The 144,179-nt window shown below is 41.6% G+C and overlaps 1 protein-coding gene across 2 annotated transcripts; it reads left to right on the top strand.

Annotated features, from left to right (window-relative positions):
• The first annotated feature begins 36,627 nt into the window (after window positions 1–36,627).
• PCSK1 (proprotein convertase subtilisin/kexin type 1) lies at window positions 36,628–117,134 on the top strand. Of its 2 annotated transcripts, XM_073624536.1 has the most exons (15): window positions 36,628–37,209; window positions 59,395–59,499; window positions 62,508–62,621; window positions 69,838–69,984; window positions 71,509–71,585; window positions 77,293–77,319; window positions 84,251–84,339; window positions 88,455–88,627; window positions 100,298–100,510; window positions 101,223–101,323; window positions 102,120–102,353; window positions 111,513–111,670; window positions 112,337–112,470; window positions 113,004–113,165; window positions 113,738–117,134. In XM_073624536.1, the coding sequence occupies exons 1-15, from the start codon at window positions 37,030–37,032 to the stop codon at window positions 114,059–114,061; spliced, it is 2,238 nt and encodes a 745-aa protein (XP_073480637.1). In that variant the 5' UTR covers window positions 36,628–37,029; the 3' UTR covers window positions 114,062–117,134. The 2 variants fall into 2 exon arrangements, with proteins under 2 accessions (XP_073480637.1, XP_073480638.1); XM_073624537.1 differs by lacking the exon at window positions 77,293–77,319 and having other exon boundaries at window positions 36,632–37,209.
• Window positions 117,135–144,179: the final 27,045 nt, after the last annotated feature.

Here is a 144,179-nt window from a genome sequence, read left to right as displayed (position 1 = left end):
GTTTTATCACACTATATGGGTATACATTAGAAAATACATCACTGTACTGTATTAAGTCTTTTTGAATTTGTGGCATTTACAGTTTAGCAAGTAATCTTCTGAGTTATTTAATAAAACTGCCCAAAGAGTTGTTAGAACAATGAATGATGGTTACTGTTCAGTAGTTATGGTTTGCTGCACTATGCACTTTGCTCTGTACATACCCATGCTAAATAGTTTACCTAGTACTCACTGACCATTCATGTTGCTTTTCATACCAAAGTATGTTGAGGTCAGCTGATTTAATTCCTGCTTGTTTTCAACAAAATAAGCAGGGACCCTAAACTTAAATAGATTTGGTTCTATTTTAGTCTTTTTTTATATGATAATAAATACTGTATATATATATATATATATATATATATATATATATATATATATATATATATATATATACAGTATCTCACAAAAGTGAGTACACCGCTCACATTTTTGTAAATATTTTATTATATCTTTTCATGTGACAACACTGAAGAAATGACACTTTGCTACAATGTAAAGTAGTGAGTGCACAACTTGTATAACAGTGTAAATTTGCTGTCCCCTCAAAATAACTCAGCACAAAGCCATTAATGTCTAAACTGCTGACAACAAAAGTGAGTACACCTGTAAGTGAAAATGTCCAAATTGGGCCCAATTAGCCATTTTCCCGCCACGGTGCCATGTGACTCGTTAGTGTTACAAGGTCTCAAGTATGAATGGGGAGCAGGTGTGTAAAAATTTGGTGTTATCACTCTCACTCCCTCATACTGGTCACTGGAAGTTCAACATGGCACGTCATGGAAAAGAACTCTCTGAGGATCTGAACAAAAATAATTTTTGCTCTACATAAAGATGGCCTAGGCTATAAAAAGATTGCCAAGACCCTGAAACTGAGCTGCAGCACAGTGGCCAAGACCATACAGTGGTTTAACAGGACAGGTTCCACTCAGAACAGGCCTCACCATGTTTGACCAAAGAAGTTGAGTGCAGGTGCTCAGCAGCACGTGCTCATGCTTCATATCCAGGTTGTCTTTGGGAAAAAGACGTATGAGTGCTGCCAGCATTGTTGCAGAGGTTGAAGGGGTGGGGGGGTCAGCCTGTCAGTGCTCAGACCATACGCTGCACGCTGCATCAAATTGGCCTGCATGGCTGTCTTCCCAGAATGAAGCCTCTTCTAAACATGATACACAAGAAAGCCAATAAACAGTTTTCTGAAGACAAGCAGACTAAGGAAATGGACTACTAGAACCATGTCCTGTGGTCTGATGAGACCAAGATAAACCTATTCGGTTCAGATGGCGTCAAGCTTGTGTGGCGGCAACAAGGTGAGGAATACAAAGACAAGTGTGTCTTGCCCACAGTCAAGCATGGTGGTGGGAGTGTCATGGTCTGGGGCTGCATGAGTGCTGCCAGCACTGGGGAGCTACAGTTCATTAAGGGAACCATGAATGCCAGCATGATGTAATGTGACATACTGGAGCAGAGCATGATCCCCTAATTTCGGAGACTGGGCTGCAGGGCATTATTCCAACATGATAACGACCACTGCCTTGCTAAAGAAGCTGAGGGTAAAGGTGATGGATTGGCCAGATCTAAACCCTATTGAGCATCTGTGGGTCATGCTCAAACGTTAGGTGGAGTAGCGCAGAGTCTCTAACATCCACCAGCTCTGTGATGTCATCATGGAAGAGTGGAAGAGGACTCCAGTGGCAACCTGTGAAGCTCTGGTGAACTCCATGCCCAAGAGGGTTAAGGCAGTGCTGGAAAATAATGGTGGCCACACAAAATATTGACATTTTGGGCCCAATTTGAACATTTTCACTTAGGGGTGTACTCACTTTTGTTGCCAGCGGTTTAGTAATTAATGGCTGTGTGTTGAGTTATTTTGAGGGGACAGCAAATTTACATTGTTATACTAGCTGTACGCTAGAGCTGCACAATTAATCGTTAAAAAATCGCGATCTCGATTCAACCCCCTGATGATCTCTATTGCAGAGTTTGCAGATTCTTTCATATGTAGAGAGACTTATCTGCTCACTCAGCTGTCAAAAGAAAACATCTGGGCAGTCTGTTTTTAACATGAAACAACTAACTCTTCCTTCTTAGATCAAAGGGATAAATTTCTGTGTAAAGAAAAAATACAGGCAGTTTGCCAAGTTTTTAATAACATGTAAATGCAGGAAGTTTAACCACTTAAAGTCTAAATCTTTTTCTGACACTTGTTTCTTAAGTTAAAATCAATATTTTTGCTAGAAAATCACTTGGAACCCCCAAACATTATACATATATTTTAGCAGAGACCCTAGGGAATAAAATGTCAATTGCTGCAATATTTTATGTCACACTGTATTTGCCCAGCGGTCTTTCAAACACAATCTTTTGGGAAAAAATACACTTTAATGAAAAAAAAACAAACAGTAAAGTTAGCCCAATTTTTTTATGAATGATGATCTATCTTCTAAGCAAAACAATTGTGATTCTCATTTTAGCCAGAACCGTGCTGCTCCACTGTACACTATCTACTTTACATTGTAGCAAAGTGTCATTTCTTCAGTGTTGTCACATTAAAAGATATAATAAAATATTTACAAAAATGTGAGGGGTGTACTCACTTTTGTGAGATACTGTATATACAGCGGGTAAAAAAAGTTTTGAACACGTCAACATTTTTCTAGGTAAATATATTTCTAAAGGTGCTATTGACATGAAATTTTCACCACATGTTGGTAACAACCCATGCAATCCATGCATACAAAGAAACCAAAACAAATAAGTTCAGAAATTAAGTTATGTATAATAAAATGGAATGACACAGGGAAAAAGTATTGAACACATGAAGAAAGGGAGGTGCAAAAAAGAATGGAAAGCCAAGACACCAGCTCAAATCAGTTATTAGAAAGCAATCCTGCCCCTTGTCAGTGCAAATTAATATCAGCTGGTCCAGTCTCAGCTGATGGTCTTTAAAAAGGTGTCTCATTACCAAGGTGTCAAACAAGAAACATCTCATATTTAAGAGCTCTCTCAAGACCTTTGCAACCTTATTGTTGCAAAACATACTGATGGCATTGGTTACAGAAGAATTTTTAAACGTCTGAGTGTTCCAGTGAGCACTATTAGAGCCATAATCAAGAAATGGAAATTTAACCATAAACCAGCCACTGCCAGGTGCTCCTCGCAAGATTTCTGACAGAGGAGTGAAAAGAATTATCAGATGTGTTTTCCAAGAGCAAAGGACAACTTTTGGAGAGCTTCAGAAAGACCTGCAATTAGCAGGTACAATTGTTTCAAAGAAAACAACAAGTAATGCATTCAATCGCCATGGCCTGTATGCACGCTCACCATGCAAGACTTCATTGCTGAAGAAAAAGCATGTTGAAACTTGTTTAAAGTTTGCTGCACAACATTTAGACAAGCCTGTGAAATACTGGGAGAATATAGTCTGGTCAGATGAGACCAAAATTAAATTTGAATGCCACAATTCACACCATGTTTGGAGGTCAAATGGTACTGCACATCACCCCAAAAACACCATACTAATAGTGAAGTTTGGAGATGGAAACATCATGGTGTGGGGCTGTTTTTCAGCATACGGTACTGGCAAACCTCATATCCTTAATGAATGGCTGAATGGAAAAATGTTCCAAGACATTCTTGATAAAAATATGCTGCCATCTCCCAGAATGATGAAGATGAAACAAGGGTGGACATTTCAGCAAGACAATGATCCCAAACACAAAACCAAAGAAACTCTCAATTGGTTTCAAAGAAAGAAAATAAAGCTGCTAGAATGGCCCAGTCATTCACCTAACTTGAATCCAATAAAACATCTATGGAAAGAACTAAAGATCAGAGTTCGTAGAAGAGGCCCACGGAAACTTCAAGATTTAAAGACTGATTGTGTGGAAGAATGGGCCAAATTAATATATATACAATCTTTGCTTTACAAACAAACATTTATTACAGGACAAAGTGTTTCCAGAGCACTATGCCTTTAAAGAGACAGCATGGAAAACACAGCTTTGGTGACTTATTTGGGTTCACTAGGCTTGAATAAGCTGTACTGGTGCTGGCCCCAAAATGGCTTAAGAATGTTTCTGAGCGGTCCTCAGCTGTTACTTGTGGCTTATAACTTGCATTCCTGTCTTTTCTGTTACCTTACTGGCTTCTGTCAGACTTCTGTCTTGCACCCTCAGCTATGCTTCTGCCTGCTCATTTCATATATTTGCTGCTCATTTTCCTTGCCTTGGCATATTTTCCTGACTACATTTTTGCACGCTGATTTGATATCACCTTTTCTCATGTATTGCTGACCTGACCTCTGTCCTGTCTTTGCAACTGTCTGGTGATCCTGCACATGCTTCGATCTAACACTGGCTTTGGCCTGTCTGCTGACACCTTGTTTCTGCCATGTCATCTGGTAATTCCCAGCTAACTTTAGGCTGCAATATACATACACAACTCCAGCTGCTCCCAAGCCTTCATCTGCCACTCTATTATCTTTGCATTTTCTGTTACCACCTCTAGGGGTATTTTGACTGGAAGTACATCAGCTCTGCCTCCACCATGTTCGCAACTGTTTCTTTCAAGCTTTACATCAAAGAAGCAAACTACAGTCTGATAAAGGAAACTAGACCTTCACTTGCTGGTACAAAAGTAGAATACAAATATTAATATGCAGTATTTTTAATATATCTCTTTTTTTAGTTTTGATTATAGCATATAAAAATGTATGTACAACAGCCCTGTAAATTCCCTTTATAGTAAACCTGCAAAACTACAGATGGCAACTAGATCTGTATAGGTAAATTGTCACATTTTACCATGACAACACCATCCACAGGGGGTTTGGACAGGGGCAGCACTAGGAGCTGTTTTTCTATTGTCCATTCACAGTCTGGGGTGGTTCGGTGATCAATGAATACAGTGGGGAAAATAGAGGACACTGATTTAAGCTTTCTAATGAGAAAGAAAACACTTTAAGCTTGTCTAAATCCAAGGATGAAAATGGCTATTAACCATCACCTGAGGCTGAGTGCTGGAAGATTATTTAATACCATCCAGCTGTATGTTTGTATGTTTTAGTCTCACAAAATGTTGTCTTCTTTTTACTTCAAAGTAGTAGTTTGGGTTCCTTTGTGTAGTTGTATATCTGGTAACACTAGACCTCATGTTACCAGAGTGTCCTGACAAATATATTGCGGCTTACTAGTCCTTAGACTGCAAAGCTGCATTAGCTTCCTTTTTACAGGTTTCTTCTCCCTTTGATTTCCATCGGTGTCATAGTGTGACAATGGTCACTCATCATTCTGTGTTGATTGTGGAGGAGCATTGTCACCCTAGGAGGAGAAGTGTGTAATGACTACAAACCCCCTCTGCCTCTCTTCATCCCCATAACATACTCTAGGAGGGACTGTTTTGTAATTCACAGAAATGAACTGGAAAGGGCTTGGAAGTTACTTCCCCTTTAACTGTGAAACTGCACAGTAGGAAGGGAGTGAGGTACATCCAGTTGTTAAGGCATGGGGGGAGCTTAGTCTGGGAGTGTGGTCTACAGGAAGAAGAGATGTAGGTACACAGCTGGGTAGGCCCCGGGGGTGCAGTAAAACATGTTGGGTGTATGGCTTGGATGAATTGACCTGAGGCTGCCTTTTCCTGCTAACCACTTGGGCCATGTGAGGTGTGTGGCAGGCAGGTTTAGCACTGGGAAACACTTTTTGAAAGATAAATAGTATGTTTTATACAACTATATAGATCAAATCAAAATATGGAAGGAAAGAGGGACAGAGGGACTTTGTTCCAAATCAGGGAAACTTGTTCAAAATTGAGTTAATGCCAAAGAGCTAAATTTTGGTCTCATTTGACCACAGCACTTTCTCCCAATCCTTCTCTGAATCACTAAGATGTTCATTGGCATGTCTGTACACGTGCCTTCTTGAGGAGGGGGACTCGCCGTGTTTGGATGAAGAAAAATGCTGACTATAACTCTAAGAACGGCATCCCTGCAGTCAAGCACGGAGGTAGAATCATCATGCTGTGGGTCTGTTTCTCTGATAAAGGTACAGACTGACTTTGCCTCATTGAGGGGCCAATGGATGAGGTCATGTGTTGTAAAATCTTGGATGAGAACCTTCTTCCCTCAGCCAGAACACTGAAGATGGGTCATGGATAGGTCTTCCAGCATGACAATGACCCAAAACATACCGCCAAGGCAACAAAGGAGTGGTTCAAGAAGAAACACATTAAGGTCATGGAGTCTCCAGACTTTAATCCTATAGAACATTTTATGGATAGGGCTGAAGCTTTAGGTTGCCAAGAAACCTCAAGGATTTAGAGAAGATCTGTAAAAAAGAGTGGACAAAAATCCCTTCTGAGATGTGTGCAAACAAACTACAAGAAACGTCTTACCTCTGTGCTTGCCAACAAGGGTTTCTCCACCAAGTTCTAAGTCTTGTTTTGTTTAGGGATCAAATAATTACTCACTGAATTGCAACTTAATTTGTAACATTTGTATCGTGCTTTTTTTGGATTTCTGGTTGATATCCTGTTTTTATCTCATTTAAAATGCACATATGATACAATTTATAAACTCTTCATTTCTTTGTAAGTGGGCAAACTTACAAAATCTGCAGTGGATCAAAAAATGATTTGCCCCACTATATATATATATATATATATAAATATATATATTTCTTTCTCTTTTCAATTTTTTTCCCTAATATTAACCACCCAAAACAAAAGCCCACTATGTTTTTAACCTTGGCAGAAAATTATATGAAAGAAAAAAGTCCCCCAAAAACCGAACTAAAAAGCTGCAAAGGGGTAGCACAGAGCCTAGCAAGCAAGCACACTTGCTGCTAATACAGAAAAAAGGACAGTTAGGCTTGCATATGCACCTCACCACACTGCCATCCACAGTATATAACCATATAGCACAGTATATATTCCTACACAGATGTGTCAGCTTTCCCTAACAAGCTCCAACACACACTAACAATATGGCTGCCCACCCTGTTATAGTAACTGGGTCAGCTTGTCCCTTTTTTCAGAATATTGGCTCTTAGGGACCCATCTGACCATGGACAAGGATTTTGTCAGTGCATTATGGGTTAAGAATTTTTTGCTTAATTGTGAAACTGTAAGATTCACTGTGAACCCAAGATGACTCCAAACTTTATCACCAAGGTATATATATCTTTTTCAATACAGATCTCTTTTTTTTATTGAAATTATCAGATATTCTCCTTGTTGACTTCAGCTTGCTTTGTTTACCCTTTATTATTGCATGATACCCTGTAGTAAGCACTTTCCATGGCTGTCAGTTAAATGGCCCATAGCACACTGAGCAAACAATGGCAGATTGGTTGCTACGAATGAAAAGGCAAATGTTTTTTTCTCTAACTGCTTCCTGTTTGAACACAGTGTAGGCAAATGGCAATATAAGCCATCATTAAATCCATATTCATTTCCAGGTTTTGCTACAAGGGCACTTTTATGTATTTGAATGTCAAACTCATCTTAGAGAAGGTTCTTATAATTTGACCCCATTTAGTTGTATTTTCAGATGTCAGCACATTAGCTGACGCTGAGTTTCCAATTCATGTGCCAAAAAGAAAACAAGAGCAGACTTCTAGAGTTCTTGAGCCAGTTGATGTAGGCCATTAATGAGATCACAAACATTGCCTCAGTGCCATTATTACTGATTCATACATAAAGTATGAATCAGTCTAAAATTACAAGGATGTTTGTTGCACATAGCTGAAAGTTTAAACTCCGCTTTTTAACCTAAAGTATACACTATATGGCCAAAAGTTTTAGACATCTGACCATCACACCTACATTACTTTGCCAAAAGTATTTGGGCATCGCTTCAAATGTGTCAGATGTTTCTTTGCTTTTGCTACAACATACAAAGACATTTCAAGACATTTCAGCTACAACATACAAAGACATTTCAGACAATTGTGCACTTTTAATCTTGTGGCAGTAGTTTGAGAAAGGTCCTTTTCTCTTCTAACATGACGGTGCCCCTGTGCACAAAGCCAGCTCCATAAAGACATGGTTTGATGTGTTTTGTGTGCAGGTGTGGAGTTATGGAGGAACTCAAGTGGTCTGCAAAGATCCCTGACCTCAACTCTACAGAACACCTTTGGTAAGAACTGCAAGCCAGGTCTTCTTGTCCAATATCAGCACCTGACCTCAAAATTGCTCATTTATTCAAATGTCCACAAGTAAATAAAAAGACACTCTAAAACAGGGGTCTCAAACTGGTGGCCCTCCAGCTGTTGCAAAACTACAAGTCCCATGAGGCATTGCAGGGCTGACAGTTACAAGCAACAAGCCATTTGGTTTAAAATACAAATGAAAGGCAAAATATTTTTCTATAGATATAAAAAAATTATAAATGCCCTTTTCCCTTTTTTATTAGTGATCACATTCTCTGCTCACGTTCTCAGCTGCATAAGAGCTGGGTGGAGGAGAAGCAGCAGCGCATTAAGCTTCCCAGTGAATGGCTGTGCAACGGGGGGCATGTCAGGACAAGTCTGATCATTGGAGGAGAGTACACTGAGTTCCCAGCTAGAGAACTGACCATGGTGTGTTCTTCTGCTTAGTGTGGTCAGTTTTTAATAAGAAAGCAGAGGGACTGGCAGGGACACCGGGGATTTCACATAAAGGAAGCAATACAAAGTGAACAGGATACTTTCTCATACAAGTACATGGTACAGCAGGCACATATCGGGAATATGAAGTGTTGGGGTAACAAACGCTTTAATGCTCGTGGTTTTGGAACAGGATTTCCAGCAAACTCATGTACTGTATTTTTCATGTACAGGTGTTCACAAACTTTTGGCTATAAGTTTTCCTTTTCTATTTACTTCTATTTCAATATGTTTTATTATAAAGACTGAGTGTTCAGATGGTCCATTGTTGTTTACACCATTGATAATTGACATACATAATAGTAGTTTATTATTTATCATTCAGTCCCCACACTTTTTTTTTACATTGCAAGAATTTTTAGCAACATTACTTGCATTATTTTGAGTTTGAAGTGTTGCCGGTCTGTGGAAACTGATATGCTGCTCGTATTCCTTCTGTTACTATATGGAATGTACCTACTGATATTTTACATATAAATAAAGACTTCTTTAGGATTTTTTTACTGTCACCTTTAAAGTGGAAATAAACCCATCAATTTAACTACTTTCCAAAACAGTTACATTCAAGGCATGGACATCGACTCCCAGTTGCATAAATATAATGAGATTGGTAAAAGATAGCTTCAGCTTTGGTTCTCCACCTGTAGAGAACTCCTCAGACATGTTTTGCCAATTTCGGGGCTTGATGGTAGAGACCTGTGAAACAGTTTAAAAGATTTATAATGCTGGCTGGCTGGCTGGCTTTTTTTACCTACAGTACCCATACCCCTTGGGATATTAACATTGAAATACGTCAATAAGGACATTTTCATTTTTTATAGTTTAGAGTCATTATTGCGATTGACTGTACAGCAGCTGCAGGTATGGTGTGATCAGTTTATTTGTATGTAAATAAAAAAAAATTTCTTTATCATACATCACAGGACACAGAGCCATAGTAATAACTATATGGGTATATAGGCCACCTTTAGGTGATGGACACTGGCACGCCCTAAGACAGGAAGTTCACTCCCTATATAACCCCTCCCATTACTGGGAGTACCTCAGTTTTTTTCGCCAGTGTCTTAGGTGTTGGTCACGAGTAAAGATGTGCTATGCAGAGGCTCCACTGGAGTATTCCTTGCTGGAGCAAGCCTTTGCAACCGGATCTATCCAAAGTGCCATTGAGGCCAAGGTGGTTGGTACCCCGGCCTCGTGCCGGAAGAGACGAGGTTTTGCCTGTAACGCTTCTCTTTTGAGAGCTGGACCCTGGGATTTAATGCTTTGGTCAGATTGCAGTGCCATAAAGCTTACTGACAGGGTGCTATACGTGTCCAGGGCAGTGGAACCCCGATAAAAAGGGACCCCAGTCCTTGAAGGTTTTTTAATGGAGCCCGCTGTGATGGGCGAAGATTGGGTCTGTTTGGTTGTACCACAGAACCCTGCGGCGGGATAAGATAAGTGGAGATTTCTAAGGAATTTAAAAAAAGAAAAATTCCTTTGGATTTCTCCTATGCAGTAAATGTTGTCTTGCCTAAAGTCACCACTGGGGGCTTTAAAAAACATGTACCTGTTTCCATGCTTTCAGATCTTGCTCTGTGTCAGTCGAAGCTGCACGGCTTCCTCCAGCTATCCGTCCTGGCCACCGGTAAGAGGTTGGAGGGGGGGATTTGGCTGGGATTACTCCATCTGGGAATGTTTTCTCTCCAGGAGCAGGCAGGGGGGACACTGTAGGGTCTGGTGGTTTGCCGCTCCGCTCCCTACACCACCACCCTCAGCAGCGGCAGCTCTCCTTTTCCCCGTGCTCTCCTCCTCCACCCGCCCCCACCCCCCCACACGCTGATCCGATCAGGGGCCCACGTGTGAATGGGAATTAGTGAGAAAGTTAGGGGGCGTGGCTTAGCGCGGCGTTGGCGCGGGTGTCACAGCGCAGGGTGGATTAGCTTATAAAAGACTCCATTGTCAGTCTCATTGGGACTAACGGAGGGACACAGAAGCAGACCTGGGCATGTGAGTGTGGGACACAGGCATTCCCCAAGGCACATTTACTCCGCATCAGGCCGAGTGCATAATAGCAGTAACAATTACTGAACTATTGCTCAGCAGTGCATTTTTTCCTTGTAAAGTACCTCTGCATTTATGCTTAGGACTATGCATTCCAGAAGGGGACATACAAATTCCTCAAAGAGGGGACCAATGGTATCACCTTCAGGCTCTGAGGACCCTAGTCTCACCCCAACAATGCCACCCCCCCGAAGATCCAGAGGTAGCTGATCAGGGTGAGCCATTGCGTTTGTTAAGTGTTGCAACTGTTTCCAACACTTCAGCCCCGTCTACATTACTGAGGATGTTTTCTCCTCAGCTTTGGTGGGGTTGGAGGAAAGATTGACTGCTTTAATCGCATCTTCCCAGCATGGGAGAAAACGAGATAGGTCCCCTGCTACCGCCCAGGATCCTCAAGCAGAGGATCAGTGGTTAGGGGAGGATGAGGCCCCCTCAGGGGACCATGAGGAGGCTGACTCCTTTTCCGAGGAATCAATTGTGGAAGAGCCTTTTTCAGCTTCATAATCTGAAAAATTACTGGTACAATCACTGACAGAAATGGTTTGCTCCACATTTAAGCTACCCTTAAATGAGTTAGCTGAAAAACCCACTTCTTCTTTGGGTTCCCTAAAGCCTCCCCAAGCTATGCATGCTTTTCCTGTCCATCCATTGCTGGAACAGCTTATGTATTCTGAGTGGGATCACCCAGATAAGCATTTTCTCCCTCCTAAAAAGTTCTCTACACTTTATCCTATGGAGGAAAAATTCACAAAAAGGTGGAATATACCGGCAATTGATGCGGCTATTTCCTCTGTGAATAAAAATTTAACTTGTCCGGTAGACAGTGCTCAAATGCTTAAGGATCCAACCGATAAAAGATTGGAATTTCGGTTAAAAAACTCATTTTTTTTGGCAGGAACAGTAACTCAACCTGCAGTGGCGGCAATAGGTGTATGTCAATCTCTGAAGGACCAGTTGAGACAGGTGCTCAAGGTCATCCCTGATCAACAGGCACGGGATTTAGCCGAGCTACCAGGGGCATTATGTTTTGCTATTGACGCTATTAGAGATTCTATCCTTCAGGCTTCACACCTGACGCTTGTACTTGTGCATATGCGTAGAAACTTATGGTTGAAAAATTGGTCAGCCGAAGCGCCATGCAAAAAACGTCTGGCTGGTTTCCCTTTTCACAGTGAACGGCTGTTTGGAGAGGATTTGGATAAATACATCCAGAAAATTTCAAGTGGAAAAAGTACCCTTTTGCCAATTAAGAAAAGGAATAAATGTCCTTCATTTAAACGGGCTCCTTCTCCAGGGTCAGGGTCATCAGCCTCTAGGCAGTCGCGGCGGCCTCTACTGTCAGGTTTAAGGGGTAAACATCAGGGTCAACCCCAGGGACAGAAGAAGTCCTGGGGAAGGAAACCTACAAAGCAGAATGCTAAGGCCTCTTTATGAAGGGGTGCCCCCACTCACGTGAGTGGGGGGAAGACTTCTGCAGTTCTCAAAAGTCTGGCGGGAAGAATTTCGGGACAGATGGGTGCTCTCCACAGTAGCTCTGGATTAAAAACTAGAGTTTTGGGAGTTTCTGTCTCCTCGTTTTCTGAGGTCAAATGTCCCCAAAGATCCAGAGAAAAAGAAGTCTCTCTTTCAAGCATTATACCGGCTTTTGTCTCAAAGAGTGATCATGGAGGTTCCCATGGAAGAGCAGGGGTTGGGGTTTTATTCAAACCCCTTCATGGTGCCAAAACCAAATGGGGATGTCAGACCCATTCTAGATCTCAAGGATCTGAACCTGATTCCTAAATATCCGCTCGTTTCGCATGGAATCAATCAGGTCAGTTGTCTCCATCCTGCTAGGAGGAGAGCTTCTGGTGTCAATCGACATCAAGGATGCACACCTGCATGTGCCTATTTTCCCCGCTCATCAGAAATTGCTACATTTCGAGGTAGAAAAACTAAATTTTCAGTTCGTAGCTTTGCCTTTCGGTCTATTCACTGCACCCCGAGTGTTCACAAAAGTTCTGGCCCCTCCTCTGGCCAGACTAAGGGCTCAAGGTATAACAGTTATTGCATACCTAGACGACCCGCTCTTGATAGACAGGTCAGTAGCCCACTTAGACAAAAGAGTGGTCACCACAGTCAACTACCTGGAAAGCCTAGGTTGGGTTCTCAACCTAGAGAAATCTTCCTTAAAACCATTAAGAAGGCTAGAATACTTGGGTCTGATCATAGATACAGACCAGAAAAGAGTATTTTTGCCACAAGCATAGATCAGCGCCATAAAGGAGTTGGTCCAGGTCGTCAGAGCAAAGAAGGACCCTCCTATTCGCCTTTACATGAGGTTGTTAGGAAAGATGGTGGCTTTGTTCAAAGCCGTTCCCTATGCTCAGTTTCATTCAAAACTGTATTTCAGTATCAGTATTCTATCCGCTTGGAACAAAAATGTCCAAGCCTTAGACCTCCCAATGCATCTATCTCCAAGGGTGCTCCAGAGCCTCAGTTAGTGGTAGTTAACCAAGAATTTGCAGAAGGGGAAATCCTTCTTACCAGTCACATAGAAAGTGGCAAAAACAGATGCCAGCCTTTCGGGTTGGGGAGCAGTCCTGGAGGAGGCGACTGCCCAGGGGAAGTGGTCCAGATCCGAAAGGACCTTGCCCATCAACATTCTAAAGATTCGTGCAGCAGAGGGCCGGGACATTCAGATTGCAAAATTGTCTTGTCAGGATCCAATCCGACAATGCCACAGCAGTGGCCTATATCAATCATCAGGGGGGTACAAGAAGTCTTGCGGCCCAGAGAGAGGTAAACCATATCCTAACTTGGGCAGTAAATCATGTTCCTTGCCTATTGGCAGTCTTCATTCCAGGAATAGAAAATTGGCAGGTGGACTTCTTGAGTCGCCAGCAGTTGTTCCCGGGGGAATGGTCCCTTCACCCGATATCTTCCTAGCAATAGAGATGGGGGATCCCGGACTTAGACCTACTAGTGTCCAGGTTCAACAAAGAGATTGACAACTTTGTGTCAAGAACAAGGGTTCCTCTAGCATGCGGGACAGATGCCTTGGTGACCCCGTGGGATCAGTTTTCACTGATTTATGCTTTCCTTCTTATTCTGCTGCTTCCACGACTTCTCCGCAGGATCAAGTAGGAAAGGAAGTCGGTGGTTCTTGTGGCCCAGAAGATCTTGGTATGCAGAGATCGTAAAGATGGCGGTAGGGGACCCTTGGACCCTTCCACCACGTCCGGACCTGCTCTTGCAGGGTCCGGTATTCCATCCTACCTTACAAGTGCTAAATTTAACGATTTGGCTATTGAAACCCACATTCTGAGGAAGCATGGGCTGTCAGAATCAGTTGTATCTACGTTGATTAATGCAAGAAAGCCGGCCTCCAGAGTCATATATTATAGAATCTGGAAGGCATATGTTTCCTGGTGTGAGTCCAAGGGTTGCCATCCCAGAAAGTATGTCATAGATAGGGATGAGCTTCTTGTTCGAGTCGAACATCGTGTGTTTGGTCGTTCACCAAATTACGAACATTATAGGCCGTTCGCGCCAAATGCGAGTGGGGCGTCACGGCCCATAATTCACTGCGGTATCACAGTGCATTGCTGGCTGATGATTGGCAAAGCATGCACTATGACCCGCATGCTTGGCCAATCACAGCGCCGTGTGTACAGAGAGCCATAATTGGCCAAAGTCAGGGAGGCTTTGGCCAATTATGGCTCAGGGGGTTTAGTACACGCCCCACACTATATAAGGCCGCCTACACGTCGGCCCTGTGTAGTGTGTTGCGGTGGAGAGAGATAGATAGACAGAGACAGTGTCATTTGATTTAAGTTAGATAGAGTAGGCAGGTCGAGTCAGGTAGCTGCACTTGTAGTGTATTGTGTATATATATGCATCCCAGGTGTTGTATGTATATATATATATATATATATATATATATATATATATATATATATATACACACACACACACCGTTTTCAGTTTAGCTAGATCCTGTTCTTCTCTTCCTAATATACTGACAGGCAGGCAGGTGTTTTTACAGTATTTCCAGTTACTTTACTGTGTACCCTACACAGTTGCACCTACAGTATAGCCACCTGAAGCCAGGTGATTGTGTAGGCTGTTGACATATTTCCAGTTACTGTACTGTGTACCCTGCACAGTTGCACCTACAGTATAACTACCTGAAGACAGGTGCTTGTGTAGGCTCTTGACGTATTTTCAGTTACTGTACTGTGTACCCTGCACAGTTGCACCTACAGTATAACTACCTGAAGCCAGGTACTTGTGTAGGCTCTTGACGTATTTCCAGTTACTGTACTGTGTACCCTGCACAGTTGCACCTACAGTATAGCTACCTGAAGCCAGGTGCTTGTGTGGGCTCTTGACATATTTCCAGTTACTGTACTGTGTAACCTGCACAGTTGCACCTACAGTATAGCTACCTGAAGCCAGGTGCTTGTGTGGGCTCTTGACGTATTTCCAGTTACTGTACTGTGTACCTTGCACAGTTGCACCTACAGTATAACTACCTGAAGCCAGGTGCTTGTGTGGGCTCTTGACGTATTTCCAGTTACTATACTGTGTACCCTGCACAGTTGCACCTACAGTATAACTACCTGAAGTCAGGTGCTTGTGTAGGCTCTTGACGTATTTTCAGTTACTGTACTGTGTACCCTGCACAGTTGCACCTACAGTATAACTACCTGAAGCCAGGTACTTGTGTAGGCTCTTGACGTATTTCCAGTTACTGTACTGTGTACCCTGCACAGTTGCACCTACAGTATAGCTACCTGAAACCAGGTGCTTGTGTGGGCTCTTGACGTATTTCCAGTTACTGTACTGTGTACCCTGCACAGTTGCACCTACAGTATAGCTACCTGAAGCCAGGTGCTTGTGTGGGCTCTTGACGTATTTCCAGTTACTGTACTGTGTACCCTGCACAGTTGCACCTACAGTATAACTACCTGAAGCCAGGTGCTTGTGTGGGCTCTTGACGTATTTCCAGTTACTATACTGTGTACCCTGCACAGTTGCACCTACAGTATAGCTACCTGAAGCCAGGTGCTTGTGTGGGCTCTTGACATATTTCCAGTTACTGTACTGTGTACCCTGCACAGTTGCACCTACAGTTTAGCTACCTGAAGCCAGGTGCTTGTGTGGGCTCTTGACGTATTTCCAGTTACTGTACTGTGTACCCTGCACAGTTGCACCTACAGTATAGCTACCTGAAGCCAGGTGCTTGTGTGGGCTCTTGACGTATTTCCAGTTACTGTACTGTGTACCCTGCACAGTTGCACCTACAGTATAGCTACCTGAAGACAAGTGCAGGTGTTCTCATACTAATAATACTACAGGCAGGCAGTTGATTCTGCTAGCTGCAGTATAATCGTTTTGTGCAGCTACATCTCACTGCAGGCCAATAGTATGTCTGGAAGGCCAACAAGGAGAGGCAGACAGTCACAAGCCAATAAAAGAGGGCTCATCCTCCTCATCCTCTCTCACCCAGGCTCAGGGTACTTTGTCTGGCAAAGCAGCTGCCAACGCGGCCTATTCCCTCGGCTCAATGGCATCAGTGACTCCTTCCCTAACCCCACCATGTCTTCCTGAGGAGTCCCCCGAATTGTTTCACCACAGTGTTGGGTACATGCTCCAGGAGGATGCCCAGCGTTTTGAATGCTCCGATAATGGTACTCAGCTAGAGGAAGGCAGTAACGTGAGCCCAGACAGAGGGGGTGCCCAAAAAGGACAGTAATCTGGCAGTCACATTCCCCTTGCTGCAGCATACTGCCAGGTTTGCTCCAGTGATGAGGAGGGAGGGGATGATGAGGTCACTGACTCCACCTGGGTGCCTGATAGGAGAGAGGAGGAGGAGGAGGCACATCACCAACGAGGCAGGATGACCTCCAGGGGCCAGCCTAAGGGCAGCACACTGACTGCATCACACCGCAGAGCTCCGCATGTGCAGGGCGCTGCTGTCTCTGCATGTTATTCCAAAAGTTCTTTGGCGTGGGCCTTTTTTGAGATGAGTGCATCAGATCCCACCGCTGCTAATTGCAACATATGTCTCAAGCGTGTCTCGCGTGGCCAAAACATCTCCCGCTTGGGCACCACATGCTTGACCAGACATATGTTGACCTGCCATGCAGTTCGTTGGCAACCGTACCTAAAAGACCCACACCAAAGAACAAAGAGGACCTCTCCTTGCTCCTCATCAGCTGGGATCTCCAACCCCACTATACTTTCAGTCCTCTCTGAGACCTGCACTGAAAGGAATGAAGGTGTAGAATTAGGTGTGTCACAGTCAAGTACTTGCGGGCAATCTGCTATCAGTACACCGACGCCAGATTGTACCAGGCAAATTTCCCTGCCCCAGCTGCTGCACCGCAGAAAGAAGTTCTCTCCCAGCCATCCACATGCCCAGCGGTTGAATGCTAGCTTGGCAAAATTGCTAGCACTTCAATTGCTACCTTTTCAGTTGGTAGGCTCTGCCCCCTTCCGTGAGTTTGTGGAATGTGCGGTTCCTCAGTGGCAGGTCCCCAAACGCCACTTTTTCTCACAGAAGGCGATTCCGGCTCTCTACCTCTTTCTCTGGAAGGCAATGTCTCGGCCTCGCTGGACAGGGCAGTCAGCGGTAAGGTGCATATTACTGCTGACTCATGGTCCAGCAGGCATGGACAGGGACGTTACCTAAGTTTCACAGCGCATTGGGTGACTCTGCTGGCAGCTGGGAAGGATGCAGGACAAGGTGCAGTAGTGTTGGAGGTTGTTCCACCACCACGCCTCCAAAATGCCACTCACACAGGAAGGGGGACGAGGAGGAGGAGGAGGAGGATTGTGTCAGCATGGAGGTGGAGCCTGGCATTCAGCATCAGCAGCAATCTTTAAGGGATCATTTACAGTCCCAAGAAACCCATGGACTTGTAAGTGGCTGGGAGGAGGTGGCTGCGGATCATGTCATCCTTAGTGACCCAGAGGACTCCGGACCGAATGCCTCAGAAAACCTGAGCTGCATGGCCTCCCTGATCCTGCAAAGCCTGCGGAAGGATCCTCGTATTCGTGGTATCAAGGAGAAGGAACAATACTGGCTGGCAACCCTCCTTGATCCACGTTACAAGAGTAAGGTTGCAGACCTTATCTTGCCATCGCAGAGGGAGTAGAGGATGAAACATCTTCAGGAGGCCTTGCAGAAAGGTCTGTGCAACGCGTTCCCAGAGACTGGGAGGTTACAAACTCCTGTTTCTGGACAACGTGTTGCTAAGGCTTTGGTCAGTCAAAGAAGGAGCGGTGGAGAAGGTGGCTGATGCGTTCAGACAATTTTTTAGTCCGCAGCCCCAAGGTATGATCAGTTCCAGCAACCATCGCCAGCGTCTGTTTTACATGGTGCAGGAATACCTAGGGGCAAGATCTGACTTGGACACCTTTCCCATCGAAAATCCTCATGTTTACTAGGTCTTGAGGATGGATCACTGGCCAGAGCTTGCACAGTATGCAATTAAGCTACTGGCCTGTCCTGCATCCAGCGTTCTTTCAGAACGCACATTCAGTTCTGCTGGAGGCTTTGTAACTGATCACAGGGTGCGCCTGTCCACCGACTCGGTCGATCGACTGACCTTCATAAAAATGAATCAGTCTTGGATTACCACCAGATACCAAGCACCTGATGCTGTAACCGAATAATTTTTTTTTTAAATGTCAGATCCCTTCAAGACTGCCTATGCTGATGCTGAGGGACTATCCTGTTATGCTAAGTGACTATCCTCTTCCTCCTCAATAAACATGCTGATAGCTTGTAAGAATATTTTTGTTTCGGGGCGCTGCCACCAGTTTAACAGGGGCATGTAATTACAATTTTTGATGCAATTCTTTGCAGCAGGGCTCGTTGCTGCGCTCCAACTAGAGTATCTGTGAGGAGTTGCAGTGTTGTGGCACCAGCACCAGTGCCTAAGGCCCAATTTTTCAGCCCCTGTTTAACAGGGGCGTGTTATTACAATTTTTGATGTAATTCTTTGCAGCAGGGATCGTTCCTGCACTCGAACTAGAGTATCTGTGAGGGGTTGCAGTGTTGTGGCACCAGTGCCTAAGGCCCAATTTTTCAGCCCCTGTTTAACAGGGGCGTGTAATTACAATTTTTGATGTAATTCTTTGCAGCAGGGCTCGTTCCTGCACTCCAACTAGAGTATCTGTGAGGGGTCGCAGTGTTGTGGCACCAGTGCCTAAGGCCCAATTTTTCTGTCCCTGTTCAACAGGGACATGTAATTACAATTCTTGATCTAATATTTCACAGCAGGGCCCGTTCCAGCGCCCACCAAGAGTAACTGTGAGGAATTACAGTGTTGTGGCACCAGCAAAACCACCACCACCACCAAAGGCCCAATTTTTCTGCCCCTGTTCAACAGGGGCATGTAATTACAATTTTTGAGCTAATATTTCACAGCAGGGCCCAGTGAGGGCTTACAGTGTTGTGGCAACACCAACACCTAAGGCCACAATTTCTGCAGAGTATAAAGGTCAGGCCCCTACTTTCAAATATCCAACTTACAAATGACTCCTACTTGCAAACGGAAATCTACCCCTAGGAAGGGAAATTCTCTCCTGTAAGAGTTAATATGGGAAAAACGTTTCTCCTTTCCACTGATGCTTTATCAACAATCCTTGTTTCACTAAAAACCCCAAATTTTCGAAAAACATTTGTCATTGTGACAGAAAGTGAGGTTAAATCTCCTGAAGAGGAGCACAGACAGCAAAACAAATGTCACAGTGTTGATAACCCTTCCCTATGTTTTCCAAAAAGCTTAAAAATAGATTTTTTGGCTGGAGCTACACTTTAAAAATGTACCAGTTCAAAATTACAAACAGATTCTACTTAACAACAAACCTACAGTCCCTGTCTTGTTTCCACATCCTGTATACTGCTGTTCAGAGTATATAGGACCTGGGGTCCCACGCCTTTCCTTTTTTAAATTTGGGTGCGGGGTTCCCCTTTATATCCATACAAGACCCAAAGGGCCTGGTAATGGACTGGGGGGTACCCATGCCGTTTGTCTCACTGATTTTCATCCATATTGTCAGGATCCGACATTACATTAAAGCCGCAAGCAGTTTTAAATGACTTTTATTCCTTTAAAAATGTCATTTTGTGCAGGGACTGTTCTAAGCACGGAAAACACGCGCCACTTTACCGGCATACTATAGACACCCCCCAGGTACGATATTTAAAGGAATATTTAACTTTTTTTCACTTTAAGCATCATTAAAATCACTGCTCCCGAAAAAATGGCCGTTTTTTTTTTCATTAATACATGTCCCCTGGATCAGGACCCGGGTCCCCAAACCATTTTTAGGACAATACCATGCAAATTAGCCTTTAAAATTAGCACTTTTGATTTTGAACGTTCGAGTCCCATAGACTTCAATAGGGTTCTAACATTCGTGCGAAGTTTCAGTCCGTTCGCAGGTTCTGGTGTGAACCGAACCGGGGGAGGGGGGTGTTCGGCTCATCCCTAGTCATACGTAGAATCCTTGATTTTCTGCAAATAGGATTAGAGAGGAAGCTGGCCTTGAGTACTATCAAAGGCCAGATCTCGGCCTTATCGGTATTGTTTCAGCGACCACTTGCTTCGCATTCTTTGGTCTGTAACTTTTTACAGGGAGTAACGTGGCTTAATCCACCAGTTAAGCTACCCCTGAACCCTTGGGACTTGAATTTAGTTCTGTCGGTATTACAGAAACAGCCTTTTGAGCCGATACAACATATTCCCTTGGTCCTTTGGACAAGGAAGTTTGTTTTTCTGGTAGCCATATCTTCTGCAAGAAGGGTATCAGAGTTGGCTGCTCTTTCTTGTAAAGCTGAACTCACACAATTTCATTCCTGCAGTCTTTGTGAATCAGGGTTCAAATTTATAGTTCCCTTACTACTTCCCTTACTACTCGCTGAGTCACTGACCTGAAATGTACACACCAGGTTTTCTGATACTATATAGGTAAAAGCCTGTTCCAGGCCAGTGACTTACAAAGTAATAAAAGAAAGGATGAGGATGACAGCCTCCTCCTTCTAAAAACCACCAAACTGTGTATAGTGAGTCCATTTGACAAGAATCAATATATAATAAACAATTATTATTTATTTATAATGTATAATTGCTCATAATTAATCATGTTGCAAAAAACAAACCAAAGTTACAACACTCAATCAGGTGACCAAATATAAATGTATATCTGTGCGATCAGCATTGAATGATAGTCACAAATGTATTGTCTGATTTGTTCTTTTTATTCAGTAACAAGGTGTATTGTACATACACAATCCACAATCCATTTATTGGGGTCTAAAATTACACAAACCAGTATATATAATTCTTTAGTATAATGTTTTATTTATTCAGTGTAGAAACTTAATGTAAATCACTTAAAACATTGGTGACATATAGACATATTAACCACTTCAGCCCTGGAAGGATTTACCCCCTTCCTGACCAGAGCACTTTTTACGATACGGCACTGCGTAACTGACAATTGCGCAGTCATGCGATGTTGCACCCAAACAAAATGGATGTCCTTTTTTTACCACACATAGAGCTTTCTTTTGGTGGTATTTGATCACCTCTGCGGTTTTGATTTTTTGCGCTATAAACAAAAAAAGAATGACAATTTTGAAAAAAAAAATATTTATACTTTTTAAAGTACAATATTTTTTACTTTTTGCTATAATAAATTTTCCCCAAAAATATATAAAAAAAAACAAATTTCTTTCTCAGTTTAGGCCGATATGTATTCTTCTACATATTTATTGGTAAAAAAAAATCGCAAAAAGCGTATGATTGGTTTGCACAAAAGTTATAGCGTCTACAAAATAGGGGGATAGATTTATGGCATTTTTAGTATTACTTTTTTTAATATCAGTACTGGCAACGATCTGCAATTTTTATCATGACTGTTACATTATAGCGGACACATTGGACACTTTTGACACTATTTTGTGACCATTGTCATTTATACAGTGATCGGTGTTATAAAAATGCACTGATTACTTTGTAAATGACACTGGCAGGGAGGGAATTAAACACTAGGGGGCGATCAAGGGGTTAAGCGTGTCCTAGGGAGTGATTCTAACTGTGGGGGGATGGGCTACCACTGACATGACAGCGATCACTGCTCTCGATGACAGGGAGGAGTAGATCTCTGTCATGTCACTAGGCAGAACAGGGAAATGCCTTGAGTCCCCTCTCCTAGTAGGGCCATGACACCCATAGGGAAGGGACAATCTGGAGCCATGATCACTGAGTATGCGGCGGGTGCGTGCGCCCACAATGCCGCAATTTAAAGGGGACGTACCTGTACGCCCATTTGCCCAGCTGTGCCATTGTGCCGACGTACATCGTCGTACACTGGTCATCATGTGGTTAAAGTAATACCCACACAGACCCATAAATGTGCCCTTTGTTGCTCAAGGTCTACATCTACACATTTACAGATATACAGATGTCAAAACATAAGTTCCTATTACCGGTGGGACAGGGCATGTTCCTCGATTGACCTGAAGAGAAGGTATAAACACAACGTGTAGGAGTGAGAGTGCTGTAGCTTCCAGTTAAAAACAAAGGGGAGGTCACATAATAAACAAAGGAAAATCCAGGTCTCAAAATTGTATATATATAAATATATAGATATAAATATTATAGAACGTCCAAGTGTAAAAATACAAAAAACGTGGCCAGATTTCTTGAAGGTGACAGACAGCCATGTGCCACTATACAGTATGTGCTGTTGGCAATATTTATAAGTGATTTATATTAAAATGACACTAAGTGATATCCTTTTTTTCCAAAATAATCCACATACATCCACTACTTAATGACCCTGTAATCTATTTTTCAATAAAATGTTTTTTTACTGTGTTTTTCTGTTTTCTTAGAATGTCCTCTGTGAGTTCCTGAACCTTTTCTTATACTCCTCACTTCTGTATGTTTAGAATAAGCAGTGCACATTAGTTGTGGTTATGAATACTACAAATGCCACAGTCCATCTGGAGAGCAAACAAGGAGGGGTGACTGTGTTCCTACATACAGTGAGACCATGGAGAACGAATGTAGCCACCCTCTAACCGGAAGTCTAATCACAGCAGCAAAAAAAATTTATAAAAATAATAATTTTGAAATTTGGAGGGGGCTGAGAGCAATAGAACATACTTTTAAGTTAAGAATACATACTTGTGTAATAATCTGCTGCCCTCTACTGCTAGCTGCTAATATCATAGTGTTATGTATAATTATGTATTAGCTGTCTCTGGGAGGGGCTTTAAAAAAATCTCAGAAGGAGGAAGTGGAGAGAGAGAAAGTTTCAGCCACATGTCCTGTCCATGCTTCCAAATCCAGACCAGAAGAGACTATTATGCAAATAGTCCTATGTTCCAATAGTTTAATCGCTTCTTGAGTGTGGTTCTGAATCCTTGTGACAGACAGATTATTTCTGTCTTATTGTTATTATCTCATATGCAACGTGCCAGAGGATAGGTCACCTTCCAGTATATTAGTAGGTGAACCTGTTTATTGCATTAGAGTTTATATACAACTGTTGTTTTAGGTAACCCTGTCTCTTTTGATCTGGGAGTCCATAGCTAGTTTTAGCTCAGTGCTCGGTAACCAGCACAGGCTAGAGCCAAGTTAGGCATCCGATCAGTGAAGGCCCGTCCATAGGGGGCACATGGGTGCTGCCCCCCCAAAGCTATTCAGCAAAAAAAGGTCACTTTAAGAATCTCCAGGCACCGAACACACAGCAGTCCATGGGAAGCTTCCCAGCTTGCAATCAGCTGATTACAAGCTGGGAAGTCGATTTGTATGTGTTTAGGGAGTGTTCAGGGCGCAAGCGATGCGCCCGCAAACACTCTCACTCTTCTCTCATTCGTCTCAGTCCTCCGAATGTATCTTGTAATTGGTGTGGAGACCGGAGGACGGTGGGCGGTGCTTTTTGTGGCACACGTCACTTTCAGTTCCCGGACTCAGAGTGAAGTGAAGGCCGTACTGTCCTCCTAAACTATGTGGCGTCGGTGTGTTACTTTCTTCGAGTCCTAACGGTATGTAATTCGCCGCTTGCCCGCGGGCCTCAGGTTCAGTGTCTGTCAGACAACCCTGTCTCTCTCTAGGCTAGGCTGAGGTCTCTATGTGGCCGCGAGCCGCCCCTCTGCTCCGCACACACTAATCTCTCCTGGCTGGACCCTTCCCTCACTCAGTTGATCCCTGGCTGCGCTTCCCTGCAGTGCTCACCTTTCACACTCAGTGAGTAACTTCTCTTGAAATTTTTTTTTTATGGCTGACTGGTCACCCACTGGATGAGGACAGCGATAACACCAGCTGCCGGGTGTATTATACAAAATCACAATGATGAGGATGATGATGAGGATGATGATCATCCTCATCATTGTATAATACACTCGGCATCATCGCTATGCTCATCATCATCAGATGATGATGGGTGTATTATACAATGATGAGGAATATGATGACGGGTGTATTATACAACGATGAGGATGATGATGACGGGTGTATTATGCAATGATAAGGATGATGATGATGGGTGTATTATACATTGATGAGGATAGCGATGACAGGTGTATTATACAATGGTGAGGATGATGCCGATGGGTTTATTATACAATGATGAGGCTGATGATGACAGGTGTATTATACAATGATGAGGATGATGATGATGGGTGTATTATACAATGATGAGGATGATGATGACAGGTGTATTATACAATGATGAGGATAGCAATGACGGGTGCATTATACAATGATGAGGATGATGACGGGTGTATAATATGGGGCTAATGATGATGGGTGTATTATACAATGATGAGGAGTGTGATGATGATGGGTGTATAATATGGCGATAAGGATAGTGATGATGGGTGTATAATATGGGGATGACGATGATGGGTGTATTATACAATATAAGTAGTGGAGAGCAATCAGCGCAAAAATAAACTACAACCCCTTGATTAAAAAATTGCAAGCTGAACACTTATGATTTAACACAAAAAAGTCAAATAAAAAAAGTAGAAAGTGCAGCGCAAATACACAATAAAAAATCACAAAAGAACAATATGTATGGATAAATAAATATAGCAATATAGCAAAGAGTCCGAAAAAAAAGTCCTTATTAAAGCTGGTGGACTACTAGTCTCAGACAATTCAGCAGAAAGGCTCCACCGGTGGCAATCACAACAGCAGTGAGTAAATGGTGACAGACCCTTCACTTCTGGTAGTATATCTACGCTCACCTCACTGCATGGACTCCTGAGCTAACAGGCAGTCAATGCAAGCAGATCCCACACAACACGGTAGGTAACCTGTGAAACAATAGGACAATTCCTCCAGGGTATTCTACCAGATATTCTACCAGAAGTGGAGGGTCTGTCACCGTTTACTCACTGCTGTTGTGATTGTCACCGGTGGAGCCTTTCTGCTGAAGTCAGAGACTTGTAGTCCACCAGCTTTATTAAGGACTTTTTTTCTGGACTCTTTGCTATATTGCTATATTTATTTATCCATACATATTGTTCTTTTGTGATTTTTTATTGTGTATTTGCGCTGCACTACTTTATATATTTGTGTATTATACAATGACTGGAGCATCAGGGTGTCAGACAGTGTCAGTGAGTGTGCCACTCACTGGTGCCAAATCATGTCTCGCTGGCTGCTTTGCAAGACATGATTTTGGGGATTTCTGCCATGCCATGTACTGACTATGTTACACTACATAATAGTCACAAATTGTGAATACAACTCTCCTGTAGTGTATACAGCTATATACACACACCTTCTTCCTTCCTGTATATAGAGACCTTCCTCCATCATCACTGACTGCAGATATACATAATCTCTCCTGTTACTGTATATATAGGACAGATTATGTATACCTGCAGTCAGTGATGATGGAGGAAGGTCTTTATATACAGGAAGGAAGGTGGGTGTATATAGCTAGCTGTATATAGGACAGATGATATATACCTGCATACCCTGATCTGTAAGGCTGCAGTGTATACTCTGATTTGTAATGCTGAGCTATATATCCTGATTTTTAATAGTGAGCTATATACCCTTATCTGTAATGCTGAGCTATATACCCTTATCTGTAATGCTGAGCTATATAACGTATCTGTAATTCTGAGCTGTATACCCTGATCTGTGAGGCTGAGCTGTATACACTGATCTGTGAGGATGAGCTGTATACTCTGTCCTGCGATGCTGGGGCTGTATACTCCTGTCCTGTGATTCTGGGGCTGTATACTCTTGTCCTGTGATTCTGGGGCTGTATACTCTTGTCCTGTGATTCTGGGGCTGTATCTTTCTGTCCTGTGATTCTGGAGCTGTATACTCTGTCCTGTGATTCTAGGGCTGTATACTCTGTCCTATGATGCTGAGCTGTATACTCCTGACACCATGGGTGGAAGCATGTGGAATACAGGGGACGGAGTGGGTGGATTCAATAAGGGGTGGGGCTTATGATAAGTGGGAGTGGTCAACAAGGATGGGCCTCCCAATCCTAAAACTTTACCAGCCGCCACTGCATCCTATGGGCACTTCTGTTAGTTAGGGGTCTGTTTGCATGTCAGATTAGAAACTACTGTACTAGAGAGGGACTAAAACGGCAGAGTTGATGGGCTGACTCTGAGTTCCAGTGCCATTGTTTCAGTGCCACACCACAGTTCCTGTTGGTGAGAAGCTGCATTCCAGGCTGGCTGGACAACAGTTGGAGGCTCTCCCTATAACCACAGATCTTGTCTTTAGGTCTCCAAAACAAAAACAGTTGGTCCACCATTCTCAGGGGCCCCTGCAACTGGACTTTGCTGCAACAGTCATCTGGAGATATCTCTATATAAACCACCATATATGTGCACAATTCCACCAGAACTTTTGTTGGGCCCTTTGCTGATAATACCTTTTTGTACATTGGATGTATGTACTATAATTAATCTTTTCCTATATAAAAAATGTATTATTTCCATACGGGTGTGCACCGATATACTATGGTTAATGTTATATGCTGTTTGCAGTAGTTGATCTGCTCTCAAAAATTTTGATTAGATTACTGGTTAATTTCCCAGAAATGGAATCCCCTCTGTTTGCAGAGGTCCTGTCCTGGTTGTAAACACTTTCAAGTTTATTATCAAACTTAGTCTTCTAATTAGTGAAGGTTCTTGTTCTCTTGTTAACCTGCAAGTTTACTGCACTATCCTGATGGCTACACTTGAATAGAATTTTTTTTTAAGAGTTTAGAGTCATTTAAAGTTTCTTGTTACATTGTATATATTATATATACTGTACCTGTGTAATTTTATGATACCTTAAGTCTTGGTTCCGATACGTCTGAACGCCACCTTTTCTTTGTGATTTTTCAGTGCGGATTTTTCAGTCTGGTGCGGTTTTGTTCAGGTTCAGGTGCGATTCAGGTTTGAATTTGTTAAGTTTTTTTGACACTTGAAATCACTCCTGAACCGTACCTAAAATCTTACCGGACTCCTGAAAAACGCATTGTGGCCAGTCCGCAGATATGTAAACTGGCTCCATAGAAAGCCGGTTTGGTTCACATGTCATGATAATCGGATGTGGTTCAAAACATATCCAATTTGCGTGTATGTAAACCGAGCCTAAAAGTCTCATTATATTCTTTGGAGTGCTTAATTTAATTAGGGATGTAAAGCTCAGACCTCTCTCAGCCCTGCATACTCATAAGTTTCTCAGGATGTAATATATACAGTGCATTGAAAAATTATTCATACCCCTTGACATTTTCTACATTTTTTCATGTTACAACCAAAAACGTAAATGTATTTTATTGGGATTTTATGTACCGGATCAACACAAAGTGGCACATAATTGTGAAGGGGAAGGAAAATGATAAATGGTTTTCAATTTTTTTTACAAATAAATATCTGAAAAGTGTGGCGTACATTTGTATTCAGCCCCCCTGAGTCAATACTTTGTAGAAACACCATTCACTGCAATGACAGTCTTTTTGGGTATGTTTCCTTACCAATTGAGAGTGAAATTTTTGCCCATTCTTCTTTGCAAAATAGCTCAAGCTCTGTCAGATTGTATGGAGAGCGTCTGTGAACAGCAATTTTCAAGTCTTGCCACAGATTCTCAATTGGATTTAGGTCTGGACTTTGAATGGGCCATTCAAACACATGAATATGCTTTGATCTAAACCATTTCATTGTAGCTCTAGCTGTATGTCTAGGGTTGTTGTCCTGATGAAGGTGAACCTCCGCCCCAGTCTCAAGTCTTTTGCAGACTCTAACAGGTTTTCTTCTAAGATTGCCCTGTATTTGGCTCCATCCATCTTCCCATCAACTCTGACCAGCTTCTCTGTCCCTGCTGAAGAAAAGCATCCCCACAACATGATGCTGCCACCACCATGTTTCATGGAGGGGATGGTGTGTTCAGGGTGATGTGCAGTGTTAGTTTTCTGCCACACATAGTGTTTTGCTTTTAGGCCATAAAGTTCAAGTTTGGTTTCATCTGACCAGAGCACCTTCTTCCACATGTTTGCTGTGTTCCCCACATGACCTCTCCCAAACTGCAAACGGGACTTCTTATGGCTTTCTTTAAACAATGGCTTTCTTCTTGCCACTCTTCCATAAAGGCCAGATTTGTGGTGTGCACGACTAAAAGTTGTCCTGTGAACAGAATCACCTGCCTGAGTTCTGGATCTCTGCATCTCCTCCAGAGCTACCATGGACCTCTTGGCTGCTTCTCTGATTACTGCTCTCCTTGCCTGGCCTGTCAGTTTAGGTGGACGGCAATGTGTTAGTAGGTTTGCAGTTGTGCCATACTCTTTCCATTTTCGGATGATCGATTGAACAGTGCTCTGTGAAATGTTCAAAGCTTGGGATGTTTTTTTATTACCTAACCCTGCTTTAAACTTCTTCACAAATGTATCCCTGACCTGTTGGTGTGTTCCTTGTCCTGCATGATGCTGTTTGTTCACTAATGTTCTCTAACAAACCTCTGAGGGCTTCACAGAACAGTTGTATTTATACTGAGATTAAATTACACACAGGTGGACTCTATTTACTAATTAGGTGACTTCTGAAGGCAATTGTTTCCACCAGATTTTAGTTAGGGGTATCAGAGTAAAAGGGGCTGAATACAAATGTACGCCACACTTTTCAGATATTTCGTTTTAAAAAATTTGAAAATTTTTTTTTATCATTTTCCTTCTACTTCACAATTATGTGCCACTTTGTGTTGGTCTGGCACATAAATGTAACATGACAAAATGTGGAAAATTTCAAGGGGTATGAATATTTTTTCAAGGCACTGTATATCAAATCTATTCCTTTAAAACCAGACTAGGAACAAGTAAATGAGTGTGATGGAGAGCGTAAGCTTATTTGATTTTGTGTCACTGAATGAACAGTAATATAGAGGGCTTGTGAATACTCTTTCTAAATAAGCATAGCTAAAATGCGTTACCCACACCGACATTGTCACAGCTATAACATCCGGCTGCAGTCAACAAGCACCGATGTGTAAATAGCTGCTATAATTGAGGCAGCCTATAGAAAAATAAATGATTTTATTCCTCTCATTTCCCCCATTCCAGAAAGTGTGGATGCAAACGCATCTGCAGTCGGATGTCCTAATGACCAAAATTATTTACTCTCCGGCGTCTCTCATCCTGTAATCTTTCATTTACCCCAAGCCCATCGGAGATGAGCGGCCTACACACATTTTATTAGCTTCTTTTACGTAGGATTCTTTGCCTGTGCAATGTGTATCACTGTTCTGTGGAGCGCTTCACTGCAAATGAATCACATTTCCACATGAGCAGAGCACTGCCCAGCCAGTGCCTATTCCCTCCATACAGCATTTAGCTGCTGTCCAGAGCTGCGGTGCTGAAATGACTCACAGCAGTCACAGTACCCCCTAGGAGTTACAAAGCATTAAAGGGGAAGGCTAGTTTACTTACACTAAGCATACACATTGACGTATTTATTTTCTTAAAGTAATTTTTGACTTTCACAATTTTATGTGCTTGATCTCTCGAATGTTGGCTACAAAATGGAGGTTACATTTGTCAATAAAATGATTTTCTCTGCTTGAAGAGAATGTCTGGGGGAATTAATGAACTCATTTAGAAAAGGAATGGGTCGGTAAATTCCATATTTACCAGCCTCTTCCCCCACTCCCCATCCCAATACATCCCGTGCAGCATCTGGGGGGAGATGAGAGGAAGTAAGCCATCAGCATTGCCGGGCAGGGGGGGGCAACAAGGCGTGGAAGCCCGGCAGTAGTGAGAATCTACACTGCATGTAGTGATTAGGGTGGGCCCAGGCACACCTGCCACACCCCCTCTGTGCATGCCTATGCTCCTTCCTCAATGCGCTCCCAGCCACTACACTCATCACACGAGGTGGGTGGCTGAGTGGTTTTATATTAAGGGTTAGCAGAACCTGATGGGGATTTGAGAGACTAGTTCCCCATCAGATCTGCCTTGCTGTTGATTGACAGTGCACATCAATGGGTTTATTCTAAAGCCACTATTGGAGTGAATAGCGGCTATCAATCCACCCTTTGCTGTGCACTGTCAATCAGTGGCAAGGCGGGCCTGATGGGGAACTAGTCTCTCAGTTCCTCATCATACTCTGCCCATTTGGGTGATGACATCGCCTGTATCGCTGGCCCCCTTTGTTTCCATCTATCTTTTAGATAGGGAATCTCTCATATGACAGCTAACTGGGGCGGCGGATACAGCACATACATGACAGCTTCTGAGCACACCTAGGCCCCACTCTGAGTATTGGAGTACTGGTCCTATTTACAGCCATTTTCCTAAACTTTAAGAAACTGTCACTACTATAAGGAAACAAGGTTCTTAAAATGGCAGAAATAGGATCTACCATAATTGCTTACCTGAAATGCTTGTCTCAATTAGGCACAGTGGGTCCTTAAAGTGGTTGTAAACCCTTTTTGTTGACTCTTACCTATAGGTAAGCCTAGAATAAGGCTTACCTATAGGTAGTGGAAATATCTCCTAAATGTGCGCAGTTTAGGAAATATTTCACTTGTAGTGCCGTTTCTTCCCCCAGCGTGTGCCGTGACTGAAGGCTCCCACGCACATGCACAGGAGTTTTGTCACATGACTCTGGTCAGTCACAGAGCCGGAGTCCGTGGCCGCGGAAGGAAGAGGGGCAAAGATGGATGTGGCCTGCTCAGGGGACAATGCGGGCTTCGTTTGCAGGTAAGTGTCGTATAATGGGCTAGTATGCGAAGCATACTAGCCCATTATGCTTTTCATTTGCAGGCCTTGCGGGGAGCAAACCATCGGGTTTACTTCCTCTTTAACTGCTTGCCGACCAGCTGCCATCATTCTACAGCGGCAGGTCGGCACGTTCCCGCGAACCTTTGGAGCTGTACTTCGGCCCTTTAAGTGGGGATAGCAATCGCGCGCCGGCAGTAATCGCGACCTCCGGCGCGATTGCAGGTTCGAGAGCCTTCTGGCTCTCGTACCTTCTGTAAACACACAAATCCCTGTTCTGTGAGGAGAGGAGAGACAGATCGTGTGTTCCTACTAGCTAGGAACAACGATCTGTCATCTCCTCTAGTCAGTCCCATCTCCCTACAGTTACAACACACACACACACAAGGGAACAGTGTTAACCCCTTCCCTGTCAGTGACATTTACACAGTAATCAGTACATTTTTATAGTACTGATCACTGTATAAATGTCAATGGTCCCAAAAATGTGTCAGAAGTGTCCGATCTGTCCGCCATAATGTCGCAGTCCCAATAAAAATCGCTGATCACTGCCATTACTAGTAAAAATTTTAAAAAATAATAAATATGCCATAAATCTTTTATAGACGCTATAACTTTTGCGCAAACCAATCAATATACACTTATTGCGATTTTTATTACCAAAAATATGTAGAAGAATACATATTGGCCTAAACTGAGGAAAAAATTAGCTTTTTTTAAAAAAAATTGGGGATATTTATTATAGCAAAAGGTACAAAATATTGTATTTTTTTTCAAAATTGTCACTCTTTTTTGTTTATAGTGCAAAAAATAAAAACCTCAGAGATGATCAAATACCGCCAAAAGAAAGCTCTATTTGTGGGAAAAAAAGGATGCCAATTCTGTTTGGGTACAGCGTTGCACGACCGTGCAATTGTCAGTTAAATGATGCAGTGCCATATCGCAAAAAATGGGCTGGTCATTGAGCAGCCAAATCTTCCGGGGCTGAAGCGGTTAAGGAAACTACTACCAGAAAAATGTCGTTGGGATGCGATTGAATTCCCCTGACTGTCTTTGTGCCTATTTAAGACAAAGTGACAGCTTCTCTGCAAAAGGCAACCCCTCCCCCCTCACCTTGTCCCCATATCTTCCTCTGTCACAACAGGCAACAATATTGGGTGCTTCTAAGTATGAGGGAGTAGAGCCACAGATAAGGGGGTAAACCAGCCCTCTTGTACCAGGCCTGACCCCATCAGTTCAGCAGGGGGGCCCAGGGGCAGAGAGGGGAGTTTCTAATTCTCTTTGGGAACAGGCAATCCTTCTGACCATGGCTCCTGGCTTTAAAATGTAAAGTTCCCTGAGCCCCACCAGACTTTTTCAACACCTTTGGGTGCAGGCAGAGTAGTCTAGCAGCCACAGCTCCTGACAGTTCAATTAAAGTTCCAGCTCCTGCTGTCTGTCCCAGCGAATTCATCTATTTTCTTCTTTAGGTGACTAGGCCGGAAGGGGGGCCAGATAGGCTAATGGCAGCTTTGTGGGGGGGCATGTGACCTTCTCTTTTGCAACAGTGCTAAAGTCTGCCAGTCAATTGATAAGTCAGAGCACTGACACATGACAGGGGAAGTCACTTGCATTCAACAACAGCCAAACCTGAAGATTTTAGAGACGGTTGCAATAGACGAAGAATTGGCAAGGGGCAAAGTTGGCACTAGCAAGGTGAGTATCAGAGGGTCAGAGGTCCCCTTTGTAAAGACCCTAAAGGGGAAGGTGATTGTACGTTTAAATAACTATTGAGATAACATGGCCTTAAATTGAAAATGTAGAATCAGATATTAGAGAGGTTTATTAAAAGGAGAGTATAATGTGCTGTGGTTTCATCTGCCAGCTGCTGCATAACTCCTGTGTCTTGTAGCGACGTAGCAGTTTTAATTACAGCATGCCAAGGGGGATTTGTCGCAGTTACATATGTTGAATGGGTAAGAGTGGTGGCTGTAGCTCTGCAGGAGACCAAAATCAGAATTGGTGCCCACTGGCCAAATAGTATTCATCTTCCCTTACAGGCTGCCTGTTGTTTATTTTTAGAGGGTCTAGCAACAGGGTCTTTTTAAAGAAATCTTGTATGCCACTTTAAAATTTTTACAAGCTTTTTCATTCATTTTTTCATTTTATATACAGTGGGGACGGAAAGTATTCAGACCCCCTTAAATTGTTCACTCTTTGTTATATTGCAGCCATTTGCTAAAATCATTTAAGTTCATTTTTTTCCTCATTAATGTACACGCAGCACCCCATATTGACAGAAAAGCACAGAATTGTTGACATTTTTGCAGATTTATTAAAAAAAGAAAAACTGAAATATCACATGGTCCTAAGTATTCAGACCCTTTGCTGTGACACTCATATATTTAACTCAGGTGCTGTCCATTTCTTCTGATCATCCTTGAGATGGTTCTACACCTTCATTTGAGTCCAGCTGTGTTTGATTATACTGATTGGACTTGATTAGGGAAGCCACACCCCTGTCTATATAAGACCTTACAGCTCACAGTGCATGTCAGAGCAAATGAGAATCATGAGGGCAAAGGAACACCATGAAGAGCTCAGAGAGAATTGTGGCAAGGCACAGATCTGGCCAAGGTTACAAAAACATTTATGGTGCACTTAAGGTTCCTAAGAGCACAGTGGCCTCCATAATCCTTAAATGGAAGACGTTTGGGATGACCAGAACCCTTCCTAGAGGCCAAACTGAGCTATCGGGGGAGAAGAAGCCTTGGTGAGAGAGGTAAAGAAGAACCCAAAGATCACTATGGCTGAGCTCCACAGATGCAGTCGGGAGATGGGAGAAAGTTGTGGAAAGTCAACCATCATTGCAGCCCTCCACCAGTCGGGGCTTTATGGCAGAGCGGCCCGACGGAAGCCTCTCCGTGTGCAAGACACATTAAAGCCTGCACGGAGTTTGCTAAAAAACACCTGAAGGACTCCAAGATGGTGAAAAATAAGATTCTCTGGTCTGATGAGACCAAGATAGAACATTTTGGCCTTAATTATAAGCGGTATGTGTGGAGAAAACCAGGCACTGTTCATCACCTGTCCAATACAGTCCCAAAAAATGAAACATGGTGGTGGCAGCCTCATGCTGTGGGGGTGTTTTTCCACTGCAGGGACAGGACGACTGGTTGCAATCGAGGGAAAGATGAATGCGGCCAAGTACAGGGATATCCTGGATGAAAACCTTCTCCAGAGTGCTCAGGACCTCAGATTGGGCCGAAGGTTTACCTTCCAACAAGACAATGACCCTAAGCACACAGCTAAAATAATGAAGGAGTGGCTTCACAACAACTCCGTGACTGTTCTTGAATGGCCCAGCCAGAGCCCTGACTTAAACCCAATTGAGCATCTCTGGAGAGACCTAAAAATGGCTGTCCACCAACGTTTACCATTCAACCTGACAGAACTGGAAAGGATCTGCAAGGAGGAATGGCAGAGGATCCCCCAAATCCAGGTGTGAAAAACTTGTTGCATCTTTCCCAAAAAGACTCATAGCTGTATTAGATCAAAAAGGTGCTTCTACTAAATACTGAGCAAAGGGTCTGAATACTTAGGACCATGTGATATTTCAGTTTTTCTTTTTTAATAAATCTGCAAAAATGTCAACAATTCTGTGTTTTTCTGTCAATATGGGGTGCTGTGTGTACATTAATGAGGAACAAATGAACTTAAATGATTTTAGCAAATGGCTGCAATATAACAAAGGGTGAAAAATTTAAGGGGGTCTGAATACTTTCGGTCCCCACTGTATGTGCAAATTGTAGATACACTGCTTCAGTAAGATATCAGCCGCACAGGGAGTGCATTGTTTTTAAACTGTCAGCTGCCTTAGCAGACTAGTATAGTGAGAATCAGCAGTAAAGTACAGCCAGGGGAGTAGAAACTGTTCATTAAACAAAGTGAATGTTTGTTCTGAAAAGTGAATGTTCACTTTGCAATGTGGTGATAGTAAATAAAATGTAAATGTAAAGTAAAACTGCGTTCACTTCTTAAACCCAATCATGTGCAAGGGAAAATACAAAAATAAAGAATTTTTGCTAGCACACTTTGGTTGATTAAATGCAGTACAGCTTCATCTTAATTGTCCCGAACTCAGTAAACATTCACTTTGCTTAGCGAACTGTCCTTATTCATTTAGTAAGTCAACCCAACTGCAATGCAGGAAGCAAAGCATGTACTGTATATGTAGTGAGTAAATATGGCTGAATTAGATTACACACTAAATAAAAAAGAAGACTTTTTAAAATAAATTGTGTATTTGTTATGCTTTTTTATATCAAGTTGTTTCCTTGTACATCTATATCTAAAAAAAAAAAAGTTTGAAACGTATGCATTCCTTTTGAAAAGCTATCATTACAATAAAACCACATTATTACACATATAACAGCCAGAGCCAAATAAACATGTGTGATATACACTTGAAAGGTATTTGTACTTTGGCAGCCAAATTAGGGCAACACCTTCTTTATGTCTGTTACATGTTCCAGTTCCGCATAAAGTTGCAAAAAATTGAAAAAATTGCTGCTTACTTTTTTACTTGATGAAGATTCCTACCTAGCTTTCCCCTTCTACATAATGTGAAAGAGGGAGCTAGGATGTCATATACAGTATATATATGTATATGTATGCCATAATTAACCCTGTCTGTACTGTGCTGGCGGATCTTCATTATTAGTTGTAAACTATATGTACACACTACCTATTATAAAAAGGGTTAAAAATGTCAAGGCTTGGGTGGTATATTGGTATATATATCCTAATGCACTTTCAAACAAACCTATCCTTAAAATCTATCCCTAATTAAACATTGCAAACTATTCTGAAGTTCTGAAGATAACAAGCTGCCTATAGAGTCCTATGTGTAATTCTGCTCCAAAGAAATTGAAAGTGAATTTTTTTTTTTTTTTATTATTACTTTTAGGCATGTTGTGTGAACAGGAACACAAAACAAACATATAGGGGTTGATTTACTAAAGGCAAATCCACTTTGCACTACAAGTGCATTGCAAGTGCACTTGGAGGTGCAGTCGCTGTAGATCTGAGGGGGACATGCAAGGAAAATAAAAAACAGTATTTTTGCTTGTACATGATTGGATGATAAAATCAGCAGAGCTTCTACTCATTTAAGATCTTCCCCTCAGATCTACAGCGACTGCACTTCCAAGTGCACTTGGATTGCACTTGTAGTGCTAAGTGGATTTGCCTTTAGTAAATCAACCCCATAGTGCGGTTTTCTCAAATAGAACTGCAATGGTGAAAATGCACTTTAAATGACTGCGTACATGTTTTGTTTTTTAAAGGTTTTCAAATATAGAAAAAAAAAAGCAGAACTTAAGTTTACAATAGACAAAGAAGTTTCATTATAAAAAGAAGCTGCATACATTTAAGATATGATGTCTACTCAATGATTACCAAGGGTATACTTTACCGAAATACTATATATATAAATTTTAAAAAAAGGAAATTAACAGCACACCACAGCAGATTGGTTTTAAAGAGATGCAGAATTATTATATTACCAAGTGACAAGAGGGAGCACAGCCACTTGTAGGAAAGCAACGCGCTGTTTACTGTAGCAATGTACCATTCTATTGACACTCTGCTGTGCAAGCAGCTGATGTGTAGCTTGTTTGAGCATGATATTGCTTTTTCTTTCCGTCAGAGTGGGCGTTTCATGTCCAATTACACGAACTGATCTCTCTCAGTGGGCAATGGAGCTGCGTGAATCCCAGCATCCTATTTTAGCATCTCTCCTCCCTTGGGAATGCCGTATAGATCTAAGACGTTGCAAGAGTGCTTGACGTAGTTTTGACGTGTAAATACTAATTTCCATTGACTGTGGAGGAAAGGTTCTTGTTTTTTTCCCAGCCACAGACGAAAAGCCTGCTCCTGACATCTATCTGTTCACATAGCAACAAGGCAAAAGCTGATCTCCTGTTTTTTTTTTTTTTTTTTCTTATTGTAGTATATATTTTTTTCAGCCATAAGGTACTGTTTGAACAGTGTGGACATTGTACAGATACATATTGAAATGGAAGGAGGATGCTGGCCCTACAAGTACATTGCTTTAGTGTCTGTCTTCTCATGCTGCCTAGGATTTGTGGCTGCTGTAGAAAGGCGATATGTGAATGAATGGGCTGCAGAGATCCCTGGAGGTCCAGAGGAAGCACTGGCATTAGCCGATGAACTGGGCTATGACTACGGTGGGCAGGTAAGCCATAGAAAGACTTTGCATCATGAACTTGTAAATCTAACCGTGAACATGTATTAAGGACGATTTCAATGTAATTTAATTATTCAATTCATTTATTATGGTTACTTACAGCTCAATACTTTCCGCATGATGTCATAACTTTAAATATCATTTACTGACTTTTTCTTTTCACACAAATAGGCTCTGTGAGTTAAGCTTAAACAAATCAGCATTGTGTGTGGCAGCGTTTTGGAAGATGTGTGTTCATTATCTAGATCCTATTCATTTTAATTCATCCAAAATCATTTTATTAGTAATGAAATAAGATAAAATGCAACATCAATGCTGATAAAGACACACACCTACATTGTACATATTTGGTCAAAGGAATAAATAAGACAAGTGGGAAAATGTGTCAAAACTGGAATAGACAGAATATGGAGCAGTTGTACATGACAGCCAATCAGCTTCTATCTCCAGCTTGTTCAGTTAAGCTTTGGAAATGAAAGAGGGAAACTGATTGGTTGCCATGCACAGTTACTCCAAATTCTGCTTGGTCCAATATAGTAAATTCCCCTCTGCAATATAGCATACACAGTATTACATAGTATTATATTGACAATTGATAAGATATCGATATGTTGAAAACAAATGATATGAGTGACCTAGATCCTATTTATTTTTGCTAACACACTGTGGCTGATCTTTAAAAATGAATTAGGTGAGTGTTGTACATAATAACAACATGTTAACAGGTGCATAAGTGGAACAATAAGTCTTATCAGTTGCTATGGGCAATAACCCTGCTTGTTTCTTTGCTTCATATCTTATGAAACAACCCTAAGCAGATCACCTATTCATTACTTGTACATCCCGGGTTTACATTGAAGTCACCACCTACCAGGTCTCATTTTATTTTTATTCCATTGCTATTGATTGTGTATAGGTGGATGAGTAATTCTTCCAAGTAATTCTTCCATTTACATAGTGATGACTTCATCTTCATCATAAAGATCATCATTATTCAAGGGACTCAAGTACATTGGTTTAAACAGTGGTGCTGTTTGGCTGACATGAGTCATCCAGCAGAACTCTAGTAAATCAGTTTCTATTTAGAGGTCCTGATAAATCCGACAGGTGGTATTACACCCCCTTATTGTAATTGTGTGTCTTGTTGGGAAGGCAGTGTGTGAGCTCAGCTTATGGCAGCCCTCTCAGCTAGACACATGGCATTGTCATTAGGACTAATCTTCAAAGCCAGTATCTGGAGCATATTATTTTACATATTCAACATGGCTGTGTTTTTTTTTATCCTTGATCTAGCTTTTCTCAGCCACTGAACTGTGGAGCACATCTGTGACAGCAATAGCTTACAGGCCTTGGCATGCCATACAGGCACTGCTTTAGTGATTTGTAAAAAACATTAAAATGTATCCTTAAAAAAATAATATGATATAAACATGTTAAAAAACAAGGTGGAAGACTTTGCAAAACAAAATTACATGGCACAGAGGGTTAGTGGTTAGCAATTATGTTTTGGCAGAACTGGGGTTTTATGGTTCTAATATCAGCCAGGACACTATCTGCATGGAGTTTGTATGTTTTCCCCGTGTTTGCGTGCATTTCTATCCACAATTCAAAGATCTGCTGGTGGGTTAATTGGCCTCTGTTTAAACTGGTCATAGTATGCATGTACAAATTGCCTGTGCACACGTGTTATTACAAACTGCATGCCAGTCCCAAGCTCCAGCAAATAAGGAGGGTTGAGGAAAGAACTGGGAACCTTCCTAATAACAATTCTATGGATGCCCAGAAAGCTGGCCCATAGAATTGCCTAGAGTCAGATATGACTGAATGCATATAGATATATACAGTATTTAGTCTGCTGGATCAATGAAGGAAATGGAATGTTGAAAATAGCAATTAAGTTTTTGCTTTGATCTTCTGCACTGCACAATTGATAGCTGAAATATGATTACAGGCAACAGGGTCCTCACCCACATTGTGCTTTTGTGAAAATGTATAATAAATGCATGCAATACTTTACTGTGGGGAAAACATACATAATTGTTACCATAATGTAATAAAAAAGTACACATCAGTTATTGTAAGGCAATCCTTACTTGCTTAGATATTTTTTTTTTCGATACTGTGTGGATATAGGAATCTGTGCTGCTGGCTATTGGATTCAGACAGCTGCAGCACCCACATCTGCCTCAATACTTAAGCAATGGCTGCATCCGATGAGACATCTAACAGATAGCAGTTATTGTTTGGCTGACTAATTCCACTTGACTCCTTAAATTTTAAATCCACTTTTGCCGGGCGGGGTGGTTCCAACAGGCTGAATCGGCCACAATTTGAGCTGTTTATGGCTAGCCTAAAGAGGAATTTCTCCCACTATCCCTCTTCCACATCACCATCTTTTATATATCCCAATTATATGTGGGACCTAGCTAAAACCTGGTGCATGTCTACACGTGCACGTGAAATCCCTGTGCATGAACATACATGCTGCTAGTTTCGGGTATATGGGGGACCTTCTAGAGACCTGTGTCATGTGAGCACATGCGCAGGATCCTCCATGTATGGTCAGACATGCTGTGGGTCTCTGCCTGTTTTTCCGAAATCGCTGGCTGAGATCAGCGTCCCTCAGTAAAACACTGCCTCTCTCTAGGGATCTGTGACATCGAATTCCCAGGATATGTCATACTAACCTAGACTATGAAGCAGTTAGTGTTGAGTTGCAACACAAAAAAGGTACTAAAAGTTTTCTGAAAATGATGAAAAGTTCTGCTACTGTGTAGGAAGGAGAACCATACAGCAATTCAATAATTAGATAATATTATATTTTTTGGTAGGTTTGACAGCTTTCAAATCAAAGTACCGTATATCTTAAGCCAAAACCTTTTATTCTAGTGGGGACGGATTAGAACTCCGGTCAGGTTTTTACTGATATTTGGGCTCTGGGGATAGATTTATTCTCACTTTCTGTCCTGCTGACAACAGTTTCACTGCACAGGAATTGGTGTAAAATTTGCAACAGGGACATAGACATAAAAATCCTACAACCGTTCTAGCCTTCCCCAACTCTACTAAAAAAAGTTTTTGACAGTTTGTATTGGTTTTGGAGAGATCCCCTGACTTCCTATCTGGTAAAATGTCAGCAGGACAGGAAATAAGGGTAAGTCTCCTTAACAAAGTCCTAGATAGCCGTAAATACCTGAGAGGGGTATTTATACTTCTCCACTCTATCCGAAAATAGAATAAAAAAAGCTTTTTACTGGACATACACCTTAATGTTATAATTTTCTGCCAAATTAAAAGAACCAGATTTTAAAAGATTTGAAAAGGGTCACTTTAACAGATACTCATACATACTGTAAAACCTTACTGTATTGCTGAGACTTACTGATAAACCTCACTTTGTACTTCCTTTTCTAAACAAAATGCTATTCTAGACCTCCTTCTGTACTTGTCTGAATGCACAGGCACTTAAGCTGGCCATACATGGGTCGAATCCCAAATGCATTTTTTTCGGAGATTAAGAAATTTTGTGCGTTTTGTGATCTGATGATGCCACCATTGATTTCGAAATTCGACCAACCAAGCCTTCAATTTCACCTCATGCTGCTACAGAAAATAATTTTCGTGGCCGGGAATCTTCTTTTCTTTCCAGGTCACAGCTCATGCACATTTCTTTTTCGATTATATTTCTCGCATGATTCTCCCATCATTCATTAGTTGTTAGTTTTTCCAAAAATATCCAACATGCCCGAACACACACATTTGAAGTCCGCACGAAAATTGGCTATTGCTGCAGCCCACTAATGGTGCGAAATTCGAAAGAAAATTCTTAATTACGGTTTTTATAAGAAAATTCTTTCAGAATTCGATCCATGTATGGCCTCTTTAGTCATGTGATCAGAGCTCAGATTGGCTGCTCCCCTTCAGTAGAGGTCATGTGACCAAAGGCCTAGGCCCTTACATAAGTGTATGACCAATGCTAAAAGGAGCCTGGATCAGCACATTCCCAGGAAGAGTTAACAATTTTTATCCCATCTATTATTCTTCATTTATCCATCTGAGCTAGTGAGATAAGACTTTATGTTAAAATATGTCCACTTTCATATGTTTCACAAAAGTACATAGATATTTAGGCTACTTTCACACTGGGGCCGCGCCGCGTTAGCCCCCGGGCTTTCACACTTGGGTGGCATGGGGGGCGGTTTTCGGGCGCTTTACAGACGCTATTTCTAGTGCTAAAATGCCTGAAAAATGCCTTCGGTGTGAAAGTAGCCTTAGAGAGTTGGAATAAAAGAAAATGGGAGAACATGGCAGACCCTCTGTTACTGACCATGGGTGAATGCCTTCGGAATCGATTTTAAGGCGCTTCGGAACCGTTGCCCATGCATTCCAGTGGGCAGGGACGGTTTAGGAGCACTGTATACAGTGATCCAAAACTGCCCCAAAGATGCTGCCTGTGGGACTTTTTTTCCTGTCCTGCAAGCGCACTGCCCCAGTGTGAAAGCACTTGGGCTTTCACACTGGGTTGGCATGGGAGGCGGTTTTCAGGTGCTTTACAGGCACTATTTTTAGCGCTAAAACGCCTGAAATACGCCTTCAGTGTGAAAGTAGCCTAAGTGGCAAAGGTCAAACAGAGAATCAGTCTTAGGAATACCTTTGTTTGGAGCTCTCAAAACAAATCTGTGCTTTGCTCATGCACAAAAGAGCAGCAGGCGTGCTTTAATGTTCGGTTCACACCTATGCAATTTTTATTGCTTTTTGCAGAAACGCACTACAGTCCATTTAACATGGTTTCCTATGGGACATGTTCACATCTATGCTTTTTTTTCGGCTGTTGCATTTTTGGAAAGGGTCAGGGACTTTTTTAAAAGCAAAACGGTACATTTTTAGTTCAATAGACTTCAATGGAGAAGTGCAGAAAAGCATGTAGTGCATTATTGCAGCAATTGTGCTGTGATTTGCATTTTTTGTTACACCCAACAACAAATTGGCCAAGAAAAAGCATAAAAATGTAAAAGGCATAAAAAAAACACGTGAAAAATGCATCAAAAACGTGTGTGCAAAATGCACCCCAAAAAGCACTGCAAAAACGGATCAAAAACAAACTGTATAGGTGTGAACCAAGCCTAATGCCATGCTTACTTTTCTTCACTCTTCTGCACTTCATTCAGCTACTGGGAGTGAAGAAAATACCTGGTACTGTGCAGGCAAAGGAAAGGTTTGCCTTAAAGTGTACTCAGACATCCCAACCTGCAGAAACTAATTTCAGGGAGGTGGCAAACTCATTTCAGGGAGGTGGCGTTTCATGCCCACAAATGCCCCCACCCCCCTGCGGCAAAATATTTTTTAAATCACTTTTTCAATATTTTTTCGCAGTGCTTCTGGGGAAGGGGGTGGGGGGTGGGTGGTATGTGGACAGAGTCAGTAGTTTTTTTATTTTTAATAATTGATTTTTTTACAATTTAATTTGTTTTTAATTTTTTTTTCACACTGCTTTTTGGGGGGTTGGGGCAGTGGACAGTGTTGGTAGGGCCAGGGAGAGTGGTGTCAGTAGTGTTTTATTTATTTTTTTCACACTTTTTCATTTTTCTTAGAATTTTTTTACAATATTTTTTTATATATTTTTTGGGGGGCTTTGGTGAGATATCAGGGGTCTAAACAGGCCGCTGACATCTCCCCTTTGAGACAGACAAAGGGACTGAGGACACACATTCCCCAGTCCCTTTCTCAGCACTAAAGATGAATGAACAGGAGACAGAGGCTCCTGTCCATTCATAAACTGAGCAGAGTAAACACAGTTTACTCTACTCAGCAATCATAGGACACAGGAGCGATCTCGCTCGCTGTGTCCAATTACTAGTTCCCCCCGAATCCGGCGGGAGAGGAGAGAAGGGGAGTCGGCTGAGGAGGACGAGGGGGGGCGGAGAAGGACATGGAGGGGGCCAGAGGAGAACGGGGGGTGGAGAAGGACACGGAGGAGGCCAGGGGAGGAGTACACAGAGAAGCTGGGAATGATCGGTGCAGCAGGAGGGACAGCTGTGATCACCGATCTCCCTGTATAGCTTTTTAGCTGACAGCCGCGGGAGGGGGAGAAGGAGAAGCGGCTGTCAGCTAAAAATCGATACAAAGGAGATCGGTGATCACAGGCTGTTCCCAGCTGCACCGATCATGCCCAGGAGATTGGGAGGCTCTTGCGGAGTCTCCCGCACCTCGCCGGAGACTTGGGATGTCTGTGTACTTGTCATGAGAGAAATATGTAGGCTGCCATTGTTTACTGTATGTGAAAACAGTATTTAACTGGTAGTCCCTGGATTCAATACAACTGATCTACACTTGGAACATGAACATCGTCAATGAAAGTCAGATCAAAAACCAAATTCCTTATCTTTATTCTTGTTTCAGGTCAGTGACTCAACATCGTAGCCTATAATTGGAAAGGTTATTAATGACAAAACATATATTTCTCCTATGACAGGTGAACTTTTATTCTACATTAGCAGATGCATTGCTTAAAATAAAGAAATGGGAAATTACATTTTTGTATTTTCTTAATGCTTTCCGTGTATACCATTTTATTTTTATCTATTGCAGGTTTACACTTATGGCATGCTTTACATTTATTCAAAATACTGATATTTATCCATGGGTGTTTCTAACTATTCTACAATGTAAGTGGCAAGTTATGAGGGTCCATAGTTCACCAATAAACGTGAAACAATAAAAAATGTTGTCGCCAATAACAATGTTCATAATTGATGTGCGTATTGATCACCCAAATGCACCTCCACCGATATTGATATAAAATGCCTCCTTACCTGAGGTCTAGACAGGCGTGATATGCAAGTATAGAAGATCCAATCAGCTTCCTCTATTATATTGCAGGTGGTGGTACTGTCATGGCTGATGGTAAAGTTTACTCCATAGAAAAAAAAACAAAAAAACAAAAAAAATTGAAAGGGGGTTATGCCTATAATATGTAGTTCCAGGAGGGGTAATGTGTAAAGATACGTATGACACGTCAGATCACAAACCCATAGCTGGAAACAAACCCAAATACCTGCTACCAATAAAAGAATAGAAGCAGGTGCGTTCCTCTAGACCATTGCATATATGAAAAAAGGGGGGGAGACCAGAGGTTCAAGGGACAGGGTCAATCAATGAGGGACACACTGGCTATAATGATAATTTAGAAACAGTTTATTACAAAATAGAATAATAAAATTACTTTCCACCCACATAATTAAAGATGAAACTACTACATACATGTGTAATATCCCCATACATAACAGCAAAGAGTCATGACCAAATGAACCCGTGCCTGGGAACAGTGTGATGGCTTTACTCCATAGCAGGGCCCATGAGGGAAACCTAAAACAGTCACATAGTGTAAAACTGCTTAACAGTATATTAAAAGAAATCAGTGCTAAACACTTACAGAAATCTGGTATAAAACGAGCATTAATAGATCCAAGACATCCTAGAAGTCGATCGACCAGTATACAGGATTGGCTTTTGTGGTACCTCGCGGTCATGGACTCCACCCTGGCTGGATTTCTGTAAGTGTTTAGCACTGATTTTTTTTAATAAACTGTTAAGCAGTTTTACACTATGTGGCTGTTTTATCTTTCCTTCATGGGCCCTACTATGGAGTAAACTTTACCATCAACCATGACAATACCACCACCTGCAATATAATAAAGGAAACTGATTGGATCTTCTATACTTGCCTATCACACCTGTCTAGACTCGTATAATTTGGAGTCTAGACCTCTGGTAAAGAGGCATTTTATATCAATATCAGTGGAGGTGCACTTTGGTGATCAAAACGAACATCAGTTATGTTCATTGTTATTGGATGTTCATCAAGGAATTCATCTGCACTATTTAGAACAGCACCAGTTGTTCACACTTTATGAACACTTGTCTAATCAATATCTGTGTTTAGTGTGGCAACATTTTTTATTGTTTCACATTTATCACGATTGGTCCTGTTGTGTTGTTGCCAGCAGCTTGCACTTTTATATTTAGTCTGTATACCTGCACAATATATATATATTTTTTGTTTACATAGTTTACCAATACTAAGATTTCTAACATGTCCTCTACCTATAGAAGGTATATACATACAGGTTGTATGGCAAAGCATTTTGGATTGAGTGAAGATGAGTTAAAAATCTCTGTTGGTTTCATGGTCTGTGTCTCCACTGGGGAGATTTCTCCTCGCTTCTTGCCCCAGAGACATGGCAGGTAAGTAGGAGAAAATCCCTACTTTGGCAGATGTTACCAGATCCGTGTCTCTATTAAAAGGTTTCCCTCCACTCCAGTACGGATGATAACCATAACATTTGGGAGTTGGCCTAAATTTCTATGCTGACGACAATGATTGCCAGAACAAATAATGAGAGGAAATATTTCCAGCAAGGACATGACAGCAATAAAAACTTTACAGGGGTTGTTATCCCTTCCCAGTCTATACAAAACTATGGTGTCCTTTTATGAAAGTGCGGTAAAATACCGCTTTTCAGTTCTCAGGCATTCTCAGAGGAGATCGCTCTCCTCTGAGTGCCTGTTTATGAAAGTGTGTAGATCGCTTCTCATGTTGAGTTGAGGAGCGATCTACAAACGCCGGGAACTCCTGAGAATGGCTCCTCTCACTGTAATCTCGCGTGATATAGCGGGATTACAGTATGAGGAACCATAAAATACAAAAGTTTAACACAAATCAGCACACATTATTCCCCAACATATTAATAAAATAATAAAGTTAAATTCCCCCTACACAATATACATTAACCTAATTATAAAAAAAACATTGTTTTTATCAATATTTAAAGATCATACATGTCCCTATTTAAATGTGAATGGTGTATAGTAAATGAATGTAATGCACATATGTAATGCAGCTATACACCATTCATATAAATGCAAAATACATTTATAATCATTAAAAAAATAATTTTAATAAAGTATACAAGTATAAATATTTATTAATAAATTAAAATAAAATATATTTCATTATAGATAAACATAAAAATTGATAAACTGGTGCGATGCGAGAACACTGCGAATCCACTGCGGGTTCCCGCATCGCACCGACTCGCATGTCAGTTCACACTGCCATATGCGAATCGCTGGGGAGTGTCAATACATTGTTAAGGACACCCCCAGATCAGCTTGCATATCGCACTGCGAACTGACAGTTCGGACATGAATCGGATCGCATATGTGTGAACACACATGCGATCCGATTCTGGTCCGAACAGAAAAAAGGGTCCTGTGCGTGTTTGCACCGAATGCGGTGCGATATCAGCCATACTATCTGTACAGCTGATATCGCACCGCACAGACATCGCATGTAATGTGAATGGCAGTGTGCTGCAAATAACATGCGATGCCTGTGCGATGTCCGGCATCGCACAAGTGTGAACTGGGCCTAAAAGTTAACAACACCCCCAAATCAGTTCGCATATCGCAGTGCGATCTGCAAACTCGGACAGTAATCGAATCGCATGGGTGTGAACACCCATGTAATCCGATTCTGCTGTGGACCAAAAAAAGGGTCCTGTAAGAGTTTGGTCCGAGGGCAATGCAAATTTAGCAATACTATCTGTATGGCTGAAATCGCATCGCACAGAGATCGGATGTAATTTTGCACTGCGGTGCGAATCACATCCGATCTCGGACACCGCAGCAGTGGGAACTGGCCCTAAATCATATTGCATTTGCACCAAAATGGTACAGGACCCTTTATTTGGTCCGCACTGGAATCGGATCGCATGGGTGTGAACACCCATGCGATCCGATTCCTGCACCATTACATAGTTCGCACTGCGATCTGTGAAATGATCTGGGGGTGTCATTAACTTTACATTGACACCCGCAGTGGTGCGCAGATGTCAATGTAGGTGCGATGTGAAAACCCGCACAGGAATCACGCTGGTTCACGCATCGCACAAGTGTGAACCCAGCCAGAGACGTGAACATCTAAAAAAAAAAAAATATATATATATAGCTATATATAGATACATATATAGCTATATATATATATATATGTATCTATATATAGCTATATATATATATATATATATATATATATATAGATGTATATTTATATATATATATATATATATATATATATATATATATATATATATATATATGTGTATATATGTATATATGTATATATATATATATATATATATACATACATATATATATATATATATATATATATATATATATATATATATACATATATATATATATATATATACACTATAAATTCCTATCCTGCTGGTTTTGGGGTGTGTAATGGTGGGGAAGGTGTGCTCTGACTGTTTGGTGAAAGAAAGAAGTCAAAAGACTTCTTTCTTTCTCCAGAATATCAGCCAGTTTCAGGCTTCTCACTCTGATTCTCCACTTCTGAAATGGTGAATCAGAAAGTGAGAATTCTGTCACAGATCGCCAGTGAGGTGTGGAGATCGCACCTTCATAAACTGGCCGTTTCTGTGAATTCTCACTGTGCTGAGATAATCAGCGGAGAACATGTTCTCCGCTGATTATCTCAGTTTCATAAACTGGTAAAGCGCTGAGATCAGCGGTGAAACTCGGGATCGCCGCTGATCTCAGTTTCATAAAAGGACGCGTAGAAGACAGTTTTTACCAAAATGCTTTCCATTCACATTATTCAGATGTTTATTACTTTTGTGACACGTCTGATTTTTTGGGATGTCTTGGTTTTTGGCAGCCCATTGATTTCTATGGGCTGCCCTAATGCAATGCATGTTAACACTCACCTAAATGTATGTTAACGCACTACAAAAAAGTAGGTGGGTCTTTGGAAAAGAGTAAAAAATTCCCTAAAACTATACTTGTTCCAGGCAAGTCAATAGTATTGAAACCAAAGCACCATTAGGATAGCCAGGCAACTAGCATTTTTGGGTCATCAAAGGCATCTGACATACTGTAAGTCTGTCAAAACAGATTTCCTTTAGGTTCTATTCACACCTGTGAATGCACCCTGTATTCTGGTTAGATTCAGGAATTCCAGCAGGTTTCCAGTGAGTGATGTGGCCCCATCACTCACTGCTAGCTTCTATAGCTAATTGTGGCTACTAGCATGTAATTGCTCATGCAGCGCTTACATGTGAATGATTGGCCCTGGACACTGGCAGGTGATCGGTGCATGAGAGATTACATGCAAGTGGCCGCAATGAGCTGCAGTAGCCTCCTATTGCTTTCAATGAGGCTGCCTCACACAGCTAATTGGAACTCTCGCTGGGGCTCTTGCAACTAATTGGAGAGCAGGTGCATTTACAGGTGTGAATATACCCTTAAAGGGGTTGTAAAGGCATTCTATGCATTAAGATAAAAAGCCTTCTGTGTGCAGCAGCCCCCCTAATACTTACCTGAGCCCCATCTCTATCCAGCAATGTCCACGAGTCCCTCGGTCGTCCAGGACTCTCCCTCCTGATTGGCTGAGACACATTAGCCGCACCATTGGCTCCCACTGCTGTCAATCAAAGTCAGTTAGCCAATCAGGAGAGAGAGGGGGCAGGGCTGAACCGCAGCCCTGTGTCTAAATGGACACATGGAGCTGCAGCTCGGCTCGGGTGCCTCCATAGCAAGCTGCTTGCTGTGGGGGTACTCGACAGGAGGGAGGGGCCAGGAGCAGCAAAGAGGGACCTGAGAAGAGAAGGATCGAGGCTGCTCTAAGAAAATCTATTACACAGGGCAGGTAAGTATAACATGTTTGTTATTTAAAAACAAAAAACCAAGACTTTACAATCACTTTAAGCCCCCTTTCACGCATGTGATCCGATCAGGTCTGCCTGTCAGTTTTTCAGGCAGACCTGATCTGACCCTCTAGCCTCTTCTATGGAGCGTCGGGTGTCTGCTGACACCCGCTACCATTCAATCCGATGAATGGTGGTCCTGTTCCGTATCTGTCTGTCAGATTGGATCAGATGGCATTGGATGGCATTGGATGCAAATGGATAAGCAGTCCGTTTCCATCTGATTGCCAAATGGCAAGTGGAATTGTGTCTGTGTCTGCTCTGCATAGAGCCACAAACCTGACATCCACCTGTTCAGTGGGGATCAGCGGAGAGATCCCCCCGCTGAGCAAGCGGATTCTGCTTCACAGAGGTGCCTGTTGGAAAGGAGCATTATAGACAATCACAACCTTGTAAACTGACTATGTCTCACACAAATACACCAGTTTATCTGAAGAATATAATATACAAAAAATATTGGTTTTACATATATATATATATATATATATATGTATATATATATATATGTAGCATTTCGAATACACACACAAACTCACAGCAATTTATATGCATAATATACAATTTTATTATTATTAAAATAATAATATCATTATTAAAATATATTGTATTTTGAAACGTATAATTTGCATTTCAAATTTGTATTTACTAAAAATATAGATCATGACAATTTTTTGCATTTTGTCTAAAATTACTATTTCAGGAAAAAATACTTCCTGAACAGAGTAGAGTGTAGTATATGGGGTATCAACTACCTGTGGACTGAAGGGTTATTATGCAAGACTGAATCAGTAAAGTTACAGGATTGTTTTCTGTTTCAGTTGTGCTTAATCCCATTATTTCATGTTACTGGATGTATGGATGTCAAGTAACACAATGGGTAATGGTTAGTGAACCATGCAATTTGCTTTCTTAAAGTGGTAATAAACACAAAAGCAAACATTTATTATATTACAGCTTTCCAAGTCTTACTTAGATGTAATTGCTGCATGTACAGTATGGTAAGGCTTTCATTTCTTTATTTTCACCTGGTGATCTGGCCAGTAAGTCTGTTGTTGTTCAACAGAACAAGCTGTCCTGCAGTTAAAAGCGTTGAGAACAAACTATTTTACACTAACAGAGGTGCTTACAATGATCAGATTTTATTTATTTATATAAAATCCCAAAAGGAAAAAAAAATGTTGCTGTAACTGCGTATAAGTGTTAGCTGGAGTTTGACTAAAATTTGTTAGTGTATCTAAATCTGCTAGTCCATCTAACACTTCCCTCCCAACTAAATGCTGCTGTAGGCACCCTAAGACGGGAAGTGTGTTACTGGCCAGATTACCAGGTGAAAACAGAGGGGGGAAAGCCTAAAAAAGAAAACTAATGCAGCCACCACAGCTAATAATTGGTAAGCTGCAATATAAAACATTTTTGGTTTTGAGTTTAATACTGCTTTAATCCATACTTTCAAAATTCAGCTTAGGGCTCGAGTGCTCTTTTGGCTGCCTTGCAAAACATTTCTAATGAAATTTAGTTTGCGGTTATGTGCTGTTCATATTTGAGTAAGACGTGAAGTGTTTGTCTTTGCATGCATTAACAAAATGTTTAGAGCAAAAAAAAAAAAAAAAAATGTATTTTCCTTGTCAAAAGAAGTTTATTGAGTATACAATGTTATAAAGATACATAAAGTAAGTTTACAAGGATCTATAAAGTAAGCTCATTGTTTTACAGTAGGGTTTATATAGGTAAATATCATGAAATTTCAAATATTAAACATTGGGTTCACGTAAACCTAAATTAAAGATATATATCATTTCCTTAGTTACTTTTGTAGGTATTTAAATGATTTATACCTACTATACATATTGTTTACAAGTAGAGTGTATATAGGTCAAATAAATTCTGATAATGAGCTTTAATCGTAAGGTGGAGAAAAGGAAAGAGAAAGAAGAAAAAGGGTTGAAAGGTAGAGGTATGGTCCACAAGGTTGTCCCGCTCGTCAGTTTATTATTCTTTTTAGTTCTCTTTGAAGCCTTAGAATGGGTGTCTCTGTAAGTAAAAAAATGTATTTTCAAGTTTGTTTTATATAACAGTTTTTCTGAGGTCTATTTTCTTACATTTATGTGGTTAAAGTTCCAATAAGCACGTTTGTTGGTAAGCCAGTAATATACCGGTGCAATAGCACGGTAAGTATTCTACCATTACTTCACCAGGTAATAACATACTGAATTAATAAAGAAGGAGTGCACTACCGCTATGTGCCGTGCCAAGACAAGGATATCCAGTGCCCATAGCGAAGATGGCATACTGTGCCCCCTCCCTGGCTGAAGGAGGGAACGGGCTCATTGCAGCATGCAAAAGTGTATCTAATGTTGTTGGCATAGGCTTTAGAGTGCCAATGGTTGTGGTACACCGCAGTGAACTGAAGAGTTTAATATCACAAATATGGGACTAACAGTGGCACAGGGAAAAGTGTGTCAGTGCCAGTGGTGTCATTAGAAGGAAAAATGTCCTATGTCAGTGGGGAAAATCACCACTGGTGTCACTCTCAAGAAGACTGCTTTGGCTCCTATGGGATGAAGGAGGGGAGGGTGCTGGGAGGTAGGCTTTGTGGGGAGAATGGAACTAAAGGAATCTAGGGGGTTCTGAAGCAGGAAGGAGGCTGAAGGGCTCTAAGGGAGGAAGTAGACTAAGGGGCCTTTGAGGGGTTCTGACGAGGAGAGGCAAAGTCTAGAGCTGAGTTGTCCACAGACCCTCTGTATTATCACTCAGTACAGGCCTCCTCAGTGCGGTTCCCACCACGAATTAAAGCAACTTCACCTTCTTCCTGTCTCCCATGTGATATAACACAAGACAAAGGGAGACACATAGAGGCGCAGTTTACCCTCGCTCCCCAGTGGCGCCATGCTGAGACAGAGGTGTGTTCTCAGCAGGCACCAGCTCTCTTCCATCCAAGTAGGCTTCTTTTGGAGGAGGAGAGAGCAGAATCCTTTCTCCAGCAAGTATTGAGGCCTCTGCTCCTTCTGACAGAAGTAACGCTGCAGTTTCTCCTGTCAATGGGATGCTGGAGAACAAAGCAGATAAAGCTCCCAAGCATGCACCCCCCCCACCTCATATCGAAACTGCATCTGGGGCATGTGCCCCTTCTGTCCCTCTTGGGCTCAAACGGCCACGGTCTTGTTGCCAGTTTAGAAAACATCACCCCTTATAATGCCTTCGTACCACTGACATCTATAGATACAGAGATTTCAATTTTTATTTTATTGTGTGGCAAATCTTGTTCCTAGTGTGTCATAGCTGAGCAAGGCTACACTAGGAACACAAAACAAAACATGAGTACATAACACCGTATACCATTAAAACCAGCCTTATGCCGCGTACACACGGTCGGACTTTTCAGCTACAAAAGTCCGACAGCCCGTCCGACAGACTTTTGACAGACTTTGGGTGGACTTTCAACGGATTTTCTAACGACTGGACTTGCCTGCACACGATCACACCAAAGTCCGATGGATTCGTATGTGATGACGTACTTCAGACTAAAATAAGGAAGTTGATAGCCAGTAGCCAATAGCTGCCCTAGCGTGGGTTTTTGTCCGTCGGACTAGCATACAGACGAGCGGATTTCTGGGTCCGGCGCAGTTACGACGTAAAGATTTGAAGCATGTTCCAAATCTAAAGTCCTTCAGATTTGCGACTGGAAAAGTCTGCTGAAGGTCCGGTGAAGCCCACACACGATCGGATTGTTCGCCGGGTTTGGTCCGTCGGCGTCCGTCAGACAAGTCCGGTCGAAAAGTCTGACCGTGTGTACGCGGCATTACTTATGTGCTTGGAAATCACAGAAATTGCGCATAGTGGCCTGTATAAATCAATGACAGACAGCGCCTCTATACTGGAAAATGCCAATCCTAGTGTATTTATGTGTACAGGTACTAATGAAAGTGAGGAAAATCCTGAAATTTTGAGACAAGAATATTGGGGAAATCTTCCAATGGTAACCTATTCTAGTGACAACTTTCTAAGAGGGGATTACTGTCACTTTGGAGAGATTTTTTATCACACCCTTTTGTGTTTCTTAGATCTCCCCAATAAGACGCAGACTGAAGAAAAAAACTGACAGGGATCAGAAACCACTCCTTACACTATCCAGATGGAACTCAAAAAGTTTTTTTTAGTTTTTTTTTTTACAGTTTTTTTTAAAGTCTAAAAAAAAAATTAAAAAAAAAACGGCAAAAACGCATCAAAAACGCTGCAAAAACGGTGCACTTGCGTTTTTGATGCTTGTCCATTGAATTTTATATTCCTTCCAAACGCTGCATTTTGCATGAAAAAAAGTCCCTGACCCTTTCCAAAAATGCAGAGAAACAAAAAGGCATTGATGTGAACATGTTCCATAGGAACCCATGTTAAAAAATTCCCGTGCATTTCTGCAAAATGCAAAATGCATCAAAAAAACGCGCTAGTGTGAATGGAGCCTAAGGCCTGATTCACACTTAGGCTCGATTCACACCTATGCATGTTGCTTTTGAGCGTTTTTGGAGGGTTTTTTTTCATGCCTGCCACGTTTTTGAGCAGCGTTTTTGCGGCGTTTTTGCGGCGTTTTTGCGGCGATTTTGCCACGATTTGCATTTTGCGGTTTTTTTTTTTTTTTTTGCAGTTTTTTTTTTTTACAGTCTTAAAAAAAAAAAAAAAAAAAACGGCAAAAACGCATCAAAAACGCTGCAAAAACGCTGCAAAAACGGTGCACTTGCGTTTTTGATGCTTGTCCATTGAATTGTATTACATGCAAAACGCTGCATTTTGCATGAAAAAAGTCCCTGACCCTTTCCAAAAATGCAGAGGTACAAAAAGGCATTGATGTGAACATGTTCCATAGGAACCCATGTTAAAAAATTCCCATGCATATCTGCAAAATGCAAAATGCATCAAAAAACGCGCTAGTGTGAATGGAGCCTTATGCAGGTTGCAGTTTGCATATTGCAGGTGCATTTTGCGTTTTTCAATACATGCTTTTCATTTACTGAAGTCTATGGAACCAAAAACCAGAAAAAAGTCCCTGGCCCCTTCCATAAAATGCACAGATGTGAACTACATCCATAGGAAACCATGTTATATGGACTGTAGTGTTTTTCTCCAAAACTGAAAACGCACTAAAAACACATAGGTGTGAACCAGGCCTTAGGCCCCATTCACACTAGCGCGTTTTTTGATGCATTTTGCATTTTGCAGAAATGCACGGGAATTTTTTAACATGGGTTCCTATGGAACATGTTCACATCAATGCTTTTTTGTATCTCTGCGTTTTTGGAAAGGGTCGGGGACTTTTTTTCATGCAAAAAGCAGCGTTTTGCATGTAATGGTTTTCAATGGACAAGCATCAAAAACGCAAGTGCACCGTTTTTGCAGCGTTTTTGATGCGTTTTTGGTGCGTTTTTGGTGCGTTTTTGCCGTTTTTTTTATTTTTTTTTTTTTATTTTTTTTTTTTTGTAATTTTTTTTTAAGACTGTAAAAAAAAATGAAAAAAAAAAAAAAAAAAAAAAACGCAAAACGCAAAAACGCGGCAAAAACGCGGCAAAAACGCGGCTCAAAAACGTGCCAAGCATGAAAAAAAAACCTCCAAAAACGCTCAAAAGCAACATGCATAGGTGTGAATCCAGCCTAAGGCTGGATTCACACCTATGCATTTTTAGTGCTTTTTGCATTTTGCAGGTTTCCACTACAGTCAATTTAACATGGTTTCCTATGGAACACATTCTGTAGTGCAAATATGCAAAATGCAAAAAGCACTTAAAATGCATAGGTGTGAATCAGGCCTGAGGCTCGATTCACATCTATGCATGTTGCTTTTGAGTGTTTTTGGAGTTTTTTTTGTCATGCTTGCCACGTTTTTGAGCAGCATTTTTGTAGCGTTTTTACAGCGTTTTTGCAGCGTTTTGCGTTTTTTTTTACAGTTTAAAAAAAAAAAACGCCAAAAACGCATCAAAAACGCTGTAAAAACGCTGCAAAAATGGTGCACTTGCGTTTTTGATGCTGGTCCATTGAATTCTATTACATGCAAAATGCTGCATTTTGCATGAAAAAAAGTCCCTGACCCTTTCCAAAAATGCAGAGGTACAAAAAGGCATTGATGTGAACATGTTCCATAGGAACCCATGTTAAAAAATTCCCATGCATTTCTGCAAAATGCATCAAAAAACGCGCTAGTGTGAATGGAGCCTGAGAGCCGGTTCACACTGGGATGACTTGTCAGGTGACTTAGCCGCCTGACAAGTAGTGTCCCGTTCTGTACAATGGAACCGTTCTAATCAGAGCAACGCAAGTCGTCGCTGCTGTTGTGTTCAAGTCTTTTGGTTCCATAGACTTCAATGGATCAAGAATGTGTAGTGAAAAACGCAAAATGCACTAGGAATATGCAAACTGCAACCTGCATAGGTGTGAATCAGGCCTAAGGCTGGATTCACACCTATGCATTTTCAGTGCTTTTTGCATTTTGCAGATTTGCACTACAGAACGTGTTCCATAGGAAACCATGTTAAATGGACTGTAGTGCAAATCTGCAAAATGCAAAAAGCACTAAAACTGCATAGGTGTGAATCCAGCCTTACTGTATGTCACTAATGCTACTACAGTATATTACTGCACATATAGCAGCCACATCGCTCAATGAAAATATTGGCCAGATTGGCCCAGATGAACAATTTAAAGTGACATGAAACCTGAAATTCTACTTTAATCTTCCAATCAGGGGAAATACAAAAAATGGTTAAAGTAATTGTAAATTCTTGTTTTTTTTTCTTGTTAAAATAACAAACATGTCATACTTACCTGCTCTGTACAATGCTTTTGCAGAGAACAGCCCTGATCCTCCTCTTCCCATGTCTCCACATCAGTGCTCCTGGCTCCCCCCCCCCAATGTGTGGCCCCATAGCAAGCCAATATGGGGGCACTCATGCATGCTCACTTCTGAGCCACTTCCTCCTTACTGGCTGTGATTGACAACAACAGGAGCCAACGGCTCCCACTGCAGTATTTATTTATTTATTTATTTCATGTAAATATATAGCGTCGTCAATTTACATATGCATTGTACATTCACATCAGTCCCTACCCTCAAGGAGCTTACAACCTAAGGTCCCTAACACACACTCACACACATACTAGGGCCGATTTAAACAGGATCTGATTAACCTACCAGCATGCCTTTAGAGTGTGGGATGAAACCAGAGGAAACCCATGGAGGTACAGGGAGAACATGCAAACTCCTCTGCTCTCATACACATTTCTGGATCGAGATTGGGCTCAGGTATGTAATTAAGGGGGGCTGCGGGGGGAGCTGCATGCAGAAGGGTTTTTACCTTAATGCAGAGAATGCAGAAAGGTAAAAAAAACCTTCTGCCTTTACAGCCACTTTAAATGATTTTCTATTCATGATTATAGAGCAGGCTTGTTAAATATTCTACATCCTGATTTTAGGGTCAAGGCTGAATTATTGCTTTGCTTTTCCATTATGACGCTTTCATGAACATACATACCTCCTCCATTCTCTTTGTGCTGCCTCTGCAGCAGTTCTTGTCTCTGTTTGCTTTCTATTGTGAGCACACACACTGAGTGTTGTATGTACTGCTACTGAAAGACAGATGATGTTTATCTGACTTTGCTGATAGGTCCACAGACTCTGCACTAATTCATCCCTATCCAAGAAGCCATTGTATCACTTGACCTAACACTGTCCAACAAAAGATGACCCTTTAATTTATATTATGTAGTTGCTAAAATCACTTTTCAACAATTGCTGCAAGTGATGCAATTGTAAAAAAAATAAAAAATGTTTTGACTTTAAAATACAGCCCGTGAAAAGTAACCCTTTCTGTAGCACATGAGTGATACTGTCAGCCTTTTCCAATAGATAGAAGTGCAAAGTGTGGTAATCCATGGCAACTAATAAGAACATGCACTAATGGGAAAACTTTTTAGGCAGGTGTGAAGAAATGCTGTAAAGTAAGAATACTTTCAAAAATGTATATTTTAATCGTTTATTGTTGTCAATTTACAAAATGCAAAGTGAGCAAACAGAAGAGAAATCCAAATCAAATCAATATTTGGTTTTATTAAATACATTTGTACATTTGTTAGGTTAAGTAGGTTAGGTTTCATTGCGATAATGAGAATCTGAACTCTGGAAGCTGTGCCCAAAAAAACATCAAGCAGAGGGTGAAGACCTAGACAACGGTGTTGCTTGATGTCTCCCTGTCGCTTATCTTTTCCCTATTTTTGACTTACCATGTCGTGTTCTGCATTGTATCTCAATGCAGAGGCAGCTATTTTCATACCTTTCTTCCTTGTGTTAGAGCCTCCAGCGGGGACCATGAGCAGCAAAGTGGTGACTTCACCAAATCTCCCTTTAGAGCCCCTGAAATTAACAGAAGCAGCAGGACCTTAGGTTTCACACTGAAGATATACAGCTATGGGCCTGTAGGCACAGGAGTGTTTAGGTGCCCTCGACGTCCACAGCTATTTTTCAGGAGGAATTCAAGACTTGCATTTTTAGGTGCACAAACAACAAGTAACACTTCCAAATATTTGCTAAAATATAGCAAATCTGCCACCAGCATGTGTGAACAAGCTTAAAGCAGTACTAAAGGGATGAATACTTACATTTCCTCCAATGGCCCCTGTACCTCTGTGGTACCAGCATCTTCTTCTGTGTGCTGAGCTTTGTTCATCTTCATTGGCTGGTGTGAGATGGAATCACTTCTGCACACGCACAGGAGTTAGTCATACCGGCAGAGATTGGGCTGGCCGCCGTAAGCTGAGTTGCGCATGGGGGAACGCTGAGAGCAGGCAGGTAGGTGTATTTTATTAAAAATTTAAGTGCAGTGCTTTTAAATAATTGCATGTAAAAAATAGTCCTTTTTGGTTATTCAATGAAGTTTCAGAGTTGAAAGTCCAACACCAATGCAAATTCCAAAAGAAAGCTGTATTTTTATTGTAGTCATGTCTCTTCTGCAATTAATAGCCTGCCCGCTCTCCATGAATAACAGTCAAGTTTAGTTTTAAATTTTGTGCTAACTGTTTGACCTAGTTATTCATTATTCATAGATCCCATTACACTTCCTTAAAGCTACATTCCTGGGGTAAGGCAACTACATCAGATTACCCAAGGTGCACTAATGATACGGGTACACTTATACATACACTGTGGCAATGCCCCAAATTGCATCACTAATGGGAGTGTGTATTTGATACTTTAAATACCCTATGTTCTACACAGGTTTAGTCTGACCCAAAAATAGCCTTGATAGGGATTATGTTGGAAGCAGTTCTCCCAACTGAGATGCATGTGATGTGGTTAAGATCTAAGTATATAGCCCGTAAACTTATACTACAAAAATGGATATCAAATTCTCCACCAACAATAGCTCAATGGTCCAAAGCGATAAATCTTAATCTAAAACGGGAGGAATTGACATATAAACATAGGAGAAGCTCTAATACATTTTTGAAATTTTGGTCTTGCTGGTTAGTCTCCAACTTATCCGAGCAAATAGTTGAGCATACCAATGATGCTGAAGAAAGTTTTAATGAGATGGATTCATGGTGGAGGATAACTGTATATGCATATATATGTCGATCGGGGTTAGTAATTTAATTAAATTGAATATAATGTTTGGCTTTATATTGTTAATCTGATGTAAGAAAAATGTAATTATTACATTTAATTCAATGTGATAAAAGGTTTTCGAAATGCAACTGCAAGGCACAATCTTTTGTTCTTCTTTTCTTTTTTTTTGGGTGGGGTAGTTGAAGCAAGATCTAACACCAGCACCAGTAAAAGAAAAGTGCAGTGGCAGTTTGCACTGTTTTTTTTTTTTCCGACATTGCATGAGTCAAAGAGAAAATAATGGCAAACATCTTTTGTGTAGAAATATACATTTTCCATGAAACCATGACATCACAGGAACATTACTAGGAATGAGTAATTGGTTTTATGTAAATACAAAGGTGGTATGACTCTGTGTAGAGATAACATACTCTATAATTTATGAGAGTTCCCTGCCTGTGGCTAATAATACAATAAAACCACACTCACATACAAAGACAGAGGTTACATAAAGCAGCCAATCTGCTATAGCTTATTGTGTTTTACCCACTTTCACAAGGCATTATGTGTGTTTTCAGCTTAATTACTGCACAGATGTAAATATATATATATATATAGTTACAATGATTACATAAGTATGAGCTGAAATATTGTATGTTTGTTCACACAGGAAGTGAAGCATTCATTATTGGATGATGCTTACACTCTACTGGGAAACTGACTGCTTTACTATATACTGTGTGTGCTCAAAGTACTATGCTTTCCCTATATTTATTTGCACCATCTTTATTTTTACAGATTGGATCGCTTCCAAACCATTTTTTATTCAAACATAGGGATCATCCCAGGAGATCACGGAGAAGTGCCCCACACATTACAAAGCGGTTGTATGATGATAACCGGGTAATTTCTCAGCAATATTAACAGTGTTTTGGTTGTATACTAGCAGCAGGGCGGTTATTATTTGTAATTATCACCTTCATCCATAAGGTTTAAAGAAAAATGTTGAGATTAGTAAAAAAACATAATACTCCCCTCTATGCCGCAGCATCTGTGTGACACTGCAGCTATCCTGCGCTAACTTTAAGACTAGATATGTGCGGTTCGCTTTGTTCCGAAATTGAAACTCAGACATATTTTTTGTTCTTTAATAGTAACGAATTTAAGCGAATCTGAAATAACGAATGAAAATTTCAGAGGAAATTCGAATTAGAATAGTTTTTGAATCAAATTCAAATTGTTTTTAAATCGAATTTGAATGTCCAAAGAGAATAAAATAGAACAGAAAATAAAGGAATAGAATAGAAAACAATATATTAGGATAGAAAAGAATAGAATGCAAGATAAAAAAAAAATAGAAAAAAGGGATATAATACAAAATAAAAGAATAGAGTAAAACAAAACAAAATAGAGTAGAAAATAAATGAAAGAACAGAATAAAATAGAAAATAAAATAAAGGAATAGAATGTAATAGAATACAAAATAGAAGAGAATAGAATAAAATAGAAAGAATATAACCATCTTCTAAACTTCAAATTTGAAATAGAATAAATTTGAATTTGAATAGAATAGAAAAGAATAGAATCGAAAATAAGATAATAGAATAGAATAAACAATAGAAAAGAATATAATAGAAAAGAAAGAATATAACAATATAACCGTTTTCTGAAATTTTAATTTCAAATAAAATAAATTTGAATAGAATAGAAAAGAATAGACTATAATAGAAAAGAAAAGCATAGAATAGAAAATAAAAGAATAGAATAGAAAAAAAACAATAGAATAGTATGGAATAAAAAGAATAGAATAGTATGGAATAAAAAGAATAAAACTATCCTCCAAAATTAGAATTTCAAATAAAATGAATTTAATTTCAAATGGAATTCGATTCAAATACATTTCAAATGGAATTTGACAAATTGGAATGGATTAGAATTCGAATAAACGAAATGAATACTGAAAACAAATTACTTTAATTTAATTAAACTAATTTATGTAAATAACAAATCAAAACAAAACTAAACAAAAACATTTTTTTCATTCTGCACATGTCTATCTAAGACTGAGAGCTGGCAGATCACATGACCACTGATCAATCAGCTGTCGGATTTGGTGGCAGTGGAGAACAGTGACTGTCAGTCAGTACACATGGCTCCTCTCCTCCATCACTTGCTGGAGCGACAGGCTGGAGACAGCATGCCTGGCTTTGGCTCTTAGCCATGCGCTGAAAGGTGGAGCCAGCTGCCCTGTCAGCAGATATTCGGCACTATCCCGCTATCTGCAGACTCTGTGTCACAGGGGTACATTAGAAAGAGTAAATGACGAAAAAGAGAAGTATAGCCAAAAAAAGGGAATTTTAAAGCCTAACCCCAGCCAAAACTTTAAATTAAGCTTTGTTTGGGATAGAGCCTCAGTCGGGTTTTTATTGCCACCTGTTTACAACAGGGACACAGCCAAAAGCACATTTTTAGTAGTGGGGAAGGGTTACAACATCAGGCAATGTTAATTGCTGTCAGTGACTTTCTTTGCTGCTGATGCCTGCACGCTCATTTTTGCATGGGACAGGAAGTAAGGGTAAATCTCTTTAATGAAGTCAGAGACAAAAACAGGAACTGACACATTTTGACTCAAATAAATGCTAACTGGAGGCTTTAATTCTGAACTGCAGGCAAAAAAATAGTTTACTTCAGATTTGTGACGGCGATTTGCTCAGCCGAGCCAAGTTGCCGCAGCACAACTGCGGCGGCTGGTCGGCAAGCAGTTAATGTATGACCCTAATTACATATGAAGTTTCAGGGCATCTATTCTTCACCTTTATCTATCTATACACAGTGAATAAATGTTATGTTCAGTTTAAATTGAATGAGGGTGTCCAAAAATTGTTCCTGTACAAGTTCCCTCTGTTGACTATGTCCATGACCGTGTAGAATGATGAGTTTGTCGGTGTACAGCTTCTTCTTCTTTATTATCCAGTCATGGGCTGGGTGGAAGGCTGTTGACTGGAGGTTTAGGAGTGTTTATGGTAATGTTTGACCATTCTTCCAGAAGCACATTTGTGAGGTTAGGAACTGATGTTGGACTAGAAGGCCTGGCTCATAGTCTCTGCTCTAATTCAGCCTAAAGATTTTATATCGGGTTGAAGTGCAAGCCAGCCTTCCCAGAAGAGTTGAAACTGTTATAGCTGCAAAGGGTGGGCCAACTCAATATTCAACCCTACAGACTTATGCCCCGTACACCCGGTCGGACATTGATCGGACATTCCGACAACAAAATCCATGGATTTTTTCCGACGGATGTTGGCTCAAACTTGTCTTGCATACACACGGTCACACAAAGTTGTCGGAAAATCCGATCGTTCTGAATGCGGTGACGTAAAACACGTACGTCGGGACTATAAACGGGGCAGTAGCCAATAGCTTTCGTCTCTTACTTTATTCTGAGCATGCGTGGCACTTTGTGCGTCGGATTTGTATACACATTTACACACATTGTATACACGGATTTGTATACACATGATCGGAATTTCCGACAACGGATTTTGTTGTCGGAAAATTTTATAGCAAGTTCTCAAACTTTGTGTGTCAGAAATTCCGATGGCAAATGTGTGATGGAGCCCACACACAGTCGTAATTTCCGACAACAAGGTCCTATCACACATTTTGCAGTAGCAGAATCACCCAGGTAAGAAAAAAACCACTGCTCCTAATAGAGTTATTTCCCACTGGCCTTGAGCACTGCTAGTGAAGGAGTGACTCTATAGGTAGAGCTAAGTGGTCTGTTAGCTATCCTGTTGCTGGCAAGTTGTCACCAACATCAAGATGGCTTTTCTAGCACTACCTTCATGAAAGCAGTTGGAAAATGTTCAGTTGTTGTAGAGTATATATCCTCATGCATTTTATGTAAATTTTAGGTCTCATGGGCAGAACAGCAGTATCTCAAGCAAAGGACTAAACGAGGCTATGTGATGAATACAGACTCAGAAGACCTTTTTAACGATCCTTTGTGGAAAAATCAGTGGTATTTGGTAGGTGCTGTTTTGAAGCCATTTAATTCCATAATAACATTTACCTAAAGTAAATACAGGGACAAGTTAACTGATGTATTCCACTACTGGTAGTGAAAGGAAATTCTGTATAAGCTTGAGTTTCAGCTTACACAGGTGTATAGATTTCCCACATAGTGTGATTGGCCCATGTCACAGGTAAATTAACAAAAACCCTTCATTTTGTAAATATTGCAATACATGTATTGCCTACAAATGTCTCTCTCCGGCTAATGCTTTTAAAAAATCTATGTTCAGTTAAAAAAAAAAAATAGGAGAGTGTACATTTAAATAAGCAGGTACACGCATCTTGGTATTTAAATGGTAGCAGTTTTTGAAAGTACATGTGAATATTTTATACCAGTTTAAAGCTAGTCAATTAATAAAGAGAAAATGACCCAAATGTACAAATGTTCCAAAGAGCAGACTTCCCATAACCTCCCTTATGAGTTGGACAACCGTATTTAGTTAAACGCTATAAGATTACATCAGAGCCATAAAATAGCTATTGCACCATTACAGTACTTAACTCTCTTAGTCTGCTGTTTTTGGAATACATCAGCTGATTTTGAAGAGTAAACTTAGTAATAGATGCATAACAGCCAACTATTAAATAATAAATCTGTACAAAAAATTTCACTTACTATACATAAATGATGCCTGAGGAAATTCAGAATGATTTAGCGACTTACTTTTACTTGGGAATAACTTATTTTCTTTAGCCTACTGAATGGATAGGTTTGCACTTTCCTTCTGGGGTGCTTTGCATCAATTCACACACATTAATGCACAATGCGTGTGTTATGCTGTGCTGTAATTCACATCCATTGGCAAGTGCATTGAAATGTGTATTCCTCTAACACAGTTGTATGAACCAAGCCAAAATAATTTTGGTTGGATTAGGGATTTAAAGAGCTAGTCCCACAAACAGGTACAGACCTGGCAGGCAAACACTTTATTCAACTACACAATGCATTAGAAACTGTTTACATCTTTGCTCAGTTAAGGGATGGCCTATTCTCTCTAATGACCGGTACATACCACTGAATGGGTGGGTGGAGGTCAGTCAGGTTGGTAAGTATTTATTTTTGAATGATGATGCTCTTTAATGTAGATAAAAACCATGGTGGATTAGCGCTAGGCACCCAGGGTACATGCTCTGGAGATTTTGGTGAGTGCCATGGGTCTGGCGATGCCACAACCTCCTGCATTTATTTTCTTTCATTTGTGTGCTTCAACAGCTGCTGGATTAAGTGCCCATCTGCCAGCACTCCCACTGACTGTCGGGCCTATAGCACAGAGCTGAGGGAAGTTCTCTGTAACTCGTCCTCAGCTCTGTTCTACAGGCCTGACAGGTGGTGGGTGAGCTGGCAGGCAGGTACAGAAGCTTGCAACTACTGAAGTACAATAAACAAAATACATGTGGAAGGTTACAGCATCTGAATCCTGAGCATTTCCCAACAAATGCAACGCAGCACCGAGGAGAGTTCATTTCATTAATGAAGAGATAACTACAAATGGGGGGAAAGGGGGGATTTTGGGACTTTAAATGAAGCCATCGCCTGATAAGGTCATGTGCTTCCATCCCTGTCAATATGAGGAAAAGGAGCAAGGAGGTGGGACTTTATGTGAAGCATGTGGTTGCAATTGAATAGAATGGTGGGTATTAAAACATTTAATATTCGGTAAACTCATAATTACATACGTTAAATTCCATAAACGTAGAAATACACACTAAATTGTGATGTCAATTTCTAAAACAGTGGTAACTGGTAATAACATGGTTATAAAGATGAATAACATGATAAGATTACAGAATCCACCAAAATTCATAATTAGATATACATACTGTATATTGCAAGATAACATCTGCATGACCTATGGCCTTTCTGATCCCTGTCACAGTAATGTGATTATGTATATATATATATATATATATATATATATATATATTGGCACAATAATCTATTAAACATGTAGTTGTATGATACATGGCATCTGGTAGCTCAACGCGTTTCGTGGCTTTATGCTGCTCATCAGGAGCAAGCACGTGATCTATCTGCAATGGGATGGGTTGTCTAAGTAAATTGGCTTGTATCAATATAGGGTAGGATAGATTGAGAACAACTCCCCTAGAAATCACTTACAAGTAAATGTGCAATTAATTGCGCAATGTCAGGGACCGTGAGCCACCCGAAAGCATCAGTGTCGGGAGCTGAGGAGGCATGTTCAGCGGCGGCACCCATCACAGACAGCACCCCAGGCAGACCCGGCACACAGAGAACTGGGTGGGTCAACTAGGTGAAACCAATGTGAAGGCTATGTGAGTTAGTAAGTAATTGACAGTGAAGACTATGCTAAAGGGAAGGGATAGTGTGTGCAGAGATGGAGACTAGTGATGATGTGACTGAACAGGAGTGAAGGTGGATGATCATGGTAAGAGGTTACCACCAAGACACCTGAAGGCAGGAGTGAGTGGGGGAACAGAGGAGTGGCGTAAATATTCAAAAGGTACCTGGTGCTGGAGGAGGGGAAGAGAGACCATGATCCAGGCTGAGACATGGAATCCTGTGTGCGAGAGAGTCCCGAGTAACCCGATCCAGCCAGGGCAGCTGCCCATAAATACGCACCGCCACAGGCCAACCCCCAACGTCACACGCATGAGCAATGTGAACGGGAGGAGGCGCCGGCACCTGGGCGGCAGTTCGCCAGGAAATTAGCGCCATCACAGCCTTACTCGGGTGCTCATGGAGATCGAGATTGGCCGCTGGCGAAGCAATGCCATGAGGACGCCGCACGTCAGGCGCGCATGGCGTGACGTCAAAGTGCAGTGACAGTGCGTCTGCCCCCAAGCGTCATGAGAGGGGGAGGGAGGGAAGGACGCCCGCAGTGTGCATCACAGCACCCAGACTAAATGAGATCCGGGCGATGCCAAAGGCCACAACACACGTCACCAAATGCACAAATGTGACGTTATATTATGCCTGATAAGTATGCAGGGGTAAATCACCAGAGTTAGATTGAGTACAAGATTACAATTGATTGAAAGAATAGAATGTTTTTTAACTGGGGAAGGCTAGCATTAGGCCACCTAAACGTAGGAATGGTTATGGAGAATAAGACCAACTAAATGCTACCATGTGCTTCCATCCCTAAATTGATAACTACAAATGGGGGGGAAATGGGGGGATTTTGGAACTTTAGATGAAGCCATGGCCTGGTAAGGTCATGTGCCTCCATTCCTGTCAATATGAGGAAAAGGAGCAAGGAGGTGGGACTTTATGTAAAGCACGTGGTTGCAATTGAATAGAATGGTGGGTATTAAAATATTTAATATCCTGTAAACACATAATTACATATGTTAAATTCCATATACATAGTAATACACACTAAATCGTGAAGAGAGGAATTTGTACTGGGGACAGTTTTATTCTGGGGGTATAATTGTATTGGAAATAATATTTGCTTGGGGAAGAAATGTAACTGACCCTTGTGCATGGTGCATTACTTACAGTATTTTTGACCCCCTTGTGTTACTTACTCTTGATCCCTGTGCCTTATGTGTTACTTATTTTTGACCCCTGCACTTTGTGCAATATGTACTTCTGGCCCTTGCACTTTGTGCATTACTTATTCTTTGATATTGCACTCTGCGCATTACTTACTATTGATACTGTACTCTGTGCGTTACTTACTCTTGATCTCTGCACTTTGTGTTGCTTATTCTTGATTCCTGTACTTTGCGCGTTATGTACTCCAAATCCCTAAACTTTGTGCAACATGCACTGCTAAACCATACACTTTGTGCAGTAAATATCCTTGTCCCCTTTGTGCTTTTTGGGGGTTATTTACTAAAGCCAAATTCACTTTGCACTACAAGTGCACTGCAAATGCACTTGAAAGTGCACCGAAAGTGCATTTAGAAGTGCCATCACTGTAGATCTGAGGGGGAGACGCAAGGAAAATAAAAAACAGCATTTTAGCTTGTACATAATTGGATGATAAAATCGGCAGTGCTTCCCCTCGTTTCAGATCTTTCCCTCAGATCTACAGCGACTGCACTTTCAAGTGCATTTTCAGTGCACTTGTAGTGCAAAGTGGATTTGCCTTTAGTAAATAATCCCCTTTGTGTTACAGTCCACAGCATTCTGTGCATTACATACTCCTGAACTTTGTGAATTACACATCCCTAGCCCCTGCATTCTTTATGCTGTATTGTACAGTATATACTCCTGACCAAAAAATGAATGGTCGTAACTAGGGATGCACCGATACCATTCTCTGTACAATGAGTACAAGTACCGATACTTTTTTTTAGTACTCTCCGATACCAATTACCGATACCTACCACAACTGTTTTGTTTTCACTTCAGCTGTCAGCAATGGTACAGCATTGAAAAGTTATTTACAAATGGAATAAATATTTTTTTTTAATTTTGCGCTTTTTCAATGTGAAATGTGTAAATATATGTTAATATATATATATATATATATATATATATATATATATGTAAAAATATTCACTAACAAAGGAAACAAAAAAAAGTTTTAATTAAGGCTAATTAGAGTAAATTAAGGGTTATTAAGGGGTTAAACAGAGGAACATTTGTTCATCCCTGATCTTCAGATGAAGAAACAGAAAGATTCAAAAAGAAACAATGTTTCTTTTTATTTTAGTGTTTCAGCGGCAATGTTATTAATAAACATCGCTGGCTGCTTTTTTTTTGACAGCTCCAATTACTGGACTTCTTTAACTCTTCAGCTGTCAACAGGGGAGACCCACTGACAGCTCACTTGTGCAAATACTCGGTATTGGTACCGATACTGATACCAATACTAGTATCGGTGCAACCCTAGTCGTAACAGCTACTGGTTGCGAAGTAGTCCTCAACTATTTAAATGTAATTCTTCTTTAAGTTAAGCTCAGAAAAAGTGTTAGCTCTCTTTTCATATTCTGTGCACAGAAAAGCAAATGTCAAACACTCACACCGAGAAGAAAACACACACTGAACTGGATGGACCTGTTTCTTTTTTCAATCCTAATAACTATGTAATGGAAGGGCTTCATTTTTTAAAAATGATTGTGCTGAGGTTTATATATGTCTGAGAGACTATCATTTGTGACACAATGTTTAAAGCATATTTTGTGGATATGTGCTATGTGTGCGTTGCATTACAGTGGTATACCCAGGGGTGCTCCAGGACTGTCACAATCCTCCTAGCAACACCCCTGATGTAAACACTACCTGAATGTGAATGACGTTAAGTCTGATAAAACACAGTGTGTGTGTGTGTGTGTGTGTGTGTGTGTGTGTGTGTGTGTGTGTGTGGGTTATTAAGATGTTAGCACACAGAATCTGGTGCAGCTGTGCATGGTAACCAATCAGCTTCTAACTGCAGCTTGTTCAATTAAAGTGGTTGTAAACCCTTTACAACCACTTTATACTACAGGCAAGCCTATAATTAGGCTTGCCTGTAGCTACACTGGATATCTCCTAAACCTGCATGGTTTAGGAGATATCCCTGTATTTGCATGTGCCGACGTCATCGGCACATGCGCACTCAAGCAAACTGAAGCAACGGCACGTACGTGCCGTTGCTTTAGTTGTACAGTGCCATTACCGGTGGCTCCTGCGCGCATGCGCGGGAGTGACGTCATCGCAGTTCCAGCCAATCACAGCACCTGAGCCGCGATACCCGGAAGTAACCCCCTGGGGAGATGTCGGCCGCCGGAGCGGTGAACGAGGACCACAGCGGGGGCTTCGATTTCAGGTAAGTAATTCATAATGAGCTAGTATGCTATGCATACTAGCTCATTATGCCTTTGTCTTGCACGTTTTTTTTTTTTAGGGTTTTCTAAAACGGGTTTACAACCACTTTATGCTTTCACATTAAAATCTAGAAACTGATTGGTTACTATGCACAGCTGCACCAGCTTTAGTTTTAGTAAATCCCCAAAAGTGTATCATTAACACTTACCTTCATTTATGTATAGATTACTTGTTTTCACCTTGTTTTCATTCTTTGATACATCTCAGTGCTGCTTGCCTCTTTGCAGACTGGCTGATTTACTAAAGGATTTGAAAATGTTCACACAATAAATTGTGTGAAGATTTACTTCAATTGTTCAGTCTAGTGAAATACCTGTTTACCTATTGCAATCGCCTCATAATTGGTTAACTAAAGTGGATATTCATATATTTTATTAGATGAACATTCTCAAATCTTTTAGTAAATCAACCTCCTTTCCTTCTGTCTTTATACATGCACTGCAGCGATGTCTGCATGGAGTATTTTAGGGCAGGGCACCCCGATGCACCTTGTTGTCGATGTGCATTGCAACACAGCAACATACTGACATGTGCTGTGGTGTGATGTGCTACCAGAAGCAGTGCATGCAACATTTTGGTGCAATCTAGTGCATTAGGCAGCCTATTCAAATAAATAGAATGGCTAAACGCAACTCAGGTTAACACAAGGCCCTACAAGATCAATCTATGCAGCAACCATCACTAGTTGTCTTAAGTATAGCGGTTTTCGAGATCCTGCCTTATTGGACATTAGCCCTGCATGTTTGAAGTGTTCTGCAGTTGGGCAAGGAATGTGGGCGAGGTGGTGCCGGAGAGGAGATTGTGGTCTTCAGTGTGTGATATTAAAACTAATAGTTTAAAGTGGTCCAAGACATTTTTTTACCTTAATTAAATTTTAATACCTTAAATGCATTCCCTGCATTAAGGTAAAAAATGTGCCAGTAGTTGTATTGCCCCCCCCCCCCCAAACACTTACCTGAATCCTTTCTTGATCCAGCGCTGTGTCTGTCTGCAGAGGCACAGCGCTTCCTCTTCTCACAAGACACAGGGGCAGCAGCAGGAGTGATTGGCTCCTGCTGTTGCCAATCAAATCCTGTGCGGAGTGAGCAGGGTGTGGGTTCAAGCCGCACTGTGTGTGTCTATGGGCGCACACAGCTTGCCTCGGAGGTACAACCGCATGAGTGCCTCCATAGTAGTTGGCTTGCTATGGGGCACTTGGAGAAGAGGATAGGAGAGCACTGGCAGGAGACTCCAGAGGCAGAGTATAATAAAAAAAAATTGTCTTTATAACCACTTAACCACTTTAACAGTTTCCCATTCATACAGGATTTTGTGTATACACTGTGAAGTGAGATACCCCTTTGTAATTCTTGTTCTTATGTTCACAGAGAGACACAAGAGTCAACCCAAAGTTGCCAAAGCTGGATTTACATGTCATACCAGTCTGGAGAAAGGGAATAACTGGCAAAGGCAGTGTTGTAACCGTTCTTGATGATGGTCTGGAATGGAACCATACAGATATCTATGTAAACTATGTATGTTTAAATTTCTAATTATATTATTTACTATCTGTTACTTTCTCTGACTTTGGTGAAAGATGTGTGAAAAAAAGAAAATTTCATGTTAAAATTTCTTAGGGTCCTAGGTTGACCACACTCACTTAACACACTGTATCCGTGAAGGAACAGTGTTGTCACCCTAGGCCAGAAAGTGTATTAGGGCTACAGAGCACTCTCTCCTTATCTCCACAGCATAAGCAGGGGTGTTCTGTAGTACACACACACAGGTAAACCTATATCATATGTATAATCAGTGACGGCCTGTCCATATAGGGTGCAGGGGCGCCGCACCCCTAATCCATGCGCCCGGCCCCTAAATGGCTTCAAAAAAGGGTGGGCTTTGGGGGCAGAGCACTTCCCCCTGAGCCCACCCAATTGTGTGACAAAAGTGAATTAATATTCGCTATTGTCTTCCTGATTCTCCTCCCGGCCAATGTCCTGAGACCCGACGGGGGGGGTGCGGGTATCATCTACTGTGATACAGCTTCCCGATCCTGTACGACACAACTCCCTGGTTCTCCTCTGTGCAGCTCCACAATCTGCTCTGCCAACAGCAATGATGTGATCACACAATGATGTGAGCTCTGTGTGTGCCTGCAGAGGCTGGAGCGATTTGTACTGGTAGGGATGGGGGTGTGTGGCCGGTGGATTGTTTGCCGCCCCCCCCCCCAAAAAATATAGCACCAGCAGCCACTGTGTATAATATATAACTTAATACTTTCACCTGCATATTTAACAGACCAAAAGGAGCAAATAAGATAAGTTCATTTTTAGGATTTACGTACAATTTAATCCCACATTTACAAAGGTGGCTATTAGAGGAAAATGTAAAAAGGAAAAAGTATCAGTTTGTTGAGGCCCCTTTCACACGATCAGACAGTTCAGGTCTGCCTGTCAGTTTTGACGGCGGACCTGAACGGGCGCTCCATGTTTGCCTATGGAGCGACGGATGTCAGCGGAGACATGTCCGCTGACATCCGACCCCTGTCCGATCCGCTAAAAGCAGACGGATGGCCCTACGTCCAGGTCTGTCGCTGGCAGATCGGATCGGGTGAGATCTGATGAAAACGGACATGCTGTCCGTTTTCGTCCGATCCCTCCATAGGCGGCAGCAGCGCCTGACAAGCCCCTCCCCGCTCAGTGATCAGAGAAGGACCTGTCATCCGCCGGCTCAGCGGAGATCAACGGAGAGATCTCCCGCTGAGCCGGCGGACCGAGGCAGGCTCCGTGGAAACGGAGTCCGCCTCGTGTGAATGAGGGCTAAGCCTTGCACTCTGCTTCCTAAGGCATTATTTATCTTCCATTATAGGTACAGTTCTCACAGACAAGGGATTGTAGATCGCTATAAGAATGTACATCAAATTTTACCCTAATTTTCATTTTTCTGGAAAGCAAATTGCATTGGATAAAGTGGAGGCTCAGTTTTGGCCACTGAGTAGACTGGAATGCAATGTGGAGGTTACGCTTTATATTATCCTAACTTGATGCTTTGTATTTCAGGATCCAGAAGCAAGTTATGACTTTAATGATAATGACAAAGACCCGTTCCCAAGATATGACATTACAAATGAGAACAAGTGAGTATCCATAGTAACACTCATTACGTTGTTCCGCAACCTTCTGCAACCAACAGGCTAATTCAAAGAGCAATTTGTAACATTTAAAACTATACATATGCCTGTTCAACCCACAAAAATGTAAATGGTTCTTTTTTGGCATTGTTGCTATTTCAAACTGATTTTTTTATTTGTCATTTATAGCCACATTTCTCTGCTTTGTTCAAATTTGTAGCCCTTGTGGTGGTAATCACTGAGAAACAAAGTAAGAAAAATATATTTACAAGGACACTGTAATCAATAACAATGTGTTTTAAGCCTCTGTCAGTTTTTTTTTTTTAAAGAGCATTTTGATGTTGGTGATCTATTGGCTGCTCGTGATTATGGCAATGCAACAGATCATTAACACACACTGACACAAGCTCAAAACCTATTTCTTCTAAGGTGAATGATGAATTTGATTTCTAAGCTAAACAGTATTCTTCTAAATGACTTCTCAACATTGGTTAGTTTCGGTCAATAGGGCATAAATATAGGAAACAAGATAACTGAACCTTCCTGCCCCACAATATTAAATTATAAGTCCAATTTTTACACCATTAATAAAAGAGGGGAAGTTTTACATTCATTTCATAAACATGTAAAGAAGGAACTCATTTTGTTGGCTGAAACAAGACACTAATACTAGTTTCTACAATATGATGGAACAAGAGAGAGGCTTGATGACCTTTAAGGGAGAACCCAGATGTCATCATTAAGTAGCTGATAAGGGAGAAGAAGTTGTGGTGTTAAATTTGAATGATTACCAGAAGGCCCTTAGACAACTTGCAGATAATAAAATCCAACATTTTTTTAAAAATAGTGACCCTACTGCATCTTTCAAGAAAGAGATGGATACATTTGTTAAATTTTAAGTATCCACGGGAATTATGGACAAAGATTTAGCAGAAATTAGTATCTGCCTTTTCTGTGACCCCCATATTTTATCATCTCCCAAAGGTGTACAAGGGGTCCCTACTACTGGTTGGCTGACCTATTGTCCTTAGCAACAGATCCCTTTGTAAACATTTGGGCAATTTGATGGTCAGGTTCCTTCAACCTTTGGTGTGGAAATCACTTTCCTACCTAAGGAATGCAAAACATTATAAAAAAAAATAACTAAAAAACAGAAATGAAATGTTAACCTTAAATGGTTGATGTGGTGTCTCAGAGCTTTACACTCATATATCCCTCATATGCATGGTGCGTTACCCCTGTAAGAGCCGCTACATAGATGCCCAGGGTTTCTTTTTCCAGTAGTTTTCTTGACGTACAATTATTCTTTGTTGGATGGGCGTAGGTATCTCCATAAGTGCGACTCTTCTAGTGGGAATAAGTTTTCCCCCAACATACGCTAACCTATACATGGGTTGGTGGGAAGGGTGTCACATTTTTCACACAGGATACTCAGTTATCTAGAATTGATATTACATGGATCCTGCATGGATCATAAGATCTGTATACAATCCTATCTTATGTCAATTAAAAAAAAAAATATTTGCTTTACACAAAATCATTATCCACCTCATGTAATCAGAGTCATACCCAAGGAATAATTCTTAAAGGCTCAATGTAATTGCTCCACATTAGAAGGCTTTAAAAAAGAAGCAAAATAAATTAAAACTAGAAAAAGTGAATATCTATACTTACTGAAAATTTCCTTTCCTGACTAAACTCCATGGCATTAGAAATGGGTAGTCCCCACCTCCAGTGCTACCCCATAGGAAATTTTTTAATAAATTAACACACCTTCATCTCAAACAGGGTAATGCGAGATGAAGGTGTTTCCTGAAGACCAGGATGCTGCCCTACAGATGGTTTCTGGAGACACTTGAAAAGCTGCCGCCCAGAAAGTTGGGAGACTTCTGCTAGAGTGTGTGGTCACTTCTTTAAATGAAGGCAAATGCTTTGCTTTATAAGCCAGGATAATAGCAGAAACAATCTAGGAGGCAGTCGCCTAATGAAGACTGGCTTCCCTTTGTTCCCACCTGAAGGCAAGTAAAGAAGTCATCTTCTGTAGCCTCCAGGTAAGCTTGCAAAGTCCTTCCTATGCCCTGCAGGTGAACTTGACTGGTCGTGTTGACCTAGAAGTACTAATTCCTGATTTAGTTGAAAGAAAGAAACCCTCAGAATAAAAGACTGTAAATGCACCATCAACACCTTGTCTGGATAATTAGAGAAACAATATTGTTTTTTTACAGCTTGGGGCTCCAATCTCTGAAACCCTCCTAGTGCAGTAAACTGCTAAGAGAAAGTCATTCTTGCGTGTAAGGTCTCTTATTGAGCAATATTCACACAAGGTAAACTTTGAGAAGTAAAGCAGGTCCAACACAAGCAGAATATTTAAATTAAGGGACAAAGGCACAAAGATGTTTGGCTGCTTTTAAAAACAATTAATTTCTTAGTAGCCTTTTGCTTGGAAGTAAAGGTGGGAAGAGATAAAATCTGAACTTTCCATAATTTAACACGTTGGTCTTTATCCATGCCCTTCTGGAGGAATTCCAGGACATGGAATATCCTGGGCTTTTCTGGTGAAAGAGGGATAATGGAGACAAAATTTACAAATTTCTCAGGGATTCCATTGTAAATTCAATTTTACTTGCTTTACTAGAAAAAAGAGTGGAAATTACCCTGGATGATTCCCTATGTCCAATAAAGCTCCAAAATAGGGGGGCTTGGGGAAAATCGGCCAGTTGGCACCCCCCTCGTTCCCCACTCTCACAACTGGGGAAAAACCTGCCTCCGATGTTCAGATCCCAACATCGACAGGCTCTGCTGAGGCTTCCCTGCTAACTGCTCTGCAGCAAGTGCCTAAGATGATAGATCCCCTGGGCACTGCCGCAAACATTAGGAATACCCTATCTTCTGCCATAGCTGACCTGCGGGCAGACCTGGGTACAGTGACTGAGAGACTTACTACTGCTGAGCAGTCTGTCCAGCACCATGAGAGAGCCATTACTGACCTACAGCGGATCCCAATCCACTATAACCGCCATCTTATAGAGATGCAGCGTCACATAGAGGACCTCGACAATAGAGGTCATAGACAGAATCCCTGTGTGAGAAGCATCCCTGAATCTTCTGGAGAGACCTCCTGATACCTTGGTGCTCTTTGAATGGGTGCAAAGGGTTCTGCGACCATGCTGGGAGGGGGGATGCCCCAAGGGACATAGTTCGCTGTTTTGTGGACTTTCAGCTTAAAGGAGGAGGTTTGCACACGCCCCACTCTCAGAAATAGTTCACTTTCAATGGCTCTGGTGTCCAGGTCTTCCAGGGTCTCTCCGCTGTCACCTTGCATAACTGCAGAGCCTTACGACTGCTCCTGGCTGCCCTGCTACTTGTGTTTTTCCATTTAGCCTGTCTGCCACTTACCAGGGCAAGACAACGGTACTTCGTTCTCCGGAGGATCTTCACCATTTCTGCACAGTGCTGCACCTGCCTGAGGTATCGGTTCCAGAGTGGTACCAGGTGTTTTGGCTATCTGATAGCTTTCACATGGATCTCTGAGTGGCTCCCCAGGCATCAAGACTCTTCCAGCTCATCCTGATGGTGTGCGGATTCCCCTGATTAGAGCCAAATGACAGAATCCTGAAGGCTTTGAAAGATGCTGTACTTTATCTTGCCATTCAGTTGCATTACCCATGTATAGCAGGATGGAGAGTAGGCAGCTAAGTTCCTGCAATCTTGTTTTTTTTTTTTTTTCTGCCTGCTCTTGCCTCCCCAGTTTCCTGGCTTCAACTTGGAGTCTGGACTTAGAGGACTTGTGTTTACTTGGTTTCCTATGATATCACTCAAATGCCAGTTTTGTTGTACATGTTTTATTCTTTTATTATTGGGCTTTAGCTAAATTCCCTGAGTCTTGGGGGGGGGGGCTGAAGGCTTGCAGGGTATGGTCTCCCATAGGGGTTTCCCTTGTCTTGTCCTGGCTGACTTTTCATCTTGCCAGACATTTACCCCAACACGGCTAGTTTTTCTGTATCTTCCCCTCAGACAGCGCCCCTTGACCCATCTGCATGGTATTAGCTTTATGGGCCTCCTGGGTTATCGGGGACGTATGCTCCTTCCCTTGAGGGTGCGTCTGATTCCCCATTATAGACACCTTAAGCTAGTTGCGATGTCTCCTGCAAGTGCCCCTTTCCTGGGACTGAGGTCCTAGTGGTTTAGTCAGGTTAAGGACTATGGGGTCTTAGTTGGTTGGGCTTTTATCCTTTGACAGGTGTGCTCCCCTTTAGACATGTGCAGAACGAAAAAAAAAATTGTTTTGATTTGTTATTTACATAAATTTGTTTAGTCAAATTTGTTTAATTCATTTTTGGAATTTGTTTTGTTTATTCAATCTTGATTTGATTTGAACTTTCCGAATTCTGTCGAATTGAACTCAATTTGACTGAATTTGAAAAATTTGAATCGATTCAAATTCCATTTGAAATTTAATTTATTCTTTTCGAGATTTGAATTTTGGAAGATAATTATATTCTTTCTATTCCAATCTATTTTGTTGTTTTTTTCTATTCTATTCTTTTCTACTCAAATTCAAAATTATTCTATTCAAAATTTGAAATTCAGAAAATGGTTATATTGTTATATTCATTCTATTATATTGGTTTTTCTATTCTATTATATTCTATTCTAATCTATTCTTTTCAATTTGAATTTATTCCATTTGAATTTTGGGAAATGGTTATATTCTTTCTATTCTATTTTTTTTTTTAATTCTTTTCTATTCTTTTATTTTCTATTCTATTCTTTTCTATTCTATTCAAATTTGAATTTATTTTATTCGAATTTCAGAAGAAGGTTATATTTTCTATCTTATTCTTTTTATGTCTATAATTTTTTAAAATTTTTTTCTTTTCTATTCTTTTTTATTCTATTATTTTCTTTTTAAATATATTCTATTTGAAATTTGAATTTCAGAAGATGGTTATATTCTTTCTGTTTTATTCTATTCTATTCTTTTTTATTCTATTATATTCCTAATTTTTTTTTATTCTAGTTCATTCTGTTCTTTTATTCTATTCCTTTATTTTCTATGATATCCATTTATTTTCTATTCTATTTTGTCAATACTTTTATTTTTTATTCTGTTCTGTTTTACTATATTATATTATGTTCATTTATTTTCTATTCTATTATTTTCTATTCTATTCCATTATTTTATTCTCTATTTTTTCTCTTCGGAAACTCAAATTCAATTCAAAAACGATTCAAATTTGATCCAAATTCAATTTGAAAACTATTCAAATTTCACCTGAAAATTTGTTTCGTTATTTCGGATTAGTTTAAATGCATTACTATTGTAATTCGGAAATTCGGATACATCCGAATAATGAAAAATGTGTCCGAATTTCAATTCGGAACGAAACAAACCCTTCTTTCTTTTAGTGGGCAAGGACTGTGTACGTAAGAGTGGGAAGGTCAGGGGTAGCAGAGGGATCTCTCGTCTCCAGGGGGTTTATGGTCATACATAAGACTTTCTTGATGCTTTATTTAGTGGAATTGGGGTGTTCTGGAGTTTCTCTTCCCCGCACTTCAGTTTTCCTGTTTGGGGCATGAAGAACTGCCCTACCACTGACCTTTAGTTTTCCTGTAGGATATTTTATTTTGCTGTACTATAAGCCTTGATTTGAGTAGATATCATGAACCTTTTGTCGTCTTTGTTAACTAAGGTTCTTTCTAATCCCCACAGGACGTCAACAAGACGATATTTTCGGCGGTGAGTATTACTCCCCCGGCAGACTAGACTCTTGGTCACGCTTTTTCTGTGTTCCCCCTTCAGCAGAGGCTTGAATACTCTGCTGTCCCTCCCTGAGGTGAGGCCATTATTTTAGTCTTTTCTAATTGAGGGTCCCGCGTCTTTTTTGTTTCCTATAGCAGTACCCTCTCTGGGTTGTTATTGAGGGCTTGTTCCCTCGGTTTTGTTTTAATATTTTTTTCCTGTCTTTCTTTTTCTCCCTCTTCTTACTCACTTACCTTTCTTTTTTCGTGTTTGTCCGCTTTGCTTTCTTTTTTTTCTTGCTATGGTGGGTTTGTGGCGGCGGGGGGTTGGTGTTGTGGGCGACTCTTCCCCCATCTCGTCGTGCCTTTTCCAACAGCAATTCTTGGCGTGAGCTTTGAATGGTGTACTTCGGCATTGTGCCCTTTTGCGTCCATGGGGGTCACCTCAGAGTGAAACTGGCTCTCAAACCTGGAAATTTGTATCCCTTAATGCGAAGGGGCTGAATACAAGGAAAAAGCGTTCCCTCTTATTCCATGAGCTGTTTAAACACAATGCTAGCATTGCCTTCGTACAAGAGACACACTTTCATGTAAACCACATTCCTAAATTATAGAACCATAATTTTCCGGTGGGTTACCACTCTACGAACAGCTAAGCTAAAACTAAGAGAGTGTCCATCCTGTTCTCACATACCGTTTCAGCTTCTGCATCAATGCTCAGACCCTGAAGGGAGGTATCTATTTCTTAAAGGCACTTTCTTATTTAGGGTAAGCCAGTTACATTTGCAAGCATATACAGCCCTAATGTTGGCCAGGTACCTTTCATGCGACAGGTCAGTGAGATTGTACGGGATTGTTCTCAAGGTATCCTGGTAATGGTATCCTGGTAAAGGGTATAGATTTTTTACCACTTCCTTACTGCACTATAGCTGAATGACGGCTACAGAGTGGCTCTCTAGTTCTGGGAGGACGCCCATGGATGTCCTCCCAGAACAACACTCCGTGCAGCCTCATCAGTGCCTCCTCATCTGTGCCACCTATCAGTGTCCATCAGTGCAGCTTATCAGTGCCCATCAGTGCAGCTTCATCAGTGAAGGAGAAAAATAAATTATTTGCAAAATAACTCTATCTGTTCCCAAAAAAATATGCTTATGCTACAAATTGCATATGGGTACAGTGTTGCATGACTGTGTGATTGTCATTCAAAGTGAGACCGCATTAAAAGCTGAAAATTGGCCTGGTTAGGAAGGGGGTATAAGTGTCCAGTAAGCAAGTAGTTAACCTCCCATTGTATGAATAGAGATGCCTCATATGTGGGACTTTCAGCGGCAACAAAAAATAAGTAAATAACTTGTGTCTTACAATAGAATCTAACATTTTTACAAAAAACTTTATTCACATCATAGATTATAAAAAACTCATTACATAATGTTTAAAAGGGATGGCTATTTTCCATAAAGCTTGTATTTGCACAGTATACTCAAATTTCCATTAGAACCCGTTGCTGGATACCTCGAATGGTGGGTCTACAGTTCCTTACAGAGCCCTATGGGCAATTAAAAAATGTCTGACTGATTTACTGTACACCTTTATGACCCCTGGCGGTCTCTGTTTCCAGCCGTAAAGGATTTTACATTTTCCCTCCCGCCGCACAATAAGTATTCTAGAATTGACTTCTTTTTCCTTTCCAAACCAGACTTTGCATATCTAGGGAAGGCGACAATCGAGCCACTAAGAAATGACAGTAGTTCCACGCTTGGGAAAAAAGAAGAAAGAACTGTAGCCCCCCTAACACTGAATATCACCTAGGTGAAATTCAAATCAACAATTGAACTAAAAAAAGGGAATTGGCGCTGTTCGGCTATATGTGCATTAAATGTTGTTCCTGAATAAATACATATAAAAAAATAAAAAATATTTTATATACATGAAAATAAATTATTATTAAGTGCAACCAATGTGCTCATAGGAGCTAAAAAATGTATATATGCAGAAGCTCCACCAACCAATGCTATGCTTTAAAGTGCAATGTGCTACAAAATATATATATGTGTGTGTGTGTGTGTGTACCCAAAATCACTAAATATTCCAAGTGTAATGAAAAATCTTTGGTACAAACTTGTAAACCATTAGAATAAAATCCCCAACATAAATACGTGAAAAGTCCAATTCATAAACCAAGTAATAAAAAATAAAATATAAAAAACAGTGCTAAAAAAAGTCTATTGATATGATGAAAAACAAAGTCCCAAAAATTTGTGTGCAGAAAAAATTCCTTGAATGTGTCCCTCTGATGGAAAGACTGTAATCTCAGTGCAGCAGGTGTTTCCCGTCTTCCACTACACCCCCACTCGTGCCCTCACTCACCGGACTGCCCAACCCCTGCAGGGGTGAAAGGTATGCAGACACAATCCAGCGATGATGAACCCGGGAAACGGTCCTCAGCCCAGTGGTGTTAATCCTTCTCCGATGTTGCGATGTCCCCAACATAAAACATCTCGTTGCGCTCCTGTACTACTGTTACAACCTCAGTGGTCCCCAAGCCAGGGCTGTAAGAGCGGTCTCCTTCTACAGTTGGGCTCTGATACCAAGTCCTGGTTTGGGGACCACTGAGCCCTGGCTTGGGGATCACTGAGGTTGTAACAGTAGTACAGGAGCGCAACGAGATGTTTTATGTTGGGGACATCGCAACATCGGAGAAGGATTAACCCCACTGGGCTGAGGACCGTTTCCCGGGTTCATCATCGCTGGATTGTGTCTGCATACCTTTCACCCCTGCAGGGGTTGGGCAGTCCGGTGAGTGAGGGCACGAGTGGGGGTGTAGTGGAAGACGGGGAACACCTGCTGCACTGAGATTACAGTCTTTCCATCAGAGGGACACATTCAAGGAATTTTTTCTGCACACAAATTTTTGGGACTTTGTTTTTCATCATATCAATAGACTTTTTTCAGCACTGTTTTAAATGTTTTATTTTTTATTACTTGTTTTATGAATTGGACTTTTCACGTATTTATGTTGGGGATTTTATTCTAATGGTTTACAAGTTTGTACCAAAAATTTTTCATTACACTTGGAATATTTGGTGATTTTGGGTACACACACATATATATATATATATATATATATATATATATATATATATATATATATATATATATATATATATATATATATATATATATATATATATATATTTTGTAGCACATTGCACTTTAAAGCATAGCATTGGTTGGTGGAGCTTCTGCATATATACATTTTTTAGCTCCTATGAGCACATTGGTTGCACTTAATAATAATTTATTTTCATATATATAAAATATTTTTTATTTTTTTATATGTATTTATTTAGGAACAACATTTAATGCACATATAGCCGAACAGCGCCAATTCCCTTTTTTTAGTTAAATCGAGCCACTAGTGTTTTATAACCATCACCCGATTACACTTGTCCTATCACTGAAGGTTTGGCATACTAAACTTTGGCATCTGAATGCCTCATTGCTACGAGACCCACTGGACTCTTTGCGGTTGCAATTAAAGCTTCAGGAGTTCTTCTTTCCCTCAACAACACATTGGACACATCTCCTATTATACAATGGGAGGCCACAAAAGCGCCATTAGGGGAGAACTCTTGGCTTTGGCAGCAAACCGAAAGAGGATCCACCAACAGACAGTTACTGACCTATTGACACATATGCGTATGCTGGAACAGACAAACAAACAATTCTGACATGGGCAACATACCAACAATTGACAGATTTGCGTCAAGAACTTTTGGATGAGATGGGCAAATGCACCCACCATCGGCTGCTGCTCAACCAGAAGTTCTTCTATGAGTCTTCTATTGAGGACATCCTTAAGTGAAACTGCTTCCTCTAAAGTTTTATCAATATGACAGTGTTTGGCACCCAACAGGTAGGGAAGTGGCTCAGTGAGCAGGGTTTGAAAGTGGCAGAATTTTCTATTTTTAGGCAATTGGCTGTGCATGCACAGTGCACACTCCATGCTAACCATGGGTAGTCAAATCAAGGAAGCTGAGGCACAGGGCAGTATGCCCTTGCTACATAATGTGTTAGTAGAGAAGGAGGGGAGCACAATTCCACATCCTCACCCTTTGCGTTGGACGACATCATCCCGATACTGAACTGTGTCCCCTTTGGGGAGATTCTTCTCTCATTTCCTATCCACATGGCAATGGTCACCAGGACAGAAAGAATGGGGAAACTTTTACAATGGAACTTGTTAAAGGTACTCTTTTGAGTAGATACACAAAAGCTCAAAAGCTGTGATATAAGAAGCCTAGTTATAAGCACTAATCCCCTATAATGATAAATTATGCAGATTTATAGAGAGAAATACAAATTTTAGTAATACAAACCATTTGTGAATGTTCCGCACATATCTGGTAAACGGCCATATTCTGGTGAATTCATAAGGAGTGTTTTTCCAAACACTGCTTCATCCCATGCATCTAGGATTCTGTTTCTAGAGAGATATTATCTGTATTTCATCCTCCGTCAGCATTTAATGGTGATCAGTGGAAATATATTTGCAGCTATTTTCTTCTTAAATTTACTATTAAAGAGAAACTTCAGGCAACATATATAATCAATCAGTGAACTGCCTAGTGCTATCCAGGAAACATCTGTATATAAAGATGAGCAACTACAGCATAGTGTATGGTATGTGTAAATTAGATGAATCAGCATTGCTTCAGCTGTTCTATCCATTTCATCCAGTCACATATTCAGGAAATACTTGAAGTAAGAATTTATTTTAATATGCCTTTATTCTGAACTTTACCAAATTCCTTCTATTCTTGGCTAGGCAGGGTAAACATACTAAAAATGACAGAATTGCCTTGTATTTTGTTTTCTTTACAGATGATTACATTTAGATTGTCTTGTCCTGTCCTTCTGGCAGTTCTCTGTTTAAAAGTCGGTTTATACAATTTCTTTGGAATAACAAGAAATGCCACCTGGCTTTCACAATACTCAAAAGCCCAAAATGCTAGGTAGCCTTGGCCTCCTTGGTGTGTTCCTTTACTGAGTTCAGTAAAGGATACTTAACTGGCGTCATTCATTCACTCCATGCTATGGGTGCATATGAAGAAAATCATCGCAATAGGAAATTTGGCACATGCACCTTGGCTGTCGAAAAACTTCTGAGGCCTCTAATACACCATATCCCCCATACTACCCATGCCCTTTTGGTGTGGGATGTGGTCAATCAAAAGAGCACATTTTCACCCTCCAAATCTTGCCTCCCATATCACCCCTCTCACCAGTTGGTGGGTTTCTGGTTTCCTCTGGGTGAACACCATGGCTTCTTTAAGACATGGATGCCTGATGGGCACATATGGATACATTTCTTGAGGAGGGTCGACTCCTTCCATTGGGAGATTTAAGGGAATGTTTTGAGAGCTTTCCCATGGAACATTGGAGTTACGGACAGTTATTTTATTAACAAAATCATTAAATAAAAAAAAGGTATACTTTTTCTGCTCTCAACAGCCTTCAAACCGCTCTTTGTCATCGATGACCCAATTTGAACAGCTATGTAAAATGTATGATCCCGGTTAAAATTATTTCTGTATTATACAAAATCACGGCTTCTTATTAGAACCCAGGGCAGCTTACCCTTTCTGGTAAAAGGACTTTAACCTACATTGCAACTGCACCACAAATGTCCCAAATGGTTAGGCTGACCCATAATTTCTTAAAAGACTCCAGAGGGCAGGAAACCTGTTATAAACTCCACACTTTGCTAGTATAGGGTTCCAAGCAAGCTGCAATGTTTCCGCCAATATCACAGCTTTCCTACAGGAGCTGTGGCCAGGTCTGAACACTGCTGCATATCTGGTGGGATTCATCCATTTTGGCAAAGCATTGGCTCAAAAATTACAAAAATTTTAGCTATAGACTTGCTGCATGCCCTGAGCCCATTCTCCTCTATTTGCCTCCCATGTCTACTAAGTAATAGAAACAATGTGCATTGCCGCACCTCTAGAATGCAGCCGAGTGTTTAATGCCCTTCTTCTGGAGACAGGCTTGGGTAACAACAAGAGAGGATTGGATCAGAAAGATGAAGGAGGTAGGGAAGCTGAATGATCACTAGCAACTTGTAGAGATTGGTATGAGAAATGTTAAAATGCTTGGGCAATCTGAATGCATCATAGTCTTTCTCAACCCAGCCTGTGGCGCTGAACCTTTTTCATTCCCAAACATCTCCCTTCCCTTGGGTCTGGTGGATGAGGAGGGCCTGTAAAGGTGTTTATACTGTATGCTCTCCGTTGTATATATAATGCCCTTCCCTTTTTAACCCCTCTCATTCTGGCTGTGGGGAACCAACATGAACCTACTTAGTTATTTTCTGATATTACTGGTTTTAGTTTGTTTGTCTCTATAGACATATTGACTTCTGCTGTTTCTTTCCCCCTGGTGCCACTTCGCGTTAGTGGGTGTGTAAATGCTCTTTTGTCAGACAATACTTTATGGTACAACACTGAAGGTACTAGAACTGTTTATCTATAAGCTTATATAATTTATAAGCTTATAATGTGTTCTTTTGTAAAACAAAAATAATTGTACAGATGGAAACCACAGAATTCTCAATATCGGTGTAATTGCAAGTGCTCCACGTTATAAATAAAGATAATTAAAAAAAACATGTATTCAGTCTGGTCAGAGGTATCACCTCAAGGGCAATTCAGAGTTGAGTTAAAGCATTCCACACACACAGGTCATTGGGAATGAACAGACTGGCCTGCATTTTAACATGCTCAGATTAAGTGCCCCGAGGAACATGGGAACACCTGCAATTGCTAGAATTTAAAGTAGCCTAGCGCTAGTAGGTTATGTCTCCTGATTAACGTTTCATGCAGAATGTCATTGGATTGGGATTACATATTATCTGTGCTTATTTCTAGACATGGAACAAGATGTGCAGGAGAAGTTGCCATGGTTGCAAACAACCACAAATGTGGAGTTGGTGTTGCTTTTAATGCCAAAGTAGGAGGTAATATTACATTTCTATTTTGCAGATATACATTGAATTTCATTTAATATGTATTCTATGCAGACGCCCTTGTGATTTTTGTAAAAACGAATCAGAACTTAACCTCATTGTTTTCTACATGTATAAGTACAATATATGAAGTTTTCTCTTCACACTTATAAATCCTTTTACAGTTCACAGGATAAGCCCTTTGTTGAAGAATCTGCTCAAAGCTGAAGTGCCTACAGACTTGTATTATTAGGAAGTTTAGCTGTTGAACAAGACATATAATAGGTTTCTCTGCCTTTAACAGTTGTTGCAGTTAGAATGCTTCTTTATGCAATAGCAAGATCCACTTGCTATTGCATTATAGAACGCAAGGAATGACTTAGGTCTGAATCAGGTGCCAATATCCCAATGTATAGTGTACAATTAAGAAGCAATTTGAGTTATATGGGACTTTGAGGGCACCAAAATCCACAATGAAAAACAATGTTAATTTGGATGGATAAAATAATGTCCATGTAAAGGCAAAAAAGATGACGCAGTTTGCTCATATATTTCAATGTTGACGTGATGTGATTTTTCCAGTGCATTTCAAATACATCTTTCTCATGGGAAAGATGAACCTTTATACAGTATCTCACAAAAGTGAGTACACCCTTCACATTTTTGTAAATATTTTATTATAGCTTTTCATGTGACAACACTGAAGAAATGACACTTTGCTACAATGTAAAGTAGTGAGTGTACAGCTTGTACAACAGTGTAAATTTGCTGTCCCCTCAAAATAACTCAACACACAGCCATTAATGTCTAAAACACTGGCAACAAGAGTGAGTACACCCCTAAGTGAAAACATCCAAATTGGGCCCAAAATGTCAATATTTTATGTGGCCACCATTATTTGCCAGCACTGTCTTAACCCTCTTGGACATGGAGTTCACCGGAGCTTCACAGGTTGCCACTGCAGTCCTCTTCTACTCCTCTATGACGACATCATGGAACTGGTGGATGTTAGAGACCTTGTGCTCCTCCACCTTGCATTTGAGGATGCCCCACAGATGCCCAATAGGGTTTAGGTCTGGAGACATGCTTGGCCAGTCCATCGCCTTAACCCTCAGCTTCTTTAGTAAGGCAGTGGTCGTCTTGGAGGTGTGTTTGGGGTCGTTATCATGTTGCAATACTGCCCTGCAGCTCAGTCTCCGAAAAGAGGAGATCATGCTCTGCTTCAGTATGTCATAGTACATATTGGCATTTATGGTTCCCTCAATAAAATGCAGCTCCCCAGTGTCGGCAGCACTCATGCAGCCCCAGACCATGACACCCCCACCACCATGCTTGACTGTAGGCAAAACACACTTGTCTTTGTACTCCTCACCTGGTTGCCGCCACACACGCTTGATATAATCTGAACCAAATAAGTTTATCTTGGTCTTATCAGACCACAGGACATGGTTCCAGTAATCCATGTCCTTAGTCTTCTTGCGTTCAGCAAACTGTTTGCGGGCTTTCTTTAGAAGAGGCTTCCTTCTGGGACGACAGTCATGCAGACCAATTTGATGCAGTATGCGGCGTATGGTCTGAGCACCGGCAGGCTGACCCCCCACCCCTTCAACCTCTGCAGAAATGCTGGCAGCACTCATACGTCTATTTCCCAAAGACAATCTCTGGATATGATGCTGAGCACGTGCACTCAACTTCTTTGGTCGACCATGGCCAGGCCTGTTCTGAGTGGAACCTGTCCTGTTAAACAGCTTTATGGTCTTGGCCACTTTGCTGCAGCTCAGTTTCAGGGTCTTGGTAATCTTTTTATAGCCTAGGGCATCTTTATGTAGAGCAACAATTATTTTTTTCATGAGGTGCCATGTTGAACGTTCAGTGACAAGTATGAGAGAGTAAGAGTGATAACACCAAATTTAACACACCTGCTCCCCATTCACAACTGAGACCTTGGAACACTATTGATTCACAGGACACCGGGTCCGGAAAATGGCTAATTGGGCCCAGTTTGGACATTTTCACTTTGGGGTGTACTCACTTTTGTTGCCAGCGGTTTAGACATTAATGGCTATGTGCTGTGTTATTTTGAGGGGACAGCAAATTTACACTCTTATACAAGCTGTACACGCATTACTTTACATTGTAGCAAAGTGTAATTTCTTCAGTGTTGTCACATGAAAAAATATAATCAAATATTTACAAAAATGTGAGGGGTGTACTCACTTTTGTGAGATACTTTATATAATCAGTGAGTAAGTATGTCAGCTATAATGGTTAAAAACAATGCACCCTGTGGACCTTATAGGCACCTGGCCAGATTACATTAAAATGAAGGACCCAGTGGCAGACAACAAAAACTGCTATGCAAGTGTCAGTACGGGCATGTCCTGGGGTCCAACCAGCCACACAAATCCCATGGAGGTATGAATGGCCAAGTGATAATTATTGCACCATTACTGCCTGCAGCTTTTGCAGCTTTCAGTCATACTTTGCAATGTGTAAAAATGTTCTTAGCAGAACCCTTACATATTGTTTGTGCCAATATACTGGTACACAGTGGGTTTCTTTTTCCCCCAGTTTAATTTAATTTAATTTAGGATTTAGTAGTGACTCATTGTCAAAAGTCTTTGGTTTGCAAGTTTATGCAAAATACAAGAGAGCGTGTTTGTATCTATCATAGTATCTATACTGGCATTTTGCTGATATGTAAAGTACCCTATACATTTTTTAAATGGATCTAATAATCCACAAAGTATTGATACAAACATCTGTATTCACCACAGAGATTCATTTCTCTATTATCTATGTAGTGGACACATTTAGACAGGGCACCCCATGAGTGCTCATACATGAGAGGAAGGCAACAAAGGACACTTGTCAGTAAAAGCCACATGTTTTAAAAGCTGTACTATATGCCTACTGAAATACCAGGTTTAGTAATTCTCTGGAGCTGTGATATAATCTCCTTGCGGCATTGTGGTTACATATTTAATCATTGCCTCCACGCTACATCTAAAATCACATACAGATGGAACACTCTGACACACCATTAGAACCGTCATTAAAGATTCATTTTATTCAAGAGGAGTTTTCAGGCACCATCTGCACATTGCTATGTGAATTTTAATAGCAATAAATATTGACTGAGAATCTTCAAACCTTTCACTTGTTTATTCACTAAGCATATGCGAAATCTTATTGAGACAGTCTATGTTCTAATGTTTGCACATGTTTCTTTAAAAAGTGTAGATTTTTTTTCTAAACATATCATAGATATCTTACCAAGAATGATTAACTGCACATACCAATTCCTGAATACATAATTGGGAGGCATACTTCTTCTGACTTAGCTGATAGGTGCTAGTAGCTCACACACACAATGCAATACTATTGCTTTTCCTCCATATAAAGAGAGTGACTGAAATCCGCTGTCTCAGAGCCCATAGAGAAGCCCTGCACAATCCAATTCTTTCCTGACTATCAGAAATAAAGCTTGATTTAGGCTCATCATTGGAGGAGATTGGGCTCTGGATTACCACCCTTTTTCACAGATTACATAAAAATCAAGTTAGGAATACATATACACCAAATAAACAATCAGTGGATTCTGTTGAGATTCCCATTATTCTGCCATGAGGGAAAACCAAGCAACCTTCCTTGGCAACTCCCACCCCCCCCCCCTTGCACACACACACACACACTTTTGCATCACTAGGTGGCATCCTTCACAGGAACAGAATGGCATTATGATTCCAAGGACACAGGTGATGCAACAGATAAAATAGTGGATTTTTGCTCAAACTCCTTCAGTGGGATCAATCCCCTAAACCTCCTGCTTCCTATTTACAATCCTATTGATTGGGCAAAAAAGTCTGTGGGTTGCAAAATTATTCTAACCACAACAGCTATCAATCAGAATGTGGGTAGTTCCAGAACTTGGAATATTCTGAATCTAGACAGCAATAAAAAGTCACCTCTTTCTAAGTAACCCTGTTACATCACCATGTCAAAAGGGAATGCAAATATATCTTAATGGAGCAATGATGAACATCAAAGGGAAGGCCAAACTCTGTAATGTGTTCTGGATTCTGTGTCAGACATTGATATGGAATTTATTTTATTTGTGATTAAAGGCATTCGGATGTTAGATGGAGTTGTTACTGATGCCATTGAAGCCAGCTCTATTGGATTTAATCCTCAGCATGTAGATATTTACAGTGCCAGCTGGGGACCAAATGATGATGGAAAAACAGTAGAAGGCCCTGGAAGATTAGCAGAAAAGGCCTTTGAGTATGGCATCAAACAGGTGAGCCTTTAGATACTGTACAATATTAAGAGTCTTTCATTCAGATTTAACAGACGTGTTGTCTGTGATAACGAATGAAAATCTATCTGGCATCTATTCAGTGCAGGGTAAAAAAATAAATAAATTACATCTATTTGGTTGCAAAAGTCAACAAACTTTTCATACATGTAACCCACAGTAATGACGAAGTGAACACATTTACATGTTTTTTTAATGTTAACTGAAAATAAGATTATCTGTCCTTCAGTCAATGAATAATTTATTTGCCAGTCTCTGAACTCTCTCCAAAACACCTGTGTCATTTTTCACAATATGGTGCCTAAAACTGGAGCCTACTTTCTGGTTATGGCCTTACAAGTAATTTACAACTAGGCATGATTATATTAGCATCATTTGTTCCTTCTCTTTTTGTATGCATTCCAGGACTTTTTTGGGGATTTTTTGTTTGTTTTTTGGCAGCTGCCACTTGGCATTGAGCTAGCCAGTAATTCCAAGTGATTTTCTAGCTCTACCTTGACAAATTTTATTCTATCATTTTTTATTCTAATGATATTCTCTTGGTCTAGATCAGGGTTTCTCAACCAGGGTTCAATGGAAGCAATTTCTGCCTCTCAGATAAGTTCCCACGGCCACCAGGTCAGATATCTGTATCTGTAAGGGATAATTCTTCCCAATGACCACAAATGTAAGGCACATTCTTCCCACTGACCATTACACTAATGTATTATGAGTTGCAGATATAGTCATTTTTTGCAGGGGTTCCCTGGAGACTAGAAAGTTATTTCAAGGTTTGTTGAAAAGGTTGAGAAAGGCTTGTCTAGTGCTAAATCCTACATTTTTCCAAATTAAATCTAATTTGCTATTCTTATAAATAGAAAAGAAATATTTTAAATACATAAATATCATTTTAAGACTCGCCTTTAAAAGTGTATGTCAAACAATGTTTTATATATATATATATATATATATATATATATATATATATATATATATATGTATATATATATATATATATATATATATATATATATATATATATATATATTTTTTTTTTTTTTGTTTTGGATAGAGCGGGGAAGAATTAGAACTACAATCTGTTTTTACTGCTTTTAGCCCGGGTTCACACCACAACGGGCTGCGGATCGCACAGGAGCGCTGTGCGTCCCTGTTCCACGTTTCAGGGACGAATCAGGGCCGATTCAATGCCTGAATTCGGCCCTGAAACGCAGCCAAAGACGCACAGCGTTTTTGTGCAGTGCGCTCCACAGCCGCCCCGGAGATATGTGAACCGGCTCCATAGGGAGCCAGTCACATTCTCCTGCTATGCGAATTAGATGTGCGGAAACGCACATCTAATTCGCATGGGTGTGAACCCGGGCTCAGGGCAGTTAGAGATATTCCTTCCCTTTTTTTAACAATGATTTATCAGACAAGAAGTGAGGGTAAATCTCCAACAGCAGCACAAAGAGAAATAAAATGCTTATTTAGTACAATAGAAGAAGGCTAGATCCCTTGTGTGATTTTTTTAAAAATGTGGTAATTGTTACTGTTACAGATTTCCTCTCACTTCCTGTCAGGGCCTTTAGGGTCTTTAATATTGATTGGACCCTGGGTAAACATTTTCTTGGGCCCCCCAACCGCTCTTAGACATATAACAAATAGCAGGAAGACTCAAAACAAGTTTACTGCTGCAGATCAGGCAGAAATTGCAATTGGTTGCCAGAGGTTACAGCATACCGCTCACTGACCCATTGCTAGAGGTTACAACACATAATTTTTGTTTGCTCATTCATTGCTAGAGGTTACTGCACATCATTATTGCTCACTGATAGACGTACTACAGGAGATAACCCGAGACTGCGTATCTAATACAGGAGATAACAGATACTGCGGATCTAGTACAGGAGATAATCAGAGACTGCGGATCTAGTACAGGAGATAACCAGAGACTGCGGATCTAGTACAGGAGATGACCAGAGAGTGTGGATCTAGTACAGGAGATGACCAGAGACTGTGGATCTAGTACAGGCGATGATAAGAGACTGCATATCTAGTACAGGAGATAACCAGAGACTGCGGATCTAGTACAGGAGATAACCAGAGACTGCGGATCTAGTACAGGAGATAACCAGAGACTGCGGATCTAGTACAGGAGATAACCAGAGACTGCGGATCTAGTACAGGAGATGACCAGAGAGTGTGGATCTAGTACAGGAGATAACCAGGGACTGTGGATCTAGTACAGGAGATAACCGGAGACTGCGGATCTAGTACAGGAGATAACCAGAGACTGCGGATCTAGTACAGGAGATGACCAGAGACTGCGGATCTAGTACAGGAGATAACCAGAGACTGCGGATCTAGTACAGGAGATAACCAGAGACTGCGGATCTGGTACAGGAGATAACCAGAGACTGCGGATCTAGTACAGGAGATAACCAGAGACTGCGGATCTAGAACAGAAGATAACCAGAGACTGCGGATCTAGTAAAGGAGATAACCAGAGACTGCGGATCTAGTACAGGAGATAACCAGAGACTGCGGATCTAGTACAGGAGATAACCAGAGACTGCAGATCTAGTACAGGAGATAACCAGAGACTGCAGATCTAGTACAGGGGGTACTCAACTAAGTAACCATTTAAAAAATTTTACCTATCAGCAGTATACAGCTATACTGTTCATAAACCACAGGTCAGGGTTAGGATAGCATTCCACAAGCACTCTATGGGGATAAGGACCTACCTAGCCAGCCAGCCTCACCACCCACTCTCATAAGTCCAGGGACGGTGCCCTCAGAGCTCCAAGTGCGGGGCCTTCAAGGGTCAAGGTGCGGGGCCCTCAGGAGTCCAGGTGCAGGGCCCTCAGATGTCCAGGTGCGGGGCCCCCAGGGGTCCAGGAATGGTGCTCTTAGAGATGTAGGGCTTGCAAAGGTGTGGGGGCTGGACTCTCAAAGGTCTGGAGGAGGGGCTCTCAGCGCTCCTACTCCAATCTCAGCTCCAAGCCGCCGAGCATGCAGGCTGCATGGGCCGGGGTCAGAGCAGCAGTGGAGCTATCAGTCCTGCCCTGCCCTGCTGGCTGGGGAATACACCAATGTATTTTTCTGCTACGCCGCTCGGCAGTGTTATCATGGGATCCCAATTTGCAGGCAGCGCGGGCTCAAGGGGCAGTTGCTTTGGTGGGCCTTCCCCCCGACAATGACAGGGCAGCTGCCCCTTTTGCCCCGCGTTAAAGATGGCCCTGGTTCCTGTCTGGTAAAACCATTTTTTTGGCTTGACATTTTAAAGTGGATCTTGCACTACCTTTTCAATCCCCCTTATTTTGTCCAAAAGCTGTAAGGGAAAATGTTTCCCTGAGAATGCAGTCCACATCTCAAAGATGATGACGTTATAGCAAAGTGCAAGAGTGTCTTCTCATGAGATTTGAGCTGCTCAGCATTGCCCAGAATCTTAAAGGAAGAGTGTGGCTTCACTCACACCTGGGCACTGGGGGTGAAATCTGGGGAAAGGTAATAGTTTTTTTTTTCATTTATTGCAGCATATTGGAATGGGGGAGGGCAAAATAAATAAGCAGACCTTGCATTTATAGTGCAAGGAATGCTTTAACTTTTTCTTATACTCTAAAAATATCATAACAGGCACTACAATTCTACACAGTACTCCTCTGAGTAAAAGAAATGATGTGTAGCAGTCCTTGAAAAGCCTAGTTTGATCACTTGCAAACACAATCAGATTTGTTGAGTCCAACAAATAAAAGAAACAAGAATGACTGCATGAGAAAATGTAGAAATGTCATTGCTATAAAACATAAATGGAAAGATCAGACAAAGAACCTAGGGCACAGAGGAAGAGGGCAGGAGAGTAGGTCATCAAAGAATAAACAAGATACAAGTATGTGGCCCATATGGGTCACCTTTTACGTATCACACTTGAATCAATATGCTTTGTTCCTCAGATTGTTATATAATCTGCACCTGTGGATTTTCCTAATAAAAAGCCTCACATAGAGAAGGAAATGTCATTATAAAAAATAAAATCTATTTGGAAAAATATAATGATAAAAAAGGCATGAACCTATTGCCCTGGTAGATAAAGCTACAGAGTGGCTTATTTATGTGTCAAATGATACCACAATATTTTAGCAATGAGTTTTCACTTGTCAGTACTGCAATGTGTGTCTAGAACATATGTGCTATGTTTGGAAATGCCATATTGTAACTGGAAGTATCATATTTACCACTGCAGCCCCAGAAGGATTTACCCCCTTAATGACCAGGTCATTTTTTGTGATACGGCACTGCGTTACTTTAACTGACAATTGCGCTGTTGTGTGACACCGTACACAAATAATGATATCCTTTTTTTCCCACAAATAGAGCTTTCTTTTGGTGGTTATAAACAAGAAAAGACCGACAATTTTGAAAGAAAAAACAATATTTTTTATTTTCTGCTATAATACATATCCAAAAAAAAAAAATATATATATATATGAAAAACAAATTTACTCATCAGTTTAGGTCAATATGTATTCTTCTACATATTTTTGGTAAAAAGCGCATCAGCCCCTCCTTCGTGCAGCAAGCGCGCGCGCGTGCCTACACTATCTATTGCATGAAACAACGTACAGATATGTCATTTTGCGCAATAGAGCCGCCCTGCCACAGTATATATGCGGTGGGCGGTTTTTAGGTGATTAAAGTAGACACACAAAACACCTCTTTACATTTGCCCATACCTTGATTGCTGTCTGCAAATTAAAATATTTCTGATTTAAATTTAATAAGACAGAAATCAATACTAGAAAACATGAGACATGTTTTCAGGATTCAATGACACAAACAAAAACAAAAAGGCATCCGCCTCTTTCTCTGCATTTAGGCTCAATACCTTTGCTTTAAAGGAAACCTGTCTTGAGAGAAATGCTTGGGCTGCCATTGATGTTTTTTTTTAATGAAAATGCTAGTTGCCTTACTCAATTTGAGTTAGTGATCTAGAATAAATATACAGCAGGTAGAGTCTTCAGTTATTAAAAAACGTTAATGCAGAAACCAGGCATATGATATCACTTACTGCCACATCCGAATTGTATTACACAAATTTTGCCTTAATAATAAAATAGTAAAATAAAATAAAAATAAATTTGACTACAATGTATTCAAAAGATATTAGATATACATAAACGAGGCAGCTAGTACTTTCCAATAAAGGTTAATACTGTAGCTCTAACCTGTATTTCTTTGTCGCTTGATGGGCTTCCTGTTTGTAGTTTTGAATGGTATGCCAAAGCTGACTATTGGGCCCCTTTCACACAGGCTTTCCGATCATGTCCACCTGTCCGTTTTTCAGGCAGACCTGAGTGGACGCTCCATGTACCTCTATGGAGCGATGGATGTCAGCGGTGACATGTCCGCTGACATCCGCCGCTATCCGATCCGATCCTGTCCATGAAATCCAGATGGATGGAATCCCTATTTTCCATCCGTCTGGAGAATTGGATCGGATAGGATCAGATTAAAACAGACAGACGGTCTGTTTTCATCCGATCTCCATTGAAGACAGCGGGGCTTTGACAGGTCCATCCCCGCACAGTGAGCCGAGAAGAACCTGTCATCCGCCTGCTCAGAGAGGATCAGCGGATCGATCCTTGCTGAGCAAAGCGGAGTCCGTACATGGACAAGCCTTAAGGCCCCTATCACACTACCACGACTTCAAAGTCGCGCGATTATGCTGTGATTTTACCCCAATTTCACGGCCGCAGTTTTGACTCGATTTTGCTGCGATTTCAGGGAATGCCTGTGTAAACTTGAGGTATATGGACCTCAACTAGCATGAAAGTCGGACCAAAGTAGTACAGGGATTACTTTGAAGTCAGCATGACCTGAAGTTGCACATATATGAATGATAATCATTGGAAAATGAAATATTTATATAACTGCCCACTTATTGACTTATACTTAGTTTATCTGAGACTTACACTAAGACATGAGTAGCAAAGGCAGATCTGTCATCTGCTTGCCCCTCACTCTACCAGTTTATGGCTGTGTATATTCCTTTTAAGTGCAGTATTTGACTATTACAGTCTCAGATCACACCCTTTGCAGAGATTTTACTGGTCTGGGACAACAATCTAAGCACCAGCAGACTGGGAGTGATGAGTACTGCAGCAGGTTAGGTACACAGTTAACCACTTCAGCCCCGGAAGGATTTGCCCCCTTAATGACAGGCCATTTTTTGCGATTCGGCACTGCGTCATTATAACTGACAATTGCGGGGTCGTGTGACATTGCACAAAAACAAAATTTATGTCCTTTTACATATAGTTACATAGTAGGTGAGGTTGAAAAAAGACACAAGTCCATCAAGTCCAACCTATGTGTGTGATTATGTGTCAGTATTGCATTGTATATCCCTGTATGTTGTGGTCATTCAGGTGCTTATCTAATAGTTTCTTGAAGCTATCAATGCTCCCCGCTGAGACCACCGCCTGTGGAAGGGAATTCCACATCCTTGCCGCTCTTACAGTAAAGAACCCTCTACGTAGTTTAAGATTAAACCTCTTTTCTTCTAATTTTAATGAGTGGCCACGAGTCTTGGTAAACTCTCTTCTGCAAAAAAGTTTTATCCCTATTGAGGGGTCACCAGTCCGGTATTTGTAAATTGAAATCATATCCCCTCTCAAGCGTCTCTTCTCCAGAGAGAATAAGTTCAGTGCTCGCAACCTTTCCTCATAACTAAGATCCTCCAGACCCTTTATTAGCTTTGTTGCCCTTCTTTGTACTCGCTCCATTTCCAGTACATCCTTCCTGAGGACTGGTGCCCAGAACTGGACCGCATACTCTAGGTGCGGCCGGACCAGAGTCTTGTAGAGCGGGAGAATTATCGTTTTATCTCTGGAGTTGATCCCCCTTTTAATGCATGCCAATATTCTGTTTGCTTTGTTAGCAGCAGCTTGGCATTGCCTGCCATTGCTGAGCCTATCATCCACTAGGACCCCCAGGTCCTTTTCCATCCTAGATTCCCCCAGAGGTTCTCCCCCCAGTGTATAGATTGCATTCATATTTTTGCCACCCAAATGCATTATTTTACATTTTTCTACATTGAACCTCATTTGCCATGTAGTCGCCCACCCCATTAATTTGTTCAGGTCTTTTTGCAAGGTTTCCACGTCCTGCGGAGAAGTTATTGCCCTGCTTAGCTTAGTATCGTCTGCAAATACAGAGATTGAACTGTTTATCCCATCCTCCAGATCGTTTATGAACAAATTAAATAGGATTGGTCCCAGCACAGAACCCTGGGGCACCCCACTACCCACCCCTGACCATTCTGAGTACTCCCCATTTATCACCACCCTCTGAACTCGCCCTTGTAGCCAGTTTTCAATCCATGTACTCACCTTATGGTCCATGCCAACAGACCTTATTTTGTACAGTAAACGTTTATGGGGAACTGTGTCAAATGCTTTTGCAAAATCCAGATACACCACGTCTACAGGCCTTCCTTTATCTAGATGGCAACTCACCTCCTCATAGAAGGTTAATAGATTGGTTTGGCAAGAACGATTCTTCATGAATCCATGCTGATTACTGCTAATGATATCGTTCGTATTACTAAAATCCTGTATATAGTCCCTTATCATCCCCTCCAAGAGTTTACATACTATCGATGTTAGGCTAACTGGTCTGTAATTCCCAGGGATGTATTTTGGGCCCTTTTTAAATATAGGTGCTACATTGGCTTTTCTCCAATCAGCTGGTACCATTCCAGTCAGTAGACTATCTGTAAAAATTAGGAACAACGGTCTGGCAATCACTTGACTGAGTTCCCTAAGTACCCTCGGATGCAAGCCATCTGGTCCCGGTGATTTATTAATGTTAAGTTTCTCAAGTCTAATTTTAATTCCGTCCTCTGTTAACCATGGAGGTGCTTCCTGTGTTGTGTCATGAGGATAAACACTGCAGTTTTGGTTACTGAAGCCCCCCGATTCACTCGTGAAGACTGAGGAGAAGAATAAATTCAATACCTTCGCCATCTCCCCATCCTTTGTAACCAGATGTCCTTCCTCATTCTTTATGGGGCCAATATGGTCTGTCCTCCCTTTTTTACTGTTTACATACTTAAAGAATTTCTTGGGATTTTTTTTGCTCTCCTCCGCTATGTGTCTTTCATGTTCTATCTTAGCTGTCCTAATTGCACCTTTACATATCCTGTTGCATTCTTTATAAAGTCTGAATGCTGAGGATGATCCCTCAACCTTGTATTTTTTGAAGGCCTTCTCCTTTGCTTTTATATGCATTTTTACATTGGAGTTAAGCCATCCAGGACTTTTGTTCGCTCTTTTAAATTTATTACCCAATGGGATACATTGGCTAATGCCCTTATTTAATATGCTCTTAAAGCAAACCCATCTCTCCTCCGTATTCTTTGTTTCTAATATTTTATCCCAGTTTATGCCTTTTAGCAAGGTTTGTAGTTTAGGGAAGTTGGCTCTTTTGAAATTCAGTGTCTTTGTATTCCCTTTATGTTTCCTATTTGTGTGATTTATACTGAAACTAATTGACCTGTGATCACTGTTACCTAAATTGTCCCGCATTTCCACATCCGTGATCAGGTCTGTATTGTTGGTAATCAGTAGATCCAGTAATGTTTTATTTCTAGTTGGTGCGTCTACCATCTGACCCATAAAATTGTCCTGCAAGACATTAAGGAACTGGCGAGCCTTAAATGAATGTGCGGTTCCCTCCGCCCAGTCTATGTCTGGATAATTAAAATCCCCCATTATGATAACACTTCCCATTCTTGCTGCTAATCCAATTTGTGATAGAAGATCCGTCTCCACTTCCTCCCTCAGGTTTGGGGGCCTATAGCATACTCCCAGTATTATTTTCCCCTTAGCTTTATCCCTTTGGAGCTCTACCCATAAGGATTCCACCTCCTCTCTAGCTCCCTCTGTGTGATGTCATCTCTCACATTCACTTGTACATTATTCTTGATATATAGGCATACCCCTCCCCCTTTTTTACCCTCTCTATCCTTGCGGTATAGGGTATACCCTTGAATGTTTGCCAGCCAATCATGAGAGCTGTTGAACCAGGTCTCTGAAATTCCCACAAAATCCAAATCCTCCTCGTACAACAGTATCTCTAGTTCACCCATCTTGTCCGCCATGCTCCTGGCATTGGTGAACATGCCACATAGTTTAGACCGGTCGCATATTGTCCTCGTATTGGGTGTTTCGAGATTGCAACTAGAACTTGCTACTATACTCACCTTGTGTTTTTGTGCTTTGGTTAACCTACCACTAATGCCCCCAATACTACCCTCTGGAATATCTTCCGCGCTGGCTATCTCTGCCTCTGGACCCTCCCCCCCATCGCCTAGTTTAAAAACCCCTCTAACTTTTTGGCCATCTTCCTTCCCAGCAGATCTGCACCCTCCTCATTTAGGTGCAGTCCGTCCCTTCTATAGTACCGGTTACCAACTGAGAAGTCGGCCCAGTCCTCCAGGAACCCAAACCCCTCCTTACTACACCAGCTCTTCAGCCACTTGTTTACTTCCCTAATCTCCCTCTTCCTTTCTGGTGTGGCTCGATGTACCGGTAGTATTCCTGAGAATACTACCTTGGAGGTCCTTTTCCTCAATTTAGCTCCTAAGTCCCTAAAATCGTTCTTTAGGACACTCCATCTGCCTCTGACTTTGTCATTGGTGCCAACGTGCACCATGACAGCCGGGTCTTCCCCAGCCCCTCCCAGTAATCTGTCCACAAGATCCGTGATGTGCCGAACCCGAGCGCCCGGTAGACAACATACTGTTCGGCACTTCAGGTCTTGGTTACAGATTGCCCTCTCTGTCCTTCTAAGAATTGAGTCCCCTACCACCAGAATCTGTCTTTCCTTTCCCTTTGCTGCCCCCCCACTCTCACTGGAGGAGTTCTTCCCCCGGCAGCTAGGAGAGTCCCTCATCTCCAGCAGTGCTGGTCCCTGACTGGTTTCACCAATGTCACTCAAAGTAGCGTACTTATTGGGATGCTCCAGTCCTGGATCGGCCTCCCTGGCATTTCCCCCTCTACCCCTCCTGACTGTCACCCATCTACTCTTTGCTAGTGCCAGCACCTCTTTGTCTCCACCCGCCTCTGTGCTGGCCCCTGCCGGCACCTGCCGTGTACGTTCCTGGCTCTCCTTTAGTATGGAGGGACTTCTCTCTATTTTATTCCCACAAATAGAGCTTTCTTTTGGTGGTAATTGATCACCTCTGCAATTTTTATTTTTTGCGCTATAAACAAAAAAAAGCAACAATTTCGAAAAAAAAAAACAATATCTTTAACTTTTTGCTATAATAAATATCCCCAAATTTAAAAAAAAATAATAATTTCTTCCTCAGTTTAGGCCAATATGTATACTTTTACATATTTTTGGTACTGATTGGTTTACGCAAAAGTTATAGTGTCTACAAAATAGGGGCTAGATTTATGGCATTTTTATTATAAATTTTTTTTTTTTACTAGTAATGGCGGTGATCTGTGATTTTTATCAGGACTGCGACATTGCGGTCACTTTTGACACTTTTTTGGGACCACTGACATTTATACAGCGATCAGAGCTAAAAATAGCCACTGATTACTGTATAAATGTCACTGGTAGGGAAGGGGTTAACACTGGGGGGGATCAAGGGGTTAAATGTGTGTCCTAGGGAGTGATTCTAACTGTGGGGGATGGGACTGCCTGGAGGAGGAGACCGCTCATTGTTCATACTTAGTATGAACAATAGATATGGCTCCTCCCCCTGACAGAACACAGATATGTCTGTTTACACTGTGTGGAGTGATCGCGGGTGCCCAGTGGTCATCGTGACCGCCAGGCACGTGCATTAGCTTTGGCGCCGTGCGCGTGACCCCTAGTGGTCTTAAAGCGAGCCGGATACAATGGCTCGCCCAGGGGAGAAAACCTGCCGACGTATAATGAAGGCGGCTGGTCGGGAAATGGTTAAAACTTTACAAAAACACTAAAGCATATACAAGGTAGCTGCCACCATGTGTTTTAAACCTTTTACTGCCACCAATGTATGTCATACTTCGAAACACTCCATTAGCTTCAGTGGAGTGCATGGGGAGACATAAGGGGTGTAATAGACCCCTAATGTCTCATTAAAGAGAACCTGTCACACTAAAAATGCTATCACATAAGGAGCACTTGGTGGGCATATTTTTAATAGGTTTACTGCACAACTATAATAGTTTTAAAGTGTTTAAATTTTTTGCTTAAACTTAGACATGACTGGCTCTCTTTAACTTTGGTGTTCCCATATTGACAGACAAATTTAATGGCGGTACAGAACACTAGCATTTAAACATAATATCATAAACATTTTGGACATACTTTCTTTTCTATCAATGCCTTACTGGAGCAAAGCTACTCTTTAATGCTGTGGACTTCTGTGGTTATGACCCTTTACTAAAAAAAATTGTGCTCAATGCAGGTAACACTGTTAATGTCAGGAATACTAGAATGTCAGCTTGCTCATCACTTTCATCAAAAAGTGAAATGTGCCATTGTATTTATTGTTTGGCATACCACATGAATATTATATATACAGTGTTGTTAAAATGTATGAAATAGAATATGTTTACCTGTCGATATCTTACCTATTATTAACGTAGCTTTTTTTTTATTCCTAAGGGGCGAAATGGAAAAGGCTCAATCTTCGTTTGGGCTTCCGGTAATGGTGGCAGACAGGGAGATAACTGTGACTGCGATGGATACACAGACAGTATTTACACCATCTCAATCAGCAGTGCGTCACAACAAGGACTATCTCCTTGGTATGCAGAAAAATGTTCTTCCACATTAGCCACAGCATACAGCAGTGGAGACTACACTGACCAGAGAATTGTAAGTGTCCACAATTCTACTTTTATGTTTTATATATTAAGTTTTCCAGATATACAGTTTGTTCGACTCTTGCTTCTTAAAGTGAATTTAAAGTCAAAATTAGACTTTAGTGCCACCGGATTACTTCAGGCTGTCATTACAAAAACATTCCCAAATTCTGCCAGCCACACTATGTCCCCAGTTTGAATGACCACTATTTCATTTTCTATTTGTGTCATCCTTTGAGCGCTATGAGATCTGTGTGAGGCAGAAGCCATGGATGGTTATTCAGGCAATGGCAGACAATCAGAGCCCTAACCCCAAACAGATTTAGTCTAGTCGTTCTCTGGTGCCAGCAGGCAAAAGAGGTGTTGCAGTGGCCTCTGGGGTTGGACCGATGCAAACATTTTGGGAGGTCATTTTTGTAGTCTTAAGGAGGAACAGAGAAGGCAAATCTATTCACATCAGTCCTTGACAATATTTTCTTAAAAAATTACCTTTCCGTTGCATTCTTCAGCCAGTAGAAATTCTCATTTCTACCTTATAACCGAAACACCAGGATTAGCCTGTGTGTTGTTTATATTTTCACTGAATCATTTCATCTAGTATGAAAGAATTTTGCATGTTGTACAGGAAGTTGCTTTTTTTAGGAATTTATTGTCTAAATAGATATGCTAATATTGCATTTTAAGAACCTGTGCATTTACATTCATGTATATTTATCAATATTTAGGTAAGTGCTGATCTACATAATGACTGCACAGAAACACATACTGGCACCTCTGCTTCCGCTCCATTGGCTGCTGGGATCTTCGCTCTTGCTCTGGAACAAAAGTAAGGATTTCAATTTCTCAGTAAGGTGCCATAGGTACACAGAGAAAAAAAATGCATGCTTTTTATCAGTATAAAAAGAATCATTAAAGGTCAAGGTAAAAAAAAAAGGGTTTTGGTTGGATGTTGATTAAAGGGTGGACCCACTCAAGGCTGATACCTGTTATATTGCTTTTTGTGGTGCTTTTCGTGGTGCTCAAAGTAGAGGTGAAAGTATATACCTGTGTCCCAGAGCATGGGGTGCAGGCTTGTCCTGATACCAATCCAGAGGGAAAATAACTGTAAAGAGGAAAGAATCACTGCTACTCCCGACCAGCCCAGGTGAATAAACGATAAAAAGCGGCCTCAGCCTACATGTCTCCACCAAACCACAAATGGTGGAGACATGCAGGCTGAGGTCACTCCTTTCCTTTTTGGCGATCCTTTCCTCTTTCCACTAAAAACTGATATTTCAGCTTTTAGTACATGCTGGAGAGGTAAATCATCTGAAGCTTTATAACACCTCTCAAGGACTTTTATTAAGGTCTCTCTGCTTGAGTTCCAGGGCCTGCACACCTAATGCAGATTTTTTGAGGGGTTCATACACTATCTTCTGGATTTATTAAAATTACTGTATACACTTTTTGTTTCTTTTGGGCTCTGGTAAAGAGATCTTCCTGGTAATGGTGTAAAACCAAAGATGCAAACATTATTTTATCAACCATGAATTAACATTTCACAATTGTTACCATTTTTATATAATTTACAACATCTTTAGAAACTTTAATGATCCCAATTTTAATTATTGTGTTTTAAAAAGTCCTAACCTCACATGGAGGGATATGCAACACCTGGTTGTCTGGACAAGTGAGTATGATCCTCTAGCAAATAATCCCGGCTGGAAGAAGAATGGAGCAGGTCTTATGGTCAACAGTCGCTTTGGGTTTGGACTACTGAATGCTAAGGCCCTTGTGGATTTAGCTGATCCTAAAACATGGAAAACTGTACCTGAGAAAAAAATCTGCATTATTAAAGACAGTGACTTCACCCCCAGGTAAGAACCCCCTGGCAAGATCAAACAATTTAAGAAAATGAACAATTACAAATACAAACATTTGGGGAGACTTTGTTGTGTTATTTTGATTTAGATTACAAGAAAGTTTGTAGTTCACCAAAATACAAGTCATCCAAGAAAAGAAAAAGATGTGTATTGGATTAAAGGGTTAGTTCATAATTACCAAATGCTGCCTTTGCAGATAGGAGACGTCTGTAAATAAAAATAAGCTGTTCAGCTCTGACCAAAGTTGAATAAAGCCTTTGCTATAGGTGTAAGCCATTTACGTACCTCATGAAGCCTGACCTGAAAACTCCCAGAGCATTGCAAGGACATTGCAAAGTGAGGCCTAACTGTTACTGTCACCTTCATCATCACCGGAATGAGCTCTTTCTCTTATTCAAACCCCCCCTAACACACACTTTCTCTCCCCTGATGCAGTAGCTCTGAGCTCACAGTTTGAGAGCTCACTCCTGTGATGGTGAAGGTGAACAGTAATAGCTGGGTCTCGCTTAGCAACGTTCTAGCTACGTCCTGGGAGTTTGCAGTCAGGGTTTATGAACTTTAGTCAAAGTTACGTAGTTTTTTTTTATATACAGACACCTCTGTATAGGCAGTTGTTTTGTAAAGGTGAACTAACAGCAACTAGTCACATGCCATTATGACAATAAAGCTAAGTCACAGACTGGTCATTGTTGTTATACACTTAAAATGTATTTAAAGCCAAACATTTTTCTTTAAATTTTGGATAAAATAGGGAAGGGTTAGGACTCTGATGATCAGCATGAAATTATAGGGGACCTCATGAGCACCCCCTGACACTTCTAGGGAGCCACACAATAGCAGCTCATTTTCATGCATTGAAGACCATTGCATCAAGTTAGACAGCCTATTCATGGTCTGTAATACACCTCAAATCCTGCAAATCTCAATCCTGTTGTATTTTTTACTGCAAAACACTGTATATAAAGAAAAAGTTAGAGTAAAATAAGCCCTATTGTTCGTGTCAGTGGCAATAATAGCAACCCCCAGCATTACTGTCATTGGACGCAATAATACCACCCAGCATTGCTGTCAGTGAACTTTTTAACAACCCCATATTGATATCAGTGACTGCAATATTACCCCCAGCATTAGCGCCAATGACAGCAATACTAGCCCCGGCATTGGTGTAACTGAAATGAACAGACCCTCAACCCCTTTATAGTGGTCAGTGGCAGTGTTATTTAAACACCACTTCATTGGCATTAAGTGACAATGCTGTTAAACCCTTCTTAAAGTGGTTCTAAAGGCAGAAGGTTTTACCCTTAATGCACTCTGATTTCCTGGGTCACTGGGGAAGCTATCCCATTGGATGCTGCCACCCCATGTGACTCTGGTGGCCATCTTGGGTCGGGCAGAGCCTTTTTAAGGTCCTGGATCCCAGGTTCTCAGGTTTGGTGCGCATAAGCGAGTTGGTAGAGTAGAGACAGGTACCCCGTCTGGTAGGGACAGAACTATCGGCAGGGAAAAGTTCTTGACAAGGAGGAAAAGCTTAGGGCTTGAAAGCTCTTCAAGAATGGCAACCACCCCAATTTAAAACAGCTTTTGAAGTAGGGTATACTGGAAGGACCCTGCACAGTATAAATAAGCAAAAGATTTCCAAGCACACTTACCAGCTAGCCTGAAAAAAACCCAATATGGCACTAACAACTGACATTAAAAACAAGGTTTTAGTTGCACATATTTGCAAATATATGTGGAAGTCTTACTGCCTCATCAAGGCCCCAACTCTCATATTTAAGTCTCCATATTGGAGCAAATACAGCAGTGGATAAATGAAGGGCATGTATACCTGGAGGCAGCTCATTCCTTCTTAAAGGCGGAAGGACACTTTACGAAACCCAGCAACAGCACAATGGCAGCTGAAGGCATCCAATGTGTCCCCACTTCAATTTCAGCTAAAGCTAATGCTAAGGAAGTGTATTAGCAGGCAGTATGTACAGAAAAGGAATGCCAAGGGTATGATGGCAGTCAGTATGTGCAGAAGAGGTATATTGAGGGTATGATGGAACAGTTTATGCAGGCGTGAAGTATGGAGGGTATGACTGTAGGCAACGTTCAAGAGAGGAGTACAGAGGGTATTATGTGAGATAATATGTGCAGCAGAGAAATACCAGGAGTATGATGGGGGGCAATATGTGCAGTTGGGGAGTGTTAGGGTATGATGCAGTATGTGCAGGAGAGGGTTGTGGAGGGTATGACATTGGGTAGTATGTGCAAGAGAGGAGTGCAGAGGGTATGATGGGGGCAATATATGCAGAAGAAGAGTATGAATGGTATAATGGGAGGAAATATATGCAAGAGAGGGTGTCAAAGGAATGATGGGGAACAATATATGCAGGAGAGGGATGCAGAAGGCATGACAGTGGGAAGTACTTAAGCTGGGTATACTGTACACGTATCAAAATTCATCCATTTCAGCAGAAACTGGACGAAAATTTTGATGTGTATTTATCCCTCTTTGCTCAACAGAAGGCGGCGTAACAGCCAGATTCTGTTGAACTGTCCTGCTGGAAAACCAGCATTCGATCAGCCACTGCAGCCAATGGCTGCAGCTCTGTTCAGTGTAGTCTGATGGGGGCGGGGCCCCCACTGTCAGCATACAATATCACAGTGGAGGAAATTCCTGCTTCCACAACACTTATGTGGATGACTGAATGATGTGGATGTTGATGAGCTAAGACTAAGCACTCTTTGTAGTGCGAAACGCATAAGTTTGTTCCACTTTGCTGTGATCTGTATTTTGGATGACACCTTATTGAATAAAGGAAAATATCTTTGGAGTGCGGCTGTCCAGAATTTCTTTGATGTCTAACACTTATGTGGATGTGGGAATCTGTAGGGTTTTTTTGCCATTCAACCTGCTGGTTGAATGGAAAAAACTCTCAGAGTATACCCAGCTTAAGTTTTGACTGGTCTTTCTATAACTAGCAACAAAATCATAAAAAAATATGGTCATAGCTGTAAAGGTGAATAACTGGTTGCTGGAGTGCACCCCATAGTGCATTTGCCACCCATTTCTCATGCCACACATCCTCCCTCCCACATTTTGTTTATATAAAATGGATTTTCACATGAAACAATTTTCATATGCAAATACATTTTTTTTTCTTCAAGTTGGTATTTAAAATATCAGAATATGCTGAACTAACATTGTTAGGTAATTTTGTGCATGCCAAGCAGTTATGCAAATTTTCTTTCTAGGTTACCTTCCTGCATAATTATAGTTTAATGACTATTATTTTTGCTCACATTTTTTTGGCAGGAATTTTTGAGAAAATAGAAAAAAAATTATTTAGGTTCATTCACAAATTCCTCTGAATATATTACGAAGCTAGAATTAACTCTGCAAAGAAATAAAGATATAATTTATAGTGTACATTATGAGTCAAACAAATGTAATTAACGAAATGATATTTGCGTTGACACCATAATTTCATGTCACAGGGGTAAATTAAATACACCAGAAACTGACAACATGCCATTAGTGAACCTGTCCTAAATAGAAGTAGCTGACACTTGGCAAATATAATCAGAAGCTTTTCTAGAGAATAGATACTGTACAAAATATAACGGTAACTCAGTAGAAACTTAGAGTTCCAACACCATTGCTCTCAACTGTCCCTCATTTGGAGGGGATGTCCCTCTTTCGGAAAGAAATCCTTCTGTCCCTTTCTCCTTCTTAATTGTTCCTCATTTTGGTCTGATGTACAGACCTCTATATATATATTTCCTATTGAAAGCGGAACTTCACCTAAAAAGGGAATATTCTCTTCCCCCCACCCCCTTCTACTACGTTTGGATTTTTTTTTTCTTGGAGCGGATACCTATTTCTGACAGATAACCCCCTTTGTGTTTTTTTTTAAGCTCCTCGGTTTGATGCTTTGTCAAAACCCCCTGTGAACAAAAAAGTGAACCCTGAAAGCACAGCACACAAACCAGTGCACAGAGGGTACAGTATGGTCAATCCTCCGAAGAGGAGGGGCCTCTAACCCTGAACCTCCCGGGGTGCAAGGCTCTTGACACAGGCAAGGTACACCATGGTCTACCTAGGCCGACTCCTTAGGGACCAGCGGAAGCCAGTCCACCAGGTAATCAGTGAGGGGCTCTCCCAAAAAAAACCTCTCTGGATGGGGAAAGGCAAAAGATCCCAAGGCCACAGAACCCCCCCCCAACATCAGGACATGCCGCCCAATGATCTGCACTCTTCGTCTCTGTGCAAAACACACAAAAACGCACATGTGCAGTGTAAGTGCTCATGACAAAAATGGTGCTTTCTCACATAGGTGCTTTTGTTTGTGACATGTTATCTATAGGGAGGCATTTACGGTATATTTAATAAAGCAGTGCAAATTATATAGTTACATAGTTAGTCAGGTTGAAAAAAGACACATGTCCATCTAGTTCAACCAATAAAAGAGAAAAAAAAATCATGGAATCCCATATACACAATCCTATACCCACAGTTGATCCAGAGAAAGGCAAAAAACCCCAGCAAAAAAATTCCTTCCTGATCCCCCAAGAGGCAATCAGATATTTCCTGGTTCAACTTTACCTATAAATGTTAGTACCCAGTTATATTATGTACATTTAGGAAAAAATCCAGGCCTTTTTTAAGCAATCCAGAGGTACCTCTTGAGGGAGTCTATTCCACATTTTCACAGCTCTTACTCTGAAGAAGCCTTTTTGTATTTGGAAATTAAATCTCTTTTCCTCCAGATGTAAAGAGTGCCCCCTTGTCCTCTGTGATAAACTTAAAGTGAATAACACCAACACCAAGTTCACTATATGGACCACTTATGTATTTATACATGTTGATATCATATTCCCCCTTAATCTCTTCTTCTCAAGAGAGAATAAATTCAGTTTCTCTATTCTCTCCTCCATGCCTCTATCAGTTTGGTTGCCCTTCTCTGTACTTTCTCCAGCTCCCCGATATCCTTTTTGGGAACTGGTGCCCAAAACTGAACTGCATATTTCAGATGAGGTCTTACTAATGATTTGTACGAGGAAAAAAATATAACTCTCTCTCTCTGGAGTCCATACCTCTCTTAATACAAGAAAGGCTTTTACATAGTTACATAGTTAGTCTGGCTGAAAAAAGACACGAGTCCATCTAGTTCAATGACTGTAAGAAATGTGCAGCAACAAGAGAAAGCCAACCACAGTTTAACTTCCATTAACAATAAAAGTTGATTGCTCCTTGGTTGCTGTGGATTTTATTGCCCTTCGTCTTATTAATAATCACAGGTATGTTTTTTTAGCATTATTACAGGATATAAAACTTGCATCATGTAAAACAAAAAACTGTAAAGAGCTCCAGTTATACAAAGATGAATCCAACTGCTTCATTTTTTGCATTTTTAGGCACTCAGTGCTATGATGTGGATTTGCATGTGCAGAATGACTTTGTTTCACCTCCTTTCAGTTAAATGCCAAGTGAAGTGTGATAACTCAAGATGGCATACATTCACTTCTAAGCTAAACAGAGGTTATCACACACATGCAACACTAGATAGCCCTATAGTGCATTTCAGCAGTCACAGGGACTATCTCCATTCTGTTTGAGTCCTTTGAAATGTGTTGTGGTGTTACAACACTGGTACACTGCATGTGTATGATAACTCTCTTATCTTAGAGATGATGAAAGCAGGCCTTCATGTATGAGGAGACGCATATATTACTTCACTAACTGTAAAGGCCTGTGAAATGTTCATGACATGGTTAATGCGTCCCTGTGACTAACCCCTTATCGACGGTACGCACATATGTGGCCTCGGCTTTAGGGGGTTATACCGGGATGATGCATTCAATTCGCATGACAGGAGATTGTGACTGGCTCTCTATGAAGCCGGTTCACATATCTCCATTGCGGATGCGGAGATGCTTGCACAGGAGTGCTGTGCGTCTTTGGCTCCATTTCAGGGCCAAATTCAGGACGAAAATTCAGCACTGATTTGTCCCTGAAATGGAGAACAGGCACTCACCTGCTGGGAGCCGGATCCATCGGAGGTGTGAACCCAACCTTAGTGTAAGCTTAAGCTGTAGGATCTAAATTGACACTTACATGCATCTGCCTTGCTGTGGGTTTTCTGTAACATGAGTGATCAGTTTGTAGGAGTCTTGTGTAGTCAAGCTCATGATGAATTTTGTTTGGTCATTTTGGGTTACTGCTCATTACTGCATCCTTACATCCTTGCATCATGTTTGTTAAATTAGCTAACTTAGATGTATTAAACAACTTAGATGGACTGGATCTACCTAGGTGTATGATGAGTAGCGTCTCCCTTGCTAACATACACTGTATTACCAAAAGTATTAGGACCCTTGACTTTACACGCACATGAGTTTTAATTTTAGTCCGTAGGGTTCAATATTGAGTTGGCCCACCCTATGCAGCAATAACAACTTCAACTCTTCTGGGAGGGCTGTCCACAAGGTTTAGGAGTGTGTCTATGGCAGTGAAGGTGAACCTTGGCACCCCAGATGTTTAGGAACTACATTTCCCATGATGCTTATCTACACCGCAGAGCGCATGAGCATCATGGTAAATGTAGTTCCAAAACATCTAGGTCGCCAAGGTTCGCCATCCCTGGTCTATGGGAATGTTTAAACATTCTTCCAGAAGCGCATTTGTGAAGTCAGACACTGATGTGGACGAGAAGGCCTGGCTCACAGTGTCCTCTCTAATTCATCCCAAAGGTGTTCTGTCGGTGTTCTGACGATGTGCATGCCAGTCAAGTTCTTCCACCCCAAACTTGCTCATCCATGTCTTTCTGGACCTTGCTTTGTGCACTGGTCCAAATCATTTGGTAGAGGGGGGATTATGGTGTATGGTTGTTTTTTAGGGGTTGGGCTTAGCCTGTTCCAACATGACTGCGCACCAGTGCACAAAGCAATTTCCATAAAGACATGGATGAGTGAGTTCTGGGTGGAGGAACTTGACTGGCCTGCACAGAGTTCTAAATTCAATTCAACCCGATATAACACGTTTGGGATGAATTATGCCCTGTACACATGGTCGGATTTTCCGATGGAAAAAGTGCAACCGGATTGTGTTGTCGGAAATTCTGATCGTGTGTGGGCTCCATCGGAATTTTTCCATCGGAATTTCCGACACACAAAGTTTGAGAGCAGGATATAAAATTTTCCGACAACAAAATCTGATCGTTTAAATTCCGATCATGTGTACACAAATCCAACGCACAAAGTGCCATGCATGCTCAGAAAAAATTAAGAGACGAAAGCTATTGGCTACTGCCCCATTTATAGTCCCGACGTACGTGTTTTACATCACCGCGTTCAGAACGATCGGATTTTCTGACAACTTTGTGCGACCGTGTGTATGCAAGTCAAGTTTGGCCCAAAATCCGTCGGAAAAAATCCGATGGATTTTGTTGTCGGAATATCTGATCAATGTCCGATCGTGTGTACAGGGCAGAAGAGTGGAGACTGCGGGCCAGGCCTTCTTGTCCAACATCAGTGCCTGACCTCACAAATGCGATTCTTGAAGAATGGTCAAACATTCCCATAGACACACTCCTAAACCTTGTGGACAGGCTTCCCAGAAGAGTTGAAGCTGTTAGAGCTGCAAAGGGTTGGCCAACTCAATATTGCAGCCTACGGACTAAGACTGGGATGCCATTAAAATTCATGTGCATGTAAAGGCAGGCGTCCCAATACTTTTGGCAATATAGTGTACTTATTTTTAAACCAAATCCACAATAATGCAAATAAGTTTATGTTTAAATAAAATTACCTTACAGAATGTCTATTTTCACCTGAAAGATATGTTCAAGTTACAAAAAAGGGCGATCCTGCAATACACTGCATGCCTACATTTCCAGCAAATTCCCTGCAGAATTATTTACTAAAATATACGAAGAATACCAAGTCCAGTATCCGCAGCAACAATCAGAAATCATACCTTCTTATATGACTTGAGTAGGTGGAATTATCTGTGACTGCTATGTACACGCACATCTATGTTGCTCTGTGTCCTTCCTTATTTTCTCAGTTTTTCAGTGCCTGCATCTCAAAATAAAAGAAATTGCTTGTAGAAAAAGGAGATACTTCAGGTCTCCAGTACAGAGGAGAGCCATTTGTAAAGTGACAGTATTTTCTAAAAGCCTGTATCCCCCACAATCTCATCCAAACCCTTTCCATTAAACTGCTACCTTTTTACTGTGCCCTGCTCAGGGATTCTATGACAGTATGACAGAAGACTTGTGAAATGTCACCCATGCCCTAAACCTTGTCATAAGTTTCATATGTATTTAGAGTGAATGCACTGAGCGTATGACCAAGACAGTCATGTTCTCTATACATTTGGACCCACCAGAAGCTTATTATTTTACCAAGATCTTAAGAAGTAAACACTGGCTGACACTGAGCAAGTTGTAGCAGAGAGAAACCCAACTTCTTTGCACGTAGGGCTTGTAGTCCTATTTTACTATCTTATAGGGTCTATTTATTATAGTTTATGAATAAGTAAAAGAGTATACTATCTTGTAACAACAGGAAAGGAAGAGATCACGATTGGATGTGATATTCCACAGAGGGTCATTTTGAAAGGCCATGCATAGTAACGAACCATTTCTGAAACCTAGCTTCCAAAGTAACCACTTGAGCTCATGGGTCAAGTGGTTACACACCTATGCATTTTTTAGGTGCTTTTTGCAGAAACGCACTACAGTTCATTTATGGTCATCTCTAGCATAGTCTCTCTTTGCCATTTCTGTAAAACTTAATGGTTGAAAAAGGGGCAGTAAAGACAAGGGCATGTGGTCTATTGTTATCTGCGGAAACCACAGTATCTCTCCCACTGAGCCTTTCATAAATGTACAGCAAAAAACAAAGAAAAGAGAGAAAAGCAGAGCATTCTGCACTTTTTCTTGACCTAGTGCTGATGTTTGTGTCATAGCCTGTGTCATCAGAGATAGAGAATGCCCTGTTTCCCCTCCTGGATTTTTCCCTATCATGATGAGGGTACACTTGGCATGACCATACCCCTAATTTTAATCTTTTTATCCTGTGTGTTAATTATTTGTCATAACAGAAGACATCCAGAAAACCTATTACATAATTACTCCCCTCCATCTCCACGTCTAATTACAGGCTTTTTAGATCTGTGGATGAAATTACGATTGAGATCCCCACAAAGGCATGTGAAGGCCAAGATAATTATATTAAGTCTCTGGAGCATTTACAACTGGAAGCCACTATCGAGTATACACGTCGAGGAGATCTCCACATTACACTAATTTCCCCATCAGGTATGTAAACTTAATGATTATTAGGTAAAAGTCCTGCCTAACAGACATTACAATCATTCCTTTATTGCCAGGAAAGCCTGTACACCTTTATGATTTAGTTTTACTTGAGCAAGTGATATTCCCAAAAATGATTACAGAAGATGGTTTTTCAGACTAATATAGCTTTTGACTCCTTGAAATGTGAAATATTTATAGCAAGTAATCAAAATGAATTTTACCGTAGCTAATGCAGTGGAGTATCCTGTAACATCTCAGAAACAGTAGAATTATGGCCCTATTAATAAATTACTTACCAGATTACTAGAGTTTGTATTCAGACACGAGCCATAACAAGCCCTGATCTCTTTCGTTAACACTGCTTCCATTATATCATATGTATATTCAGATTGTACAAACTCCATGGAAAAATCTAGCTGCCTGTTTTGCATTTAAATGAAGATGTTGTCATAAACCATATGTTCATAAATGCTTCTAGTTGGGGAAGATGTTGTTATAAGCCGTATGCTTCTAGATGGCATCAAACCATACATTTAAAAATGCTTGCAGATGGCACCTGAAGGTTTTATTTGTAACTTTTTTGCAGCCGTCTAGGTAAAATGCATACTTTATCATTGATATGCACAAAAATGTTCCTGAACATATACATTTTTCTGTTATTCCATGCAGGAACCAAGACAGTCCTCCTGACTGAAAGAGAAAGAGACACATCGACCAATGGTTTCAAAAACTGGGCGTTTATGTCTGTCCATAGCTGGGGAGAAGATCCAGCTGGAACCTGGACTGTCAAAATCACTGATGTGGTAAGAATGCAGCTATTATATTGAATCCCGACTCTGAGTATAAGCTTTTAAATAGTTTTAGAGCAACAAGTATTTACCTCAACAGAAAAGTAAGTAAATCTTGGATTTGTTAAAAAAAAAAACTATAAAAAGACTAATTTACCCTGGGTTGTACAGCTCCCTGTGGCCATGCATTTTGTGATGCAAAGACACAATAGTACTGGTGTCTATCATGCATGTGACCTTGATGTCAATGGAGGGGGGACGGACATTCTGTACTATTCAGAACAGTCTGCAATTACATTACAGTTTAAATGCAAACAAAGCAGTGTGTGTGTTGGTCTCTGCCAGTTATGTTGGTTTCCAAAGTAATGGGATAGAAAATGCAATGATTGTTAGTACATTTCCAAAGTTCCTTGGTACCCCTTGATATATTCACTTTTTTAAAGTATAGTCCTCCTCCGTCAGTCTTTACCTTTAAAAAAAAATAGCCTTATAATACCTGACTTAAATTTACCCGTGAATCATATACTTTTCAATTTTCTATTATTCAGTCAAAAAGATTGGAAAATGAAGGAAGAATAGTTAACTGGAAACTTGTTCTGCATGGAACATCTACCTGCCCAGACCACATGACAAATCCCAGAGTGTATACTTCCTACAATGTGGTTCAGAATGACCGAAGAGGTGTGGAGAAGTTAACAAACATTGACGAGGTACGTAACCTCACTATTGTACACCATTGTGTTCCACTTGAGTGTCTAGAGCAGCCTTTCTTAAAGTGATTGTAATGTAATGTTTTTATTTCGATTAAAAAAATAAACATGTTATACTTACCTGCTCTGTTGTAGTAGATTTGCACAGAGCAGCCCAGATCTTCCTCTTTTTGGGTCTCTCTTTGGTGCTCCTGGTCCCTCCCTCCTGTTGAGTGCCCCCACAGCAAGCAGCTTGCTATGGGGGCACCCGAGCCGAGTCACAGCTCCTTATGTCCATTTAGACATGGAGCTGTGGCCTGGCCCCGCCCTCTCTCTCTCTCCTGATTTCTGACTGATCTTGATTGACAACAGCGGGAGCCAATGGCGCCGTTGCTGTGTCTCAGCCAATCAGGAGGGAGAGTATCAAACGACAGAGACATTCGTAGACATTGCTGGACAGAGATGGGGCTCAGGTAAGTGTGAGGGGGGCTGCTGCACACAGAAGGCTTATTTATCTTAATGCATAGAATCTTGCAATGGTCAGTTTATTATCACCACAGCATGAATATTTACCATGTCTTTGAACATTACAGGACTCTTCCAATGAACAAATAGTTACAGAGAAACCTACAGAAAATGAAGAACCAGAGGATCCTGTGAAAGCAAAAGCGATGCTGCATCTTCTGAAGAATGCTTTTGACAGAGAAGGTGCTGCATTTGCAGAAGAACAGGCTAAAATTCCTAAGACCCATTATTATCACGCTCTGCAAAAACTGTACAAGCAGTCAGGTGCAAAGGACAAAGGGAACAATCTATACAATGACTATATTGACCGATTCTATAATAGAAGACCCTATAAGCATAGAGATGATCGATTATTGCAAGCTCTCCTGAATATTGTAGACAAGGATTCGTAGGATTAAATTTATCTTACAGTTGGAAACATGCCTCCATCCAATACATTTTGATCTCCATAACCCTAGATTTCCATACAATTCTGTTAAAATGACAAAAATTAATTTTGTGAATGCGCTATATGTTAGAAAATGCTCCAGTTGGAAAAAGAAATGTCAGTGAATTTATATATATATACAGTCAATGAAATTAGCAGCATATCATAATTGTGTGTTCAGTGACTATTGGGAAATAGAGCCAGTGCTGGTATTTATTTTAAACCACTAACAAAATTGTAATTAAGTGCCATAAAAGCCAAAGGGAAATGTTTCTAGACGCTGGTGCACTGTCTGGTTTGGAAAATCAGGGCAGTTAAGATGTGTACGAACAATCAGTAACAGTTGCCACAAGGATCTACCATCACTGTGACCACTTTCCTCTTTCCTGTGGTTCAGTGGCTGTTCTCCGAAATCAAATGCCAATTAAGAAAGCAGCAGAATAACTCTTGGCTGTGATTTCTGCCATAAATCCACATATAATATATATATACTTTAGCTGCAAGTTACCACTCAAAAATTGTTAGAACTCTCAACTATAGAAGGTTTTTCAAGTGGTTGTAAATAAATCACTGCAAAGTTAATTTTATCAGATTAATTTCAAAAAGCTTGAAAAGAAAGAAAGAAAGAAAGAAAGAAAGAAAGAAAGAAAGAAAGAAAGAAAGAAAGAAAGAAAGAAAGAAAGAAAGAAAGAAAGAAGGAAAGAAAGAAAGAAGGAAAGAAAGAAAGAAAGAAAGAAAGAAAGAAAGAAAGAAAGAAAGAAAGAAAGAAAGAAAGAAAGAAAGAAAGAAAGAAAGAAAGAAAGAAAGAAAGAAAGAAAGAAAGAAAGAAAGAAAGAAAGAATTATTTGAACATATTTACGATTATCACAGGCAGGGAACATTGAGAAGAGAACAATGGAAAGTATCTTCCTCTAACTTCAGTTCAAAACTTGGTGTCAGTCTCGTTGCATACCGTACACTGTGCTGAATTTATTGCAACACTTACATAATATAATATAATTTTACATAATGTATGGTCTCTCAAACATACTCTCAGCTTAAGAACTAATCACACAGGTTAAAGTAAAACAGATTGCTGCTATATAGGTCAAACATCAAAATATAATTCCGATAACATGTGTTCATTTGCACATAAATTATTGAATCTGAAAATGCAGGTGTGAATCATGTGTCCCCATAATATTTGCATATACTTTTTGTGTAGGTTAACCGTAGTGATCTGGTAAATCATTCATGCAGATCTGCAAATCCTGATTCACATCTGCTTCAGATATCCAATTTGCAGAATAACAAATTGTTTCTTATCCACATGTGGTGCATCTTATAATGTCACAGATTTTGGCACTGGCAGTTGGAAATGCTTTGGCTATTATAATTCAAAGTCAAAAGTTCTACTGATTGTGCTGAAGTACTAAAGAGAATCATATGGTTAACCAATGCAGAGTACAATCATATCCAACTCATCTGACTATATTCTCAATAGGTATGTTATTTGTGCACATAACTACATTGCAACATTGAGCCAGTAGCGGTGCGTCCATAAGGGCGCACGGGTGCCGCCCCCTCTCTCCCGCCACTCCCTCTAGCACCAATAGATAGATTCATGCATTGCATGAATCTATCTATGGCCGCCGCTGCCAACCCCTATTCAGGCGCATGGCCCCTTTTCAGGCGCCGGGCACCTGAATTACAGCGGCAGGGAGTGTTTTTGAAGCACCTGCTTAGAGCCATAGGCTCTAATAGGTGTCAAAAAAGGTGACCTGCGAGCACCATGCTGGACGCCCACAGGTCACTCAGCTGTGTTTGAAAAGTGGATGAATATTCTCTTTCCTAACACTAAACCGCCTCTCCGCCAATCAGGTGCTTGGATCTGTTACCCGTCACCCGATTGGCTGAAATGACAGGCACTGTGATTGAACGCCCATCAGGCGTCCAATCATAGCAGAGGACGGGAAGAGAGGATGGGAGAAGACATTGAGGAGCATCGAGGAGCAGACGGCGGGTAGGGTGCACACTGGCAGCATTTCATATGACACACTGGCAGCATTTGATATGGCACATTGGGAGCATTTGATGGGGCACAGAGGGAGCATTTGATGGCACAGTAGCAGCATTTGATGACATAGTGGCTGCGTGTGATGGACACAGTGGCTGCATTTGATGGGCACAGTGGCTGCGTTTGATGGCACAGTGGCGGCAATTGATGGGCACAGTGGCTGCTTTTGATGGTACAGTGGCAATAATTGATGGGCACAGTGGCAATAATTGATGGTACAGTGAGGCTGCAATTGATGGGGTTTTTTTCACAATTTTTAAGTTTGTTTGCGCCCCCTCAAAAATTTTGAGCACCAGCCGCCACTGCATTGAGCTATGTCTTTAGTTTGATTTGGAGGTGACCACATACCATACGACATGGCTACCCAATAACACTCAGGCTTAGATTCAGGTGGTCTTTTCTAAAACTAGTTTTACCACAAATGAAAAATCCAGAAATGTGACCCCTTGGCTGTCTATATTAGGTCAGCTTCACCTTCACCACATACAAGGGATAGCTATTGATGTATTATGACTACACTTGCAAATCCACTTTAAAATCCTTTGCTTGCCCAATCTAAAGAGGAGTAAGATCTAAAGTCTAAAAGTAAACAATGCATACTCTCATGCAACAATTTGTTGTATTGCATTTTTACTATGTTTTTGGGACCACCACTGATGCACAATGTTTACTTTTAGATTGTAGGTTCACTTTAACTTTTGTGAGGTAAATGATGTGCTTTGAAATAATTCCCCTAAAAGTTACAGCCTTTTTTAGTACAGCTTCTGCATTGCTTGCCCTAAACAAGCTGTAAACAATATATAAACTAGAGGCTAATCTTAAAAAAGACAGGAATAAAATGTTTAAAAAGTATTAGAAATGCAGCATTCACAGTAATCCCCTTCTTGTAATCATAAATATTCAGCAAGGAAATATTTCCACTTCTTTCTTTGATCCTGCTATAATTATTTAAAAAAGCTATTATAGAAGATTTTTATGTTTGCCAACTTGTAAAATCTGTAATAATTTCTTTATTCAAATATGACATATTTCAAAATGTTATAAATTATATTATGCAATGTATTTCTAGCGCTAAACTTGCCATTGTATTTTAATATTTAAAAAATGAATGTGCTCACCTCTCCAGGAAGCACTTAATATTAACAAAGTAAAAATGTATAAAACAAATAATTCATATATAATAATAGGCTACTAGGCTAAAAATATTTAAAACCAATGTATTTAATAGAACTACCAAAAATAAAATGATGCATATATTATAAAGCATTGTTTTATATGACATGAAACTTTGTATTACTAGATTAGAATTGAATTGTATTGCTTAATAATTTAATATTCATTTCAAAATAACTAGGGATAGCATATATATTCTTTTCTTTTTTCAATTACATACTTAACATGGGTATACTATTTTTTTCCATAATTCCATTATTGCCCCATATTACCACTTTTAAGAGTGGTAATATAGGGCAACAATAAGTGTACCACCTACTGGCAAAGTTTATTTTTGTAGACTGCATTTGAAATTAATGTGCTGAAAAAAATTAGGCTTTCTAAAGAAATAATTGGCTGAAAAAAAACACATACACGTATTAAAAAAATGTACACCTTGTTGAGAAAGAAAAAAATATTTTTGTTTTGAACTGCTGTAAATGACAACATTCTAGTAAGTATTTCCATATTCTAGTCCTATTTTTATCAATAAAACTGTTTTTACAGAGAAATTATAAATGATACATTTCATTAAATAAAGTTTTTCTTTAAAATGGCATGTTCCAACAATAAAACCCTGTATGTGATGTGATGTTATAATTTGTCTAATAAGCATAATATAGTGTGGAAGCAGCAATCTTATTGTGTGTTTTTAACATTATATTTAAGAAGAGAATACAGAGATAAAACAAGAACTTTAACACAGGTTTTAATGAAAAATGAATATGTAAAACAGAAAAGCTATTTACAAATGAGATACAGAATATATGGTTTTCACACCCCAGTAAAAAAAATGGTTGATTCGTATGAAAAAAAAATCAAAAAGAGAATTGTAAAAAGATACTTATTTTTTACGTTATTCATAAGGTTATGATCCTATTTAGATTCCAAGTGTAATTATCATTTAATGTACAGGTACAGTGCGTCTGGAAAGTATTCACAGCGCTTCACTTTTTCTACCTTTTTTATGTTACAGACTTATTCCAAAATGGATTACATTCATTTTTTTTCCTCAAAATTCTACAAAACAATACCCATAATGACAACGTGAAAGAAGTTTGTTTGAAATCTTTGCAAATTTATTAAAAATAAAAAAAACGAAAAAAATCCCATGTACATAAGTATTCACAGCCTTTGCTCAAAACTTTGGCACCAATTACAGCTTCAAGTCTTTTTGAGTATGATGCTACAAGTATGGCACACCTGTTTTTGGGCAGTTTCTCCCATTCTTCTTTGCAGGACCTCTCAAGCTCCATCAGGTTGGATGGGGATCATTGGTGCACAGCCATTTTCAGATCTCTCCAGAGAAGTTCAATCTGGTTCAAGTTGGGGCACTCAGAAACATTCACAGAGTTGTCCTGTAGCCACTCCTTTGTTATCTTGGCTGTGTGCTTAGGATAGTTGTCTTGTTGGAAGGTGAACCTTCACCCCATTCTGAGGTCCAGAGTGCTCCGCAGCAGGTTTTCATCAAGGATGTCTCTGTACATTGCTGCATTCATCTTTCCCTCGACCTGACCAGTCTCCCAGTTTCTGCCACTGAAAAATATTCCTACAGCATGATGCTGCCACCACCATGCTTCACTGTAGGGATGGTATTGGCTGGGTAATGAGCGGTAACTGGTTTCCTCCATGATGCTTGTCGTTCAGGCCAAAGAGTTTGATCTTTGTATCATCAGACCAGAGAATTTTGTTTCTCATGGTCTGAGAGTCCTTCAAGTGCCTTTTGGCAAACTCTAGGTGGGCTGTCATGTGCCTTTTACTGCGGAGTGGCTTCCGCCTGGCCACTCTACCATACAGGCCTGATTGGTGGTGTGCTGCAGAGATGGTTGTCCTCTCTCCACAGAGAAAATGCTGGAGCTCTGTCAGAGTGACCATCGGGTTCTTGGTCACCACCCTGACTAAGGCCCTTCCCCCTGATCTCTCAGTTTGACAGGGAGGCCTGTTCTAGGAAGAGTCCTGAAGGTTCCAAACTTCTTCAATTTACGGATGATGGAGGCCATTGTGCTCATTTGGACCTTCAATACTGTAGAAATGTTTCCGTACCCTTCCGCAGACCTGTGCCTCCAAAAAATCCTGTTTCGGAGATCTACAGACAATGCCTTGGACTTCATGGCTTGGTTTGTGTTCTGACATGCAATGTTAACTGTGTGACCTTACATAGACAGGTGTGTGCCTTTCCAAATCATGTCCAATCAACTGAATTTACCACTGGTGGACTCTAAACAAGTTGCAGAAACATCTTGAGAATGATCAGTGGAAACAGGATGCACCTGAGCTCAATTTTGAGTGTCATGGCAAAGGCTGTGAATACTTATGTACATGTGTTTTTTTTGCTTTTTATTTTTAAGAAATTTGCAAAGATTACAAACAAACTTCTTTCACATTGTCATTATGGGGTATTGTTTGTAGAATTTTGATGAAAATAATGAATTTAAAGTGGGGTTCCACTCAATTTTTTAACTTAATCTTACCCCCTTCAGTTAATTGCATAGATGTTCAAATGCCGCACGAAAATTTTTTTTATCGCTGTAATTACCTTTATATTGTACTTTATTGTGGCACTTCCTGTCTCTCCTCCCATGGGAGTAGGCGTGTTTATTGCCTTTCCCCGACGCCGCACTGTCTCCTGGGAGCTTAGTGTCAGGCTTCCCAAGATTCAGTGTGGAAACAATGATCATGCCTGTGAACAAGCTGTGAATGAACAGCATTCACTGCATCCAGGAAATCAATGCTTGTGGGCTTCACATGCCCACAAGCAAGATGGAAACAGCCAGCATCACATTTTTTAAGTTATTCTTCAGTACGAAAACAGACAGAGGTGGAAATATTACACCCAAACTGTGAGTATTATTTTGGGGTTAGCAAAGTGTCTCAATGACCTAAAAAAAAAAAAAAAAAAATTGGTTGCCAGACTCCCGCTTTAATCCATTTTAGCATAAGGCTGTAACATAACAAAATGTGGAAAAAGTGAAGTGCTCTGAATACTTTCCGGATGCACTCCATCTACTGTACAAATGAATTCTTGAATCCAGGGATTTTCTGTAGGAAAGATACTTCTGTATTTTTTTTTTATATCATCTCCCTCTCCTGATTGTCATTAAATTTCTCAGCAGTGTTTATGACAGCAACTGTAAGATTACATAATTGATGACCAACTGACAGCAATTTACACAGTAATTACTCTATTTAATTGCTTAAATTTTTTTGAAGTTTCTGGATAATACATACAATACTTTTTTCATTCAGAATGCAAAGGGTCGGAAAAAAGGTGCAGTGATAATTTTGTTGGAAAAAAAACATCAGACGATATGGTAGTGTTTTTAATATATACAATATTATATATTATATATTATATTTTCAAACCCTAGTGGGTTTGATAAATAATTACATGAGCACCAGCACCCATGTGCTCTTTGAAAGCTGGAACGGTGAAGGAGAAGCTCAGCAAGGCCCCATTCACACCTGAGCGTAGCGTTTTCAGGCAGAAAGTTGCGCGATATTACTGCGATTTGTGCCGCGATTTTGACATATTTTTGTCGCGAGTTTGTACAGGTCAAAAGGCCTCCAATGTAAAAAGCAGAAAAATGCTCAAATCTGCCTAAGGCCCCATTCACACCTCAGCGTTTTGTAGCTTGAAGCCTCAAGCTACAAAACGCTGGAGGGGAAAATATCAATTATTCTCTATGGAGATGGTTCACATCTTCACTCCAAAACGCCTTAAGCCAGATGCCCCAAAATGCCTGAAGCTCAAACAAGTTCTGGAACTTTTTTAAAGCAGATTTGGGCAGTTTTCTGCTTTTTACATTGGTGACCTTTTGACCTGTACAAAATTGCAACAAAAACATGTCAAAATCGTGGCAAAAATTGTGGCAAAATCGCAGTAAAATTGCACGACTTTCTGTCTGAAAACGCTATGCTCACATGTGAATGGGGCCTTAAAAAAAATTCCAGAACTTGTTTGAGCTTCAGGTGTTTTAGGGCTTTTGGCTTCAGGCGTTTTGGAGTGGAGATGTGAACCATCTCCATAGAGAAAAAATGACTTTTTCCCCTCCAGTGTTTTGTAGCTTCAGGCTTCAAGCTGCAAAACGCTCAGGTGTGAATGGGGCCTTAAAGCTTCAACCGTCTGGCCTGTTTTATTCCCTTTATTTATTATGGACAGGAAAAAAAATAACTAACCGATAGTCATAAAAATTTCCTGTAAGCAGATCAAAACCCATTCATTAAATCCTCATATAAGCTTTATCCTGATAATGTAATTCAAAAAGTTGTTTTCTATTGAGTTAAATATGCAGCTTTCAATAACCACTTGCTTCCCAAGCCTATTCTGACACTTCTCTCCTACATGTAAAATGCATTTATTTTTTTTGCTAGAAAATTACTTAGAACCCCCAAACATTATACCATATTTAAACAAAGGTCCTAGAGAATAAAATGTTGGGTGTTGCATTTTTTTAATTGTTACACCGTATTTGTGCAGCTTTTTTTCAAACACAATTTTTTTGGAAAAATATACATGAATGAATTTTAGTGAACACAAACACAATATAGTACAATTTTTTTGGTAAATATAAAAGATGATTTTACACTGAGTAAATAGATACAAAACATGTCATGCTTTAAAATTACACACACTCATGGAATGGCAACAAAAACAGTACTTTAAATTATCCATAGGTGATGATTTAAAAGCCTTTGCAGGTTACCAGTTTAGATTTACACAGGAGGTCTTGTGCTAGAATTATTGCTCTCGCTCTGAAGCTTGCGGTGATTCCTCACATGTGGTGCCATCACTGTTTACATATGCATGCAGGACCGACATGTGCGTTCGCCACTGTTTGCGAGCAAAGGGTGACGGGGGCCCTTTAATGTTATTATTATTATTATTATTATTATTATTATTATTATTATTTATTTTATTTTTAATTTTTTCCTTTTTACAAAGTTTCTTAAAAAATGTTTTGATCACTTTTATTGCAATGTAAACACCCCTTTTGACAGCAATAGCAGTGACAGGTACTCTTTATGGAAAGATGATGGGGTCTATTAGACCCCACCCCATCTCTCCTTTGGGCTCCAATGCAACGGATCAGACACAGATCGGTCTGACTGATTGCTTTACATGCTGCTATGCGGCCAGTAAACAAAGAGCCGAAACCAGAAGTGACACAATCATCATCGCTTCCCGGTTCTGATGTCACTCAGTGGGAGGAACAGCTTCAGTTCCTCTTATTGTGAGACTGGAGCTGAATGGCGCCAGCCGCATCGTTACTAGGCTTCCCGGTCGCTTGTGAGAGCCCAGTAAAGGTGGGACCCCCTTCCGCCACCCGTAAAAGCATTCCAGCGGCTGCCCGGCCACTTGGATTACTTTTACAAAAAAGAGAATCGCTGGCTTAAAATTTTTTTACTGGGATCATATTTGTAGCCTCAACCATGATCCCAGCATAACTGCTTCCCTACCGCGATGTATATATACTGTGACCGATAGGGAAGCGGTTAAATACCTGGAATTTCTGCAACTGTAGACAACTGTCTACCAATTGTGGTCTTGCATTGTGACCTCGCTACATGTACCCCAGATGGGGACAACAACGGGCTGTGCCCACCCAAAATGTGCAGGCATGGTCCACTCTTGCCACTATTAGGAAGCCACTACCTAGCAATGATTTAAAGCTGATGCTGGAGCGAGTGCATGTGGCAGGAAGTGGTTGAAACTGGCTGGAGGAGATCAACAGCATTGAGATGCAAAAGAAAAAAAGAAAAGGTACAGAAAAACAATAATTTATGAAAAAAAATTCCAATTGTGTAAGGTATTTTAGCAGACTAAATGTCATTTAGTTCAATTTTAGATCTACTTACATGCAAAACTGAAGAAACTTCCTTACCAGGAAGAAAGGAAAGGGCTAATTAGTTATTCACATTAGTTTTATTTCACCTACAAAGGTAAGTTATTTCATCTTAAAGAAGTTTATTCTAGCTAAAGAAAAAAATAATAATTGGGTTACCAACATTCTATCCATTTGTTTTGCTTTTGCTAGGAAAATGTTGTTCAACAAAGAGAGTTGGCCTTGTTAACACGGACATACTACAACAAACACCCATGCTAGGGCTGTGTTTGCACGCACATAGGTATAAGGGAGTGCCGTGCTCCCCGTGCATGGAGTTCAATTCATGTCAATTGGGACACAGCTGCTGCTCCTTAAGTGTGCCCATTTGAATGAAGCCTTAATAGATTCTTTACAAAGGAATTCTTTATTATAGCTAGTGCATCATTTCCTGTTTATAATGTTAAATCAGCACAGTCTAGGACATTGTTTGCATTACTAATAACAAATTTCAAGTGATAAATTACTTTTCCTTAACTTTATTACTTTATTATTTTGAAACAATATTTATATTGTATGCCAAAGAATAGTAACATGCAAAGCTGTGAAAGTTTCAGTACATGAAATGCTTATGGCACTGATTTACATATAATATTTAAGTACAGTATTCTTTAACCACTTCAGCTCCAGGAGGTCCCTCCACCCCCACCTCTTCCTGACCAGGCCCTTTTTTGCAGTAAAGCACTTTGTTACTTTAACTGACAATTGTGCAGTCGTGCAACGCTGTACCCCAAAAAAAATTGATGCCCTTTTTTCCTACAAATAGAGCAAATAGAGCTGGTGGTAATTGATCACCTCTGCGATTTTTATTTTTTGCACTATAAACAAAAAAAGACCGACAATTTTGAAAAAAAAAAACAATTTTTTACATTCTGCTATAAAACATATCCAATAAAAAAATGTAAAAAAAAATCTAATTTCTTCATCAATTTAGGCCAATATGTATTCTGCTTTAGGTTTTTGGGGGAAAAAAAAAATCACAATAAGCATATATTGCTTGGTTTGCGCAAAAGTTATAGCGTCTACAAACGATTACTTTTTAGTAATGCGACATTGACACCTTTTGACACTTTTTGGGGACCAGTGACACCAATACAGTGATAAGTGCTAAAAAAAAATGCACTGTCATTGTACTAATGACACTGGCATGAAAGGGGTTAACATCAGGGGCAATCAAAGGGTTAAATGTGTTCCCTGGGAGTGCTTTCTTACTGTGTGGGGGATGGTTTAACTGTAGGAAGACAAAGATCTGTGTTCCTGCTTAGCAGAAACACAAGATCTTTGTTCTTCCTTATTAGCAGAATGGCCATCTGTCTTGTTTACATTGGCAGATCGCCGTTCTGCCTCTCTCCTGCCTCTCCAGGTTTCTGGCGGACATCGGGTCCGCTGGACCCACTGATTAGTTCCCACTGTGTCCAATCACGGTGGGAACGGGGCTCTAGAGCCGAAGAAAAAAAATCATGTACAGGTACATAATTTCGCCCTTAAGGGCCACCTTGCCGCAGTATATGTACATGGCGTGGTCCTTAAGCGCTTAAAGAACACAGCTGTCAAAACATATGACTGAAAAGGCAAGATAGCAAAGAAGCTTTAAAAGATCTATTAGATACAATAAATCAGGGCTCAAAATTTCAAGTCCTGAGCCACTAGCCAGGCCTTAAGCATTACTCGCCACCAGTTGCCCCACCCAACCCCTACCCTGCCCCGCCCCTAAACACTCCCTTGTAAATGTCATAAAATTACACTGTTTGTTTTATGCGGAATTAAAGTTGTTGTTAATATTTATTTTTGGAACTTAACAATAATAAAATAAAACATATCAGTACCCATCAGTAAAGCCTCACTAGTGCCCATCAGTGCAGCCGATTAGTGGCCATCAGTGCAGCTTATCAGTTTTGCCTCATCAGTGGCCATCAGTGTCGCATCGTCAGTGGCCATCAGTGCCCATCAGTGCAACTTTATCAGTGGCCATCAGCACAGCCTCATCAGTGCTTATCAGTGCCCATCAGTGCAGCCTATCATTGCCCATCAGTGCAGCCTATCATTGCCCATCAGTGCAGCCTATCATTGCCCATCAGTGCAGCTTATCATTGCCCATCAGTGCAGCTTATCATTGCCCATCGGTGCAGCATATCAGTGCCCATCAATGCAGCCTCATTATTGCCCATCACTGCAGCCTGTCAGTGCCTATCGGTGCAGCCTATCATTGCCCATCAGTGCAGCGTATCATTGCCCATCAGTGCAGCGTATCAGTGCCCAGCAGTGCAGCATATCAGTGTGCACCAGTGCAGCATATCAGTGCCCATCAGTGCAGTGTATCATTGCCCATCAGTGCAGCGTATCATTGCCCATCAGTGCAGCGTATCAGTGCCCAGCAGTGCAGCATATCAGTGTGCACCAGTGCAGCATATCAGTGCCCATCAGTGCAGTGTATCATTGCCCATCAGTGGAGCGTATCATTGCTCATCAGTGCAGCGTATCATTGCCCATCAGTGCAGCGCATCATTGCCCAACATGCAGCGTATCAGTGCCCATCAGCGCAGCCTATCCGTATCAGTGCCCACCAGCGCAGCCTATCAGTGCCCATCAGTGCAGCATACAATTGCTCATCAGTGGAGCGTATCATTGCTCATCAGTGCAGCGCATCATTGCCCAACATGCAGCGTATCAGTGCCCATCAGTGCAGCGTATCAGTGCCCACCAGCGCAGCCTATCCGTATCAGTGCCCACCAGCGCAGCCTATCAGTGCTCATCAGTGCAGCGTATCATCGCCCATGAATGCAGCCTATCATTGCCCATAAATGCAGCCTCCTCAGTTCACAGCAATGCATCAGGGAGGAATCAGGAGGATCTGCCAGTCGGATGACACAGAGCGGCAATCTCCCACTGTGATACAGTTTGTATATGAATAACCGGCCGCTGCCAAAGTCGCGCCTCCTAGATGGCTACTCTAATAGATAGCACACTGGTCCAATTCTGGTCCAGGAGGCGGGACTTTGTTTTACAGTGGCCAGCTCTTCATATACAAGCCGCGTCTCAGCGGGAGATCCCCACTCTGTGTGATCCGGCTGCACGATCCTTCTGACAGTTTCCTGGATGATCCCTTCTGGCAGAAGTGGTGCAGCTATTTTTACAGCACATCAGAGGTGGCCCGGCCACTCTGATGGCCACACCACTTCTGCCAGAAGCGATCGGCCAGGAAACTGCCAGCCCAGTCCGCTCCTGCTCCACACTCACCCTCCAACATTTTCCACTTGCCAAATGTGAGCAGGCGAGTGGAAATTCTGAGTGCTGCAATAAATTATAGGTTATAAATTAAAAATGTTCTCAAAAACAAAATCTTTACAGTAAAAGCACTGTATTATTTAACAGTCTCTTTTTTGCCACCGGGACCAGTTTCAGAAGAAAATGTTTCCAAGGACCAGATTGATGTCGGTGTTGTCGGGGGAATGATTGGTCATCAATGATTGCAGCGCATTATTTCTATTATTACATTGGCATATATATTGAAATAGTTGAATTCACCATAATGCAGAATCAGATGCAGCCTGTCACTTGCCCACAATCACTTGCCACCTTTGCCTGCCTCCAGATGCAGAGTGTCACATGCCACCGTTGCTTGCCACCAGATGCAGCGTGTCGCTTGCCACTGTTGGTTGCCACCAGATGCAGCGTGTCACTTGCCATTTTTGCCAGCCACCTTTACTACCACTAGATGCAGTGAGTAACCTGCCACCGTTGCCTGCCTCCAGATGCAGCATGTCACTTGCCAACTTTGCCTGTCATCAGAAGCAGCATGCCACTTGCCAACTTCGCCTGCCACCTTCTCCTGCCACTATATGCAGTGTGTCACTTGCCACCGTCGCTTTGGCCCCTTTGCCTGCCACAAGATGCATTGTGTCACTGTCATGTACCTGAAGGGAGACTGAATTGACGAGGTCGGCCTCTCTTGTATCTCCAGTCCAGGTCCCGCTGAGAATGAAACAGAAGGAGCCAATGAACAGGAGGCACACGAGTGCCTGCAGGTGGAAACCAGGAACCCTGTTGCAGGAAGTCGCAGCTGGTCACAGGACTGTAGTTGCAGAGCAGGAAGTCACAGCTGGTTGCAGGACTGTAGTTGCAGACACTCGGGTAGTTGTGCTGGGCCAAGCTGGGCACCAGGGCCAGGTCACAGAGATAGCCGGGTTTGTCAACAGGCGGGCAGCAGGGTATCGGAACATCAGGCAAAGACGGGTCAGATGGGAAGCCGGGTTCGTCAACAGGCGGGCAGCAGGGTACCGGAACATCAGGAAGAGATGGGTCAGATGGGAAGCCGGGATCAGGAACCAGAGATCAGGTATAACAGAGTTCAGAGCCGGGTAAACAGGAGCCAAGGTCAGCAATGGGAATCAGGCAGAATAACACAGGTTCAGAGTAACAGGAACACAGCTGAAGACCAGTCAGCACTGATCAGTAGCTGGGGCCTCCTTTAAATAGGCCTACTGGCGCCAACTGGCGCTAGGGCACGCTCCCGCATGCACACAAGCGTGCACGAGCATCTGTGGTCTCCCGTGTGCGCGCGCATGCGTACCAGCGCGTGCCAGGCGATTTCTGCTAGTTTCCTTACAGTCCCATGCAACTGTCGCTTGCCGTCGTCGCCTGCCAACAGATGCAGCGTGTCACTTTCCACCTTCGCCTGCCACCCTATGCAGTGTGTCACCAGATGCAGTATGTCACTTGCTACCAGATACGGTTTTCTCTTTGCAGTTAATGAGCAGAGGTGAGCAGAGAGGAGCAGTACCCCCCGCCTGTGTGTCCCTGGGGATCTGCACTGTCCCCCCCCATAAAATCTTGCATCCCCCTGTGTGGTGTCGCGGGACCGGCACTGTTAGTTATTGCCTAGCATTTGCGTGTGCTTTCAGGGGAATCTTCGGCTCAAGCTCGGCTTGCTTGCCCTGATTGATTCACTGAGCTGGCACATGTGCAGTAGCTGAAGGGACAGGAGGCAGTGTGGCCCATCGGACTGGTCTGGGGGTTGGGGATCCCTGACATAGATGATGAAATTTTTTCTCCTTCCACCATGGATGGAAGGAAAGAAAAATGCTTGACTGTTTTGATGGGGGAATGCCTCTCACTGCACTCATGTATTCTGCCAGTGTGGGGTGCAGGGCATTCCAGGCTGGCAGACTACAACCATATGTAAAAAAAATCTGACATGTTGGTTGTACCCAAGTTGATCGATCAAGCAACTTGGGTACAATCAGCCTGGTCATATATGGTTAAAATCTCAGTTGTTCCCTGCTGAAATAGCGGAGATTCGAACTGTCTATGGCCAGCTTAAGGAGGGATGGAGGACTATTTACCAAACTGACATTCTAAACCTTTCCTTCGGCTCCTATTTACCAATTTAAGTTGTCCAGTTGCTCGATTTGGCTTGCCATTATGGTAAAATACTATTTATTTTTTTAAAGCAAACCATAAATAACAAAAGGTTTCCTGCATATGTCCTCAACAGAGAAGTCTCTTCAAATTGGCAAATTTTATCCACCCTCATCAACCTCTCCTGGAGTGGTGGTAGTGTTTAAGTCTTCTAGGACTTGGGTATAAAGCTTTTAACCAATTGAGTAAGTGTGGTATTATGGTGCTTTTATATTTACTGGATTGTAGTGTGATCAGTGCTATTTTCCACATTAGCGCAAGTATTTTTTAAAGACTGTACAGTTTTATGATCAGACAGTACCACACCATATGTTTTGCTTTGCATCTATCTCTTAAGTTCTTGCAGTAAAACCAAGGAAGCTTAGACTTCTGTAGTGTATTAATGCTTTACTAAACAGGAAAAACTGCACATACAACTGTAGGATACACAATACAACACAACTCATAGCTTGCAAAAATATGCCTACAAATATAAGCATGTACAATATGTACGCATTAAGTAAACTAAACGGTTACTCGACTTAGGGTCAAAGATGTAATATCCTTCATGGTTCCTTGCTCAGTCCAACTCAAATTTCTTCAAAGTTCTCGAGCTCCTCGCATCCATGTCTTCCTCTTTGTCCTTCCAAACACATCTCCTGTCCGAACACATGTTTCTTTCAAAAACTCCCTAAGCCTCTCCCACCAACTTCCTGCCTACCAACTTCCTCTGCTCAGCTCCAAAACCTATACAACTGATTTATTTACATATCAATGAAGGGAAAGAGCCTCTGTAAACATATGCTCTTAATTAATATATCTAACTCCATATTGTTGCAATAAAGTCACTATACAAATGGCCATAGCAACACATACCACCTCTTGACTTTATAGAATAATATAGGAAACTTCAACATCTCTTAAAGCCTTTTGTCCAGGAAAGGGCGAAATAAACACCCTGTATTGTAAATGGGAGGAAAAAATTCCCTTTCGACCACCATATCTTCTGGGCGGTCAGACTTTTGTTTTGTTGTCCCTGGAAGGCTGCAACATTACTTTTGAGCAGGGTTAACAGTGTCTTTGGCAGTTTGTGTAAAGAAAGTCCCAGATGAAAGTCTCTTGTCTTCTTGGTCATAAGGAAATGCTCCGATGAAAGTCCACTCCAATTCAGCCACAATCAGGAAATCATCCACATCTTCCTCAGGCTCTCTTCTGGTCTGCCTCCTCCCATCTAGCATGGTCATCTGTTCTGTACCTGAAAAGAGTAAGGTCATCAATGCTCAGTACCTGAAAAGAGTAAGAGACAAAGAGGATTATATGTTCCTTCCAACTGTGCCAAAAACATAGCTCACTGCTCACATTTCTCTATCTGCCCATTTCTAACTGCAAAACTATTGTAGGGTGCCCACTGTTGCCTTGAAACACTTTCACGGAAAGGTATTAACTTCCAACATAAAGAATAAACTTGCATGTCTATCCGTGCTGTCCGGGAAGAACACAGGTCTGCTGTTGTTCAGTCTTCACAGCATGGCACATTTTTGCAAAATGCCCCATTTTATGGCAACAGAAACACTTAATGTGACTGAATCTACCATTCCCAACCACTTGTTTCTACTTCTTAAGCAATGTTGGTTTAGGAATCCCATCTATTTTCTCTCTAGGGACCATCAACTTAAGTAAATCAATCCACGTGTGTCTCCTGGAGATCATAGGCCTTGCCTTCTTTGTATCTGACTCAGCTTGGCCATTTGAGCTGATCAAATCCTCAGCTTCCCGCTTACAGTGCCTTGCAAAAGTATTCACCCCCTGGCATTTTTTGTGTTTTGTTGCCTCACAACCTGGAATTAACATGGATTGTTTGGGGATTTGCATCATTTAATTTACAGAACATGCCCACAACTTTGAAGATTTTTTTTTTTTTTATTGTGAAGCAAACAACAAATAGGACAAAATAAAAGAAAAAGTCAATGTGCATAGCTATTCACCCCCCTAAAGTCAATACTTTGTAGAGCCACCTTTTGCGGCTATCACAGCTCCAAGTCACTTTGGATAAGTCTCTATGAGCTTGCCACGTCTTACCACTGGGATTTTTGCCCATTCCTCCTTGTAAAACTGCTCCAGCTCCTTCAAGTTAGATGGTTTGCGCTTGTGAACAACTCAGCTTGGCCATTTGAGCTGATCAAATCCTCAGCTTCCCGCTTACAGTGCCTTGCAAAAGTATTCACCCCCTGGCATTTTTTGTGTTTTGTTGCCTTCAAGTTGGATGGTTTGCGCTTGTGAACAGCAATCTTTAAGTCTGACCACAGATTTTCTATTGGATTGAGGTCTGGGCTTTGACTAGGCCATTCCAACACATTTACATGTTTCCCCTTAAACCACTCAAGCGTTGCTTTAGCAGTGTGTTTGGGGTCATTGTCCTGCTGGAAGGTGAACCTTCGTCATAGCCTCAAATCACACACAGAGTGGTAAAGGTTTTGCTCAAGAATATCCCTGTATTTAGCACCATCCATCTTTCCCTCAACTCTGACCAGTTTCCCAGTCCCAGCTGCTGAAAAACTGCATGATGCTGCCACCACCATGTTTCACTGTGGGGATGGTGTTCTTTGGGTGATGTGATGTGTTGGGTTTGCGCCAGACATAGTTTTTTCTTTGATGGCCAAAAAGTTCAATTTTAGTCTCATCAGATCAGAGCACCTTCCTCCATACAATTTGGGAGTCTCCCACATGCCTTTTTGCAAACTCAAAACGTGCCATTTTGTTTTTTTCTGAAAGTAATGGCTTTCTTCTGGCCACTATGCCATAAAGCCCAACTCTATGGAGCGTACGGCTTATTGTCATCCTATGTACAGATACTCCAGTCTCTGCTGTGGAACTCTGCAGCTCCTCCAGGGTTACCTTAGGTCTCTGTGCTGCCTCTCTGATTAATGCCCTCCTTGCCTGGTCTGTGAGTTTTGGTGTGCGGCCGTCTCTTGGCAGGTTTGCTGTTGTGCCATGTTCTTTCCATTTGGTTATGATAGATTTGATGGTGCTCCTGGGGATCATCAAAGATTTGGATATTTTTTTATAACCTAACCCTGACTTGTACTTCTCAACAACATTGTCTCTTACTTGTTTGGAGAGTCCCTTGGTCTTCATGGCAGTGTTTGGTTAGTGGTGCCTCTTGCTTAGGTGTTGCAGCCTCTGGGGCCCTTCAAAAAGGTGTGTATATGTAATGACAGATCATGTGACACTTAGATTGCACATATGTGGACATAATTTCACTAATTTTGTGACTTCTGAAGGTAATCGGTTGGTTCAGAGCTTTCTATGAGTTTCATAACAAAGGGGGTGAATACATATGCACATGCCAATTATCAGTTTTTTATTTCTGAAAAATAGTTTTATGTATATATTTTTCTAATTTTACTTCACCAACTTAGACTATTGTGTTCTGACCCATCAGATATAATTAAGATTAAAAAAAACATTGAACTAAAGGCTGTAATGTAACAAAATAGGTAAAAAGCCAAGGGGGTGAATACTTTTGCAAGGCACTGTACATATCAATGAAGGGGAAGAGCCTCTGTAAACATATGCTCTTAAATAATATATCTAACTCCATATTATTGCAAAAAATTAACTATACAAATGGCCATAGCAACACACCATATAAGGCTTAAGTGTTCCCTGTTCTGTTTGTTTTAAATCATGGCTTTATTGGATCAAAACCTTTTGAACAGCTACCATACAACTATGAATAAATACACCCAGCTCTGAAAAATGAACAACTCTGAAATTTCTAAACTTTAAAGGAAAAAGATTTTTTCAATCTAAAAAAAGTTGGTTGACCCAATTGGTGCTGAAGTTTGTTAATTTACACCACTACACAGGTAGTGACCCTTGGTATAAAGGACTGAAAACATTATATCAAGAGATGAATAGCAGAAAGATATAATAAACTGTGCTAGACTGCCCTCTGGAGACCACAATTTGTGGTACAGAGATTCACAGATCGTCAACAAACAATAACACAACCTATAGCTTGTTAATAGTTTATTAGTCCAGAACAACATGGGAATTCAATAAAAATCTGGAAGCATTAATGCAATCCTAAGGCCTCATCCACATTGGTACTCTTGTGATTGGCTTTTCTGAACTCAGAAGTTGTCTGGAAATTATAAACAACTTTTATGGCCCCAGATCACTTTTTCCTGAATCTAGACATTTTGCTTTAAAGCAGGTTTAGCCACTTTTCAGCACAATTATATGAATTTAATTGTGTTTAGCCGTGTTTGGGGTTTATAATTTGATCCTAAATACACAGAATTCACAGAATTCTATTTTCTCTAAACACAGCTAAACTGAACTCACTTAAATGCAGGTAAATCATAGTTGCCAACATTGTAAAAAAAAAAATGTGGGACACTTTTGTGGCTGTAGGCGGAGCTGTCCAATAATTAGGGGGCGGGGCATTCGTCAGCAGGCGTGGCCTAGCAAAAATAGACAAGTGCGGCGCACGAAGCGCGCCGCGGCGAAAAATGGGTGGGGTTTACGCAAAATTGTGGGCATGGCTTAAATGGGCGTGGCTCTAGAGGGTGTGGTTAGAGTCTGAAATGAATGAGGGATGGAGAGGGGGAGAGAGGGGGAGAGAGAGGGAAATGACGGGACAGCAGCCCCAGATCCTACACAATAGAAATATGTGTATTCTAGAAAGTTTAACAATCAGCAGATACTCCAAACACCTGGTGTTAGCACTTCAATCATCCCGGCACCATGGTTGTTATGGTGTCAGGATGATTGAAGCGCATTATTTGTATTATTACATTGTAATATAAAATGAAATCATTCAACTCACCATAATGCAGAATCAGTGGGATCCCTGAGCGTGTCACCAGCCACGTCGCCTGCCACCAGCCGTCCGTCCTTGCTTCAGATGTCCGAGCAGAGTCCGTCCTTGCATCAGATGTCCCCAGCGGAGCCCCCCCTCACACCAGGAGTCCCCGGCGGAGCCCCCCTCACACCAGGAGTCCCCGGCGGAGCCCCCCTCACACCAGGAGTCCCCGGAGGAGCCCCCCTCACATCAGGAGTCCCCGGCAGAGCCCCCCCTCACATCAGGAGTCCCCGGCAGAGCCCCCCCTCACACCAGGGGTCCCCGGCGGAGCCCCCCTCACACCAGGAGCCCCGGCGGAGCCCCCCCTCACATCAGGAGTCCCCGGTGGAGCCCCCCTCACATCAGGAGTCCCCGGCGGAGCCCCCCCTCACATCGGGAGTCCCCGGCGGAGCCCCCCCTCACATCAGGGGTCCCCGGCGGAGCCCCCCCTCACATCAGGAGTCCCCGGCAGAGCCCCCCCTCACATCAGGAGTCCCCGGCAGAGCCCCCCCTCACACCAGGGGTCCCCGGCGGAGCCCCCCCTCACACCAGGAGCCCCCGGCGGAGCCCCCCCTCACATCAGGAGTCCCCGGTGGAGCCCCCCTCACATCAGGAGTCCCCGGCGGAGCCCCCCTCACATCGGGAGTCCCCGGCGGAGCCCCCCCTCACATCAGGGGTCCCCGGCGGAGCCCCCCCTCACATCAGGGGTCCCCGGCGGAGCCCCCCCTCACATCAGGAGTCCCCGGCGGAGCCCCCCCTCACATCAGGAGTCCCCGGCGGAGCCCCCCCTCACATCAGGAGTCCCCGGCGGAGCTCGCCCTCACACCAGGAGTCCCCGGCGGAGCCCCCCCTCACATCAGGGGTCCCTGGCGGAGCCCCCCTCACAATCAGGAGTCCCCCCTCACATCAGGAGTCCCCGGCGGAGCCCCCCCTCACATCAGGAGTCCCCGGCGGAGCCCCCCCTCACATTAGGTGTCCCCGGCAGAGCTCCCCCTCACATCAGGAGTCCCCAGCGGAGCCCCCCCTCACATCAGGTGTCCCCAGCGGAGCTCCCCCTCACATTAGGAGTCCCCAGTGCCCCCCCTCACATCAGGTGTCCCCAGTGCCCCCCCCTCACATCAGGTGTCCCCAGTGCCCCCCCTCTCACATCAGGTGTCCCCAGTGCCCCCCCACTCACATCAGGTGTCCCCAGTGCCCCCTCCACTCACATCAGGTGTCCCCAGTGCCCCCTCCACTCACATCAGGTGTCCCACAGTGGTGCGCGCGCTCCCCCCCACCTCAGAGGTGTGTCCGCAGCATGGCTAGAACCCCCGCCCCTTTCCATATCAGACTGGCAGCGGGGCGGGGGGTAGGCGGAGCGTGGCGAGGCGGAGCGGGGCGGGCCGAGGCGGAGCGGGGCGGGCCGAGGCGGAGCGGGGCAGGGGGTGGGCGGCGACGCAGAAGCTTCGTCTAGCCCCCCCCCAGCCGTCTTCCTGAACTTCCACAAAATGGCGGCCGGCGGAGACAATGTCCTCTAGCGGCGGCGGTGGCGGCGGTTTCGAAAACGGGAACCGGATTTTTCGGGACATTTCCCGGGACACCACAAATTCGGGAATGAAGTCCAAGTCCCGGGAATGTCCCGGGAAATCCAGGACAGTTGGCAGCTATGGTAAATGCACAGTGTGAATGGTTCCCAGCCTTAGGTCATCATAATTTAAAACCATTGTTGCATCACTTAGAAACTAAATAGAAATGTTTATTTATAAACTAAATTACTTGTTTTTTAGGATATAAGTATTGATAAAGCTAATGCAGTCCATCATGAATGCTGCTACCAGGCTCATCCACCTTACCAACCGTTCAGTGTCTGCTACCCCTCTCTGCCAATCCATCCACTTGGCTTCCACTGACCCAACAAATTAAATTAAAAATACTAACAATGACTTACAAAGCCATCCGCAACTCTCCCCCCCAGCTACATCACTAACCTAGTTATAAAATACCAATCTAATCGTTCTCATTGTTCCTCCCAAGACCTCCTGCCCTCCAGCTCCCACGTCCCCTCCTCCCATGCTCGCCTCCAAGACTTTTCCAGAGCCTCTCCCCTTCCTATGGAACTCCCTACCCCAATCTATCTGGCTATCTCCTATTCTGTCTGCTTTCAGACAATCCCTGAAATCCCTTCTCTTCAGAGAAGCCTATTCTGCCCTCACCTAACAACTGTACTTAAACTTTCTCCATCAGCTCCTCCCCCACAGCTATTACTAGGGTTGCATTGATACTAGTATCTGTATCGGTGCCAATACCGAGTATTTGCCTGAGTACTTGTACTCGGGCAAATGCTCCCGATGCCTAATCCAATACCTTTGCAGGAAGAGGCGGCCGTGCTCGCTCCTGGAAGTCAGTGGGTGGAGTAGAGAACGAGTCCTGGCAGAAGCGGAGAGCGAGTCCTGGCAGCAGCTGAAGGTAAGCTGGCCCGGGCAGGGTGTGGGTCACAGCCGCATGTGCCGTCAGAATCGGTGACCCGGGCCATCACATTTGTTAATGGAAGCGATGGCCTATGTCTCCGTCAGAAAATGAACACGCAACGCCCATCTTGGTACACCCTGCACTCGGCCACAGTAAGCCTGCAGTCACAAGGCGGCAGTGGACATCTTGTTACACCCAGCCCATATAGTTCACTAACTATATGGGCTGGGTGTAACAAGATGTCCGCTGCTGCCTTCTGACTGTAGGCTTTCTGCGGCCGAGTGCAGGGTGTACCAAGATGGGCGTTGCAGCACTTGTATACTCGAGTTGCAAAATCCTCCAAGTTTGAAATGTTATTGTTTCTCATCATTCATTTTTCACGCCAGCAATTTCCAATGCAATCAGTGCTGCATTTCAGTGCTGCTGCCTGCCCATCAGTTACACCTATAATTGCACATAAGTGTCACCCATCAGTGCCACCTATTAGTGCCCATAAGTGCCACCCATCAGTGCCACCTATCAGTACCCATAAGTGCCACCTATCAGTGCCCATCAGTGCTCCTGTCACATGACATTAAAAAAATGTTTCAGTAATCGGTATCAGTGAGAAAAGTATCGGTACTTGTACTCGGTCTTAAAAAAGTGGTATCGGTGCACCCCTAGCTATTACCTTTTTTATCACTTGACCCTCCCTCCTAGATTGTAAGCTCTAACGAGCAGGGCCTCAGATTTCTCCCGTATTGAATTGTATTGTAACTGTACTGTTTGCCCTAATGTTGTAAAGCGCTGCACAAACTGTTGGTGCCATATAAATCCTGTATAATAATAATAATAATAATGTAGATTGTGTAATCAGACTGTAATATGTGTGCCCAGATGAAAAATAATAATTCCCTGGCAGCTAAAGTATGTAAAAGGAAGTGTAAATGTACTGCAAACTTTCAAACCTGGTATTTGTACTTGCAGAGACATGCTAAAAAGTTTGGTGAAAGGTATAAGCAAACAAACAAATCTTCTTTATTAGCCTTCAAAATAAATCGCCATCCTTCACAAAACACTTTTGGCAATGTTCATAAAGCTTTTGGAAACTGTCAGCAATTGCCTCAATCAATCAATCAATCAATCACAGTACACTGTCACACATTCTTAGATGGACGAACGTGCACCTTTAATGGCACTCTTCAGGTGGGGAAACAGGCACCAGATCAGAGAAGTACGGTGGATGATTCCATCGATTGCCACTTGGATAATGAACCATCGTTCCCCTGTAATGATGGTTCGCAGAAAGAATGGATCCTGGTCACACATGGTAATTAAATCTCCAGAGGTTTCCATCCATTTTGCTTTCTGTTCATCTGTCAGCTTGTACATCACAAACTGGGAAGTGATCTTCCTCTTACACAAATCTTTGCGGACGATGGTGCACGCTGTGTCCTTAGTAATGCCCAATTCCTCCACCATCAATCGTAGAGTCAGTCTCCAAAAGGTCAGTCATGTCTGGGGTTCTGCTTGTCAGCGGCCGACCCAAATGTGACTTATCCTCAGTCTTTTCCTTCCTGTCACAAAAGCTTTTGAACCAGTCGTAAACACATTTTCTGCTCACAGCTTCCGTTCCGTAAGCTTGCACCAACATTTCATGCGTCTCCGTTGCCGTTTTCCTCAATTTGTAGCAGAACTTGATGTTCACTTGTTGCTCCATGGCACTGTGACCATACCTCTAACACTGATTAAGTTTGACTTCCCGCAGTGGGTTTACTCTAACAGTCACATGCGCTCCACTCCATCCAGATGGGCATTGATCAGGCTGCCCTTCTCTATGTGTCTCTGGATAGCCATGTGCATGCGCGCACACCTGGCCCATGTTGCTGTTGAAATATCGGACCATTCACCAAACTTTTTAGGCACACCTCCTTTGCACAGAAAAATACAAGGCAGTCAAAGCCACTGGTTGTGGTATCCTAACTCGTGATATTTTATCTTATTAGTAGCGGTGCAGAAATGGCTTTCTCTCAGTGAAGAAGACATTGGTCCAGCTCTAGCTATAACTTTTTGTTATGGCAAAATTCTTTCCTGGCAGGATATACTACACGATGTTAAAAAAATAAAATCTTTGGTACCTTTTTGCTCAGTGACAAGAACATTCTCACAGGTAGGTGGCAATGGCAGTTTTTGATGCTATGATCTGTAGTCAGGGGCAGACAGGTCCTAGTGAAATAATAATACTGGTTTTAAACAGTCAATAGCAACAAATTTTTTTTTAATTTTTGCTACTAAAGATAATAGTCACCGTGCTTGGGGCTACCTCCCTTTGTAGAATTTCAGGGTATTGGGGTGACAAAGGTTTCCAGGTATGATCACAGCTCATTGGTTCACACTAGTGCGATTTCAGATGTGACTTGAGTCGCACAAAATTGTGTGACAATGAAAATCATATTGATTTCAATGGTGCCTGTTCACACCACTGCAACACAACTGCATTGTGACTTTGGAAAATGTACCTGTGCTACTTCGGTGTGCAGCAGCACGATTTTGCGCCCTGTAGACTTCAATGGAAACACAACAAAAACCCATGTACATGCGTTTTTTGGTGCGCTTTTGCCTGACATTTTGTGTTGGTTGATGAGAAGCCAGCACTCACCAACATCCTAACAACCATTGACTCATCCCTGCTCTGACAGCAGGGATGAGTCCTCAGTTGTTACCCTATGCATTTTTTTGGTGCGTTTTGTGTTTTTCAGAAATGCACTAGAGTCCATTTAACATGGTTTCCTACGGATGTAGTTCATATCTGTGAGTTTTGCGGTGCTGCATTTTTTGGAAAGAGTCAGGGACTATTTTTCCTGCAGCAGATTGCGTTTTGCGTGTAATAGACTTCAATATAGTCACATTAAAAACGCAAGACTTTTTTTGATGTGTTTTTAGTCTGGCAGATTTTTTTTTCTCTTTAACACACTGTGTATAGCTGGTTGCTAAGAAGTGGGACAGGAAGCCAGCCGCCACGTCCTTAACAACCAATGAGTTTTCAGCTCTCAGCGGGCTTCCTCGCTGACAGCTAAATGTATATAAAACATTGTACCCGTACTCATTCACCAAAAAAAAGTGTCAAAAAAGAAATAAAAACACACACACAGTTTTTAAAAATGCCTTTATTTAAAAAAAAAGTCCCCCTGATGTAGATCCACCATCAATCACGATGCACGCCAGACCCCCGAACCCGAAAAAAGAGAAAAAAAAAGATCCACCCACAATGAAGGCTAAGCACCAACTGCCTGCTCCTCCATCTGACAATTCTTAAATAGGTAAGGGGCAGGACCACCTGGTGACATCACCTGGTGGCACCGCCCTCTGTGATGTCATTGACTGGTGCATGGGGGGGATATTTTTTTTTAAATAAAGGAATTGTCATAAACTGTGTGTGTTTTTATTTCTTTTTTTACTCATTCACATGGGGGTGGGGTGGGATCTGGGGGCCCCCTTATTAAAGGGGGCTTCCAGATTCTGATGAGCCCCCTGCCCGCAGACCCCCACAACCACCTGCCCAGGGTTGTGGGGAAGAGGCCCTCGTCCCAATCAACATGGGGACAAGGTGCTATAGGGTGGGGGGGCAGAGCAAGGCAGAGCCCCCCCTGCCCCCAAGCAACCTCCCATGTTGAGGGCATGCGACATGACATGGTTCAGGAGGGGGGCCTCGCTCCTCCCCTCCCTTTCCTGGCCTGACGGGCTGCATGCTTGGATGAGGGTCTGGTATGGATTTTGGGGAGGACCCCACGCTTTTTAAAAAAAAATGTTGGCGTGGGGTTCCCCTCAAAATCCATACCAGACTCAAAGGGCCTGGTATGGATTGGGGGGACCCCACGCCCTTATTTTCCTGATTTTTTTGCTGGCAATTCTTTTTTTTTACATTCAGCTGTCAACGGGAAACCCCACTGGCAGCTGATGACTCATCGGTTGTGAAGGACGCGGCAGCCGGCTTCCCAGCCTGCTCCTTAACCCCCTCCCACCCAGCCACTGCATATAAATGGCCGGGTGGGCATTTCGTCCTTCTAAATGGACATTCCTGAATGTCCCTCAGAAGGAATGGGATCACACAATCCCGATGCACTCGTGTCCCCCGAACATGCCGAATCTTGCATCAGCAGGAGGGCTCTGTGATTGGCCCTCCTTATTACATGATGGCTGTGTCCAATCACAGCCATCATGTAATGTAAACAGGGAGCTGTTGCCAGGCGATCGGCTCTCCTTTTACTCACACGGAGCATGTCAGTGAAGAAAAGGAGAGTGGATCTGTGCTGCGAGCTGGGGATCAGTGTGTATGAGCTGTTTTTAACAGCTTTTTACACACTGATCACCCAGCTAGTGTCCCCACAAAGGGTCCTGTCACTGTGTCCCCACATAGTAGAAAACACCTGTCCCACATCTGTCCCAGTAAAATCATCTGACCCAGTAAACATCTGTCCCAGTGTTCATCTATCGCACATCTGTCCATAAACATCTGCCATATCTGTCCGTGATCATCTGCCACATCTGTCCATGATCATCTGCCACATCTGTCCGTGATCATCTGCACATAACTATACGTGATCATCTGCGCACATCTTTTCATGATCATCTGTCTGTGATCATCTGCCACATCTGTTCCAGTCAAGATCTGCCACATCTGTCCCAGTAAACATCTGCCACATCTGTCCCAGTAAACACCTGCCACATCTCTCCCAGTAAACATATGTGCACATCTGTCCATGATCACCTGCCACATCTTTGCCACATCTTTCCCAGTGCACATCTGCACACATCTGTTCGTGATCATCCACATCTGTCCCAGTGCTTATCTGCACACATCTGTCCATGATAATCTGCCACATCTGTCCATGATCAACATCTGTCACATCTGTCCCAGTAAAAAATTATTCAGCAACGAGGAGGCTTTCCATATACTCCAGAGTATGTCGGACGAGAGTAGCAGGGAACTCCCTCCTTCAGACTCGGATAGTGAGCCAGTAGAGAGCAGTGGCTCTGAAATGGAAACTGAGGAGGACAGAATCCTAACAAAGAGGCTCAGGAGCCTTCAAAAATGTGATAGGTAGTCAGGAAACGAAATGTATAATTTATGCTCCTAGAACACCTGATGGTGCTCCCTGCATGTTGGGCCTCTGTATGTGGACAGGCTGTGTAAAAGTCCCACACATGTGGTATCACCATACTCAGAAGGAGTAGCAGAAGGTATTTTGTGCGTAATTTTTGCTATGTACATGCTGTGTGTTAGAAATATCTTATAAATGGACAACTTTGTGTAAAAAAAAAAAATACGTTTTCATTTTCTTTCCACATTTTCCAAAAACTTGTGAAAAAAAATGACTTGTTCAAAAGACTCACAATGCCTCATAGATTATACGTTGGGGTGTTTGCTTTCCAAAATGGGGTAATTTAAAGGGAAATTCCACTGTCCTGGTGCTACAGGGCCTTCAAAAATGTCATAGGTAGTCAGGAAACTAAATGTGTAATTTATGCTCCTAGAACACCTGATGGTGCTCCCTGAATGTCGGACCTTTGTATGTAGCCAGGCTGTGGAAAAGTCTCACACATGTGGTATCGCCATACTCTGGAGGAGTAGCAGATCATATTTTGGGGTGTAATTGCAAGTTTATCTATGCCATGTGTGAGAAATAACTTGTTAATATGACAATTTTGTGGTGAAAAAAAAATCTTCATTTTCCAAACAATTGTGGGCAAAAAATTGTAACTTCAAAAAACTCACTACGCCTCTTACTAATTACCTTGGACTGTCATCTTTACAAAAATGGGTCATTTTGGGGTTATTTGTACTGTCCTGACATTTTAGGGCCTCAAGAAATGAGATAGGCCATCAGTACATCAGGTGTGATCAATTTTCAGTGATACGTAGCATAGCTTGTAGACTCTATAACTTTCACACAAACCAATTATCATAAACTTATCAGGATTTTTTTTTACCAAAGACCTGTAGCAGAATACTTTCTGGCCTAAATTTGTGACAAAATTTGATTTTATAGGATTTCTTTTAAAACAGAAAGTAGAAAATATAGTTTTTTTCAAAATGTTCACTCTTTTTTCGGTGAATAAATACCACTAAAAGAAAGCTCTATTTGTGTGAACAAAATGATAAAAACTTAATTTGGGTACAGTGTAGCATGACTGAGTAATTGTCATTCAAAGTGCGAGAGCACGGAAAGCTGAAAATTGGTCTGGGAAGGAAGGGGGTGAAAGTGCCCAGTATTGAGGTGGTTAACAACCAGCTATTCACAGTTTTTTAAAGAGAAAAAAAAACTCAAAACACAAAATGCATTAAAACTGCATGCAAAAATTCGGGTTTAAAAACGCAAAATGCACTGCAAAACACATCTAAAAACTGCATCAACCGCAACCGCATAGATGTGAACCTAGTCTTAAAGAGAAACTGCAGTCTGTTCACATAATTTGTAATAAAAACATGTTTGCTATTCTGAAGCTTCTCTCTGACCACTTTGCATATTATTTTATATATAATGTGATTCTGTACTTGCCAAATATGCTGCAGAAATCTCCCTCCACTGACTCTGGCTGCAGCCATTTTAACTGTGGGCAGCTGAAGCTGCTGCCTGTTCACTTCCTGGATTTACAGACGCACAGAGGCACACCTCCAGCTCTGCAGCTCTCATTGGCCCTCTTATGACTCATTCCTCCCTGCCTGGCAAACTCTCAGGGGAGTGAGAGGGAGAGCTGTGCATGATGTCATAAGCCTAAGCTTTTTACCAGACAAGAAACAGGAAGTGAGCTGTATAAAGGTATTTACTGACAGAAATTTTTTTTTTTACTATCAAAAGTTAAAACAACAAGGGCAGAAGATTTAATAGATGGAAAGATGAAAAAATGACTGAAGTGACCCTTTAAGGAGCTGGCACCCCACCGGCTTGCAACAACTTGTGACTCATCTTTGCTGTCAGCCTGAGGACTGTAAATAAATAAGCTATCAATAAATAAATAAGCTAAAAAAAGTTTTACTGACAGACTGATTTGTTTACATTCTGCTGTCAGCCGGGAATCCGCCATCTGACAGCAGAGATGAGTCTCTAGTTGTTAAGAATGTCATTGGGTGCCGGCTCCCCTGCTGGCTGACAGTAGGGATGAGTCAAAAGGCAGTCATATTTAAAATGCAACCAAGTCCTACTACATAACTGCACTGAAAATTGGATAAAATCGCAGCCTTACTAGTTTGAAGTTAGCCTAATACACATCAGTGGTGAACCCATGGCACGCGTGCAACAGCTGGCACACAGAGCCTTCTCTGTGGGCATGCAAGCTATACTCGGAGAGTCCATGGAGAGTCCAGGTTCAGTGGTGGCGGGAGCGTGGCAGCAAACAGTGGCGAGGTCGCACACATGGCGAGTGAGTGGGCAGTCCCGCAACCTGTGTGAGGAAGGTGAACAGGCCTGAGAGCCCGGGAGGGAGAGAAGAGCTTCACTGCCACTTTGACCCCCGAAGAGGCGAGCAGCGGACACAGCATCCCGGCACCTTCCAGAGGCTGAACTCCTCAAACCTCCTCTCTGCTAAAACATCAACAGTGGGGCCTGGAGAACAGGTGGGAGGTGCAGGCTGCAAGGGAGCCGCTGGAAGGAACAGAGCAGAGAGCACCCCCAGATCAAGGACGAAGGCTGGCATGGAAGGTACCAGAAACGACCATGCACAGATTACCTGCAGAAAAAGGCTGGGACGGACTGATAGGAACAGAGCTAGAGCTAGAGATCACTCTCTCATCTCCCCCCTCACTCTCTCTCTCAGCCCCTCTCTCTATGTCCCCATCTTTCTCTGTTCCCCCTCTTTCTCTCAGCCCCCCTCTTTCCCTCTCACACCCCCTCTTACCCTCCTCTCTCTCTGTCCCCCTCTCACACACACACTTTCTCCTCTCTCTCTCACCCGTCTCTTTCTCTCACACCCTTCTCTCTCTCTCTCTCACACACCCCTCTCTATCTGTCCCCCTCTCTCTCACACACGCCCCCTCCTCTCTCTCCCCCTCTCTCTTTCACACCGCTCTCTCTGTCACCCCCCTCTCTCTCTCCCTCCCCCTCTCTCACCCCTCTCTCTCTCTATCACCCCTTTCTCTCACCCTCTCTCTCCCTCTCAGCCCCCCTCTCTCGCTAATTGCAATGTTGGCACTTTGAAATAATACATTGGTTTTGTGTTGCAGGTTGGGCACTCAGTTTGCCATCACTGGCCTAATGCAATC

Source organism: Aquarana catesbeiana, linkage group LG01, assembly GCF_042186555.1.
Source record: "Aquarana catesbeiana isolate 2022-GZ linkage group LG01, ASM4218655v1, whole genome shotgun sequence".
In the NCBI taxonomy this organism is placed as follows: domain Eukaryota; kingdom Metazoa; phylum Chordata; class Amphibia; order Anura; family Ranidae; genus Aquarana; species Aquarana catesbeiana.
This window is presented reverse-complemented; position numbering and strand designations above follow the sequence as displayed.

What these genes read in the sequence shown, in the direction of transcription:
- PCSK1 (XM_073624536.1), top strand. Translation starts at nt 37,030, where the DNA reads ATGGAAGGAGGATGCTGGCCCTACAAGTACATTGCTTTAGTGTCTGTC. An exon ending in GGTTGTATGATGATAACCGG is followed by an intron (nt 59,500 to 62,507) that starts GTAATTTCTCAG and finishes TGTAAATTTTAG; the next exon opens with GTCTCATGGGCAGAACAGCA. An exon ending in ACTACACTGACCAGAGAATT is followed by an intron (nt 100,511 to 101,222) that starts GTAAGTGTCCAC and finishes ATCAATATTTAG; the next exon opens with GTAAGTGCTGATCTACATAA.